The sequence below is a fragment of the Siphateles boraxobius genome, unplaced genomic scaffold, assembly GCF_051911475.1.
Source record: "Siphateles boraxobius isolate OS27281-9 unplaced genomic scaffold, OSU_SipBor_1 17, whole genome shotgun sequence".
Classification (NCBI taxonomy): domain Eukaryota; kingdom Metazoa; phylum Chordata; class Actinopteri; order Cypriniformes; family Leuciscidae; genus Siphateles; species Siphateles boraxobius.
The window spans coordinates 324,295-453,297 of record NW_027508777.1 but is presented as its reverse complement, the minus strand read 5'-3'; the positions used below and the strand labels follow the sequence as shown (position 1 = coordinate 453,297).

At 39.0% G+C, this 129,003-nt stretch overlaps 3 protein-coding genes and 2 long non-coding RNA genes across 6 annotated transcripts; 4 read left to right on the top strand and 1 right to left on the bottom strand.

Annotated features, from left to right (window-relative positions):
- Window positions 1-7,449: 7,449 nt before the first annotated feature.
- Window positions 7,450-57,338, top strand: cars2 (cysteinyl-tRNA synthetase 2, mitochondrial). The gene is made up of 15 exons (XM_077232238.1): window positions 7,450-8,220; window positions 8,304-8,354; window positions 10,430-10,547; window positions 10,623-10,694; window positions 10,778-10,883; window positions 10,994-11,074; window positions 11,224-11,353; window positions 45,810-45,943; window positions 46,085-46,152; window positions 46,248-46,314; window positions 46,418-46,556; window positions 47,054-47,177; window positions 47,311-47,406; window positions 54,299-54,517; window positions 56,469-57,338. Exons 1-15 carry the CDS (start codon window positions 7,976-7,978, stop codon window positions 56,523-56,525), a joined length of 1,707 nt encoding a protein of 568 aa, XP_077088353.1. The 5' UTR covers window positions 7,450-7,975; the 3' UTR covers window positions 56,526-57,338.
- A 183-nt stretch (window positions 57,339-57,521) lies between these two features.
- On the top strand, window positions 57,522-60,811 carry LOC143740196 (ras-related protein Rab-20-like). The gene is made up of 2 exons (XM_077232239.1): window positions 57,522-57,964; window positions 59,719-60,811. Exons 1-2 carry the CDS (start codon window positions 57,775-57,777, stop codon window positions 60,267-60,269), a joined length of 741 nt encoding a protein of 246 aa, XP_077088354.1. The 5' UTR covers window positions 57,522-57,774; the 3' UTR covers window positions 60,270-60,811.
- Window positions 60,812-89,304: 28,493 nt separating this feature from the next.
- Window positions 89,305-89,669, top strand: LOC143740117 (uncharacterized). 2 transcript variants are annotated; one of them, XR_013204746.1, is made up of 2 exons: window positions 89,305-89,405; window positions 89,565-89,669. It is a non-coding gene; the product is annotated as an uncharacterized LOC143740117 (long non-coding RNA). The 2 variants fall into 2 exon arrangements; XR_013204747.1 differs by having other exon boundaries at window positions 89,562-89,669.
- A 3,714-nt stretch (window positions 89,670-93,383) lies between these two features.
- On the bottom strand, window positions 93,384-95,820 carry LOC143740116 (uncharacterized). Its single transcript, XR_013204745.1, has 3 exons — window positions 95,423-95,820; window positions 94,412-94,511; window positions 93,384-93,725 (listed from the first exon to the last, which is right to left on the bottom strand). It is a non-coding gene; the product is annotated as an uncharacterized LOC143740116 (long non-coding RNA).
- A 4,696-nt stretch (window positions 95,821-100,516) lies between these two features.
- irs2a (insulin receptor substrate 2a) lies at window positions 100,517-112,389 on the top strand. The gene is made up of 2 exons (XM_077232237.1): window positions 100,517-103,855; window positions 111,662-112,389. The coding sequence occupies exons 1-2, from the start codon at window positions 100,741-100,743 to the stop codon at window positions 111,664-111,666; spliced, it is 3,120 nt and encodes a 1,039-aa protein (XP_077088352.1). The 5' UTR covers window positions 100,517-100,740; the 3' UTR covers window positions 111,667-112,389.
- Window positions 112,390-129,003: the final 16,614 nt, after the last annotated feature.

The window sequence follows — 129,003 nt, the reverse complement described above, 5'->3', positions numbered from 1 at the left end:
TAGCCAACTTGGCATTTGGCCAACTTTCCCTCCCACGTGAACCACCGTAAATTCAGGTAGGCTTTGACAACACAGGAGCACACTTACCTTTTTTCGTCCTTGGGAAATGAGAAATAGGAAAACCATTTCCCACTATTAGAACAATTTATCATTGCACACCTGCGAGGCATTTTTCTCCTTTTTCAATTTTTATTGATAATTGGCTCTATTGAGCGGGACATTGGTGGTTGTTGTTTTTTAAGGTGGCAATACCATACCATATGTATCCTGTATTTCCTAACACAAGACTAACACAAGTACTCCAATTCAATTTATATTCCATGTTAATTTCACAGTACATACATAACCATAGGCAGATAAATGTGCCACCAACCAAAAAAATAAGTTGCTGCGTTGAAATAAAAATTGGGCGAAAAAGTCCGGCTTAACATTCTGGTTCCGCTTCAGATGCAATAAAGCGGTATCTCTGGACGTAATCAGTCCTTCACTGACTGATCAGCGTTCATTAGCAGAATGCTAGCGTGTAATGGGCAACAACAACTCAACCTGTAAGAAATCAAAAGGACATAAGTACTCGTTCATTCAACTTTCAACCTATAACCCATGTTGAACTTGCAAAACCTACAATCAAATCTGAGATTTCTCAATGGCAATCGGGTGAAAGAGACAAATTTAGCCGTCTAACCCCATAGACTCCCATTCATTTTGCACTCGGACGATCGCCCCCCCCCCCCCCCCCCAGTGGAACTCTGGTGGAACTACAAACAAAATTCGGTACAATAGGGCTTAATAGGGAGTGTCCAGGCTTTCCGTAGACGGGCTTTGGTTCTGCGCAGATTTTGCTCATCTCAAACAAGCCTATACATGAATATCAGATGATGTCACCAACGTCTCCTCACTGACGTCACTCAATTCTAAAACTTGTCTTAGTTGTCCTAACCCTAACCCGTCCTAACCCTAACTTGTCCTAACCCTAACCCGCCATCTTGAGTACCTGATTCGGCAAGATCGATACGTCAGTCGCAAAGGAAGTAGAGCTTATTCTCTGGCCGAGCCAGAACTTGCGGGCCGATATTTCCCGTCACTATCCTCGGGCCGGGCCCTTGATCTAGAGATGTGCACTCCCAATGCAAAAGAGTGCGGCGCGGGACTAGATTTGATGGCGAGTGCGAGCGGCAATGCACTCTCTGTGTGTGTGCGCATTGCAGGGAGAATAAAACGATTCGCGGGACTCCCGCAAACTAGAAATATCTATGAATAAAACATATAAAAACTAATACATTTTTGCAGAAAAGCAACAAGAAGGCAAGGCAAGGCAAGGCAAGTTTATTTATATAGCACATTTCATACACAATGGTAATTCAAAGTGCTTTACATAGAAGAAATTAAAATAATCAAAAGAAATCAGAATAATTAAAACAGTTTAGAATAAAAGATAAAATACAGAAATCAGAATAATTAAAACATAAAATAAAATACAGTGCAAACAGTCGGACGAACAGTGGCACAGTGCTCATTCAGTAAATGCACAGTTAAACAGATGTGTTTTGAGTCTGGATTTGAATGTGACTACTGTAGGAGCAGATCTGATCTCTTCTGGAAGCTGGTTCCAGCTGCGGCTGGCATAGTAGCTAAAAGCGGACTCGCCATGCTTAGAGTGAACCCTTGGTATTTCTAGCCGATGTGATCCGAATGATCTGAGTGATCTGTTGGGTTTACATTCACTGAGCATATCTGCAATGTATTGAGGTCCTAGGCCATTGAATGATTTATATACCAGTAATAATACTTTAAAATCAATCCTAAATGTAACTGGCAGCCAGTGTAAAGATCTGAGGACTGGTGTGATGTGTTCATATTTTCTGGTTCTGCTCAGAATCCTAGCAGCAGCGTTCTGTATGAGCTGCAACTGTCTTATGTTCTTTTTGGGAAGGCCACTGAGAAGTCCATTACAATAATCCACCCTACTGGTGATGAAAGCATGCACAAGTTTTTCTAAGTCTTGACTGGAAACAAAGCATCTAATTCTTGCAATATTTTTCAGGTGATAATATGCTGATTTAGTTATTGCTTTGACATGACTACTGAAACTAAGGTCTGACTCCAGAGACACACCCAGATTCCTGACTTGATTTTTAGTTGTTTGACCCCTAGACTGAAGGTATGCGTTCACCTTGAGAACTTCATCTTTGTTTCCAAACGCAATGACTTCAGTTTTGTCTTTGTTTAACTGAAGAAAGTTTTGGCACATCCAATTGTTTACTTCATCAATGCATTGGCAAAGGGAGTCAATGGGGCTGTAATCGTTAGGCGATAGGGATAAGTAGAGCTGTGTGTCGTCTGCATAGCTATGGTAAGCGATTTGGTTCTTTCTCATTATTTGGCTCATTGGGAGCATGTACAGGTTGAATAGGAGTGGCGCAAGAATTGAGCCTTGAGGGACTCCGCATGTCATGGATGTCCACTCAGACTTATGGTCTCCTATACTCACATAATAACCTCTGCCTCCTAAGTATGACCTGAACAATTTTAGGACTATCCCAGAAAGCCCGACCCAGTTTTCCAGCCTGTCAAGAAGTATTTTGTGATCGACAGTGTCAAATGCAGCACTGAGGTCGAGTAGTACCAGCACTGATAATTTGCCTGTATCAGTATTTAAGCGAATATCATTTATTATCTTTATGAGCGCGGTCTCTGTACTGTGGTGCGGTCGGAAACCAGATTGAAAATGGTCAAAGTATCCATTCGAGCTTAAGAATTTGTTCAGCTGATTGAAGACAACTTTTTCAATGATCTTGCCTATGAAAGGAAGATTTGAGATCGGTCTATAGTTGTTTAATATGGTCTTATCCAGATTGCTCTTTTTCAGGAGGGGCTTGACAACAGCAGTTTTCAGGGAGGTCGGAAAACTCCCAGAGAGAAGTGAGGCATTTACCACTTCTAGGAGATCTGCTTCTAAGCTGTGTAACTCATTTTTGAAAAAAGATGTGGGAAGTGCATCAAGGGCGCAGGTTGATGTTTTTAGTTGCTGTACGGTTTCTTCCAAAATTTTGCCATCAATTTCTTCGAAATCAGACATAGTGGCTACTTTCTCGCGCTGTTGTCTGATCTGCCTGACCCCAGCGCAACTCAAGGATGAGCTGATCACCTTTCTGATATTATTGATTTTCTCAGAGAAGAAAGAAGCAAACTCACTGCACTTTCTCACTGAGAGCATTTCACTGGGAATCTGGCTTGGGGGGTTTGTCAGTCTCTCTACAGTAGCAAAAAGAGTGCGCGTGTTGTTTATATTGCTGTTTATAATATTCGAGAAAAAAGTCTGTCTAGCTTTGCTTAGTTCCTTATTGAAAGCATGGATGCTGTCTTTGTAGATGTTATAATGGACTACAAGTTTTGTCTTCCGCCACATGCGCTCTGCTTTTCTGCATTGTCTTTTCATATTTTGCACTGCTGTTGAGTTTCTCCAAGGTGCTTTTTGTCTGCCACTCTTCTTCCTGACTTTCACAGGAGCAATATCATCAATTACACTCTTAACTTTTGAGTTAAAAGAATCAAGGAGAAAATCAACAGAGTCAGCAGATATGCTTGGTGTTAAAGATATAGCCTTCATAAATAGTACACTAGTGTTCTCATTTAAGCATCTCTTCTTGACAGACACAGATCTAGCTTCAATGGCAGGAGAGATAAATATATCAAAGAAAATACAAAAATGATCAGACAGTGCTACATCCTTAATAACAATTGATGAAATCTTTAGACCCTTACTGATAAGTAAATATAGAGTGTGTCCACGATTATGTGTGGCTCCATGTACATGCTGAGTCAGATCAAAAGTTTTTAAAACAGTTTTGATTTCTTTTGCCATATTGTTTTCTGCATTATCTATGTGAATGTTAAAATCTCCAGCAATGGCAAAGCAGTCAAACTCTGAGGAAATTGTTGACAACAGATACGTGTTGATTTCTTCAACGCAAAGGCCAATCAGAAGCAATTAAGATAGACTCCACTCACTGCTCAAAACTGACTTTTTGTTCAGAGCTCTGTATGCTGACAAATCCTCTAATTGTAACAAACAAAGTGTATATATGAAAGATTCATTGTGCAGTCAGCTTAATTGATATTAACAGAGATGTGAGATCGCGATTAACTGATGTCAGCTTTTTAGGAATTATTAAGGGAGCGCACTTTGCGCGCATTCAGTCAAAATCATTTCATGCCCAACCATGCACGCAGCTGCCTGCTTTTATGTTATAACAGTGGTTTGTGTGTGCAAACTCTCTGTGCAGTGTTCATGTTGTCTGTTGTGAGTGGATGTAAATGATAATGAGTTTACGCTAGCTTAGGGCTGTGTGATATCACGATTTATGATCATGGATTAAAATATATCCACCATCTGCTTTTGAAGAAATGTCGTAGTATCGTGCATTCCAGTGGTGTAGTCTAGTTTTTTGTAGTGAGTATACTGTGATATACCATACACCCCCTCCCCCCCAGCCAGCCCGCCCGTCCGCCGCCGCCGCCACCCATTTTCTACTGTTTAGTGTTAATCGCCATCTAACTCAGCCAATAAAGAGCTACATTTGGCCTTAGATGTTACAGTATATGAATATGGCCCCTGAAGCACAGGTTTTATCAGCTGACAATTAAAAGACTTAAACATTATAAGCACAAATAAAAATTTACTTTTTAAAAACTTGTGTGATATTCCTTTAAAATTATGTTTTAATAGATTTGATTATTATTATTTTAAAAAGTACATCTTACTATGCAATTTCTTTCATAATTCCCTCGAGTTACTTTATCTCTACAAACTTTTATTTTGGTGGGTTGTAAATAAAAGACATTTGAGCTTCTGTGTGTTTTAATAAACTATTATTATTATTAGTATTATTATTATTAGGCCTACTTGAAGTATACTCTACTGTGCAATAGTAATATATTTCTGTCATATTTTCTTCAAGTTATACAAAACTTTGATTTTGACAGGTTGTCACGAAGACTTTAAAGTTTGTGAGTGTGTATATGATACGAATGAATGACGATAGTTTTATCAAATGAAATGGTAAAATTCTTGTGAAGTGATTCTCATAAAAGCTCTGCAATTAAGTTCAAATGTGTGCATGTCCTCATAGACGCTGAAAACACCACGAGTGTCACGCGCGCGTCAGTGTGTAGTAAAACACACATTGAGCGCTCATTCACAAATATGCAGAACATTCAGAGTTTATTTCAATAGCAGTCTTTTTGAGCTTTAATATTCATAGACACTTAGTACATATCGAGATTTGATTCATTGTATCATTACTTTTGATTTATTCATTCAAAAATGGCCAAATTGCGTGACGTTCCGCTTAGGCTAAGTTACATTTGTTGCTGGATTCCGCGATTCGATCCGTGTCGCTGCGCAAACACAGACGTCAGGCGGGGTGAATTTATGTATGAAAGTTCTTTCACAAAACGATGTTGTTACGAATCCTCACGCTTTTTAAAGCGGGTAAACGGAGAACTTTGACATTTCCTAGTGGGCATACGGAAATTCTTGACATTTTCTAGTGGGTATACGGCGTATACCTGCGTATCACGTAGACTACAACACTGAGTGCATTCTATCAGTTGCAGTTCTGGCGCCTCCGTCTCAGCATAGGCTACAACGCGACGTATATTCACATCAAATGTTAACGCAAAGGAACGGGATAATGCAGTTCACATAAGTTCATTATTTGCATGTGCTAACAAGTCATTCACGTGTTGATGCGCGGTTCTAACGAGCGCTTTTCTGAGCGCGTACACCCGAAGCGCACGCGCACTAAGCCTGTCTAACAACAGCGACAGGTTACTGAACGAAGTTATTTTTCTAGTCTTATTGCGCGAATACTGTCAAATACACACAGGGTTTACATAAACAAAGTCGGTTATGTATAAAGTGAAACAAACAGAGAAAATCTGCTTCCTAGCTAATGCCGTCAGTATTGTAGACAGTACCCGGCAGGTACTCAAGATGGCGGCAGTCAACTGGAAAAACAGCGGATGACGTAAGAGGTCATGTGACTGATATTCATGTATTGACACATTGCTTGGTGGGAAGTGTTTTTTTTTTTTTGCGTCACACACGGACTCCCACTTAAAAATACAGTTACACCCCTTGAATGCATTTATAAGGTAGGGATGGGGAAATGAAGCCTCATGAAGCAATGAGGTTTTCCCCTGACTGTTCCGGGAAAAGATTCAAAGCTTCGAGAGTGTCGAGAACAGCGCCATCTGGTGCTTACTTTAAATTAAGCAGCCAGAAGCCTGTGTAAGAAGCTCTGTCAGATGAAGCAACCACAACACAATCCATAGTTTCAATGTTATGTGCACAAATAAAAGCCTTACACGTTTGTGTTTGATTTGTCCATTAAATAAATTCCTTTACCCATTAAAGTGTGACAAAATATAAAATGAGCTTATATGATTCAATAAGACCTAATAAGGCCTTCTATCTCTCTCTCTCTACGTACACACACACGTACGTGCTTTTGACACTTGGCAGTGATAGTGATTTTGTAACTTTAGGAATGACAGAACGGTCATAAAGTTTTTAATTATTTTTATTAGGAAATAAAAGCTGTTTCCCAGTGTTGGGGCTGAGTCTATTTCTCCTGTTAGACAGTACTTCCCCAGCCTTAGAAAACACTCTTTCACATGTACAGAGGAGGCCAGGGGACACAGAAACTGTAATGCCAGTGTATATAGATGGGGGTAGACATGTTTCTGCATTCTCCAGTATTCAAGTGGATCTTCAGCTCTTTATGTTTGTCTCTGTAAGGTATTTATCCACTTCTACGATCGCATCAGAAGTAGCTTTTGAGCTTTGTTTGTGCTGGTCTACAGCACTGTCCAACAGAAGACAAAGGTTTCCACCTCAGAAGTGTGAGTAGAGAAAAAATGGGAGTGACTGTACATGTACATTGACTGAATATAAGACACATCAACGGTTAACAATAAAATACAACAATAAAATAAGTAAAATTTGAAATAATAAATAAATAAATATTCATTTTTTCTTCTTCTTTTTTTAGAAATGCATACATACATTGGAATCCAAAAGCTCAAAATATTCCCAGATAGGGGAAGTCTTCTTTTTTTTGCTGTTGCCATTGCTCTAAATACAAACCCTTCACCAAACACCAACACCCTATCCCCTCTCCACTAAGCCCACTCTAACCCCAAATAACAATAATAATCCCTAAAAAACACCAAAAGTGAAAAGATTTTACAAAAAAAAAAGACAATAACAACAAAAAAAAAAAGAATAAGTAGTTTTGGTTATTTAAATGTAACTTTCAAAATACAGCACTCTCCTCACAAACCCATCGACCAGACTGAGCCAACAAGGACTCGTTAAGTAAGATCTGGGGTTCGAGCCTTCTGACACCCAAAGCGAAACGCGCACGTGATTGGACAGAAAGTGAGGCTTCATTTGTCATCGATCACGTGACTCTGGGAAATCAATACACACCCCGATACGGGGCTTCAATAGAAATTGCGTCGCACTTGCGATACACACATCGAAGCTTCAGTGTAATACGTAACATCACTATTATAAGGAGAACGTTGCTAAATTTGTTTTTTGGATTGGTAGACCACAATCGAGAGTATTTCCGTAACTGCGTAGTTTTTCATGTCCTTTGCCCCGGTATGGTTTTCAGTGCGCAGCCATCTTGATCCCGCTGCAAAACAGCCGAAAGAGAGAGGTGCGTGTGTTGGTGTGACAGATGAATGATCCTTACCAGTTGTGGACCGACGAAGCTGACCTTTCAACGTGATGACTCTGAAAAGAAACTGATCGAGGAATTGGGAAACCATATGTCATCAATCCATTTGGGAAAACGCGCTTAAATGTCTAGAGATAGATTATATTTCATCGCATTGTCGCAATCTTCTAACCACCACCTGGACTTTGTTCAAATGTTTTGTGTCATATTTATGTTGTAAAATGAAAATGAGGCTGCGTTTAGCATTTATTACAAATGCAAAACTGCTTAATTCTGGCTTTAGAATCAGGCATGGGATTCATAATGGAATTACAAAAACGTCATTGCTATCCAGTTGTAATATATGCAGCAGGGCGGAGAGAAAGTGGATAAAACCAGTGGGCTATAACACCGGTGTAATGACTTACAACAGTCTGACCAAGCAGAAAGAACCTCTGGTTTTGGCTCAAGAAAGAATTGCTTCCTGGTAAGGTCCATTACGGTAATTGAGAATTTCTTACATTTTATAAAAGTTTTTTTTTCTATAGCATCTTCTTTTGTTTATTCCAGGTATAGCTGTGGTCCCACTGTTTATGACCATGCCCATCTTGGCCATGCGTGGTAAGTTTCTCTTCTTGCTTGTTTGAGCTAGTTTGTTTCAGAGTAGTTGCAGTTATGTTGAAACATAATTTGCTTTAGGTTTTTGCTAGGCTATTTTAATACCATTGATATAATACTATTATAGTTTTTATTAACATTTTCCATTTCAATTTGAGTAAATCTTAGTTTTAGCTATTTTGTTGTTTTTATTTTTATTATTTTGATACATTAAAGGTGCCATGTGTCAGAATTGAGTTAAAAATATACAAAAAATTATTTACATGGATCAAAAGAATGAGAAGAAATAAGGGCGATGATGCCATTAAAAAAATGAAAAGTTGTAGTGTTGCAGAGATATCAACCTGAATTAGCATGCTAAATTACTAGCCCCTGCCCGACAGATGTCATAATACCAGTTTCGGCCATGGGAGGCGGTATGCGGGCAACACCAGCCAAACTGCCATACACTAATAAGTCGCTTGTGGGCGTATTTGAACCTGATGTCAATCGTGTGGAAAGTACCACAACCACCCGCCGCAGGGAAAAAAAACGCGCTCGGAATCACAAATAAAATCAGATAAAAAAGGAGCAGAACCAGAGTTACCATTGGCACTGCTTTCCATCGTTGGAGACAACTAATGGAAATGAAAGAAATGAGGTTTGACTCCGAACTTGCAACATTTCTTTTGGATTGGTAAGTAAGATGCTGTTAGTATTTCGCTAGAAGTTTGTTTTATATGTTTTTTTATTTTTTTCGGGAAGTTATAACATAGAAATGTATCGAAGGCTGTTCGATATAAGTTCTAAAGTTAGTGATGGCTACATTGAAAGGTACCGTGTAATGAAAACTACGTGAGCTATATTATGGTTACTAAATTGCTTTTCTGTGTTAAATCTGACATATTTGTTCTCCAGCTATGTTATTGACTTCTGCACGCTGATAAAAATAATTATTGGTCGGTATTATGTATGAAGATACATTTTGGTAAGTTGTAGCATACTGTATCTTTCAACAGGGTTCGTGTGTTTTACTATTAGCTAGTAGAGATGATCGGTTCACGTGCGCTAGGGATCTGTCGTGTAAGGTTGCGCTCACATATAGTGCCTAAAAACGCGTAGAAAACGCTAGGCGCGCCGCGTTCTCTGTTTTCCAAAGCGCTATACGCCGGTAGCGCTCCGGAGGCGTCTGACGTTGCTTAGCAACCATCAGCTGCGCTCTCCGTTACAGCATAGAAAACGCTTGCTGCATTCTGAAAAGTTGAGATGTTTTTATCTCGATGCGGCGCTTGGAAAAAACGAGCGCGTCGCACCGGGACCGCGTCGCTTCCATCATGAGCGCGCATACCGGGTGCCTACATTTGAAATAACAAACTTGAGCGCGCAAAAGACGCGTGTGAAAAGACACATGTGAACAGGCCCTAACGTTAACATTTACAAGCGCCAAAACGGTATTTTTTGTTTGAATTGCGTAATAACATTGACAGACTCGGTGACGGTGAATTCGTTAGAGTTGGCAGCTCTGAAATGCTGTTGACCAGCTTGGTCAACAGCAGCGAATGCTGTCTGTCAAATTAATGTAATTCAAACTAACAATAAAAATGTAATATGAACAAAACAAATATGAACATTCACTGGTGAAGGGGAGTAGCTTGAAGATGTCATTTAAAAATCACTTGACATCAACCAACGTTCTTCTGGACTCAAAACATCCTCTATTAGGAGTTCGCTTGGCTTCGGCTATGGCTCTAGGGTCGTTGTGAAGGTAGGGGCGGAGCATAGAGAGGTAACATTATTTCTGGAGGTAACGTTAGACTGCCCCCATCTGGTATGGAATGTGGAGTAGGAATTATTTTTTTTTGCGGATATTACACAAGGCACCTTTAAGTAAAAGAAATAAAAATGTGAAATGTTGCCTTGACAGATAGCTGAAATTAAATAATTTTATTACAGTTAACATTTAGTTTATTTCAAATATCAAAAATGCTATTATTTACAGTTTAATTTCCTATAATAACCCTGGGTTGGTGTTTGTTCAGCAGTAAATATATTTCTCTGCCAGCTTCCTTTATTTTCTTCTTTTTCTTCCTCGTATGCAGCTCCTATGTCCGATTTGATATTCTGCAAAGGATCTTATCCAGACTTTTTGGAATCAATGTCATCCATGTTATGGTCATTACTGACATTGATGATAAAATCATACAAAGAAGCCTTGAGGTAAGTATCAACGTATACTCTTTCATCCATGTTTCAGTACATACAAGATTAGACATCGTTTAATTTCTTTTGCAGCAGAACATCTCGCCCACCGTCCTTGCAAGAATGCATGAAAAAGAGTTTAAGAGGGACATGCAAGCACTGCGGGTAAATACTTATTTTTTGTGGTGATTTGACTAAATGACTGAAACATTTATGTGTATTTGTCTGGTCTTTGTTCATTTGTCCAGGTTCTTCCTCCAGCTGTATACATGAGGGTGACAGACAACATTCCCCAGATTGTAGCTTTCATAGAGCGCATTATCAGAAATGGACATGCCTATGTCACAAATCAAGGTGCCTCTCTCTCTTTCTTGTTGACAATTTAAGGTCAAGTCTTCCAAGTTTTTTTCCCTAAATATGAAGAGAAGATGACACTGAATATGCAGTATGATTTGTTGACCCAGGGAACGTCTACTTCAACACTCAGTCCATTGGAAGCCGTTATGGCAAGCTTGTGAATCTCGGAGGCATTGTTGGGGAGCAAGGTAAGTTTATGACATCTGTTTTTTTGTCTAGGAGGTCTTCATCAATAACAGTAAATGTGGGTATCCTCAATCTTTAATCACACACTTAATATGCTCTAGAAACCATGACCTAAATCCGATAGAGTATTTTACAATTTCTTGTATTTTAGGGGTTCAGGATAAAAGGGATCCAAGGGACTTTGCTCTGTGGAAAGCATCCAAACCACATGAACCTCACTGGGTTTCATCTTGGGGACAAGGGAGACCTGGGTGGCACATTGAATGTTCTACAATTGCAAGGTAAATGCTCTGCCTTAAGGTTTGCCCACACTAAAATATTGTAAAATTTTTAACAGATTTACAGAATGTGAGAGACCACAAACATGACGATAAAAAAAATCATACATTTAGTATCGTGTGTCGAATGTGACCAAAACAGCACACCATTACTAACAGATTTCATTCACAAACAACCAGAGTCCTTATTGTGAACACAGAAAATCTTTCAAAATCTCTTGCAGTTAAACGTGACTTTAGAGTAAACAAACATGGCGGACGATGGGCAAGAAGAAATGGCGATAATAGTGTTTGGAATACTTTTTACAGTAAATTTATCAACTACTTTTAACACACATCACATCACGAGAAAATCTGATAATATAATCTGTAGAACCATCAATATAAACGGGACTTAACTAGGATTGTAGGAAGGGGAGAATTGGGCCCAAAATTGGCCCCGGATTATCTTGTAGTGTGTCGGTGCCTTAACCAATCGACTTCTTATACCAAACGTGATATTGATGTTTGTTTTGCACTGATTTGATGTGTCTGATTACGAATGGATGCCAATTGTACATTTAGTCTTAGGTAGTAGCTTGAGAAAATGTATCTATTGTTCACAACATAATGGAGGTTTACTCATAAGTTCAGTCAGTTCAGTAGGTAGGAAGAATATAAGTCATAGATTTTTGTGGAAGTCAGGCATTTTAGTACATTATCTTATGCCAATTTTGAAAGATGTGATCCATACTACAACCATAGGTCAGGAAAGATGCCACTGCCTATGACTACACTGACAAGCAGGGATGCTCCAAAAATTATGTCTAAACTATGGGGTGAGAATTGTTCCATTATTCCAAATAAATAGATTATGATCCACAAATAAATGTAAAGAAATTCACAAAAATATATCAAATTCACAAATAAATAGATTATGATCCACAAATAAATGTAAAGAGTTTCACAAAAAATGATAGAACTCACAAATAAATAAAATGAGATTTGCAAATAAAAAAATATATATATTGACAAATGTGTTTTATGCCACAAACACAACTCTGCCTGGCATTTATTTGTGAACCGCTTTCTGAGCATTTGTAAATGCCCTCACACATTTGTGAATCGGTTCCTGTGCATTTGTAAATCCCCTCGCGCATTTGTGGATTTTGAAACACTTCTAGCGTCGACATGCAGACAAATCCACAAATAAGTGGACTCCACCCACGGTTTACCTAAGCCAATCAGATAATGGCCACATTGAGCTGACCAGTCGTAGCACGTTAGGCTTTACACTCGGGGCGAGAACTGGATTTGATTAATTTTGCAGATATCTGCACCCCTGAAAGCAGCTGTAATAGGAGCTTCATTCAAATTAGCTATTTGTGTGGTTAAAACACCCCGTTTCCAAAATATTGTTGGAGTTTAAGGCTTCTTTATATTTATTATTCTTTATTATTAACTCAGGATTACACACAAATTATGATCATCACAGATCCCGAGAATCATAACACCCTTTCCACCGGACTCAAGCGGCGCGTCAAAAGCAAATAGCAGTTTCAAATCATATAAAACTAACATGTTTGCAATGTTAACACATTTTGCCCATGACGTCTGTTTTCTTACCTGAAGATATATTACGTATAATCTTCTTTATCGACTAAGCTGGCTACAAGAAAATTCATAATTCGTGATAGTGTCTACTGGGCGCGGCGCGACACAATGATTCACTGATAGTAAACGGATGCCCGTTCTTCTGTTGCGGCTACTACATTCAACTACACGGAGGACACATCATTTGCACATTTGCTTTGTCCAATGTAGAAAGCCTTGCACGGGGTAGACACGATTTAATAAATTACAAAACGGATGATTTTGTCTTTTAAAGCACAATCGTTGTGACAAATAGCTAGCTATAGGACATAACTATTATGTAGAATACAAAATATCAGCCCAAATGACCATCATTGAATATGTAACAGCGTGTAGGCTACTGGGGTTTTGAGTGGATAATGCAATGCTGAAAAAATACATATTTGCATTTATTTTGGATACTGTAAGTAACTTTTACAATACAATATTATCAAGTCTGATTCATATGAAATATTTGTGTGATCAAGTGTTTTAACGGATAAATTCAAATCGCTTGTCTGCTGGGCATTTCACTTTTAAATGCATGATACTTATTTAATCATTAGATCCCCGGACCTACTATTTAAAACTTGACTGAAGAAGTGGGAAAAGCTGTTGTGACAGTAATTTCCCCTATATTACACAAACTCGCGTATTTATTAGAGGTTGAATCCAGTTATTCATTATTCAGCAACGTATTGATGCTTTTCTGTTTTATCATGAATAACGTGACGCTTCCATAACGCGTTGTTCCCATAACATAAGCGCTGTTTCTCTGGCATTTTCAAAGGCTCATAAAAATGTGTCTTGGCTTGATACACAGTCTAATGATCTAACTTTGACAATCCAAATTTGAAACATATTTTACTGAAGCAATATTATTGGCCTTAGCCTTACACTTCCAATTTTAGCCAATGTAAATGAATGAGCAAAGTTATTTCAGGGTAAGACCACTCTGATTTTAAAGCCTAACGTGATTGGTTGTAGCGAGAACGTGCTACGATTGGTCAGCTCAATGTGAGGGGATTTACATGCGTGAGGGGATTTACAAATGCACAGGAACTGATTCACAAATGCGTGAGAGGGATTTACAAATGCACAGGATCCGATTCACAAATGCGTGAGGGGATTTACAAATGCACAGGAACTGATTCACAAATGCGTGAGAGGGATTTACAAATTCACAGGATCCGATTCACAAATGCGTGAGGGGATTTACAAATGCACAGAAAGCGGTTCACAAATAAATGCCAGGCAAAGTTGTGTTTGTGGCATAAAACACATTTGTGAATATATATTTTTATTTGCAAATCTCATTTTATTTATTTGTGAATCATAATCTATTTATTTGGAATAATGGAAAAATTCTCACCGCATACTAAACAGGTCAAAATCGAGTTACGTCTGGAAAGTGTGAGCTACACTGAAAAAGAAGAGTCTTGTTGTTTTTCACTTGTGCTACAATTATTGATTTGGAATTCGAAGAAAGAAACAATGTTTTTAATGCTTTTTGAAAAACTAAGACATGGGGCCGGTTTCACAAAGCTATTTTAGACCGGTCTGTAGTTTTAGACAAGTCTAAAATGTGCTCATAGACTAGTCTAATGCAAGTTAGACTATTTCACAAAAATAAAGACTGACTTAATTTAGACCAAAAAAATTAGACACCTTAAACCAGGCTAACTTAGGTCTAAGACTCTGTTACCTTGGCAACCAGCAGTAACAATCAGTTACATTACAAACAGCCAAAAGAAAAGGGAAAATGGCCTATAATTTGTGGTTTGATGACGACGTTATGGAGAGAGCTATGAGAAGGGAAAGGGTTTTTAGGGACCGCAGTAACCTACTGGAAATATATAATAATGAGGACTTTTCTTTTCTGTACGTCTTTAACGCTCCACTCAACGGTCGGATTAACGCTTTTAACTGTCGTAGCAATCTTTTTCCAAATTAAACATTTCTTCTTGTTACTACATTCTCCGCTAACTTTCCCAAGTAAAATGTCCTTGTAACTATTATACTCCTCCAACAAACACATATTTTCCGCTGGGGTAAACTGCACTGAGCGGTTGAATCTGTGCTTACTCAATCCGCCATGTTTTTTGTTTTGAAAAGTGTCTTATTTTACCCAGAATGCATTGCAGTGTAGTCCTACTTAAGATAGTCAGAGTCTTAAGCGTTTTGTGCAACGGTCTGATTTAGATGTCTATGTGAAGTCTTACTATCTACTATATCTAAGCCATAGTCAAAGTCTATTTTTGTGAAACCAGCCCATGGTTTCACTACTTTCCAGGCATCATCAAGTCAATTTTGTCAAGTTAAATTTGTGTAAAGTTTTTTGACAGTTTCACATGAGTTCAAAATAAAATATATTAGCACAAGATGAAATGGAATGTTAATAAAACTTTTTTTAATGGGTTTTTTTAACACTAAGACCTTTTCACTACTTTTCAGATAGTGAAAATGCATTTGAATGTGTGTAAAGTTTGATAATTTGCGATTTTTTTTTTTTAAATGTATTTATTTTTTAAATAATTTACCCTAATAGGACAAAGTTGGTTATAAATGACGGCACCCTTAAGTGTGACCAAAGGTCAGATGTAGAAAAATAATTTAGGAAAATGATTTTAGTCTTAAAAATATTTTAAATATAATGTCTTAATTTTATTTTCTAGCTGTTGATTTCACAATTAGTTCCATAGAGGGCTAAATTAATTTTTAATATACATATTTTTCCTTTTTGACAATGTTACATCCAGATACAGTTGTAATCAAAATTATTCAACCCCCATTGTAAAACAGTTTTATTGGCTAAATCTACAGACTATCAGCTTTTTGCAATGAACAAATCGAACAAAAGTGATTGAAACCGCTCAACAAAACAAATTGTTGGGAACTTTTTCTTCAGAGACCAGGAGACGTTGGGATATTTTTCAAGCAGAAGTTACTCTTTATTGAGAACTCCCTGTGCGTGGCTGTTGTCTAACAAAAAGTCTAACAAAAAGCTTAGCACAGTAAAGTTATACCTTTCAAGGGCGGGGATTACATAGAGGTGGAGACAATCTGAACAAAGCATGTAAATGAAGTGCAGGAGTCAGCCCGTTTCCGGAAATTCCCCAACCCTGATCTCATCAGCATAACAGTGTCATTCAAATGCATAGGTGATAATCCAATCAGCCTAACTATTCAGCGACTCGGACAGGGGGCTCCAAGAGCCATTAAAGACAAAGAGTGATAGTCTCAGTAATCTGACTCATTTAACTTACAATAGAGAGAACAGGACAGGCAGGAATCTCTTGCTGGAAATTCTGATATAATCATAATTTATACCTCAAATTCTAAATTCAGTCTACTAAACTTTCTCAGTTTATATACTATTGTAATGGAACCTAAATTAAACATTTGATAAATTTGTAATACATTCATTAGTTGCACCAGGTGTGCTTGAGCTTGCACATTAACTATCTGAACTGGCTAGGTTTGTTGAGTCTCACGTTTGAACTGCATGTTAGAAATATGGCTAAGTCAAAAGAATGGTCCAAAAAGTTAAGAAAAGATATCATCAGCCTTCACAAACAAGGAACAGGATACAGATAAAGATAGCGAAGACACTTAATGTTCACCTTGCACAGTAAGGAGTTTACTAAACACATGCCAGAACACTAGAAACAGGTACTGGAGAAAACGGAAGAATACTGAGAGCTCAAGTCCATGGAAGCCTCAACAATCTGACAAAGACAAGACGAAATCACACTCAATATATAGCTGGCTAGATGGGAGACAGCTGGCGCTGATCTGCTCATCAGTCACGCTAACGAGCCACGCCCACACGTAACACACATTAAACACTGACATACGGCAGTGGCGAGACAGTGAGTCCATGAACCGTGACAATACCCGACCCCCCCCCCCCCCCCCTGTTCTTAGAAGAAAGCCACATTTTTTGACCAATGACGTATACGGGAGGCTTCAGCCGGTGGCGATCGACCATAGCCTTGGTGTGCGTACCCACTTGGAGGAGAGTCTCACAGGCTCTTCTCCATGTGTGGCGACACCATTGGACGAAGGCGTGAGCAGAGGGGGCCGTGTCCTAAGATTCCAGACTAGGAAAAATTGGTGGCTGGTAACCTAGACTACACTTAAACGGAGAGAGGCCCGTGGATGAAACTGGTAACGAGTTATGAGTGTACTCAACCCAAGAGATCTGTTGGCTACAGGAGGAAGGATTTTGAGACACCAGACATAGTAATGCTCTTTCCAAATCTTAGTTGGCTCGCTTAGCTTGACCGTTAGTCTGGGGATGAAACCCAGACGACAAACTAAGACTCGCCCCCAGTAACCGACAAAACTCTCTCCAAAATTTGGATATAAACTGGGGCCCCCTGTCGGACACCACGTCTGTCGGGAGGCCATGAATGCGAAAGACATGATCTACAACAGTAACCGCCGTCTACTTAGCTGAGAGTAATTTGGGTAAGGGAACAAAATGTGCCGCCTTCGAGAATCAGAATCAGAAAGAGCTTTATTGCCAAGTCTGCTTGCACACACAAGGAATTTTCCTTGGTACTGAAGCTTCCAGTGCACATATACAAATACAGATACAACAAGAAACATAGTAATACAAATTATACTAATACAATTATTTAAAAAATAAATAAATATGAAAATACTATAAAAATATATGGTCACAGTTGGGTTTTGTCAGAATAAACATTTACAGATTATGAACATATTTACAGTATTTTGAATAGTATGAATGAATATAAATATCACCTGATTTTTTAAGATATCGCACTAAACAGTGGGAGTATTGCACTTACAGGCATATGCCTTGGGATATATGTTAACTGTTCAGAAGGGAAATGGCCTGTGGGAAGAAACTGTTCCTGTACCGAGATGTTCTAGTGGCCAGTGATCTGAGTCTCCGTCTTGACGGTAACAGTTCAAGCAGGAGGTGTCCAGAGTGAGTGGAGTCTGTGATGATTTTACCTGCTCTCTTCCTCACTCTGGAAGAGTACAGGTCCTGGAGGGATGGCAGGGGGGCACCAATGATCCTCTCCACAGTCCGGACTGTCCGTTGTAGTCTCCTGATGTCTGATTTGTAGGGCTGTAACGATACGCGATATAAAATCGAAATCGCGATACTCAGGTCCACGATCCTGTATCGCGATGTGAGAAGGCAGAATCGCGATCACACCCCTTCCAACTCCCAGAGTTATCCTTCCTGTCCAGAACCAGGGCTCGAATTTCGGCGCGGGTATTGCGCATAATTCTAATCATTCCCGCAGGTCTCCCATTTATAATGTGGGAAATTCCCGCAATCGTAATCCACACAGATAATAAAATAAAATCATTCTTTTAACAACTATCTTCCAGACGCAATTTCACAAACAGCGTGAGTGTTCAGCGGTGCCGCGCGTCTTCTATCTCTTCTCATAATGTTTTGTGCAAGGCAGGCATCAAGAGCTGCGGCGATAATACACACTCGCGTTTTGGAGTCGGGACCATAGACGATAAGGTCGGGACATGACGGAATATTCACTTGCACAATCGGGCCAGCAGTGCATCGTGACTGAAGTCTTTTTAAGTCTTACCAGTTTAAACATTCAAGCGATTTTAAACTAATCAGTGCTCGCGCGCTCTCTGAGATTATTTTCTATGCGCACATTCATAGAAAATCCGCCTCAAAAACAGCTGGCTAGTAACTATTTTTCGCGGATTATATTGCTTTAACACGCAAAATTGTCAATTTCGGTCTTTGTGAGTAGGCTATACTCTAAATAGGCTATAGTCGGTTTTGTCTTTAATAAACATAAAACGCATGCCAGTATAATGAACACAGGATCCGTGCACTAGCTCTTAAAGTGACGGCAGCCATATGTGTCTGTCATTAATTTTGTTGTCAAAACAACAAAAGATGGCTTTAAGTTAAAGGAACCAGGATTAATAGCCTATGTATTTAATTTATTCAGGACTAAAATACTACCCAGTGTTATTTTCCATTTGATTACTTTATTCAGTATCTGTATATAAATACTAGTGTTAGACCTATTCAAAAACTTTTCTCTTTAATTGTCTTTATTTGTATCTTTATTCTATTGTATTTATTTGTGCTACTTTTTTCAATTTAATTAAACAATTTAAATCAAGCTTCCTTGTGATGTGTAAATTCTTAACAACAATAGGCTATTACCCCATTGTAAAAATGCAATGAGCGCAAACATTTAGGCAAGATAAATGTAATAATTTTGTTTGGAAAAAATGCCCCCCCTTTCTCCCCTCAAACAAAAAAAATCCCCCCCTCCCCCCTCCTCCCCCCCTCCCCTCCCCTCAGGCCCATGAGAACTACCACATCTTTAAATTACTATTAGTATTATTTGAAGTTAACATTATAAAATAGCCTACGTAGACCTACACCACAAAACTAGTTGAGGATAAATTATTTAAAATTTGGCAATTTCAGCATTATGGACGTGAAATTTGCAGCCAAAACTTGAAATATAAATTCTCAGAAAGTGCATTAAATTAATCCTCAATTGACCGGCAACACGTCCAACATGCAGATGCATATTACGGCACCATCCCGAAATCAATTTAGTTGGAGTACAGAACACAGCCCAAAAGAAGCAGCCTACACTGCCGTATAGTATAATAATTTGCATAGTTATTATTGTTCTTTGGTGTTTAGATTATGCAGGTTTTTCCTAATGTTATTTAATAAAAATACCGGTATTTTTTTTCTTCTCTCAAAATCTCTTTTTTTCACCACAAGCCCCGCCCCCTCAAGCCCCGCCCCCGTGATAGAATCGCGATACGAATCGAATCGTGGGTCAAAAATCGTGATACGAATCGAATCGTGGGTTTGGTGTATCGTTACAGCCCTACTGATTTGGTAGCTGAACCAAACCAGACAGTGATGGAAGTGCATTAAACAGACTCAATGACGGCTGAGTAGAACTGAATCAGCAGCTCCTGTGGCAAGTTGAACTTCCTCAGCTGGCGAAGGAAGTACAGTCTCTGCTGGGGCTTTTTCACAGTGGAGTCAATGTGATTGTCCCTTTTCAGGTCCTGAGAGAAGGAAGTGCCCAGGAACCTGAATGATTCCACTGCTTCCACAGTGCTGTTCATGATGGTGAGTGGGGGGAGTGCTGGGCTGTTCCTCCTGAAGTCCACGATCATCTCCACTGTTTTGAGCGTGTTCAGCTTAAGGTTGTTATAACTGCACCAGGCAGCCAGCTGTTCAACCTCCTGGTGTCGTCTGTAAATTTCAGGAGCTTGACAGTGGGGTCTTTAGAAGTGCAGTCATTAGTGTACAGGGAGAAGAGCAGTGGGGAGAGAACGCACCGTTTGGGGGCGCCAGTGCTGGTGGTGAGAGTCCTGGATGTGTGTTTCCCCAATCTCACTCGCTGCTGCCGGTCCCTCAGGAAGCTAGAGATCCACTGCCAGAGCGAGGATGGTATGGAGAGCTGGGTCAGTTTGGCTGTGAGAAGACCAGGCATGATGGTATTGAAGGCATGATGGTATTGAAGGCCAAACTGAAGTCCACAAAGAGGATCCTTGCATAAGTCCCTGGTCTGTCGAGATGTTGCAGGATATAATGCAGTCCCATGTTGACTGCATCATCCACAGACCTGTTTGCTCTGTAAGCAAACTGAAAGGGATCCAGCAGGGGTCCAGTGATGTGCTTCAGGTGGGCCAGCACCAGTCTTTCAAACGACTTCATGACCACAGACGTGAGAGCGACAGGTCTGTAGTCATTAAGTCCAGTGATTTTGGGTTTTTTGGGGACAGGAATGATAGTGGAGTGTTTGAAGCAGCAGGGAACTTCACACTAATCCAATGATCAATTGAAGATCTGCGTGAAGACCGGGGCCAGTTGTTCAGCGCAGGCTTTTAAACAAGCAGATGAGATGCTGTCTGGGCCTGAGGCTTTCCTAGTCTTCTGTTTTTTGAAGACTCTGCTCACGTCCACACAGACCTTAAGCTCAGGTTGGATGGCAGGAGGGGGGAGGAATGGGGGTGCAGGAGGTGATGGTGAATGTGTGAAGTGCAGATCAGACCGGGTGTGTGGTGTGAATGAGGGCTTTTCAAACCTGCAATAAAATGAGTTTAAGTCATCAGCCAGGTGTTGATTACCCACAGATCGGGGGGATGGTGACTTGTAGTTGGTGATGTTCCTCAGGCCATTCCAGACTAATGATGAGTCGTTGGATGAAAACTGTTTTTTCAGAGTAGCTTCTTTTAGCAACTCTGATCTCCTTTGTCAGTCTGTTTCTGGCCTGGTTATACAAGATTTTATCCCCACTTCTGTAGGCATCCTCTTTAGCATGACAAAGATGTTTGAGTTTCCCAGTAAACCATGGTTTATCATTAGTGAATGATAAGAATGTCCTGGTAGGAATGCATGTATCCTCACAGAAACTTATATATGATGTTATGGTAGCAGCTTCAAAAACCGTACAATCAGTGCAATCAAAGCAGGCCTGTAGATTCTGCTCTGCTTCATTAGTCCATCTTTTTACAGTCCTTATTACAGGTTTAGCTGATTTTTCTGTCTGTAGGTCGGTATGAGATGAACCAAACAGTGATCAGAGAGCCCCAAAGTTGCCCGTGGGAAGGAGTGATACGCATTTTTTTATTGTGGTGTAACAGTGGTCCAGTATATCACTGTCTCTGGTGGGACATGTAACGTGCTGTCTGTATTTTGGTAGTTCACGGGAAAGATTTGCTTTGTTAAAATCCCCAAGAATGATTAAAAGAGAGTCAGGATACCTTTGTTCTGTTTCAGCTATTTGTTCAGCCAGCTGTTGTAGCGCCGCGCTCACACACACGTCTGGAGGGATGTATACATTCACCAGAATGAAAGAGGAAAACTCCCAAGGCGAGTAGAAGGGTTTATAGTTTATTAAAAGAATGACTAAACGCAGAACAAACGAACAAAAAAAAACACAATAGCTGGAGAGCTCCACACCGAGGCAGCCATCTGCGGCGCCATCTTGAACCGGTCCACTACCCTCAAAATGACCGTATTACCCTGGGAAGGTGGAAGACCCGTAGTGCGATGCGGGACCAGGGTCTCGAAGGGACAGACAGCGGTTAAAGCAACCCATCCGGGGGACGATTGGAAGTCGTGCCACGGGCGCAAATCAAACAAGCCAAAACAAATTCCTGAATATCACGTGCAATAGCGGGCCACCAGTAAAATGCACTCGGGAGTAGACGGGCGTTCGTAGCGGTCGAAAATCCAAGACATCGCGTCGGGTTTGATGTTCTTGGAACCTGGGCGGTACAATAGCAAAAAATCTAAACGGCCGAAAAAAGTGCCCAACGAGCCTGCCTGTAGTTCAGTCGTTTGGCAGATCTGATTCTTATGATTAGTCCATACGATAAAGGGTTCCCCTGCTCCCTCTAACCAGTCGCACCATTCTTCCAATGGTAACTTAACTGCCAACAGCTCTCTGTTACCAATATCATAGCTACTTTCGGCCGTCTCATAAGCGATGCCAAAAAAACGCGCACGGGTGTACCACCTGAACGTCGAAGGTCAAGGCGGTCAGAGGAGCGGCTAGTTGGCAGAAATTACGCTATAACACGTCGGTAAAAATTGGAGAATCCCAGGAACCTCTGCAGGGCCTTGCGGGAATTTGGGATTGGCCAATGTTGAACGTGTTCCTAGAGAGATGAAGAAAATATCAATATGTCACAGTCTTAACTTTGTCAGGATCCATGCGCACTCCCTCAGACGAGACGATGTACCCCAAAAAACCGGAACTGACTGTGCATGATACGCGCACTTCTCCGCCTTGACAAAAAGCCCATTCTCGAGCAGCCTCTGGAGCACTCGTCTGACACGTTGAACGTGTTCCTAGAGAGATGAAGAAAATATCAATATGTCATCCAGGTAGACAAATTAACTGATTGACCAAATCTCTCAACACGTCAAGTCACCTTTATTTATATAGCGCTTTTTACAATACAGCTTGTTTCAAATCAGCTTTACAGAGATAACAGGAAAATCATTTTGTAATATGTGGTTAAAGGGCACCTATTATGCAAAATTCACTTTTACATGGTGTTTGAACATAAATGTGTGTTGGCAGTGTGTGAGTAAAACACCCTAGAATGATAAAAATCCACCCAGTGGTTTTTTTACAATCTCAATAAATCATTAGCACTGTCTCAGAACGAGCTGTTCTAAGATTCGGCTCAATGTGACATAGTCAAGTCAAGTCATCCTCATTTATATAGCGCTTTTAACAATGTAGATTGCTTCAAAGCAGCTTTACAGAGATAAACATATAATTTAAGGTAACAGAGATTGGTTTAGTTTTATAGTGGTTCTTGAAAAATGTTTTTTCCAGCTAAAGTTAGTTTTGATTGATTCACTTCCGTCTAAATGATCCTTTGTTATTAAATTAGGGCCGCTAAGACGACACCGTTCTCTCTAAACAGACTTTACACATGAACCTGTGATAGATGCTGATGGCATTCACATGCGCATTAAGAATTTATTCTATAGTTATGTGCATAGAATTGAGCAAGATATATGCCCCACCGACGTGGTTTGATTGACACTGTGGTTTTGGCATAGACCCCGCCCTCTGTGATTTGTACACCAGCCTCCAATTGTCTCAACGACAGCCGGTGTTCTGACGATTTGTGCTGCCTTGTCGAAAATGTCTCCTAAGAAAATGTCTCCTAAGAAACAAAGGCTTCTGCATCGGACCTACGTCGGAGCCTCTACGCCGTAGACTACGCATTGGTTTTAATTTATACTTCTGCGTCGTTGTTTGCATTGACGCACGCAGAGGGAGCATGTGAAACCCGAGGGAGCGGTTTGAGCAGACCAATTACAGCGCTTGCGTCCGCGTACAGGGTCCCCGCGGGTCCTTAAAAATTCTTGAAACGTCTTAAATACAATTTCCGATTTTTAAGGTCTGAAAATGTCCTGAAATCTGAAATTTCCGATAAGGAGGTCTTAAATTTCATGTGTGGGAGCTTAAATTTCTTGTCCGACTCGTCATCTGTTTTTTTTAACCGCAATTTGAACAGCGCGCCATTTGGGGGCAGTACTTTGATCTATGTGGGTGCAACCTCAACCTGCATCATTCCATAGGTGACTGACCTGTTTTTCCCTAAGACAAAACGAAGAGAGACGATACCCACGAAAGTGTGTTTAAAAAAATACAAACCTGACCAAAACCTCTTGTTTTTGTCGAATAAAGGAGACGGCAACAACACATTACAGACTGTTTTTATGAGCGTTCATGCTTACGGTTGCCAGATTTAAATAATTGAAATCCCCAGTTTTTCTGTTAAAAGAACACGTTTTCTACCCGGTCATGTCAATAGTATCTGGCAACCTTGCTCACGCGCGCGCTCTCTCTACATTGCTGAAGAAGCGCGGATGTTCTGAAAACAGACAAGTAAGCTGGAGTTCAGTGATCTTCATTTGAGATTTTCTACTTAAATTAATTAAAGTGTCATTCAGTTAGTCTTTATTCTGTCACGAGACGTTTGTGCGACTAAATCTGCAATCAAAATGCAGACTGATATCCAGCAGTGTTTTTAATGTTGATCAGATTATTGCTATTTTGCAACGAAAGCCACAGCAGGAACTGCAGCACACAGCAGTGATTCGTGAACGAATCTGTGACTTTGAACGAATCGTGAGATTCAATGATCCGTTCATAAATACAGCCACTTGCTTTGTTACTGAATGACTCGATGACTCACCAATAAAGACATTGACTTACCGCCACCTACTGGCGATTTTAATTTCATATTTAAAAGTATCACTTCGTTTTTACCATCATTGCATATTTATTGAACATTGTTTTATTTAAAGCATTATTTATTTTATAAAAGTATTTTATAAAGATAAAAAATGAAACAGAAAAAAATCTATTAATGGGGAGCATTTTCATCTGAAGATGCATTTTCTAAGACTGAAACAAAAATGGTTGCCGAAATTAACACTGAGGTGTCGTGCTGCACATTTTCCTGTTTTTTTTTTTTTCGTGGTAAAGTCTTAAATTGCCTTTTAGAGGACTTAAAGAAGGTCTTAAAAGTCATTAAATTTGCTATTAAAAAATGTGCAGATACCCTGGCGTAGAATTGACGCGTTGTTACATTTTTGGAGAGGTGCACGTCAGGGTACGCGCGTGCGCTACACACAGCCTACGACGTAGCTACGGCGTAAGTTCGACGCAGAAGTATAAATTGGGCTTAAGTGTTCTGTTGTGGGATGTAATAATGTACATGGTAGTTTTCACTTACTTCCGACATCAGAGCCACTGAAAACGCAGTGGATGGATTTTATTTACAAAGGAAAGGCGCCACTTAAACTTCCTAAATATGTTTGTTTGCGCGACTGACATTTTCTGACTGACTGTTTTGTGAACGAGGGTCAATTTAAAGCAGGTCTTGCTTCAAAGTTAATCCTCAAGTGTGGATCGTTGCCTACTGTTCGCGATCCAACGTCACCTGTGTAATTTATGTGTATTTTATGATTTTATAGCAACTAGTTATTTCAGTCGATGTCAGCCAATTCAACAACAAATGCGTCTAAAGTTGTTGTCGTCGTCGTAGGATGTCTGTGTATATAATTCAAACCTTGTTTGTATAGTGTGTAACCACATGTTTATAAATATATTTTTTAAAGATATTGTATTAAAAACTGCATGTTTTCTGTAAAGACATCAAAATTGCTATGTTTATACAAAGATCAGCACATCAACACGAAGCTGTAGAACGAGGGATATTGGTGTGCAGACAGAAACACCACATAAATATAATTTCGTTTTCTACGTAGCAAACGTTATCACAGTATTTGTGTTTGTAGTTTCAAAAAAATTGCGCCAATCATAGCATTATTATAGTTTGTGTGTGTCTGTGTGTGTGTTGCACATCCATAATTGCAAAGGGGGCGCGATTACAACTCTATAAGTACATACCAAATAACCATTCCGAGACGTCCTGGTCCATTCTCATTTGTGTTTCTTCTGCCGGAGTCTCTTCATCATCTGGGTCTGATTCCAGTTCAAACATGTACAAAACAGCGGGTCTGTCATTCTCAGCCATTCTGCTTCTACCGACTATTAATTGCCAAAGGTATGCAAGTAACGCCCTCATCTAAAGGCAGGACGGGGATATGCAGCTCATTTACATTTAAGGTGGTACACACCAAAACAGCTCTTTTTAAAACGGGCCCATTTTCAAATGGTTATCATTAATTAACTGGGTTATTTTGTGCTGCAACTTCACAAAATACATTCTGGGGACACCCGAAACCAATATTACATCTTGTAAAAAGGGGCATAATAGGTGCCCTTTAACCCTCAGGGGTCCAAGGTGTTTTTGGGTGTTTGTATTTTTGAGAGAATATTGTTTATGCATGGTTATTGAAAAAACTAAAACTTAAAGTCTCTGAAATAAGGCCACAAAACACATACTAAATATGTGTCCACAAGACTTTTGACTAATGGATGTTCTCGCCTAGGATTTTTGCTTCAAAATGATCTGAAAATCATCCTGCCAAATCATTCACATAAAACAATACATTGACTTAAATTTAGTAAAACACTTTTTGTTTGGAAAGGCAATATGCGAAATGGGCGTGACTCATGTATAATGGTCTGATCCACACCTGTGAAGACAAAAGACCTGCTTAATGAGGTTTTCACAGGTGTGTCACTGAGCCACAAGAAAGAATACAAGGACACAAGAAAATAAATATATATATACTACAAAATTGGTTCACAGTTGGAAACATCTAGAAAAAAATAGTATTTTTCCACTTGTATTTTTGCTTGCAAATTGTTTAATATCCAAGGTGAACATTTCTAGTAATTGTGTAGTTAATTCTCATACTTTATTTTCAGAAAGTTTTGGATATGTATCCTCTCCCCAAATTTGTCACTAACAAAACACACTACAAATAATTTGAAGAGAAGGCTTATATTGACCTTTTAAGATTGTGTCTACCTTGTAAATATATTATTTGCTATTTTATTAAAAAGGTTACAGTTACAGCAACGATTAAAATAACAATATTCCAAGTGTAATATTTCTTTGAAATATGATAAAATGTATACTTTAGTTTTACAAAGTTAAGGATTCATTAGTTTGAATAAAGCCTACATTGGAACAAACACTATAATAGCATCTTAGTTGATGACTTTATATTTGACAAAACAAACATAGCCTAATATATTTAATATTTGAGCAGAAATTGGTGAACAAAAGCTTATTCAATGTGGCAGTAGTCTAGTTCAGGGGTTCCCAAACTTTTCAGCCCACGACCCCCAAAATAAAGGTGTGAGTGATTCTAGCGACCCCTATATCCTCGGAGGTGGTTAAAGTATACAAACATTGCGTGAAACTGTGCACACGCACTAATAGGCATACTTACAACACAAAATAACACAACAGTCAAAACAACCATTATATTATTTTATATTAAATATTAACATCACCTAATGAGATGGGTGCATAGACGTTGGAACAGGGGGGGGGCGTGACCGCCCCCTAAATTCACATAAGTACTAAAAAAACAATACATTTAGAGTTTGTAAAATACACACTGATGTTTATGGAAGAGGTAATAATAATCCTTTCCATTATAATTCGACACGTTTTATTCATATCAGATACACATTGTGTAAGTAACTTTAATGTTTACTCTATTCTTCTCCCAGTTCACCAGCCACTACTTTTAAGTATTTCGGGAGTGGATGAATTCACATGTTGTGATCCTCTCCCTTCATTTCTATTTAATTAATTACCATTTGTGCATTTCATTCATTGCACCTTGACACCAGTTCAAAACTGAGTCCCAAAATTCCGTGCAAGAAGCATAACTGTACGTTCACACCGCACCCGACTTGAGCGGCAAAGAAGCTCTGGGACGCTCTGTTCGAGGACGCTTGTCAAAAAGTACGGGGAAGCTTGTTGACGCTTCTTAAAGCTTGTTGACGCTTTGGGCGCTCTGACGTAGGCCTACCAGCATTATGTTCGAGAGAAGAGAAGTGTCACAACAGGAAATGTAAACAGAAAAACAAGCAATACATTGACACTAGAAACCTTTTATAATTACAGCATTTTTATATTGCCTATTCCGCATCTCAACGCACGCATAAAGCTTGCCACAAAGAACCGGCCAAAGTAAGGATTGTGCATTAAACATTTGAATTGTTCATTAATAAACTAGTGTTTTCTGTCAGTTTTCGTTTCATTTATGAGACGCGCTCCAGTTCACGAGCCGGCGCCTCCGTGTCCTAATTATATTGTCTACTATATTTGCTTTTTATTTATTAATCCAGTCAATTTATTGATGAAAACATTGATTAAAATGAAGATACAATTTATACAAAACGAAATTTTCTTAAAACAAAACTTAGTAAGTGGTCAGAATTATGTCTGACCCATTCCAAATGTTTTCCGATATATGGTGACTCAAGCACTGATGGACCAAAGAGCGCGCATTTTGACATTTGCAGTAAAAACTTGAAATGTAAATTCTCAGAAAATGCATTTAAGACAAAGTCTGTTCATATAGGCCTACTCCGTTAATAAAGGAGTCTGGACATTGGAAAAATATCAGTCCACATGCGTTTTATATTTAATATTAGGGAAATAGACATGCATGTATGCGTGACACATAAAATCTTTAAACTTTAGGTAGCAACATTTTTTTTTTGAAAATTCTACTAGACTAACGTCACCCATAAATCATGAAATTCCACACATCCACCATCTCTTGAGTTTTATTAAAAATCTTTCATTTTTAGGTAGCAAAATATTTTATAGTAATTCTGTCAATTACACTAAGGTTAGATTTCATTGAAGGTAAATTGGAGCGGCCACACTGAGCTGTGCGTAACGCCCACAGACGTGAAGTGAACGAGACAGATGCTGTCCGATACTGTCTGAAATGGTTAACTCTGTGGTGATGCATGAGCAAAACAGATTTAACTAATCATAAAGTCAATCAGGATACATTACACAGATGGGTGGGAACAATTCCATTGCGCACAACGGCGCGCACGCACAAATGGCATATCTAAACACGAGCATGTTTAAAACAAAAAAGAACACAATAATCAAAGAACTATAATATTGTTTTATAGTAATTTACTCATTACTTTCATTTAAATATTAACATCTAATGAGATGGGTGGGCACAATGCTTGGAGCACAGCAAGTCCATTCTTGGTTTAATTTTGGAGACCACAACTCGGAGTTCATCCTCTACATTCAGTCGCGATCTGTATTTATTTTTAATGTGCGTGAGTACCGAGAAAGTCTTTTCGCAGAAGTAGGTAGTGCCAAACGGCATCAGTACATCCTTAGCGGACTTGAATAGCTGTGGGTATTCCCTCTCGACAGAAATCCAGAACTCAGCCAGCGTCTTGGAATTAAACACTAGCCATGTTTCCATCCTCTTGTCAACCGAATTATCTGAAGTTCGGTAAAAAAACTCATGCGAATAAAGCTGGTGAAAGTGTGTTTCCATCCAACGGCTTTAAAGCGAATAAAAACCTGTACGTAATGACGTCACATGCTGTTTTGCGATCAAATTGGTATATCGAATTGATTTGAGACATTTTAAGGTGTTTCCATTCATTTTCGCACTGAATCGAACAACATTCAAGCAAACTTTTGCGAACAAAGTTTTGCTAGACAAAACGGAGCCTAATAGTGCTTATGTGCCAGCTGATAGCGACATATGTAAGGGAAAATGTATAGGCGGCTGTTAGCCTGAAGGGGTTGTATTCGCTAACAACCGCCTCGCTATACATTATCCTGCTTATTACATGGTTACCTACCAAATAAATCAATAATTTGACACAAAATATTAACTTAAAAAGGAGTTTATTGATTTAAAACGAGTAGTGCTTCTGCTAAAGAAAATAGTCTGTTCCCTCTCTGAACTGCGTCCATGGCAACGGTGTGTTATACTTAGCAGCTCCGCAGTCTGTTAACAAGAAATAACACACCGCATTCTACATTAGAATTCAACCAAGCCACGTAATAACAAGCAAACCTAACATAAGAAAACAACGACGCTATAAACACATTGCTATGATGATGCAGATGCACGTAAATGCCCGACGACAACGGAAGCAGCCTGTGGTGTGGGAACGACAGCGCTTCATCAGTTCTGGGAGATCGTGGTTCAGAGACACTTCACGGAAACCCTTTGGTTGAAGCATTTTTTTGCTTTGTCCACTTACATCTGTCTTTGTTGACATCCGCCATGTGTGCGCAAACAGAGCGGGAATACTGGCCGGAAATGAACTCGTCTTCTATGTTTTGTGGCGTGTTGCAACCATAAAAGGGCCTAAAACTTAATCGCAATTCATTATTTATTCGGCAAATAACGTTTCCATCAGCTTTTATCGCATTTGCCGTATATCGATCAAGATAAAATCCGATGAGACCGTACGAATTTCATTTGAGTCGATATTCATGAAATGTAATCGTATTTTACTGTTTCCATAAGGCATTTTTCATTCGATATCACTTAATTCGGATAAAAAGGTGTGGATGGAAACATGGCTACTGTCTTTAAGGTTTGCTTGCTTGACAGTTCAACCAATGCGTCCTCCAGGTCGGATGTCAGATGATTTGCCCTTGTTACAGTGAATGGTGATCTTATCCAGTCATATTGTTCTGGAGCTGTTTCCTCTGGGAAATACTTGAAGTGTTCCAGTAGGGCTTGAAGGTGGGCAGTGATAGACTTCATCACTATGTTACACACAGTTCATTTTCCTCAATGAATTCGTCCAGCTCAGAAAACATGTCAATCCTACCCATTTCAACTCACTCAGTCCAGCACTCAAGTTTTCTTGTGAATGCGTAGATTTTATCATTCAGTGACATGGTGCTTGTGTTTTCACCTTGCAATGACATATTAAGGCCATTCAGTTTTTCAAATATGCAAGACAAATACGCTAGCCTTGTTAACCAGCTAGGATCAGTGAGGTGGTCAGCGAGCTGGGACCCATGCTCCATCAGAAATAAGCGCACTTCGTCCCGCAGCTCAAACAGGCGGCTGAGCACATTCCCTCACGAAAGCCACCTGACTTCTGTGTGGAACAGCAAGCACTCATGCTCCGATCCCAGTTCGTAAACAGCCTGATATTGAGTGGACGCGCTTTTATGTAGTTAACAATATTTATCGCAGTCTCAAGAACACGTTTAAGTTCTGGCTCAAGTGTTTTGCTTCTCTGCTGAATAATTCAATGCGTGAAATTTATGTGAGGCGCCACTTGCAAGACTCTAGCTTTAAGACCTTTCTTTTTCCCCAGCATTGCTCCAGCACCATCTGTACACACACCGATGCACTCACCCCAAGACAGTCCCTCTTCTTTTAGTTTGTTGTCAAGTTTTGTGAAAATGTCCTCGCCTGTGCACGTTCCCTCAAGCGCGGTGCAAAGCGCGGTGCAAAACAGAAGGTCCTCGTTAAGTTTTCCGTCAAAACTGTATCTGACGAATACATGCAGCTGGGGAGAGTTTGATACATCTGTAGATTCATCTAGTTGTAAAGCATATTTCCCGTTCTTCACTCGGTCCACCAGCTGACACTTTATGTCCTGGGCCATGTTGGAGATGCGCCGGGCAATAGTCCCGTTAGACAGAGGCACTGCTTCTAGCTCACGGGCCAGTTTATCCCCATGCATAGCCCGACTTATTGCTATAGCAGCGGGTTTGATAAAGGTTTCCCAGATAGTGTGTGGCTTTTTTGCCTGTGCAATTAAATATGCCACCTCATATGATGCCTGTTGAGCTTTGGCAGGGATTGTTGTTTTAGTCATAACTTTCTTTTGGCGTTGTAACTCTCCCTCCTTTCGTTGGAAAAAATCTACTGGTTTAGCAGCAAGAGAGGGGTGGTTGGTTTTCAAGTGTCGTAGCATTTTTACAGGCTTTAGGCTTTCATGTGCAAGCACCTCAGTGCACACTACACACTGGGGATGTTGTACTTCGTTGACGATGACGCATGTGAAACCATACTGGATAAATTCGTCTCGATACTTTCGACACTTGGAGGAAGGCTGATCCGACTGCTGATGGATGTGCTCTTTATGCACATACCGGCCTCTTTCCGTATCTGAGGTCGATGGCATTTCCGACGGTGGTACTTCTCCTCCACTCTCCTCCGCTGGTACCTCTGCTGGCCTTCCTTTGTTGTCTTTGGTCGATATTAACCAATGTTTCATTTCGAAAACAATATTATCCTATACTTAAAGCGTAAAAAATTACCTACGTGTCAGAAAGACTGTTTACTTTAACTTGGTGCTGTAGTAAAGTGACCGTTAATTGACGTTAATCTGCCGTCATCACCTCAAGACCCGCTCAGGACCAACGGTCAAGGAAAATGGAAAGGCTGATGTTTTTTATTTTTTATTTAACAACTATTTTGTTAAATTATGGATACAATAGGCTATTTCTAATCGTTATATATATATATTTTTTTCTTTTTTGATTTCTGGAAATCATCCCATGACCCCCCCCTCGCTGTCTCACCCAGGGGGTCGCAACCACTACTTTGGGAACCCCAGCTCTAGTTTACAGTAAACAGTTAATAATCTATCCAAAACTAGTCAACGAAATGTTGTCTTTCATATTCGTCTGTAACAAAGGCATATCGTTTGTTGTTTTTATGAGCCTATATTAGGGCATATAAATATTAATTTGCAGTTTAATACGTTGCTAATACAAAGACATTTTAACGTTATTTCAACATATTTCAGTCAATTTTCACTCATCCCAGTATAGCAATAGGGTTTGGTAAAAACTGTTCAGTTCATTCATTCACACACAGACGCGATTCATATTTAAACAGTCTTTTTGCGGTTTACATACACTGTGATATCGCGATTAGAACAATAATAAAAAAAACGTGCTTCTCGGCTAGATCCGTTGCTCCTCGAAATGAAAATAAACCAGCACATGTTCTGAGGTATGTCCCAGGATTATTCCTCACACAGTCTCGCAAGAAGAAATAGTACATTAATCTGATGATTACATTTGTTGTGTTATCGCGTTTATGAGGGGCGTTGACACTTTGCATGTGTTGCTTCAGATCATTTGCGTTTGAATTGTTCATTATTGTCCATTGTTCCAATTGTCCATTTCCGTGGGCGTGTCACATTAGCAGAATAATGAGCTGAGAGAACGATAATGAGATCGGCTGACACCTCTCTTTTTTTATAGATTACATAAACAGAGAATATTTATTTTAGTTTTGAATTAGATATTTTTAAAGTACAAACTTAAATGATTATAAAGATATATTGCTCATGCTTGTGTGAACAGTATTCGCTGAGCTTTGTTTAAGTTTAGAGACGTACTCCAGAAAAAAAGTTAACGGAGACAGAGAGGCAGAAAGCACATCCTGTTTATTTTCTTTATTTTACAAAAGCACACAGTTTTGATGCTAATGTGAGTGTACACAAAAAACGAAGACCCTCTATAGTTTATAATCATGTATTGATTTTATTTATATGACCAAAAATGACGGAGTATTTTAAGTCTATGTTGCTGCTATGTGGGAAAAAAACAGCAAAACGCGCTGGCGCGTTTCTGGACCCCAGAGGGTTAAATACAAAATTAAATGTCCCCAACTAAGCAAGCCAAAAGCCAGTGGTGACAAAGGCGAAGAAAGGCGAAAAGGCAACAGTGGCAAGGAACCAAAACTCCATCAGGTGACAGAATGGAGAAAAAAACCTTGGGAGAACCTAGGCTCAGTCAGGGGGCCAGTCCTCCTTTAGCCAATGAACGAACAGTGTATGATTCTGATTCAGGCAGCATTCTAGGTCAGAAGTCAGATGGGATCAGAACTTTCACAATATTTATCCAGTTCCATCTGGTTGGGCGTCGGGAGTCATCACGCCGGTATGGAGATGAGTTTGTTGAGGGGCGTCCATGAGGCCTTCACAGGGTTGATGAGGCTAGCACTTCAGGGATGCGTTGTCGTTGTGTCCGTGCGATGGTCCTTCACTGGATATGACCTGGATCCGGCGGTTTGCGGTAAACCTCGGGATAAACAGAGAGACTAATATTAGCGTAGACGCCATCCTTCTTATGATGTACAAAGTACATCAGGATTTATGGGAAGTGTTCCCGGTTCCGGCTGATCTAAACTATTCAGCCTAACATTAGAAGTTTATAATGTGTTATGTGTATGCTAAGCTAAAGAGATGTGTTTTTAGTCTAGATTTGAACTGACAGAGTGTGTCTGCTTCCCAGACAATGTTAGGAAGATTGTTCCAAAGTTTTGATGCTAAATAGGAAAAGGATCTACCGACATCAGTCGATTTAGATATTCTAGGTATTATCAACTGGCCAGAATTCTGAGATCGCAATAGACGTGAAGGACTATAATAGGTTAGGAGCTCGCTCAAGTACAGGGGAGCTAAACCATTTAGTGCTTTGTAAGTAATCAGCAATATTTTAAAATGTATACAATGTTTAATAGGGAGCCAATGCAGTGTTGACAGAACCGGGCTAATATGGTCATACTTCCTGGTTCTGGTAAGAACTCTAGCGGCTGCATTTTGGATTTGGATGTATTGAACGTGTAGGGCAACCACCCAGTAGAGTATTACAATAATCTAGCCTTGATGTCATGAACGCATGAACCAATTGTTCTGCATTTTTCATTGAGAGCATATGACGTAATTTAGGTATATCTTTAAGATGAAAAATGCAGTTTTACAGATACTAGACACGTGACTTTCAAATGAAAGATTGGTATCAAAGAGCACACTCAGGTTCCTAACCGACGACGAAGACTTGACAGAGCAGCCATCAAGTGTTAGACAGTATTCTAGGTTATTATGTGAGAATTTTTTTTCCCCAATAATTACAATCTCTGTTTTTTTCAGAATTAAGTAGTAGGAAATTACTAGTCATCCAGTTTTTTTATATCAGCTATGCATTCCGTTAATTTTGTGGATTGGTAAGTTTTCGTCAGGGCGTGAAGAAATATAGAGCGGAGTATCATCAGCATAACAGTGAAAACTAATGCCATGCTTCTTAATGATACAGTAGGTGGACAACCAGAATGCCTATTACCGCCGCGCCAGCCGGCGTGGCAAAACCACCGCGGCAAAAATAAACCAGTCGCATTTCAAAGTCATTCGCGAAATGACCGCCAGGTGGCGCAAAGGGTTATGGTGCAAAACAGCAGCATTTGCCACATTTTGAAATTAACAGTAACGATGAATTACTACAACTATGGTAAAAAGAATAGAACAATATAGCCTATAAGCCTAGACGTCGGGCGACATAAGCCTATTCCCCGGGGGAGCAGCGCGATAACCAAAAAAAACAAATTAATAACAAAAAAATAAAAATTAGATGCAATGAAGCTGATTATTTTTACTATTCTATTGAGGAATGAGACGAATGAAGAGCGCTTCTCGCTCATGTGAGCAAACACAGGAGAAACGAACACTGGAGAAACTAACGTTTGGGAATGTTTCAGTGAGCAAATTCATGGCCGAGTTGTAGAACTTACGTTTTTCGATCATTTAGATGACAAGGGTTCAAATCCCGATCAAACATGGACTACTCTAAATTTTATATTATCCTATTAATATTATATTAGCCTATTTTATAGCCTTTTATTAATGCTACAGTTATTAATAGAGTGTTGTTTATATTTATAAAATAAAATTACCATGCATTTCCATTTTACACTAAGGAACAAATATTATCCAACAGAAAGAATTTACATCTGTATAATAATACAGTCGTAATTTCAAAAGCAGTTCTGTAAAAAAAAAATATATATATATATATATATATATATATATATTGTTTATTTATTTATTTGTTTGTTTGTTTTATTCCCTAAAGCCTACATAGAGTTTTTAAAAAAAATGGTTTTAAACAAGGTGTGATTTGCCATGGGGGACGGAGATTTCCTTCTGGTCTAAGCATCCCTCTGCTGAATTATTTTAATCACCCACCCCTCCCTCCACAGTAATCAATGCTATAGGCTACTTCACCAATAGACCATATAAAATAAAGATATGCAACAGGCACGTTTAAACGACAAACAATAAAATCCAAACCAGCGTTTCAGTTACGTTCATGGTTCCAGTGGCGTTAATGCATGCACGGCTTTTCAAAATGTCACAAAGCGTTTTGAGATTATTTTGAATTAAATATTGAAGTTTATAATTAAGTGTTTTGGCACACCACGCCAAGTGGCGCTATGCATTGTTCTAAAGTCGGGTTTTATTCTGGCATGTTGAATTAGTGCTCGACAAACGTGGCGGCGCGTTCATTTGGATTTATTTTTCTCATAACAGCTTAAATAACTTAATAGGCTACTCCGTATTTTTTTTGGTCATACAGATAAGAGTAGAGTTGCTTACATCGTTCAAAACTGTAAACTTGTATTCATATTAGGCTAACGACAAAAGTGTATCTGTCATCTCTTTCTTTGGGAACTGCGCGTCACAAAAATGAAACGAAAGCCACTTGCCTTAGCTCAGTCACAATAAGAAATCGCTATGTCTAAAGCCTTTAAATATTTAATAAATGTCATCTGATTATGTAATCCATCTGAAACCGAGAGGTTCAGAGGATCTACTCAAACATGTTTAGCTATCATTTGACCGCTTCCCAATGAGGAAAGGACAAGGCAAGGGTGAAAATCTTGCTCTAAATAAATGTAAAAACAGATCAAATAATTTATTTGTCGAAATGTTGCGATATTGTTTCATTTAAGTTCATTATTATTCTATAAATGTTATTTAGTTTAACAGCAGCACCTCAAAGAACTGTGGTTCGAGATTTATTTGTATTAAAAAAAATAATTCAAAAATTGCATGCGCCCTGGTTGTAAGGATCCAAAGATCCCTGTGGAATTTAATATTGAGTTGAACATTTTGTTCAGGACAACAAATGAACATGCGTTTGAAAGATTGTATGTTTTGCTTGGAAAAAGCTGTCCCAAACCGAAGTAGCGTTTTATTTCTTCAATTATTGAAATAATGAAATATTTAGTAATAAACTTTTATGACCGAAATATCACTAGCCTACATGTAGCTTAAATTATTTAACCCTGTAAAATATAAAAGAGAGAGGTGTCAGTATTTTTTAAAAGACTGTTTAAATATAAATTGCGTGTCTGTGTGATGAGGTATAATGAGCTGGAAAGAAAAATACTGACATCTCTCTCTTTTCATACAGATTACATAAACTGAGAATATTTGTTTTTTTATATAAATTACTTCATTTAAAAGAAGAGAATTTCAGCTTCATAAAGAGAAATCTCTCGTATCTCTGTGACAAGTATTGACAGAGTTACAGTTCATTTTTCGGACACGTTTCAGAATGGACCTCACTGACGAGAGAAGGTAAAACGTGCATCATGTTTATTTTTCTTTATTTGACGAAAAGCACAACACTTTGTTTTTATTGTGAGTACCCACAAAAAAATAGACATTTAACAGGATGTAATGATGTACAGTACTTATATGTAAGATCAAAATCAACAGAGTAATTTGAGTCTCTTTTGCACTGATAAGGAAAAAAGTGAGCTGGTATCGCCGCTTTGTTTACTACAGTTATACAGTGCGTGTCTGTGCCGTTCACTCACTCTCGCATCTACATTTGTAAACATGTTATTAAATTTACATGAACACATCCAAACTATATTGCTATAGCCTACTAAGATGAGTAAAAATAGACTGAAATATGTTGAAATAAAATGTCTGTATAAGCAACAAACTGCAAGTTAACATGTATATGCTAATATATAATACACAATATGTTACAGACTAAATATGAATGTTTAGACAAGATTTTTTGATTAGTTTTGGATAGATTATAAAGTTTTGACTTTAAAAAGACTACTGTCACATTAAATAGGTAAGCTTTTGTTCACCAATTTCTGCTCATGTTAAATATACTATATGATGTTTTGTCAAAAATAAAGTAGGTATATTGAATTATCAACTAAGATGTTATTATAGTGTTTGTTCCAATATTCAAAATAATGAATCCTTACCTTTTTTAATACGTATGATAAAATGTATACTTTTTACAAAGAAAGAATACACTTGAAATAGTGTTAAAATTGTAATTGTTGTTGTAATTGTAAATTGTAAATTTCTAATTGTAAAAAATGTATATATAGATAATTTATTTTGTCCTTGCGTTCTTTGGGACCCTGTGACACTCCTGTGTGAAAAGGCTAATTAATATGCAGCTCATTATGTATGTGGCACATTATCCGGCCTTTGTCTTCTCAGGTGTGAACACGCCTCCACGCATATTGCCTTTCCAAACAAAAGGTGTCTTATAAAATTTAAATCAATGTATTCTTTTGTGTAAATGATTAGGCAGGATGATTTTCAGATCATTTTGAAGCAAAAACTCTAGGCAACAATGCCCATTAGTCAAAAGTCTTGTAGACACATATTTAGTATGTGTTTTGTGGCCTTATTTCCGACACTTTAAGTTTTAGTTTTTTCAATAACCATGCATAAACAATGTTCTCTCAAAAATACAAACATGTACATACATGTTGCTCACATATTACGGTAGCCCCGTTTGTGCTATATAGAGTGAATTTACACCTTTGCCATTAACATGTTTATAAATAACTGAAAAAAGCACAAATGTCAGAGCATGTCAGAACACCTCCAGGACCCAGAAAACCCCTCAGACCCCTGAGGGTTAAAGGTTTTTGGTACGTATCCTAGAGACAAAGACGAATTAATGATGTTAAGAAGAGGATCTATGACTTCTGGAAGCATCTCTTTCAATAGTTTAGTCGGTATAGGGTCTAACATACATGTTGTCGATTTAGATGAATTAACGAGTTTGCAAAATTCTTCCTCTCCTATGGCAATGAATGAATCAAATTTTACCTCAGGGAGACTATAATGCACTCCCTGATGCGATGCTGTAGTAGACGGTTGCATAGTTATAATTTTGTCCTTAATATTTATCAATCTTATAAGTGAAGAAGTTCATAAAGTCATTACTGCTGTGTTTCTTGGAAACTTCTGGGCTTGAAGCTTTCTTTTTCGTTAGTGTAGCTACTTTTTCAAATAAATACCTAGGATTACGTTTATTTTCTTCTAATAGGGTTGAAAAATTAGCAGATCTAGCAGCTTTTAAAGCCTCTCTGTAAGCAATCGAGCTCTCCGTCCATGAAATCCGAAATACCTCTAGTTTTGTTTTCTTCCAGTTGCACTCCATTTTTCTGGCTGCTCTCTTAAGGGCCCGGGTGTGCTCGTTGTACCACGCCGTTGGACTATTTTCTTTAATCTTCTTTAAGCGCAATGGAGCAACTGTGTCCAAAGTGCTGGAAAGGAGAGAGTTAAAAGTTTCTGTTGCAATATCAAGTTCTTCTAAGCTATCTGGGATGCTGAGATGATGAAACTGATTAGGAAGATTATTGATAAAGCAATCTTTAGTGGCAGAAGTGATAGGTCTAACATACTTGTAACACGGAGTTGGCTTTACAGCCTTGGCTAAATGTCATTTACATAAGACTGGATAATGATCTGAGATGTCGTCGCTCTGCGTCGCTACGCATACGACAATGAGTAGGTCCTGACATGTGTTGTCTAACTCCAATAGAGTTAAGAATGTCTTTAAATGCCAATCCCAATATCTTTTTCATTATCTACATGTATATTAAAATCACCAACAATTAGGACTTTATCTGCAGTCAATACTAATTCTGATAGAAAGTCAGCAAATTCTTTGATAAAATCTTTATGGTGGCCTCTATACAGTTGTCAGCAGAATTCTCAAACTTGATTTATCGTTTACATTAAATATTTTTACATTAAGCACCAACACGTCAAAAGTATATTTAAAACTAGTTTTTTTAGTGGTTTTGAAAATATTACTATAAATTACAGCAACACCTCCCCCTTTGCCTTTCAGTCGAGGTTCATGTTTATAACAGTAATCATGGGGGGTGGACTCATTTAAATTAATGTAATCGTTTGGTTTTAGCCAGGTTTCTGTCATACACAGCACATCTAGGTTATAATCTGAAATCATATCATTAACTATGAGCGCTTTTGAAGTAAGGGATCGGATATTCAGCAACCCAAGCTTTATCGTTTGTTCATCTGTATTATATCTATTTTTTATTTGTTGAATATCAATTACATTTTTAACCTTAGATCGGTTTGGAAGTTTTTTGGATTTCTGAATTTGGGGAAAAGACACAGTCTCTATATGATGATATCTAGGTGACCATCCAAGGAGGGATGAATACCATCTCTTTTCAACAGGTCAGGTTTTCCCCAAAAACTTTTCCAATTGTCTATGAATTCTATATTATTTTGCGGACACCACTTAGACAGCCAGCCATTGAGTGATGACAATCTGCTAACTATCTCATCACTCCTTCGAACAGGAAGGGGGCCAGAGCAAATTACAGTGCCTGACATCGTACTTGCGAGTTCAAACACCTCTTTAATATTAATTTTGGTGATCTCCGACTGGCGGAGTCGAACATCATTAGTGCCGACGTGAATACCAATCTTAGAGAATTTACGATTAGCATTAGCCAGCACTTTTAAATTTGCTTTGATGTCAGGCGCTCTGGCTCCCGGCAAACATGTGACTATGTTGGCTGGTGTCCCTATTTTCACGTTCCGTGTGATCGAATCACCAATTACCAGGGCACAATCAACAGAATTCTCAGTGGGTGTTTCACTGAGCGGGGCAAATCGATTTGTTATGGTAATCAGAACGGAAGAGTGGTTTTTTGATACGCGACTAGAGCGATCCCTCACCGTCACCCATTTGCCTTGCTGCACAGGTAATAATTCAGCCGGAACCGAATCATGTAAAGAGTTCACTATGCTAGGCACATCCAAAATAGTATCTAAAGCTCTAGCACACTTACTTTCCTCAATTAAAGTTTGGATGCGTGTTTCTAATTCTGAAATCTTCTCCGTCAGCCTGACTGTCTCCTTGCATTTATCACATATAAACCCTATATTGCCGACGGGGAAGGCTATGCTAAACATGTAACATGAAGTGCAGGTGACAATAACAGGACAAGACATTACTCACCGTGTTTGTTAACTGATTCTTACTCACCTGGGCTTTTTATGAACTGAGACGCGCGGGCACGCAAGAGGAAAATAAATAACTGAGCGCACGGGTGGCGCGTTAACAGGCTAGCGAGTTACTAGCGTGTTGTGTTAACAATAACGGAAGCTAGCGATGTCAGGTTAATCTGAGATGTAGTCTAAGCTGTATTTAGTAGTATAAACAACTAGAAATGGTAGTAAATGATGGTTCAAAATCATTTTAGCTTAGACGGAGCTTACAGCCTCGAAGCAAACAAAACACAGCAGGCAGCTAGGCAGACAGGAGCAATCGATCAGGATCCAATAGAGAGAATAAACTGACACTTTTAAAAGTCTGTGATTTGTAGCGCCTCTTAGCGCTAAAAGGCAGCAAATACACACCCGCAATTTACCGCCGCGGGAACGGCGGCCGTAAAAGTATTATTCTGGTTGACTACCTACTGTATCTCCTAAGGGTAGCATGTACAGAGTGAACAGCAACGGTCCTAGTACTTAGCCTTGTGGTACACCATACTAAACTTTTGACCGATAAGACATCTCTTTCTTCTACAAACTGATAACGGTCAGATAATAGTGTCTCTATTTTCACATTCCGTGTAATAGAATCGCCAATAACTAGGGCACATTCAACAGGATTCTCAGTGGGTGTTTCACTGAGTGGGGAGAATCTATTTGATGTTGTATTCGGAACGGAAGAGCGGTGTTTTGTACCGCGACTACAGCGACTCACCGTCACCCAATTGCCCTGCTGCACGGGCTCTACTTCAGCCGGAACCGAACAATATAAAGTGTTCTCTAAGCTAATCGCATCCAAAGTGCATCAACGGCAAATGATAAGTGTTCTTTACTGTGATGTTATTTAGCCTTTGGTAGTCAAAACACAGTCGCAGAGAACCATCCTTCTTTCCCACAAAAAAAAAAAACTTCCGCCAGCGGGAGACGAAGAAGGGATGTTCCCGCCAGCGGGAGACGAAGAAGGGATGATCCCGGCTGCCAGAGAATCAGAAAAATATTTCTCCATGACCTCCCTCTCTGGAACAGAGAACGAGTTTAACCTGCCCTTAAGTGGAGACATACCTGGCAGTAAATCTATTGCACTGTCATAGGGACGATGCGGAGGAAGAGAAGCAGCCTGGGACTTACTGATCACTTCCTTCAAGTCGAGCTACTCTCTGTTAGACAGATTCACTGGCTCCTCCTGCAACACAGAACAAGAAACAGATGAGCAAGCAGACACTAAACAAGAGGCATGACAAGGTTTACTCCAGGCTGAAACTGAACCCTGGCCTCATTCCACCTTAGGTTGATGTAGAACCAACCACGGATGTCCCAACACCACGGGTGCAAAAGGTGACTCTGTGATGAGAAATGACTTTCTCTCGGTATGGTGTACTGGTAGATTGGGTGATGCTTGGAAGTACCTGTCCATTGAGTGCGTTGACTGAAATTCTGTGAGTGAGTGGTGTGATGGGAATCTGGAGATGTCTTGCCAAAGAAATGTCCATGAGGTTCCCCTCTGCTCCAGAATCCACTAACGCCTGGCAGATGTGGAACTGATTTGCCCATTGCAGTTGTAAGGAACCTAGCTATATGAAATATTAATAATCAATAGAAACTTGTTATGATTAACTATGAATATTTTGTTCAGTTAATTGGATTAACTTGACATGGCTAAATTAATATTACATTCAATTAATCAGTTTGTCCAACAAACTCTTTTGATTATTAATTTATTCTAAGAAAAGGGTATCTTCCCTGGCCACAGAAGAATAATTATTTCTTAGTATGTACAGCGTTTTGAGCCTGTAGCAAGAACAAAAACCGTTAAGGGACTTCGTATTGCAAGCAAATCAGAACCAAATACATAAAGTGCATAAGTTTTATTAACTAAATCATAAACATAAATAAACTAAACACACATAAATACATAAAAAGGATAGTGATAGGATTAAATTGGAAACTGAAATAAGGGACTATAAGAACCATCAGAATTTCTTTATCACATTTCATTGAATTGAATACTTGCATTTATGGTGGGAACAATTCTTGAAGTTGTTGAAAATTTAAGTCGTTGATGGTTCCGGCAGTGTCAAGTGGAAGTTGGTTGAGAGTTCTCTTTCTCCAGGAACGCATGGTTGGTTTGTTCAAGGCCTGAGGCCCTGTTGAGTTCACGCCGAGCACCCAGTAGAAGTGAGGAAGTCGGAAGAGTGGGTGATTGGAGTCGTTGTTGGTTGGAGTCTTTGTTCCAAAACTCCTGAGATTGTCCTTGGTTCTTTGTGAGAGAGTCTTCTCTCTCCGGCCTAAGCCCATATCTGGTTGGATCGAGGCCTGCTGGGCCCTGGGGCCCCCGTGGAGGGCGAGGGGGTTCCCCAGTATCACCAGAACAGTGTTGCGGCTGGATGAAAGAACTAAGAGAGGGAGGTCACATGTGGACTGTCTCTAATAAAGGCTGGAAAGGATCCACCCCCAAGGATTGAACTCGACCAATAAGATCGGTGACATGTCTGAGAGGGAAAAGTGGCTCTTATTTGATTTACTAGTCTTTGTCTCAAGCGTGGTTATACCTTCATTAATGCTCAGATAGCTATAACACATCCACACTGCACACATTCTAGAAGAAGGTGATGTAGATCAAAGTGTGAGTCATTAAATGAGGATTAATTAGGTAGGAGGCATGATACATGTGAGGTTACATTGATCGTTAGTTGGTGGTAAAACAGGGTACATACCATACATAATAGTCACACAATCACATAATAGTCACAATAGTCATCACAGTTTTATGCATGTTCATTTATAGATCAGCTAGTCTATGATTAATGCAGCAAAGTCTGTTTTAAAGAGGGATTCTGTGTTCCCATTGTATCTCTCTCTTGTGCATGTGGCCACATTCCTCGGAGGTCATAAAATCTCCTTATCATGGCCTGTAACATGACACTGTTTCTGCCCTTGTGTTCGTTCATTTGGGCTGTTAGTTTTGGAGTTTCATAAACCTTTGTATATAATGAATAATTAGTGTGTGTCTGATTGGTCCATACCCTACACAGTCTTACCAGGAGGATAGTTGTTGATGAGGATTTAGCCGTCGTGAGCCCGCCCTACAGTAACCTTCGTTCTACTGTCGGGCATGGTCTTTTACTGGGCAATCAACAAGAAAATGACCTGCCGTGCCGCAGTAAAGGCAAAGTCCTCTCGCTCGAAGACGTTCCTTCTCCTCCCGGGAAAGCCAAGCTCGACCGACCTGCATGGGTTCTTGATTGGACGGGGGGCTGACCGTGCTATCTTCCCTGAGGTTGGAGTACTTCGGGAACCCCGGAACCCGAGTCTGGTGTGATCGAGTCTCAAACTCCTGTAAACGCGCGTCCACGCGCAGCGCCAATCCAACTAGGTCATCTAGTCTCTTGGGTAATTCCAACATGTAAATCTCTTTCTGAACACGGTCAGCCAACCCATGCAGGAACATGTCCCACTGCGCCTCTTCTTTCCAATTGCACTTGGCCGCCAGGGTTCGAAACTCGATGGAATAGTCAGAAACAGTCTTGTTGCCCTGGCGGAGGTTAGCTAGTTCAAACCAGCGAGCCCCTCAACCGCACTCGTCTCATCTCCTCTCCGAGTGCCTGGAACGAGGAACAGCAAAGATGTTGGTTCTCCCACATCGCCGTTCCCCACAGAGCCGCACATCCAGACAACAAGGTCATAACCAATGCCACTCTCGATTGTTCCGTGGCGAAGGTAACAGGCTGGAGTGAGAAAAAAATGTAACATTTCATTAAAAACTCTGTATAAATTTGTCTCATCAGAATATCTCTCCAGGGTGGGAATGTGCGGCTCATGCTGGTTGATGATGTTGGGTGGATCACGGGGAACAGGCGGTGGGGTTGGCGCAGTGGGCGATCTCATCTGTTGTAATTGAGTGGTGAGCTCGGACACCTGCGTTACCAGTGCCTGCACGGCCCGACCAGTAGCCGCCATCTATTCCTCTTGTCGATCCATCCTAGCGACGTTGCTGGATAAAAAATCCTGTAACTCAGCTGCTCTTGCTGGATCCATTCTTGGTCAGATTGTTTTGTCAGGGCGCTGAAGAAGAAAGCAAGTAGAATCCAGTTGCGAAATAACAGCAGTTTATTTGACGTGCACAAAACAGGAATAATTGTCGGAAATTGAAGGAGGAATCACTGGTAATGCAGGGACAGCAATGGGCAGTGGGAACCAGGCAGATCCAGAACGGCACACAGAGAATCCGGAACACGGAACACTAGAAACAGGTACTGGAGAAAACGGAAGAATACTGAGCTCAAGTCCACGGAAGCCTCACAACAATCTGACAAAGACCAGACGAAATCACACACAATATATAACCGGCTAGATGGGAGACAGTTGGCACTGATCCGCTCATCAGCCGCACTAACGAGCCACGCCCACACGTAACACACATTAAACATTGACATACGGCATTGGCGAGACAGTGAGTCCGTGAACCGTGAAAGTTTTCAGTGAAGGAGTAGTTAGAATTTTTTACTTTTACAAATATAATATCTAAGGAAGGTCAAATACAAACATTGTTTTTAACTGTACAAAATTATGCTTATTTTTAGAATAATATAACACAAGTACATCCAAAAAAGTGACAAGCCTATTTCTGAATGGTTGATTCTCTAGGAGTGGATGAAGTTTTTAGCAGAATTACAAAATCATATGTTCACATGAAATTGTAACTCCTGTACAATTTTTTTTGTTGCTTTTCTTGTCTGTAGCTCAGTGTTTGGAAGTCAGTTGGACATCCACTCCGGAGGGATTGACCTTGCCTTCCCACATCATGAGAATGAGATTGCCCAGTCTGAGGCGTATCATCAGTGTGAACAATGGGGAAACTACTTCCTGCACTCCGGTAATGCACTCAGTCTTCTGGTTAAGAAGTAGTAGTGGGTAGTAATATTTTAATGAGCATACTATATTTTGTAGCATAGGATCAGTGAATATTTAGCTTTATGGCTTGTAAAGCTCTATTTAATGAAAACTTTGTTTTAAGGACACCTTCATTTGAAAGGAAGTGTAGAGAAGATGTCAAAATCCTTGAAGAATTATATAACTATAAAGGTAACAAATGATAAAAAATAAAATTGTAAAAGTAAGTGTTCTGTACGTGTTTAATAGACAATAGCATCTTTTAAATCTAACTCTTTATAATCTAGGATTTTCTGTCATCATACACTACTAATGAGTTTCGACTTTTTTGCCTTCTGACCAAATACAGATCAGGTATGTTACATGCTGAAAGGGACTCCTGAAATATATACTCCTACAAAGAGACAGATATTCTACATTTACTATACATTTTCTGTGGATCTTTTAACCCTTCCAGCAATTGACTACAGTGATGCTAGCATGAATGAAGCCCGATCTACCTTGTCCACCATCTCTGCCTTCTGCCACAACGTACAGGCCTACATGCAGGGCCATTTACAGTGCCAGCCTATAGAGGAGGGACTTCTCTGGGAGAGGTAAAGACAGACTCTGATATACATTTTGAACAGTAGAATGACACGAATAAGGCCAGGTTCACGCACTTCTCCTGTGTGTTTTCTGTCTTTTCATGTGTGAATATATGAGCTGTGTGTCATGAAAAGGTTTTATATACAGTCACTGCTCCCATCAGTTTTGTGTTTTGGATGTGATCCCCTTGTGTTATGGATGTCACCATCATCTATAATAGTTACTTCAGATGCTGTCACTATGGTTGCAAGTGTTATGGACCGTTCACACCTAGGATGAAAACTATAATGACAAAGATATAGTTCTAAAAATCATTATCAATGTAAAAGAATAGCAGAGTCCAAACTAAAACTATAACGGCATTGAGAAACAATATCATTGGAATCACTTTCAGAACAATTTTTTCCAATTGATGAACGATAAAATGGATTAGGTGAAAAAGCTGATGATGAAAAAGCCTTGGTCTCCTACTCCTTTTTGTCTTTACTGTCTTTGTTTGGTCAAGGTTGTCTGCTACACAGACCAGTGTTGGGAAAGTACTCGCTGATGATTTTGACACCCCAAAAGCTGTGGATGCAATTATGAGCCTCATTCACCATGGCAACTGTCAGCTTCAGCCTGTTACTAAGGTAACATCGTAGGGTAGGTCACTGAGGCCTCACATTCTTTATATCCTCATTACACAATATTATATTTTAAACCTTTATTTATATTTATTAATCAAGGAAAAAATTTTTTAATGGTCTTTTTTGTTTTTGGAAGGTTCATGGGCCTAGGAGTCCTGTTGTATTTGGAGCCATGCTGTCCTATGTCAGGGAAATCATGGGTGTTTTTGGAGTTGATCTACTGGATGAAAAGGTGAGATCAAAATTTTTTTTTTCAATGTTACATTTCAATTTTTCATGAATTGGAGAAATCGTGTTATAAAATAAATTGGCACCCTGCTCCCTACAAAGACAGCGCCCTTAAAATAAAGAATTCAATACAGTCACCCGTGTACACCGTTTAACAGTTTTCACTTCACACAAGAAGCGTTAGTTAAATAAACATAGCCAGTTACACAAGAGCTAAGAGATCACACAGCAACACATCTGAAGCAGGAGAGGGAAACTTGAAGAATGGAGATCCTCACACTGGTTCTATGTAGTGCAGCGGCAGCCGCCGACTCCGAGCCTCTCCGATCTGCCCATATAATCAGCCTGCCTGTCAAACACTGATGAGCACCGAGAATAGGAAAGGAAACAAACATACCTGCACACTCATATACACTCCCACACAATAATATAGACATATTATACTTAGAAACAAAGTTACATCCAGTCTATAGTCTATAGTGTGTTATGTGTATGCTAAGCCAAAGAGATGTGTTTTTAGTCAAGTCAAGTCATCCTCATTTATATAGCGCTTTTAACAATGTAGTTTGTTTCAAAGCAGCTTTACAGAGATAAAGATGTAATTTAAGGTAACAGAGATTGGTTTGGTTTTATAGTGGCTCTTGAAAAATGTTTTTTCCAGCTAAAGTTAGTTTTGATTGATTCACTTCCGTCTAAATGATCATTTGTTATTAAATTAGGGGCCGCTAAGACGACACCGTTCCCTCTAAACAGACTTTAAACGTGAACCTGTGATAGACGCTGATGGCGTTCACATGCGCATTAAGAATTGATTCTATAGTTATGTGCGTTTGAATATATGTGCGCAGGTTTATAATTCCTTACAAACCACGCCTAAACAAACTACTTGTCTATAAATTTTGATGCAGAATTTTTATTTTATCTTATCACTTTGGGTAGGTACGCGAACCGAAAAATTCCACAACGCTTTATCTGTAGAGTGGTATAGGGATCCTCCATAGGGAGAGGCTAGTTGGCACTTCAGCACTGCATTGTCATCAGGTCCAGGCGAAAGTCCTTCGTCAGATCTGGAAACGGCCTGGATCCGGCAGGCTGCGGGAAAACCTCTGGATAAACAAAGACACTAAAATTAGCGTAGATGCCATTCTTCTTATGATGTAACGAGTACATCAGGATTTGAGGGAAGTGTTCCCAGTTCCGGCTGACCTAATCTAAGCTGCCTAATATTAAATTATAGAAGTCTATAGAGTGTTATGTGAATGCTAGGTCAAAGAGATGTGTTTTTAGTCTAGCTTTGAACTGGCAGACTGTGTCTGCTTCCCGGACAATGTTAGGAAGATTGTTCCAAAGTTTTGGTGCTAAATAGGAAAAGGATCTACCGCCAGCAGTCGATTTATATATTCTAGGTATTATCAACTGGCCGGAGTTTTGAGATCGCAATAGACGTGAAGGACTATAATGCGTTAAGAGCTCGCTCAAGTACTGGGGAGCTAAACCATTTAGTGCTTTGTAAGTAATCAGCAATATTTTAAAATTTATACGATGTTTAATAGGGAGCCAATGCAGTGTTGACAGAACCGGGCTAATATGGTCGTACTTCCTGGTTCTGGTAAGAACTGTAGCAGCTGCGTTTTGATCTAGCTGTAGTTTGTTTATTAAGCGTGCAGGGCAACCACCCAGTAGAGCATTACAATAATCTAGCCTTGATGTCATGAACGCATGAACTAGTTGTTCCGCATTTGTCAATGAGAGCATATGACGTAATTTAGATATATTTTTAAAATGGAAAAATGCGGTTTTACAGACACTAGACACATGACTTTCAAATGAAAGATTGGTATCAAAGAGCACACCCAGGTTCCTAACTGACGACGAAGACTTAACAGAGCAGCCATCAAGTGTTAGACGGTATTCTAGGTTATTACGTGTGGAGGTTTTTTGTCCAATAATTAGAATCTCTGTTTTTTCAGAATTTAGTAGTAGGAAATTACTAGTCATCCAATTTTTAATATCAACTATGCATTCCGATAATTTTGTGAATTGGTGAGTTTCGTTAGGTTTGGAAGAAATATAGAGCTGAGTATCATCAGCATAACAGTGAAAGCTAATTCCATGTTTCCTAATGATATCTCCTAAAGGTAGCATGTACAGAGTGAACAGCAACGGTCCTAGTACTGAGCCTTGTGGTACGCCATACTGAACTTGTGATCGATAAGACATCTCTTCATTTACTGCTACAAACTGATAGCGGTCAGATAAATATGATTTAAACCATGCTAGTGCAATTCCACTAATGCCAACATAGTTTTCTAGTCTATTTAAGAGAATGTTGTGGTCAATGGTGTCAAATGCAGCACTAAGATCAAGTAACACTAATAGAGAGATACAACCACGATCGGATGATAAGAGCAAATCATTTGTGACTTTAATGAGAGCTGTCTCAGTGCTATGGTGCGGTCTAAATCCTGATTGGAAATCCTCGCAGATACCATTTCTTTTAAGAAAGGAACACAGTTGTGAGCATACTGCCTTTTCTAGTATCTTTGACAGAAAAGGTAGATTTGAGATCGGCCTGTAATTGACTAATTCTGTAGGATCAAGTTGCGTTTTTTTAACAAGCGGTTTAATCATAGCCAGTTTAAAGGTTTTTGGTACGTATCCTAGAGACAAAGATGAATTAATGATGTTAAGAAGAGGATCTATGACTTCTGGAAGCATCTCTTTCAGTAGTTTAGTCGGTATAGGGTCTAACATACATGTTGTCGATTTAGATTAATTAACGAGTTTGCAAAATTCTTCCTCTGCTATGGCAACAAATGAGTCAAATTTTACCTTGGGGAGACTATAATGCACTCCCTGATGTGATGCTGTAGTAGACGGTTGCATAGTTATAATTTTGTCCCTAATATTATCAATCTTATAAGTGAAGAAGTTCATAAAGTCATTACTGCTCTGTTTCTTGGAAACTTCTGGGCTTGAAGCTTTCTTTTTCGTTAGTGTAGCCACTTTTTCAAATAAATACCTTGGATTATGTTTATTTTCTTCTAATAGGGTTGAAAAATAAGCAGATCTAGCAGCTTTTAAAGCCTCTCTGTAAGCAATCGAGCTCTCCTTCCATGAAATCCGAAATACCTCTAGTTTTGTTTTCTTCCAGTTGCGCTCCATTTTTCTGGCTGCTCTCTTAAGGGCCCGGGTGTGCTCGTTGTACCACGGTGTTGGACTATTTTCTTAAATCTTCTTTAAGCGCAACGGAGCAACTGTATCTAAAGTTCTGGAAAGGAGAGAGTTAAAAGTTTCTGTTGCAATATCAAGTTCTTCTAAGCTATCTGGGATGCTGAGACGATGAAACTGATTAGGAAGATTATTGATAAAGCAATCTTTAGTGGCAGAAGTGATAGGTCTAACATACTTGTAACACGGAGTTGGCTTTGCAGCCTTGGCTAAATGTAATTTACATGAGACTAGATAATGATCTGAGATGTCGTCGCTCTGCTGCAGAATTTCAACAGCATCAACATTGATTCCATGTGATAATATTAGATCTAGAGTATGATTATGACAATGAGTAGGTCCTGACACGTGTTGTCTAACTCCAATAGAGTTAAGAATGTCTTTAAATGCCAATCCCATTGCATCTTTTCCATTATCTACATGTATATTAAAATCACCAACAATTAGGACATTATCTGCAGTCAATACTAATTCTGATTGAAAGTCAGCAAATTCTTTGATAAAATCTTTATGGTGCCCTGGTGGCCTGTATACAGTTGCCAGCAGAATTCTCAAACTTGATTTATCGTTTACATTATATATTTTTACATTAAGCACCAACACTTCAAAAGAAATATATTTTAAACTAGATTTTTTAGTGGTTTTGAAAATATTACTATAAATTACAGCGACACCTCCCCCTTTGCCTTTCAGGCGAGGTTCATGTTTATAACAGTAATCATGGGGGGTGGACTCATTTAAAGTAATGTAATCGTCTGGTTTTAGCCAGGTTTCTGTCATACACAGCACATCTAGGTTATAATCTGAAATCATATCATTAACTATGAGTGCTTTTGAAGTAAGGGATCGAATATTCAGCAACCCAAGCTTTATCGTTTGCTCATCTGTATTATATCTATTTTTTATTTGTTGAATATCAATTACATTTTTAACCTTAGATCGGTTTGGACGTTTTTTGGATTTCCAAATTCGGGGAACAGACACAGTCTCTATATGATGATATCTAGGTGAAAGAGCCTCTATGTGATGGGATTTATCTGACCTTGGTGACGCGAGGCCGCTAGCAGACGGTCGGTTTAGCCAGTTTGTCTGCTTCCTGACCTGATCCCCAGATTGTCATGTTTTGTCTCTAAGACTATGAGCCAAATTACTAGAGAGAAGAGCAGCACCATCCCAGGAGGGATGAATACCATCTCTTTTCAACAGGTCAGGTTTTCCCCAAAAACTTTTCCAATTGTCTATGAATTCTATATTATTTTGTGGACACCACTTAGACAGCCAGCCATTGAGTGATGACAATCTGCTAACGATCTCATCACTCCTTCGAACAGGAAGGGGGCCAGAGCAAATTACAGTGCCTGACATCGTACTTGCGAGTTCAAACACCTCTTTAATATTAATTTTGGTGATCTCCAACTGGCGGAGTCGAACATCATTAGTGCCGACGTGAATAACAATCTTAGAGAATTTACGATTAGCATTAGCCAGCACTTTTAAATTTGCTTTGATGTCAGGCGCTCTGGCTCCCGGCAAACATGTGACTATGTTGGCTGGTGTCCCTATTTTCACGTTCCGTGTAATAGAATCGCCAATTACCAGGGCACAATCAACAGAATTCTCAGTCGGTGTTTCACTGAGTGGGGCAAATCGATTTGTTGTGGTAATCGGAACGGAAGAGTGGTTTTTTGATCCGTGACTAGAGCGATCCCTCACTGTCACCCATCTGCCTGGCTGCACAGGCAATAATTCAGCCGGAACCGAATCATGTAAAGAGTTCACTATGCTGGGCGCATCCAAAGTAGAATCTAAAGCTCTAGCACACTTACTTTCCTCAATTAAAGTTTGGATGCATGTTTCTAATTCTGAAATCTTCTCCGTCAGCCTGACTGTCTCCTTGCATTTATCACATATAAACCCTATATTGCCGACGGGGAAGGCTATGCTAAACATGTAACATGAAGTGCAGGTGACCATAACAGGACAAGACATTACTCACCGTGTTTGTTGACTGATTCTTACTCACCTGGGCTTTTTATGAACTCAGACGCGCGGGCGCGCGAGAGAAAAAATAAATAAATAAATAACTGAGCGCACGGGTGGCGCGTTAACAGGCTAGCGAGTTACTAGCGTGTTGTTCTAACAATAACGGAAGCTAGCGATGTCAGGTTAATCTGGGATGTTGTCTAAGCTGTATTTAGTAGTATAAACAACTAGAAATGGTAGTAAATGATGGTTCAAAACAGAAAGAAATACAAAGCTAATACGAGGCTTAGACGGAGCTTACAACCTCGAAGCAAACAAAACACAGCAGGCAGCTAGGCAGACAGGAGCAATCGATCAGGATCAGGAACAGCAATCGAGCCGATGTCTGGGAGGAGAGCCGATGTCTGGGAGCTAGCTTTTTTAGTCTAGCTTTGAACTGACAGATTGTGTATGCTTTCCGGACAATGTTAGGAAGACTGTTCCAAAGTTTTGATGCTAAATAGGAAAAGGATCTACCGCCAGCAGTTGATTTTGATATTCTAGGTAATATCAACTGGCCGGAACTTTAAGATCCCAATAGACGTGAAGGGCTATAATGATTTAAGAGCTCCCTCAAGTACTGCGGAGCTAAACCATTCAGTGCTTTGTAACTAATCAGCAATATTTTAAAATGTATACGTTGTTTAATAGGCAGCCAATGCAGTGTTGACAGAACCGGGCTAATATGGTCATACTTCCGGGATCTGGTAAGAACTCGAGCTGCTGCATTTTGAACTAGCTGTAGTTTGTTTATTAAGCGTGCAGGGCAACCACCCAGTAGAGCATTACAATAATCTAGCCTTGAGGTCATGAACGCATTAACTAGTTGTTCCTCATTTGTCAATGTGAGCATATGACGTAATTTAGATATATTTTTTAAGATGGAAAAATGCAGTTTTACAGATACTAGACACATGATTTTCAAATGAAAGATTGGTATCAAAGAGCACACCCAGGTTCCTAACTGAAGGCAAAGACTTAACAGAGCAGCCATCAAGTGTTAGACAGTATTCTAGGTTATTACGTGCGGAAGTTTTTTAACCAATAATTAGAATCTCTGTTTATTCAGAATTTAGTAGTAGGAAATTACTAGTCATCCAATTTTTTATATCAACTATGCATTCCGTTAATTTTGTGAATTGGTAAGTTTTGTTAGGTTTTGAATAAATATACAGCTGAGTATTATCAGCATAACAGTGAAAACTAATTCCATGTTTTCTAATGATATCTCCTAAGGGTAGCATGTACAGAGTGAACAGCAGCGGTCCTAGTACTGAGCCTTGTGTTACGCCATACTGAACTTGTGATTGATAAGACATCTCTTCATTTACTGATACAAACTGATAACGGTCAGATAAGATTTATACTGATAACAAGTTCAAACAGGTGCCATTAATACAGGTAACAAGTATTTTCCCCCATAATTTGCAAATAAATTCATTAAAAATCCTTCAATGTGATTTTCTGGATTTCTTTTCTCATTTTATCTCTCATAGTTGAAGTGTACCTATGATTAAAATTACAGGCCTCTCTCATCTTTTTAAGTGGGAGAACTTGCACAATTGGTGGCTCACCAAATACTTTTTTGCCCCACTGTAAGTGTGAACTCGTACATTTCAATGCTTTTACACTGTGTCCCTTAGGAAGGCCATGATTCTTCCGGAGTTTTGAATAATGTGGTGGAGGAGTTGGTGCATTTTCGGAGTGAGGTTCGTAAATTTGCACTTTCTGTGGAAGCTCCACAAGACCCCAAGCCTGGCAGTGAAATTCAGAGAAGTCATCCACAGCCAGACAAAATACCCTTGCTGAAGGCCTGTGATGCCTTAAGGAATAATCTAGCACCCCTTGGAGTCCACATTAAGGTAAGATTTCATCCTGTTAGACTAAGGCTGTTTCTCACTTCCAAGAATGCAAAGAACGGACTTGCATTCTCGGCGAGACTGGTCAACCTTGAAAGAACGAACTCGGAAGGACGCGAGAACACAGAACGCATCTGTGTGAGAATTGAGATGTGCTGTGTTCTTGTTGCTAAACTGAACATCTTAGCAAATAGCGATTAACGACCAAAGCACAATAAATACAACATAGCATCACAAACAAATGTCACAACCTATTAAACTTTTCTTCATTTTATTATAGACATTGTTTTCATATAAGTTTATTTTTTACTTTACTGTTTGTTTATGGTTTGTCAATATTAGATTCTTCTTAATATGCCAATAAAAATACTAGGGGTGCGCCGATCCGATACTCAGTATCGGTATTGCTCCGATACTAGCAATATTTGCCGGATCGGGTATCGCCAGACGAGACCATCCAAATCCGATCCGATATTGTATAGCCTACGTATGTTATTGTTATACAACACAAAAGGCACAAAAACATTATAAAGCACTATAATGTTTTCGTGTACTGTATTCCAAGATTTCTGAAGCCATTACATATAGTTTAATGTGAGGTACAGATTTAAATCGTTAAATTAATCTTCACCTAAGTGCTTCCCTCCGCTGCGGCTGTCAGCCATTCTCAGCACTCAAACAGCGCGTCGCGCTCGGGTAAAACAGTCAACACGATGAAACTCTCTCCAAGATGAGTCAATGTTCCTATTATTATACTGTAGATATGTAGATAAAGGTCTATGATTTGCATAAAAGGACTTTAACGTGCTGGAGTTTCACATGTTACTTTCAACCGGGTGTCTGTTAGATCACAACACAACTCCTCAGTGATCACAACACTGGAGTAGAGAGCGATATAATTGCTCTTCACACGTACATTAACTGAAATTTAAAACTGTTAAAAAGGCTCAAACTAATGAATAAATAAAGAAATATATTTATATCTTACTTTTGTGCTTTGAACTTTTCAATGCGACGCGCTGCACGCCGTGACTCCATGTTGCTTCGAGCGCATCGTTCTGCGCACGGGAAGCGCATAAGGTTTCGTGCCGCTCTGAATCGGAGCCTTTCATATTACAATACTTTTGCACAATGGCAGTTTATTGATAGCCTTAGTTGTTCTGTCCAATCTATGTATCATATGTTGCTGCTTCATTAAAAAGTTGCGCTTAAAATTTTAAAATAAATGTATTTTAATTATATAGTATATATTTTGTCTATTGTTTTACAAAGTAAGGAAAATGATGTTTAAGTCAAGCTTTGATGCCTTTAACAAAAGAATAATCCCAGTCTCTTCCCCACAGTGAGGCATACAGATACAGTTTATTAGGTAATTTGGCACTGTTTTTTTAGTTATTATTTTAGTATTGGATCGGATCGGTATCGGCCAATACTGAGTCCCAGGTATCGGAATCGGTATCGGAGGCAAAAAAAGCGGATCGTGCCACCCCTAAAAAATACTGCCGCTTTCTTAAGGACTTTATTAAAATTATGCAAAAGAGACGGACAAATGTTTACTTTCATGAGATGTCACGTATTTCAAACTTGCAGTGGGAATCTTAAGTGAGAACGAGAAGTTTAAAGCTTACAGGCTTCCGTATGTTGACTGCTTGCAGCGTCTTCTGGGATTTTTAATGGTTCGATTCTCTCAAGTCTGCATTCGATGCATCCTCTATCAAGAACACATCCGGGCACTTTCATGCGTCCTCTGTACTTGCGTTCTTGAGTATTGGAATTGAACTTTGAGAGTTGATGATGACGTAGTATGAGAACACAAGGACGCAAGATCGCTGAAGAACGCAAATTGAGAAACAGCCAAAGTGCAGCAGAGCCTTCAAAAGCCTCTAACACCTATCAAAGCACATTGCAAGGCTTATTGTGATTAACAGTGCTAATATTTTGATTTTGGTTTCAGGATAGAAGCACAATATCCACTTGGGAAATTACAAGAGGAGAGACCAGGAAGAATTAACTACTCACCGAATTGGACCAATCCATCTATTAGAACTTGGACATGCTGTTTGAAGCATCTCATCGGTGACTGTTCCAAGGTTTTCTTCAAAGGAATTAGTTCAACTGAAGACACTTGCAAAAATCCAGTTATTACCTCTATTGTGCAACTAAAGTTGGAACACAACTGTAATCAACCACATATTGAATCTGTAAATGTTAATAAAAACAACTCTCTTCATAGTTTATTCTCAAGTAGAGCTTAACCCTTTCTTAACCATTCTTATACATAAATAACTAAAGCAAAGGATCCTTATTGAACTCCACTGGCTCAAAGTCAGAATGGAATGATACACACCAATCATAACAATGTTACAAGTTAGGGCAAAGTTATTCACATTTGGCTACTTGATGTTTGATTTGTGGAAGACTTGTGTGCAGTGTCTATTTTCACATAATTTCACATCTGTTTTTTTCTGGAAAGATTTATAATTTGATATTAGAGCATATTCTGTTGTGGTTCTCTGAAGACCTCTGTACATTCAAAATAATTATACCACTGTTTTAGCAAGACAGACATTTTTTTTTACTATGAACTATCATAATGTCTGAAAATGATACAATACTATTTGAAAACAACGACAATGTTTTATAATGCTTGTTTGTCAACATGGTGAGCAGTAGCCTATAACATTTGAAACTGGTTATGGAAAATCAAAATGGGCCACTGTCATAATTTCCTCCTTAAATGGGGAAGAATAAGAGTAAAATATGTTAGAATAAAAAAAATAAAAAGACTGTCTAAATGCGTAATAATAAACTCAAATTAAAGGCCTGGGAAGCAGTCATTCCTCTAATGTCATGCACCTAAATGGACATAAATAACTTGGGGACAATTGGAGAAGATTAATTTATAAATTGTATTTAAAAAAAATCTGTCTTTTGACTTCTATGTGACGACATTTGCAGTTTGAATCAGGAGTCAGGACTTTTTTGCATTGTGCAATACTCAATAACTGGTCTTGAGTTTCCTGTTGCGTCATTTCTAGAAGTGAACTTTTAAGTACTTTGACATGGACCGTGTTTTTAAGCACGAACAAGACCATTTCAAAACACTTAAATATCTTGGAGGACCTGGTGAGAGTCTGCTTCTTAAGGTTTTTGTACGATATAAGCCAAAACTGATAACCACCAGACGGTAAGAAAAAACCGAGGAAACTTTCGGCGCGCATTAGTCTAATATCATTTTGAGTGTCCTCTCAGTTAAAATCATGCCTCCACCTGGGAAAATGAGAAAGCCCGATATTAAAATGGTTTTCATAGGAGACATAAATGTAGGGAAAACGTCCCTGCTGCATAGGTACACAGAGAGAAACTTTAAGGACACTTTGAGCACAATTGGTGGAGCATTTTTCTTGAAGCAGTGGGGTCCATACAACATCTCCATCTGGGATACAGCGGGTAAGATTGAGATCCAAATGTTATACCTTAAGTTTTATTCTGACCATAGATGGCACAAAATCTCATCTCAGGACTTTTGATGAATGTCTGCATAATTTTTAATTAATGTTAATAATCAAAATTTGTGAGATTTAGTCAGTAAAAACAGATTTGAGTTTTATTGATCTAATTTTGTGTTTCTGGCCAATAGTGATCTATGACATATTTTGTTGAATATCAAAGTTCTTTTATGTCTATTTGTTAATGAGGGATTTGAGGAGTAAACGTTCTAGTTTTAATTTTGAAGTAAAAAGATAAAATTAGACCCTTGGGGTAAGATGACCTACACCCCATAATTGGCATGCTGAGGGGCCCAAGTGGCATGATGTTGTTAGTGTTATTTAAAAAAAAAAAAAAAGAAATAAAAAAAAGCCCTATTTTAAAACATCCTTCATATATATTTTTAGAGTTTTACAGCTCTAGCTGTTGTATTCTTTTAAATGTCAGATTGTGGTATTTAGATTTAGAGATTGATCCACGTGATTGTGATGAAATCAAATGACAAACCTTATAGTCTTGTTTTAGTTCCGGAATGTCCATGATCCATCCTATGCCACAATCCTGCGATGTTTGTTCCGTTCATCAATCTAAATAAATCTGCTTGAGTGATTATAATATGATCTGCCAAAATTAACTATAGTTCTATGAGGGGGAAAACAATTATTTGTCTAATTTTTAATCTTTTTCTAGTTTCTAAAATCTGTGCGTGGATGAGTGACAAAAAAGCACGTTGCCATATTGCATCAATGAATGCAGTTATCTCGTGTTCTTTGCAGGATTTTGAAATCTTGGTAGTTTGAATGAATTTTTTTTTTTTTTTTTTGCTGAAGCATTATAGTAAGGGGTAGTTTGCCCAAAAATGAAAGTTCTGTCATATTTACTCAACTTCATGTCTTCCAAACTCCAATGCTTTTCTTTATTCTGTGAAACAGAAATTAGACAATGACACTAGGCGAAATGTTCATACTATACAATTAAAGCTAAAGGTCTTCTGAAGTCTTGAGTGAGGAACAGAAATGTCACAGCTGAAACTGCTCTCTGTCAAAAAAAGAAAAATTCCACTGACCCCATAAATGATCAGAAAAAGATCTTGAAAACTTGACCTTGAGATGGGGTTGAAAAAAGAAACATTATTTGATTTAATTAGGGCCCAAGCACCGATGGTGAGAGGACCCTATTGGAATTGCTCCGTTTATTGTTAGTAGAATGGCTAAAAGAACGGACCTCGTTGATGAATGTAGGAGGGAAAGTAATAGGTTTTCCAAAACACTAAAATTTTGCATTATTATTAATTATATATAAAAATTCATGTCACACAAATAAAAATTTTAAAGAGTCACAAATTGGACTGACAGCTTACAGACTCAGCTATTCTGTCACAACAGTTCTCAAGGTGACAAGTTATTCAGTAATCTTGCCCTCCAATGAACTATGTTATATGTGTGTGTGTGTGTGTGTGTGTGTGTGTGTGTGTGTGTGTGTGTGTGTGTGTGTGTGTGTGTGTGTGTGTGTGTGTGTGTGTGTGTGTGTGTGTGTGTGTGTGTGTGCGCGTGTGTGTGTGTGTGTGTGCGCGTGTGTGTGTGTGTGTGTGTGTGTGTGTGTGTGTGTTTATTTATTTGTATAGAAATATATATTATGCTACTCTTGGACAGTAGCCAGTTTTTAATATATGTGATCTATTCATCTCTGTATTTCTGTGCTTCTGATTTCATCAGGTCGTGAGCAGTTCCATGGTCTGGGCTCCATGTATTGTCGTGGCGCTGCAGCCATCATTCTCACGTATGATGTCACAAACTGGCAGAGCTTTGTAGAGCTTGAAGATCGCTTCCTCTCTCTCACTGACTCTGCCAATAGTGACAGCATAATTGCCATCGTGGGCAACAAAGCAGACCTTACTGACCCTCAAGCCCAGGTTATGACCCCAGAGGAAGTTAGGGCAGAAGAAGGTAGTGTACTTCCCCTTCCATCCTGCCCCTCATCCCCAGACTTTCCCTTGCACAAACAGGTGAATCAGGATGATGCCATTGCACTTTACAACCGCATTATACGCTATAAGGCACTAGAGGGCATCAGTCCACCAGCAGAGAAGATGTGCTTTGAGACAAGTGCTAAGACTGGGTTTAATGTAGACGTTATGTTCGAAACACTCTTTGATCTGGTGTTGCCATCCATCATTCAAAAACACTCCCAAAGTGAGTCACCCACATTGTGTTTGGAGGACTATAATGAAGAGGGGAGGAAGAGTAAAGGGGGCTGTTGCACATGAGAATATTTGCTGAAGAGTGTTTGGAGTCATGCTCACTATTACTTGATCTGTTACAGAACCGTTTACTCTAACAGCAAATATTGTATGTTGTCACAGTACATTGTACAAGTACATTGCCTCTACTTTGGCTCGTGTGTGTGTGTGTGTGTGTGTGTGTGTGTGTGTGTGTGTGTGTGTGTGTGTGTGTGTGTGTGTGTGTGTGTGTGTGTGTGTGTGTGTGTGTGTGTGTGTGTGTGTGTGAGAGAGAGTCTCTTTATATCTACAAGATCTTGTTTTTCAGAAATCGAGCACAAGAACTTTGATCTTAGGTTACTCAGTGTTTTAGCCCTCAAGTTGTTTATGTTCTTCTGAACACAGTCTGCCTTTTTACAAAGGTGTCAAATTTTAGCAAGTGTTTACAGTTACCAATCATACTTTTTAAAATATTTTTAAAAATAATTTTATTTTGAATTAACTTACTGTAAGTAAATCATGAAAATGTGTATTGTTTTTATTGACTTGTGATTGTCATTTAATAAAGGTTTATGAATACAATTACTCAACAACGGTGTGATTTGAAATAGTTGATAGGTTTGCTTTTAACTTTCACTTTTTTTCACTTTTATAGTCTACTGTCATTACAATTCTTTGCACTCATTTAAAACTGGGTCATCCTTTTTTGTGTGCAATAATGTTACTACAATGTCACACCAGTAGAGGTCGCATAACACTGAGAAAAGGCTAAAGGTTAAAATGCATGCATGCTTGCATGGCGTGCTTGTGTAATTATAGAAGCAAGAATAGAAGTTGTAGAATAGAACACACTGAATCCTAAACATTCATTGCAAATCGAAATATGGGCTCCTTGCATATGACACAGGAATGGAAATTGTAATTATTAGGTGCCCTTTAATTATTTGGTGTTGTTTGTCAAGTCACAGTCATTTGTTTGTGCCATACTTATTCAACAATCATATACAGTATTTACCCCAACATTCCAAAGAAAGTGGAATAGTGTTGTTGTTTTATTATCTGAGTTTGTCTACTTGTTCCTGCTCAGATTCATCTGTGATGTAACATTTGCCCTGAATTAAACACTCATTAACTTGAGAAGCAGAGCCTGGAATATGCATTGGCCACACTTCACCTGCTGATACACATTCTCTTTCCCACAACACCCATCTACCTTCAACATGCAGTTAGAGAATGCATGTAATAAAGAAAAAAAATACTCAGGCTGCTTGTGTCCAGAGGTGGGCACAAATACATCAAAAACTATTTTTTTACATAATACAAATACTGGCTCATGAAATGTAACAAAATAAAATACAAAATACTGATGTGAAAAATGTATTTAAATAAAATACAAGTAATTAGTATTTTGAAAATACAAAAATACTCCCACACTAATCTTAAGTCTTTTTTTATTACTGAAAGGTCAATAACACAAATAGTAGCAATAACACAAATATGAGAAATGTGTAAATTCAAAATGGCGAAGTAGCAAAATAAAAAAGTATGGGCATTTCACTAAATCTCTACAGGGCCTGAAATAGCTCACTCTGACGTAGATGGCATGTATAGCTAAGTTAACATCAATGGCGGGGTAGGCTGCCCTTAATAGCAAAACGTGTTTGATGTAGGCTACGTAGCCATATTATCACCGTTACTGTACTCGTGCCTTAAAGGACAAGTTCGGTATTTTACACTTAAAACCCTGTTTTAAGATCGTTTCTGATGAATTAGAACGGTTAAGATTGAAATTTGGGCAAATGCTGCTGTCCCGAGAATTTTCGGTTTCTGTGTTAGCACCCCCCACCTCCACAATGGTTTCATAGGGGCACTGGAAGAATCATTCATAAAACGTCTACAAAGACATGAAACTCACCGAGTGGTCTGGGGTGTTCACTGATATGCTCACACAAAAATTGCTGCAAAAGATGCTTTCCAACAGGTGTTTTACCATTCGTTGTAAAACTGTGGACCTATTTTTCCAAACGCCTCACAACCGGACATTCTTCCGTTGAGAGCTTGAATAATAGACACTCCAGCCCAGTTGGTGGCGATAATGCACCTTTGCCAATGTTTGGATAGCGTAGCCTACGATACCGCCACTGGAATACTACAGAAAGAATACAAACAACCCCATTTCCGTTTCCGGCGGCGGAGTAATAACGTACTTCACAGAACATCCAATACAAGTCAATGGAGTTGGACAATAACTACGATAAAAACCTGTTGGAAAGCATCTTTTGCAGCGATTTTTGTGTAAAAATATCAGACCAAGAATTTTCGTCACAAAAGCAAAATTCCATTTTAAACATAATATATATGATTAATCATAGTATGTGTGGGTTTGTTTTACACACACGACTCTAACTGCCCTGACCGCGTATGCCTTTTCCATAGTAGAATCGCGCTGTGTGCGCAATTACTGAAAAACAATAGGATTGATGATAATTTAATACAAAATCAATATTTCTCATATGTAATACTTTTAAAAACGTGTAAAAACTGCAGATGGATGTTATATTGTGAACGCTTGCTTAGCATGGAGATTTCAGTGGAGTTACGACAGACGCGCTGTTTCATAATAGGTAGGGCCTATGATGTCCTTTTATGGCAACACAGTGCATTGATCTCATAAGGCACAATTATTTTCTCTATAATGTCGTTCAGTGTGCAATATGTGAGTGTGTAGACTGTATTTTTGTCACAAAACACTTAACCTTAATGCCGTTTTAAAGAGTTAAAAACTTATTTACTTCTTGGAGGGAGCCCGGTCTACAGGGTGTCACGTGATTTTCATGCATCTAACCTGGACATTGCCATTGCCAACATCAGACAAGTACACCACATCAGACCGATATTATGGCAAAATCATTTACTATGGTGATTTTTTTAAGTATTTAAGTATTTGAAATACTCTAAATACACTCCCTCAAAATATTTTGTTACAATTAAACTACATTTAATTTTTTCCACACCTGCAAAATACAAATTACAAAATACACTAAAGTAATTAAGTACGTATTTAAAATACATTTAATTGAAATACTGCCCAAGTCTGCTTGTGTCTGAGTGTGTCCTTGTAAAAAGAAGTCACGCTTCCAAGTGACTATTGCAAGCCTCTGACAGTGACTGCATCAAATGTATTGTTTTGAAAGTACATGACATTAGACGTAAGATAGTAATTACAGTTTTGTTTTTTTTACAATCCCTAGCACCTATTTCTAAATACCTTTTCAAAACTCTTCACACGCTTTGGCACAAAATGCATTCAATGACTTGTAACCCATGTTACATAAATCAAATAAAAAGCATATGAATGAGCAGAATAGTTGTTTAATTTTCATTTCGTTAATTTTTGTGTTTTAGAAAAGCCAATTAAAATAATTTTTGTTCGGAAGGACCGACCAATGAGAGTTGAGAATGTTGTGTAGCGTACTTTTGTTTTCCGATTTCGCACGCGGTTAGAGCTCGCCCTTTTTTTATCGGCAGAGCAAACGTGATTCAGTTTTCCTCAAAGAAATCTGAGTATTTCTTTATTTTCAGATCTTTCCAAAGGAAATTTAGTATTCGAAACTGAGTATAGAAGTTATGTGTGTCAAGAGACGACGTAGCAAAAGAGAACTAAAGATTTATGTGAAAGAGACTGTTACATCCATAGACATAATAAATACATAGACGCCCTATTGGCCGCTTAGGAACGTTGCTGCGATACGTCAACGCGTCCGCCATTTTGCGGAGGGCAAGACTGCACTGTAATCAAATGCAAGTAAACGGTGAGCTGCGGTTTTTCTGGATAAAAACAAAACGAAAACAAAAAAACATTTATCAACTGATTTCAGTGGTTTGTACGTGCTGTACAAAAAATTCCATCTCTAGTTATTTAAAATCTCGATAGTTCTTATAAAACCTTTTTTTTTAAATAAGGAATTGTCAAAGCTCAGGCTTGTCATGTAGGCTATCTGGCTTTTTATTATTGGTTAAGAATTGTGAAGATAATTTAATTTTTACATTAATAAAATAAAGTTTTCTTATTGTGGAAAAAGCATTTTCTGTGATTGACCCGATTTTAGCAATAACAAAGATAACTGATGGATCCTTTATGGTAATACATATGATATGGTACAACCACAGTGCAATGCAAATAGTAAATATAAGATAAAGTGAGAAGTAATAGTAAATAGTTTAGTCAATAAGATAAACAAGCAGTATACAGCAAATAAAATAGTAATGAATAATATAATTATATAATAGTATAAGTAGCTACATAATATAATAATACACATATTGATAATAGCATATAGTTTATGTATAATACTATAATACTAGCAATGGAATAAGAAATATCAATTAAAGTACATAGACAATAAAAAATAATAAGTTAAATAGTGACTATGAATAGTACAATCATTTAACAGCATAACTGTAATAGATTGATAATTGCAAGTGGTATAATATTATTACAATAATAATAAGAACAGCAAATACAAGGTAATATCAATTGCAGAATAATATAGACAATATGAACAAATATGAAACATAATATTGATCATTAAACTGACATTTAACAAAAAGATGTGTGTAATTTTATTATAGGCCGACATACAGTGAAGAGAATGTAGCCTATATAAAATAATATCTTAAAATATTCCTACATAGGCTAAATAAAATAAAATGTCACAACCCTCTCTCTTTTTGTGAGACCAAAGATCGCCCGTTAGATATACACAAGACAAATTATATCTCATGTTCAACCACTAGACTAGAGATATCAGAGCCAGCGGCAAACGTCAGAAGCACTAGCCGAGGTAAGGCTGTTCCAGGCGGGGTGCAGAGCGCTGAGCGCCCGGTGAACGCCTGTATCTCACAACAAATCAAATTTTTAAATAGGCGCCGTTGACGTACGCTCCAGCGGCCAATAGGGCGTCTATGTATTTATTATGTCTACGTGACGCTACATCGATGTGACGCAGTTCCGGAGAAGCACCCTCGCTAACATAGATATCATATAGAGACTAGATGCCCTATTGGCCGCTGTGGCGCAAGAAATGCGGCCGCCATATTAAGCAGGTCATACTCCTATTTGCATTGCATAGCAGCAGTAGATTTCAGAGCACTGTGCAGTATATTCCTGCTCAAATCGGCGGACCATCACTCTGGGATTACTTTACACAAGTAAGATTTAACATTTAACATTACCGTACTATTAGTTGTATTTTGTGAACAAAATATTCAATGTGTCCTGTATCGTAGCTACGTGTATGACCTTTGCAGCAAAAAAAAACGCGTGAAAATCAGTTCGGTATTCAGTGAGATATGATTAATTAAATGCGCTGGCAGCTCATTGCACCTGCCAAACAGATTACACTGAGCGGAGCGGGTGACCGGTTTAAGATGGCGGCCCCACGGCTCGTCCGCGCCAATAGGCAGTAGCGGTCGATAGGGCGTCTATCTATATGATGTCTATGCTCGCTAATGCATAGAGAGAGAGCAAGCGCAAAATGCGCAATCGGCATCTCGAAGCGGCACTTCCGGTGGCATCTCCAGCGGCCATCAGTGAAGCGGCATCTCAAGCGGCCATCCGTGAGCGGCATCTCCACCGGCCATCATCTCCAGCATCTCAGCCACTGACTGCAGATGCCGCTGGCAGGCCCTGATTGGCTAATCGGGAGAACCGGGAGAATTCCCGGTGGGCCGGTCTGTTTTATTGGCCAGGAGGGCCGGTGTTGTCATGGCACTGGGTTGAATGCTCCAGTTTCAGCGCAGCACCACTATTTTTTATTATAATTTTCTCGCAGCCCCACAAAAAAAAAGTCAGTTGTTAGAGATGTGCGAACAAAGAATAAGAGATGCTAAACATGGATAATAGGCGCAAAGGCGGCGCTGAAAAGGCAGAATAATAAAACATCTCTAGAAACTCAAGCGGCCAAATAGCCTCAGGGCCGTACCCACCATTGTGGTCTCCGAGGTCCGGACCTCTGTCATTTTTCTGAGTGTATAATGAACTTTGTGAAATGATTGCCTAATATGGGAGAGTGGGGTGATTTGTGCTGGGGGGAAGTTGATCCACTCCTTGTTTCTGGAAAACCATAGGAGAAATTGGTCATGTGACCACATAATTTTGAAAAGCCATCCATTTTACATATCCTCCAAAGAAGAGAGACACATGGCATGAGATGTAAGCACATTTTAGCTCAAAAAAATGTTTTTTTCCTTTCAAAGTAAAATTTCTATGATTAAGGTTTTTTGATTGTAGTCTCTGAACAATTACTGACAAGTTTGAAAACATTTCACACATGTCTTAGGGCTTTAGCAGGCTACACAATGAGTCTATAGTATTAGCATGATGTTAGCTCTTAACTCCTGGATCATGCTAGTTTTTCAAACTTGTGGGTCCGGGGTGATTTGTGCCAAAGGGCCTGGGTTAAATTGTGCCAGTGGCACCCCCACTTATAATTATTTTCAACATATTATTAATTTGTAATTGTACATTGTACTCTTATATTTTAGCTTATACTATGTGACATTCTTTTAGACCAAAACTTGGTGTTAGAGGCAGAAGGGAGCAGAAGTTTATATTCCCCTGCAGCATTGAAAAATGGGATGTTAAGTAGTAGGCCAGACCACCTACCTACATACTCACAGGGGATAATCCAGAGAAGTGAAGAGATGGGCATGGCTCATCAGTGTTTGACTTAGGCCTACCTGCCATTTGTTTAATTTAGCTAACACTGATTTCAGTTTTGAATTTGCACTATGTTATTAAAGAGAAGTTTTATTACGTTTTTAAGTGGCCTAAGTAACAATAGAAATTAGCCTAGTCACTTTATTCTTATATGTTACATAATTGACAGACAGCGTTCTATGTATGTCAACAGGCATCTATTGCCAAAGCCTTCATTGATATCATATATATATATTGTGTATTTAAGTGGACTTATTCCAACAGTTTAATAGGGTATCCAAATAAACCTTAAATTAGTATTTTTGTATTGAATTTGTCTTGCTTTCATATAGCATTACAGTTCATAACATTAAAATGTTCTGTTTTACTTCAGATATCACTGGCACAATTTACCCCAACGTATTCCCCCAAAGGCACAACTTACCCCGCACCAGGGGCAAGTTGTGCCACAAGAACACTTTTTTCCAAAAAGCTATATTTCTGAAACAATTTATTTCAGACCCAAAGTTATTGTTCTCAGGGATGCACCACATCCTGAAATATATGTACATCCTTAAGTTGAAGGCATTACTGTCATGGCCTCACTTTAAAGTCACTTTGAGTAAAAACTGGCACAACTCACCCCACTTTCCCCTACTCTAATTTGGTGCTGCAATGATTCGCATATCGCGACGATAACCGACCTCATAATCTGACCTGCTTCAGTATACTCAACACCGCTCGTCGGTAATGGTAAAATGTGTGAGATGACCGACAGGGCTGGACTGGGACAGAAAATCGGCCCTGGCATTTTGGCACAGACTGGCCCACTACATATGATCATAAACACCACCCATCTTTGCACGCCCTTGAATATGTTCAACTACTATTCATTAAAACCACTAATGGCATGTAATGAGTGAGTAGGAACGAGTGAGAGTTAACAGATGAAATAAGTACAAAATTGTAATTTATTAATACAATTGAACTATACTCCGCAGCGATGCATCAAAAAACAAGCTATAAGCTGCACTGGCATAGCATTGATAGCAATACCAGTGTTTCCCACAGGATCTTTGGTAAAACTGTGGTGGGGGGACCTCTGTTCCTCTAGGGGGGTTTGGGGGCATGCCCCCCCCTAACAAAATTGTGTGCATTTTAATGTTAAATTCATCAATCTGGTGCACTTTGAATGTTAAAAATTAAAAGCTCCAACCCATTTTTAGTGTGCAAATTAAACACAGAAAAAAAAACTCTTTTAGTATAAAACTATATTTACTATATTACACTACTACATAATAATAGTTATAATTAATCTCAAGACAGTAGCCTAATAGCCATATATTGTAAAACACGCATTGCACTGAAAAATAAAGAAAACTTTCATAATTAGTTTTGTACTAATTTATAAACTTGAAAGAGATAAGCACATGATCTTTTATTTTGACGGAAACTGCATCAAGCTTTTATTTTGGCGGAAAACATGGATACAAACGCGTCTCATTAAACTTCTAGTAAATTGCTGTAATCGTCAACAATGCAGATGTGGAAATAATGCGTAACTAGGTAATGGGTTCCTACACTCATAGCCAAAGTGTTTTAAAAAGTAGTTCTGCTTGCCACAGACTCTACACTTTCTCATCTCTTTCCTGATCCTCCTCACTATCCTCCTCATCAGCCACTGGAGCTGATGAAGGTCCTGCTGCTGAAGAAAACACATATACTTTGACACATTTTACAGCGTCTGCTTGAAGGGCCTATATCTATTCTTCACGCTATTTCTCTGCACACTTGACACTGCACGCTCACTCAAAACACAAATGGGGAGGTGTTTCAAGATGTGATTGGGCCAGCCCAGTGTCAATCAAGAAAACAACCAATGGGCCGCTGATCTACGTGTTTCATGGGCCGGTCTGTCATTGCAAAAAAATATGAATTAACCCACTAACCCAGCGCCGTCAATTAAACAAAACAAAACGAATGGGCTGCCGATGTACGAGTTTTATGGGCCGTAAAAAATAAATAAAAATATGAGATGTATCGGCCCAAAAAGCACGTCGGCCCACCGGGCATTTGCCCGGTATGCCAGATTACCAGTCCAGCCCTGATGACCGATCAAAGCAAGCGAGATTTATGTTAACAGAAGCGCGAGCCGTGGCAGCGCGCGAATCCCAACGCGACGCTTCAAGAGATAGCAAGTGGAACTAAACTAAACAGCTGTTTTACGATAGAAGTTTTAAACGACCGAAATAAATAATCAGTTTGCAAAGACTGTATCAATCAAAGCTCAGCTTCGGGAAGGGGAGATTTACAGGTAACCTAAAGATAAAGAGACTGAGAGAAGAAGAATGAGAGATGGAGATGAGAGAGGAGAGCAGGAAGAGCAATAGCCTATTGCTGTGCCCAGAAGGAGAATAACTTTATTTCAATGGATTCCTATTTAACACAGATATACATGTTCCTTGCCAATGACAGTGGAAAAATAATATGCCCCCGAACCCAGATCACTTTTGGGACCTTTGTATTTTGTACGGGTATTGCACTGAATAGACACTTATATTTTTGAAAAATACAAAGAATTACAAGGCTATACAGAACAGTGCACTATTTCAGACTTATATACTGAGGATTTAATTACATTATTTTAAAATAGTCGGTCGGGAACTAAAGTGGGCCGGTCTAAGGTATGAAACTCCAGGGCTGAAAACTAGTCCCACTCCGGCCCTGGCCGCTGGACATATATTTTAATTTAATAGCCTATTTATTTTTTACAATACATTCTTAAATGTCTGTCTCCCGCCACCGCCTTCATCCTCCAGAAAGCAGTATCAGCTAATTTCTCCAATAGCATCCAGCTGCAGCCCCGCAGGCGCAGACTCACCTCCGGCTAGACACCATTGGCTGGACACCAGTGGATAGACAGCCTACGTCATTTCCATTTTCTCCGTCATTTCCGTTTCGCCGCTAATTTCCGTTTTCACCGCTGGATTGACATATATTTATTTTATATTTTCACCTCTGGATTGACATATATTTCTTTTATATTTTCACCTATGGATAGACAGCATATTTATTTTCTGTTTTCACCAGTGGATAGATAGCATTCTTTGCAGGCTTATTTGCACACGTCTTTTCCGTATTGTCATTTTACTTTTATGACTTGAAATATAATATAAAAGCTGTGTGCAAATTGTAATATGATCTTTATCATATCTCTTTACATAAAACAATTCTCAATAATATACTTAATATTATAACAACAATAATTCATGCAAACTGCATTCACAAGAACCACCTTGAAAATATATATTGTTCAGCTCATATCACAATATTTAGTGACTTAAATTCAGCGTACATCAATGGACTATAACGTTTTGTCGATACAACAGACTTGTACATGTTAATTGACTCAGTTTTTTGCCTTGCCCATTTGGATATTCAATTCTTATTTTTTTTTTGTGTAAATTTAACCACTTGAATTCTGTTTTTAAAATATACGTAGATTCTAGGGGTGTAACGATTCATTCGTTTTCTCGATGCATCGATTACAAATCCTGACGATGCATGGCTATGCATCGATCTTGAAACATGTATTTCGAATCGTGAATCGTTTATTTCGGTCAATATTCGATTTAAAATGCTAAGAATCGAATAATTTGCGATTCTATATCGATGCAGTGCTTTAAAACATATACACATTAAATGACTACATGCGCGAATTGAGGCGTTATGCGGCGTCATTTCGCGTTCTCACAGCTCTCACATACTCGCTGCACTCTTACCATCTTTCACTGGATTTCGCTCGCGCTCGGTCCGCTCTCATCTACAGATTTTTGAGCAGTCCATGTTTGAGCTCTCCTCAGGACAGCCATTGGTGTTCACATGAGCAGATGACAGCTCTCTATCGAGAAAGCAAGCCATTGATAAAGCTGCCATATAATTGCGGGGGCACTGATATGAAAGAACGCGCTCGTTGCGTGGAAACGTCACCGTTATTTTCTTTAAGATAAGATAGGCTACTGAAGTTTTACGGAAATGGGTCATACCCGTCCTGAGCAGTTAAAGTAAACCCCCACTTATTCAAGGGTGCGCATTTATTACATGGAAAGAGAAAACGTATAACAGGTGTCTAAAATGCACACGCTTCCGATTAATCATGAATGATGAATGAAATGTAACTTAATGTCGTTAAACTGAACTGATGAAATAACTACAACATTAATTACACTGAAATAAGAGCGCGTGGTTTATCCATCAGTCAGATGCACATTAAAGTTGCATTCGTAATCGTTACTATAGCACAAGTAGACACCCGGCGCGTTTTCTTTCAGAACCACAAGGAAAATGTTCAGTCGGATAAAGAGAACAAAAAGTAGCTATTCCATGAGGAAACGTTAGTTAAGGTTTAGTTGGGAAAGTTCATGGTATTTTTAGTCTCACAATGGAAGGATGTTTAATGTACCAGGAACACTTTAAGGTTGTGTTCTTACAAAATAGTTAGCATGATGAACTAACTATACTTTTAAAGCCTTTTTAAATCTTGGTTTACATACAAATGCTAATTTATAGGCTTTGGAAATATTTTTTTATAATAATAGATTCATTAAAAACTAACATGAACTAACGTTAACAATAGACAAAATGTCGTTAATTCTTTTTTGTTGTTGTTGCTCCCACTCTGACCCCCGAAGGCAGCTGTAGGCCTATAATTCACACCCTGACTAAGACCCATTGGGGGAAGATTTAAATAATCCTATGAGTGCATATAAAAAATTAAGAATCGAATCGAATTATTCGAATCGCATCGAATTTTAATGTGAATCGCATTGAATCGAATCTTTCTGAATTTGCAAAAATCGTTCTTGAATCGAATCGAAAACCTATGAATCGTGAATCGAATCGATTCGCTGCCTACCCAAAGATTCACAGCCCTAGTAGATTCACATGATCAGACTCCAAACAATCCAGATCAAATTAACACTTCATGGTTTTGCAATATTTATTGGAAATTACACAAGCTAATAAGTAAAATTAGTCAAATCTGACCATCAGAATGAAGATGCCACAGTCAGGCCCGTAAGGTTGTGGGGGAAGTCCCTATTTCAAGAGAAAATAAAACATGAACAGTTCCAAATAAACTATTGCACACTGTGCACACCACACCTCATTATTATTTTTTCTTACCGCTGACATCTGCATGGCGCGTCAAATTTGAAAAGTGAATGACGATACGGAAATGACGTCAATTTGAAAAGTGAATGACGATGCGGAAATGACGTCTGCTGTCCATCCACTGGTGTCTAGCAAGAAGTGAGTCTGCGGGGCTGCAGCTGGATGCCTCTCAATTTCACCGTCGGCAGCTTTCCTGCGAGTGGGCGTGGTTTCAGCGCAGGCAGCGGACACGCCCCCAGCGTTTGAGAGCGGAGAATACTTCATTTTTTTCAAGTATTTGAAAAGCTTTTGATAGCTTATTTTATGTAGGCCTACTTGCCGGCTTTTTTATCATTCAAATTTGGCTGGGTGGCTAATAACTAATTTTTCTGTGGTGTGACAATCTCAGAACACACACTTAATTTGACTTTACAGGGACTTTAATGATCAAAACGCAAAATCTGCCAATAAAAGTGGTTCCGCTTATCTTCTGACAAACGGATCTAACTACTTACAATTTCCAATTGTACTACTTACAATTTCCAATAGAATTGTAATATAATTGTAATACAAAAGACACATATTTATTAAAACATACGTTGTTAAGTTGAAGGCTACAGTAGGCTTGCAGATGTTTTTAATAAACTTGTAATAGTACTAATATTGTTAATATTATATTATATATATTGTTAATATAATATTATAAATAATAATAATAATAATAGTAGCCTGTATAGATTACTTGAATCTAGCTCATATGTTTGTGAAGACGATTTAATTGGAAGAATAACAAATGTTAAATAAAATTACAATTAGGCTATATATTTTGGTGTGTTTCTAATTCATTACCTACAGTTCTCTATGTAAAAACCTTTAAAACGAGTAATTGAAATTTTTCACATGAATAGCCTAGGATGTTCAGTTAGCCTAGATTTTTATGAAGAAATTGGATTTAATAATTTCCTCTGCGCAGAAACATAACTAATTAATCAGAAAGTGGTATCATCACACTTACTTTGGCAGCAACCACAGCCGGACAAAGTATTGGCTGTTGGAGATGCCGCTACGAGGCATTGGCTGCTGTAGATGCCGCTACGAGGCACTGGCTGTTGGAGATGCCGCTTTGAGGCATTGGCTGTTGGAGATGCCCCTACGAGGCATTGGCTGTTGGAGATGCCGCTACGAGGCATTGGCTGTTGGAGATGCTTCTACGAGGCACTGGCTGCTGTAGATGCCGCTACGAGGCACTGGCTGCTGTAGATGCCGCTACGAGGCACTGGCTGCTGTAGATGCCGCTACGAGGCACTGGCTGCTGGAGATGCCGCTACGAGGCATTGGCTTCTGTAGATGCCGCTACGAGGCATTGGCTGCTGTAGATGCCGCTACGAGGCACTGGCTGCTGGAGATGCTGCTACGAGGCACTGGCTGCTGGAGATGCCGCTACGAGGCATTGGCTGCTGTAGATGCCGCTACGAGGCATTGGCTGCTGTAGATGCCGCTACGAGGCATTGGCTGTTGGAGATGCTTCTACGAGGCACTGGCTGCTGGAGATGCCGCTAGGAGGCACTGGCTGCTGGAGATGCCGCTACGAGGCATTGGCTGTTGGAGATGCTTCTACGAGGCACTGGCTGCTGGAGATGCCGCTACGAGGCACTGGCTGCTGGAGATGCCGCTACGAGGCATTGGCTGTTGGAGATGCCGCTACGAGGCACTGGCTGCTGGAGATGCCGCTACGAGGCACTGGCTGCTGGAGATGCCGCTACGAGGCATTGGCTGTTGGAGATGCCGCTACGAGGCACTGGCTGCTGGAGATGCCGCTACGAGGCATTGGCTGTTGGAGATGCCGCTACGAGGCACTGGCTGCTGGAGATGCCGCTACGAGGCACTGGCTGCTGGAGATGCCGCTACGAGGCACTGGCTGCTGGAGATGCCGAGATGCCGCCAAAGCTACAGCTGGCTGTTGGAGATGCCGCCGCAATTTCAGCTTCTGTATTAACGGAATAACCGTTTATATTTAATAACATTTAAAATTAATATTGAATAAACAGCATTTTCTTAAACATTAAAGTGATAATGACACTTCTTGCTGGAATTCCTTTAGCTCTATCAATACTCAGAACAATTGCAGCTTTCTCTGATGTAATGGAGAATCAGAAACTCAAAACTTTATTTACAAAGGATATGCTTACAAATGATATGCTACTTTGTGGTAGCTACATAATGTTATTTAGTTACAATACAGTTAATAAAATAATAAAAAATTTATTGCTGGAGATGCCGCTGCAGCGGAAAGTCCTGGCCGCTGGAGATGCTCCACACAACTGATGGCTGCTGGAGATTTTTATTTATTTATTTATTTTGTTTTATTGAATTTTCAAAATCACAGAGTTTGATATCAAGTTCTTGACATTACTTATACACATTTTCTGATAAGTATAACATCTGATAAGTAGCCTAAAACATGAGACAACAATAATTTGGAAAAAAGAACACGAAAAAAACCACAAAAAAAAACAAAGATAAAGGGCATCCTTTAACAGAGATACAGATCTTTGGGCTTTTCGAATTTTTAAAAACTTTAAAGACTCAAAATACATTTTAAAGGCTGCTTTGAAATTAGCAAAGTTGGGTTTTGAGTTACTCCATTTAGTTTGATGGATATGAAATTTTCCTAATAAAAGAAACAAATCGATAACATTTTTCATGATGGCCGCTGGAGATGCCGCTGCACTGATGGCCGCTGGAGATGCCACCGGAAGTGTCGCTTCGAGATGCCGATGCCGCATTTTGCGCTAGCCCTTACACATTAAAGCACCATAAAACAGTATTTATTGTTTGAATTTCATAATAATTATACAAATTTAAAAGATGAGACTTTATTTCAGACCAAAAGTAGGCTGCTCTGTCTTGTAAGTTTGCGCATTGTCAGTGTCCTCTTTGCTCCGCAATATATTTTACACTGTGTGAGAACATGTGGAGTGAGAGCGGAACGGCTTGTCGGACGTAGCAACAGTAACTAAGAGGGGCGGGTCTTTGTGAAAGGTCAATTTCAAATCATTTAAATCTTTGTGGACTCGGCCGGACTCGACTCGGACGTTAAGGACTCTGACTCAAGTCCGACTCGGCCATCTTTGGACTCGGACTTGGACTCGGACTCGATTGTTGAGGACTTGGACTCGACAAAGGTGGACTCGGACCCAATACTAGGTTATGGTATTGGCAGGCGTATCTTATGGACAGGGCCGGTGTTGTACCGAATTCTGACTCCCGGACAAATCGCACTCCCCTTCGCGTGCACGCGTCTCCCACATAAATACGCGCTGAAGCGAGTTTAAATGCACTTCCTTTGCCATATGCGTTTATCGATTGATTTTTCACACAGCAAGCACCCAGATTCTGCATGAAAGCTTTGTCTACTCTTAAATAAATTAACGGAAAGTGAACTAGTGTGGATAAAAGATGCAAGCAAACAAAAACAAAAACACATGGCAGATCGATTCAAACTAAAAACTTCGACGGGTACGGAATAAAGCTACCAGGTGTCAAAACAGAACTATTTTTAATTTAATTTAACTGAACTTAACTTTTGTGTGCTAAACACGATGTGGTTCATAGGAAATATTGTATTACTCTACCCATTGCACATGAATGTCATTAAAATTAATTATATTTAACCTTTTTTCATGATAGGCCCTTAGGCCTATATAGATTTCATAAAAATACATTTCTGTATATTGTATATAATAGACTATATATGAGGCAAATACCTGTTTTTTTGTTTGTTTTTGCTTAATTGCATCTTAAAAATAGAAATAAAATAAATTATTAGTGATAATTGACACTTATAGCTAAGGATGTAAATTAATTAATTATTTTTTTTAATTAATAGTTATTTTCCGGCACATTAGGGCCCCAAAAAGCATTATTTCTTTAATTCATTCTTTCAATTTTACATCTTGTATTGTTTATGGATATACAATTAAAATAGCTGGAGCAATTGCTTTGCGGTCAGGTGCCCTTTTTTAAAGAAAAACTGCTGCCATATTACAATAAATAAAGATTCCGTGCATGCAAGAGTTTAATACAAAGCTACTGTAAACGTTAACACAGGGTTTGCTCTCAAAATAATTAAACTGTAACTTCTTATAGGTGTATAAGGTCACAGACTCACCACACTACTGCCACTATCACATCCTGGTTTGGAGATTGTGTGGTAACAAAAGCATTAGATTGTCACTTCATTTAGATGGGTTTACCAGGGGGAGTGGGATTTCACAGTATTAAAACACAGCTTGTTGAAATCACACTCCCCTCACCAGCACAGGTGTATAAGGTCACAGACGTGCAAATAAAAAGTATTTAATAATTTTATGATTTAATATTTACCGATATATTTTTTATTTTACTATTTATTAAAAAAATATTTTAATAATAATGAATATAGTTTTACTTAGAAAATTGGTTTTATGATATTAATATATATATATATATATATATATATATATATATATATTAATAATTAAAAAAATATGGTTTTACTTAGAAATTGGTTTTATGATATAAATATTATATTAATATTATGATAGATATTTATTTTATATCTATTTAGATAGATATTTTTTTTTTACTATTTATTAAAAATATATATTTATTAATAATTAATATAATATACTATTATATTTTTAATTTACTAATAATTAAATAAATAAAAAATAGTTCTACTTAGAAATTGGTTTTATATTGCCTCTGTGCACTTGTGAAAATCGCGCGCGCTAATTCATTCCAGGCATAGCTAACGGTAACGTTACCTGTTTGCATGTTTTTTTCCAATGGATCCTGGGATTTACAAATAAATTTTTTCCTACAAGTCCCATGGGACATACCCTGATGGCTACAGTAAGACAGAGAAAAATACATTACGGAAATAATTTTAACTTGTAATGTGATGTGATTTGTTTAATATATGTATTCATATTCATATATATATATATATATATATACCAATTCAATATAGGCCTATATACAGCTCATGCACAACGCGCATGAGGATTTAGTTTCTATTCAGGATTTAGTTTTGAATAGAACAGAATAACCGAATAAAGCTATAATAAAGAATACATAATTTTACTTCTAATACACACAAAAAAATATGTACAGTATATATTTTTTTATTGGCCTTATGGTATAAATAATTATATTTTGTGTAAAATTCAGCACTACAGTTGTATTGCAGAGTACTTTGTTGATTTATTTCTGATTACATTCCAAAAGAAATGTATAATTTTATGACTAGCCTACTTAAAAAAAAAAGATGGATTTTTTACATTCTTTGAGTGGTTTAAAACATTTAATGCATTTGTCTGTTTATCACATTCCAAAACTAAAAGAACTAAAACAACTTCCACTATCAATCAAAAACTGTAAACAATGTTATATACAGTATAATAACGCCTATTCTATTGTGTTTACAACATATATAAACAATTCACAATTAACAATTAACATATAATGAACAATTCTTTCTTATGTCATAGATGGCCAATTATACTATGTACGGAACCCAAACACTGCAAAAGAAAAAAAAGCGAAGGTTGTCGAAGGGGCTGAAGAAGCGAACACCATATTCATTGAGTTCCATGCCAGCAGTATGGGGGCACATACTGGACAAAATAAAACAAGAGATGCAGTCTCCAAAGGATTTTATTGGCCTGGCATGTCACAGGACATTGACAAATGGGTAATAACACATTTGCTGATTCAGTGGAATTTTTTTGTTTGTTTATGTTAACTAACACAAAACATTTTCTATTTACTTCAATTTTTTGTGTTTTTATTTATTAATTTTATTTATTATTAATACTCTATTTATAAGCCAATTGATAATTAAATAATTTTAATCATTTCAAATTCAACAGAATCTGAATTTTTGTTAGGCTAAAACACTTCTATCTGATTTGAAAAGGTGGCACAGTGTGTACAATGCCAAGCCAATAGATCAACTCTGAAACAGGGGACTGACTACAAACTTATTGAGGTACAAATTATTTTATAAAACAGATATTGAAACGAGGATGTACAAATATAACTGAAACTGGGGGCAATATAAATACACACTAACTGAGGAACAAAACAAGACATGCGTAAATAAATTTTTTTTTATTAACTCTAGGTTAAACAGCCCTTTGAGCTGTTGGGCATGGACCTCATTGGTAAACTTTCATTGACAGGTGACGGTAATCAGTATATTTGTGTTATCATCGATTACCTCACAAAGTGGCCCCAAGCTTACCCTTTGCGGTTCAAAACTGCCAAAGAGGTCACTGAATGCTTGATAAAATTTGTGCATCAGTTTGAAGCCCCTAATGCCTGGCTCACACTACAGGAGTTTTAAAATCCTAACCGATTTTGAAATCTGCTTGCACCACACACTTAAGGAGAATCTTTGCAGATTTTCTTCCCTCAAATCTTAAACATGCTCACACTACAAGATTTGAAAATCATGGCGCATCACACACTACAAACTGTTAATAAGATTATCATGCCAGATATGATTCCACCATGATGACATGATCTCACGCAAGCGATCGGAAGCGGAAAAGTGGATGTAAACTAAATATCTGTCCTTCAGATCAAGTCATATTTGAAAAATATGCCGTGACCAAGGAAAGCGAAATCTTTAAAAAAAAAAAAATCATCCTTTTAACATTTAAGGATATTTCTAATGAATGGCGTCATCTATATGAGGTGACTTAACAGCTTCAGCGTTGCCTTGCCCATGCGCCGGAATGGGCAGCTGAGCCTTATAAAGTGGAGCTCAAAGTAAAAATTAAACGTTAAAATAATTAACAGCTTGTTTCATTACTTATATATTAGAATGAATCAGAATTTCTTGTTATGACTCACTCAAAGGCAGTATCTTGCCGCCACCTAGTGGCCTAATTGTGTAACTGGACTGAGTGACAAAACACGCAGAGACGAGCAATGACGATACTGGTGAAATATCAGCAGAAAGCCTCTCGTTTGGTGAGATTACAGGATCGGAACTAACTGTTATATAACAATGATCTAACAAGCTTGTGTCAGGTTTATGTTCTGTTATACTATGTGGACCCTTATTTTGACACTGTATCTTCTGTTTACTCCACTTTCTTTTGTTTCGGTTTCATTAGTGAACATGTACTAGTCTTCGTGCCTGCCGACAACAGTGTAACACTTTGATTTAGCAATAAATAAATAAATAAAGATAATAAATAAAGATAATACCGCATATCCTTTTTTACAGTCTATGTGCATATCACGCTGATGGGTCACTCAAAATCATTCCTTCACCACGACAGCCCTACTTGTTTCTTATTGGCTATTGTGACAGTACTGACGTAATCACAATCTTGCTCATCCCGATAAATATCAAACATGTTTGATATGATCGGGGCGACCCCGATTTATGTGAGAGCAGATCGGGAGGTGCAAGATTCGATCTGTGAACGCCTCACATTACCAGATAATCTGCGCCGAACATCGGAACCGATCGAGGTCCTCGACAAGATATTTTCTCCGATTCTCGGGAGGGGGAAATCGGGCATAAATCGGCCTAAAACTCCTGTAGTGTGAGCCAGGCATAAGAGGGTCCTAACTGACCAGGGGAAAGAGTTTGTGAATGAGGTAAGTTTTATTTAAACATGACATGTCCATAGAACATGGCTTTTTATCACCTATAACGACTACAATCCCTTGTAAATGCCAATTACTATGCCTGTAAATGTCAATACGTTTCTTTCACAATTCTAGCTGAACAAACATGTGTGCAGAACACTTAATATCAAGCACTCCTTATGTGCACCCTACCATCCACAAACAAATGGGCTTGTGGAACAGATGAATGCAACAATTCAAAGGGGCCTTTTTATATATGATATTGGTTTTATATTCGGCAGATATCTTTAGCCAAAATGTTCCCAAACAAACATTGAATTCCAAGTATAAATTCTATACATGTATGCTTTTTTTGACAGTTATTTCTATCGTCATACTGCGATAACTGTCTGTGCAACAAGGGGCAAGGGGGTATGCAAAAATTAATATCTAAAGATTTTGTGTAAACAGAGCCCTTTGCAAGCTTTGCCAGGACCGGCCAATGGACTGGGACAAGCATCTTGATGCCGTCATGTTCGGATTTTGAACAAAAAAACAAACGATGACCAAATTCTCACCTTTTTTTAATGTTTGGGAGAGAAGGCCATTACCCATGGCCATCCTCCCTCTCCACTCAGCTCCCCAGCACCATCTCCTCCTCATGGCCATCCTCCATCTCCACTCAGCTCCCCAGCACCATCTCCTCCTCATGGCCATCCTCCATCTCCACTCAGCTCCCCAGCACCATCTCCTCCTCATGACCATCTTCCATCTCCACTCAGCTCCCCAGCACCATCTCCTCTTCATGGCCATCCTCCATCTCCACTCAGCTCCCCAGCACCATCTCCTCCTCATGGCCATCCTCCATCTCCACTCAGCTCCCCAGCATCGTCTCCTCCTCATGGCCATCCTCCATCTCCACTCAGCTCCCCAGCATCGTCTCCTCCTCATGGCCATCCTCCATATCCACTCAGCTCCCCAGCACCGTCTCCTCCTCATGGCCATCCTCCATCTCCACTCAGCTCCCCAGCACCGTCTCCTCCTCATGGCCACCCTCCATCTCCACTCAGCTCCAAAGTTACATCTCCTCCTCATGGCCATCCTCCATCTCCACTCAGCTCCAAAGTTACATCTCCTCCTCATGGCCATCCTCCATCTCCACTCAGCTCCCCAGAACCGTCTCCTCCTCATGGCCATCCTCCATCGCCACTCAGCTCCCCAGCACCTTCTCCTCCTCATGGCCACCCTCCATCTCCACTCAGCTCCAAAGTTACATCTCCTCCTCATGGCCATCCTCCATCTCCACTCAGCTCCAAAGTTACATCTCCTCCTCATGGCCATCCTCCATCTCCACTCAGCTCCAAAGCTACGTCTCCTCCTCATGGCCATCCTCCATCTCCACTCAGCTCCCCAGCACCATCTCCTCCTCATGGCCATCCTCCATCTCCACTCAGCTACCCAGCACCTTTTCCTCCTCATGGCCATCCTCCATCTCCACTCAGCTCCCAGCATCGTCTCCTCCTCATGGCCATCCTCCTTCTCCACTCAGCTCCCCAGCATCGTCTCCTCCAAATGGCCATCCTCCATCTCCACTCAGCTCCCCAGCACCGTCTCCTCCTCATGGCCATCCTCCATCTCCACTCAGCTCCCCAGCACCGTCTCCTCCTCATGGCCACCCTCCATCTCCACTCAGCTCCAAAGTTACATCTCCTCCTCATGGCCATCCTCCATCTCCACTCAGCTCCAAAGTTACATCTCCTCCTCATGGCCATCCTCCATCTCCACTCAGCTCCAAAGTTACATCTCCTCCTCATGGCCATCCTCCATCTCCACTCAGCTCCAAAGCTACGTCTCCCCCTCATGGCCATCCTCCATCTCCACTCAGCTCCAAAGCTACGTCTCCTCCTCATGGCCATCCTCCATCTCCACTCAGCTCCCCAGAACCGTCTCCTCCTCATGGCCATCCTCCATCGCCACTCAGCTCCCCAGCACCGTCTCCTCCTCATGGCCACCCTCCATCTCCACTCAGCTCCAAAGTTACATCTCCTCCTCATGGCCATCCTCCATCTCCACTCAGCTCCAAAGTTACATCTCCTCCTCATGGCCATCCTCCATCTCCACTCAGCTCCAAAGCTACGTCTCCTCCTCATGGCCATCCTCCATCTCCACTCAGCTCCCCAGCACCATCTCCTCCTCATGGCCATCCTCCGTCTCCACTCAGCTCCCCAGCACTATCTCCTCCTCATGGCCATCCTCCATCTCCACTCAGCTCCCCAGCACCGTCTCCTCCTCATGGCCATCCTCCATCTCCACTCAGCTCCCCAGCATCGTCTCCTCCTCATGGCCATCCTCCATCTCCACTCAGCTCCCCAGCATCGTCTCCTCCTCATGGCCGTCCTCCATCTCCACTCAGCTCCCCAGCACCGTCTCCTCCTCATGACCATCCTCCATCTCCACTCAGCTCCCCAGCACCGTCTCCTCCTCATGGCCATCCTCCATCTCCACTCAGCTGCAAAGTTACATCTCCTCCTCATGGCCATCCTCCATCTCCACTCAGCTCCAAAGTTACATCTCCTCCTCATGGCCATCCTCCATCTCCACTCAGCTCCAAAGCTACGTCTCCTCCTCATGGCCATCCTCCGTCTCCACTCAGCTCCCCAGCACCGTCTCCTCCTCATGGCCATCCTCCATCTCCACTCAGCTCCCCAGCACCGTCTCCTCCTCATGGCCATCCTCCATCTCCACTCAGCTCCCCAGCATCGTCTCCTCCTCATGGCCATCCTCCATCTCCACTCAGCTACCCAGCATCGTCTCCTCCTCATGGCCATCCTCCATCTCCACTCAGCTCCCCAGCACCGTCTCCTCCTCATGGCCACCCTCCATCTCCACTCAGCTCCAAAGTTACATCTCCTCCTCATGGCCATCCTCCATCTCCACTCAGCTGCAAAGTTACATCTCCTCCTCATGGCCATCCTCCATCTCCACTCAGCTCCAAAGTTACATCTCCTCCTCATGGCCATCCTCCATCTCCACTCAGCTCCAAAGCTACGTCTCCTCCTCATGGCCATCCTCCATCTCCACTCAGCTCCCCAGCACCATCTCCTCTTCATGGCCATCCTCCATCTCCACTCAGCTCCCCAGCACCATCTCCTCCTCATGGCCATCCTCCATCTCCACTCAGCTCCCCAGCACCGTCTCCTCCTCATGGCCATCCTCCATCTCCACTCAGCTCCCCAGCACCGTCTCCTCCTCATGGCCATCCTCCATCTCCACTCAGCTCCCCAGCACTGTCTCCTCCTCATGGCCACCCTCCATCTCCACTCAGCTCCAAAGTTACATCTCCTCCTCATGGCCATCCTCCATCTCCACTCAGCTCCAAAGTTACATCTCCTCCTCATGGCCATCCTCCATCTCCACTCAGCTCCAAAGCTACGTCTCCTCCTCATGGCCATCCTCCATCTCCACTCAGCTCCAAAGCTACGTCTCCTCCTCATGGCCATCCTCCATCTCCACTCAGCTCCCCAGCACAGTCTCCTCCTCATGGCCATCCTCCATCTCCACTCAGCTCCCAAGCACCGTCTCCTCCTCATGGCCACCCTCCATCTCCACTCAGCTCCAAAGTTACATCTCCTCCTCATGGCCATCCTCCATCTCCACTCAGCTCCAAAGTTACATCTCCTCCTCATGGCCATCCTCCATCTCCACTCAGCTCCCCAGCACCGTCTCCTCCTCATGGCCATCCTCCATCTCCACTCAGCTCCAAAGCTACGTCTCCTCCTCATGGCCATCCTCCATCTCCACTCAGCCCTGCAGACGAGACTTCTGTCCAGGCATCAGGCACAGTGGAAACATTTATGTATTTAGTATTCCACAAATGACAAAAGCAGATCAAATAAGCACCAAACACCATTCAAACTGCTTGCTACGGATGCGAAAAACGCAGAAAAATCTAACCCAATCCAATTTTTTTTTATGACAGACGAAAGTTTATTTAAAAAAGTATTTATTTTTTAACGTGAAAGAATTTCGGACGGGAATTTCAGACTTTCAGTAATAATTTATAGATTTGAGCAGAAGTATCATCTGCTATCAAAAACATCACATATATATATATATATATATATATTCTGAATAGACAACTAAACAAAATAAAATATAATTTACAAAAGGTTCTATTTAAATGTTAATTGCTGCAGTCTATTTAAAAATATTTAATTAGGCTACCTACAAAATAAATCAAATAATTTGACACAAAATATGGATTTAAAAAGGAGTTTATTTATTTAAAAGTGATTGTATTCCTTCCAAAAAGCAACGAAATTGTCAGACATCCATGAGTGCATGTTCACTGAGTAAAACAACTGAAGAACAACGCTGTTCTCTCGATACTCGACAACGACGGAATCCAACGGCGTGGGAGAAGGCATAAGGCGTGTATTAAATTGATATGAAATGATCCCGAAAAAAGTACAAACACGGCAGAGATAGCAAGTTCAGCAGCTGGAATTAGCTGAGGTGATGTGATGGCTAACAGAGAGCAGACAAACGGCTAGACATCAGTCAATCCACCTGTCACTCAAGTGGCCACACCCTTGATTATGCAGCATTTTATTGCTTAATATAATTTAAACGGATGAGTTCTAAAAAGATTCCCCCCCCTCACAGTTGTCATGAAGGGAAAAATTAGCTGTATAGACCAAATCAAATTTAGACACCAGTCAGTAAACATATTTAATTCTGCAGTAAAGTTGGGCATTTTAACATGGGGGAGATACAGATTTGGCTCACTTTTGCTGCCAGCCTCAAGCGGCCAGTCGATGAATTGCAGTTTAATTCACTTCCGTGTTGGTTTCAAGAGAGAGACAGGGAGGTTGCCGCTTGAGTAGCCTATAACACACCGTTGCCATGAAAAACAGAGCATTGCCATGGATTCTAAACGTAGAGAACGTCACATCGGGCTCATAATCAGCATGTCGGGGTTGTATTCGCTATAACAACCGCCTCGCTATACATTATCCCTTACATAATGATTATCATCATAAATAATAAAATCATTTAATTTAATAATAATATTAATAATAAAATAAATAAAATTAAAATAGTTATATAAAATCTTTCCAACAGAATTGGCCGAAATTTGTACCAAGAACCATAAATTTTTAATGGTATTGGTACCGACCACTGGAATTATAGTACTGTGACATCACTAATATGGTACATGGATTTGTTGGACTGTTTTGACTGCCCTTGCACCGTATGCAATAGAATGTTAAGAAGAGAATACATACCTGTATTGTTTCCATTTTACAGGTGTGAAAGAGGCTTGGAATGGGAAAACGGTATACATACTCGTTTCCAAAATAGGGCCTTTCAAGCTGTTCTATGCTGACATTTATCGCACTGCACCTACAATGGAACTGGAAATTGAGGTTAGACTTGGCCCATGCTAACAGTACATTCTATTAATAACTTTTTTGTCAAAACTAGAGGTCGACCAATTCATCAGTTTTGCTGATAAATCGTTACCGATACTTGATATTTATGTATTTATTTCATTTAGCAAATTTTCAATTCAGCACTGTTTTACTTGAAGTTAGGGCTGGGCGATATGGCCAAAAAAAATTATCACGATAATTTTTTTTATATCAGTCGATATCGATAATTATCACGATAAATGTCAAATCTTTATTTCTTTCAAGTTTAAAGGCAGATTTTTGCTCCTAAGTGAAAGTTGTAGAAACCAGAGCATTATTTGTGGCCTTAAACTATACTCTTTATTGTCAGAACATCAACATATCATGACAGCACTTGCCAAACAGGTGAACATATCACAAATCTTAGGTAGAACATTCAAACATTTGTCATTTTTCCTTAACAAAATAAATATCTAAATATAAAAATATATTTCTTTTTTTCTGCATGTGCTAATGGGGGATATTGTTTCAAGTCTGGAAACAGGTTTTTGTTGCCTGACTTTGATGGCACGTATCTTCAGCACAGTTTGCAGTGCAATATTAATATTACATGTTTTGTCTCGAAACGCATTGACAGTGAGTTGACTGTAAATCTGCATCCTAACTCAAGCTAATACTACTATGTTAAATTTATGTTCATTAACAAACACATTAACATCTGTTAAAAAAAATGTAACGACCACATTTTTATTTGATAAAATGTAATATTCTGACTGTTTAAGTTTTATTAAAATTAACCATTGGTCATCCAGTATCATGCATTTAGATCATGATAACCACAAATAAAACCAGGCATAGCCTATAGCACCTCACTATCATGGCAAAATGTAACTATGGTTTCTATGGTATTTGTATGAAAAACAGTAGCCTAAATACATGATTAAATACTGTAATTATATTCCATTAGCCATTTAATACATTGTCTATTTTAATAATATAATACAATTCAATATGTATATCCCACATTTCATGGTGCAGTTATTATTACTAACGTTACTTTAAATCCATGGTAAATGTATTCAGTATCAATTAGTAATATTAACTGCACCATGAAATGTGGGATAAACATATTGAATTGTATTATATTATTAATGTAGACAATATTAAATGACTAATGGAATATAATTACAGTATTTAATAATGAATTTAGGCAACTTTTTTTTATACTACCATAGAAAACATAAAGTTACATTTTGCCATGATAGTGAGGTGCTATGCCTGGTTTTATCTGTGGTTATCATGATCTAAATGCATGATACTGGATGACCAATGGTTAATTTTAGTAAAATTCAAACAGTCGGAATATTTCATTTTACCAAATAAAAATGTGGTTGTTGCATTTTTTTTAACAGATGTTACTGTTTTTGTTAATGAATATAAATTTAACATAGTAGCTTGAGTTAGGATGCCGATTTACTGTCAACTCACTGTTAAATATGCGTTTCGAGACAAAACATGTAATATTAATATTGCAGCCTGTACTGCAAACTGTGCTGAAGATACGTGCCATCAAAGTCAGGCAACACAAACCTGTTTCAAGACTTGAAACAATATACCCCATTAGCACATGCAGAAACAAAGAAATATATTTTTCTATTAAGATATTTCTTTTGTTAAGGAAAATGACAAATGTTCAAATGTTCTACCTCAGATTTGTGAAATGTTCACCTGTTTGGGAAGTGTTTGTCATGATATGTTGAGACAATAAAGAGTAGTTTAAAACCCACCAGGCTCATGGGAAATACGTTACTCTGCCTACATTTTTGCAAAACCTGAAATACGTACCTCCAGGTACGTTTCCCTGCACTTTTCGAGTGAAAAGTCCACTAGAGGCGCTAAGTGGTATCATTTTTTCTCCGTTCCAGATGGTTAAATAAAGGTTATAAAAATGACAATACCAGTAATGTTCAGACTTCTCCGTAGGCCTATACACTCATTTTAATATAAATTAGGAATTATTTCCACGCTTTTGAGGTGCCACACAGCCCAGTCTCACGGCAGTTCGTGATATGGTCACGTCATTTAATCTACTGGTTCGTGATACTGACACGTTTATTTCATTATTTTCGTGATATCAGCATTTTTATTTAGCCTATTTATTTTTTTAGTAATGTAATGCACGATTCTTTCTGCCAGGCGTGCTGCAGCAGAGAAAGCTGTTTAATCGACATTTATTCACGATATCTGATCATGTTTATATTTGTATTTATTTTAATGTTATTATTTCGGTCTTATTGCCAGGGAAGCTGGACTGTTTTGCTGTTGATTTAAAAAAAAAAAAAGTATAAACGACTACGCGAATTTTATCAGTAGGAAATCGCGTTGAAGAAGTCTCCTTCCGAACACATCGCGATATTTGGCATCAGTTCATGTGTGCCAGATGTTGGTGAGTAGCAAAATACACTGTCCTAATAATGTTTGATATATTGTCTTTTCTGATGGTCGAAATGAATCAGATTAGCTCATGTTCAGTCACTGCATTATCTGTCATCTCCACGGAGGCTTTGCGTTTCATTGCTTTCTAATTCAAAACAGGGTGATTAAACACTATCTGTCACATGACGTGCTACAGGCCTAGACCTTCTATCAGTTAATAATATTCAAATTAGGTTTAAAGTAAGTTAGTACAATTAGTTCCAAAGTGGTATTTGTTGTAGAATCACAGTAAAAACAACACTAACCTTGCTTTTACCACAGTAGCCTTAGTTTTACTGTGATATGTGTGGTAAAAGGACAGTAACCACAAAACTTACCACACTTTTACCACATTATTTGTAGTTTTAATGTGATGTTCGTTGTAAATGCATATTAACCACAACACTTACCATGCTTTTACCACATTATTTGTAGTTTTAATGTGATATTTGTTGTAAATGCACAGTAACCACAACACTTACCATGCTTTTACCACATTATTTGTAGTTTTAATGTGATATTTGTTGTAAATGCACAGTAACCACAACACTTACCATGCTTTTACCACAGTAACCTTAGTTTTACTGTGATAGGTGTGGTAAAAGGACAGTAACCACAAAACTGTCCGTGCTTTTACCACAGTATTGGTAGTTTTAAAGTGATATTTGTTGTAAATGCATATTAATCACAACACTTATCATGCTTTTAATTTCTAATAATGAAACAACAAATATTTGTAAGGTAAATCAGTAATTTTTCCATTAAATAATCCGATATATTATATATAATGATATTTTCTTTTCTCTCTTTTTAGCTGAAAAGACCTAAAGGGCCTTTCGGACTCAGTCAGCTCATTATTGTTTGAGGAGAAGTAAACGGGAGACGAAAAGCTACAAAGGCAAATATTCACAATGGTATGTATGTGTTGGTTTTAAGCCTAAATCAAACATTTTATCAATCATTTGTTGTTTCTTAAACCTTTTCTTACAAAACCCATATCCCAATCAGTACAAACATAGTCTCAAAGTCTTAATAATTCACAAGATTTAACAAGTTGTCAAATTCGTACAATACTTGTACATAATCATGCAGCTTTTACTTCTTGTGCTGTCAATGGCTAGTGCCTCAATTCCTGTACATATTTATCTCCATATTTGTAAATCAGTTGCGCACCTTCTTGGAAAGTAGTCGGACGTCCCATACACTGTCAGAAAAGTTTATATTAATAGCATTGTATTCATTATAATTATTACAAATTGGACCCTGTCTGTTGATGTTCCAATGATACATGATGTCTCTCCACAACTCATAATCTTCCTCTGTTTGCAAGAGTGGAAAAGCTAATCTGACTTGTCACATGACATCAGATACTCGATTATTTTGTCGTAATCATATCAGTTACACTGCTGATAACTGTCCCGCTTGCATGTAAATCATGTTGTTGTTTTTTTACATGTTATCATGTAACATATTATGTCATGTTATCATAATCACTTTTTTAAGTTCATATGATTATTGCATGCTATTAAAGACATATTTTTATTCATAGAAATGCTCACATATCAGTGAACTTATTACATAAAAATGCTTTTAATATATAATTATGCAACACTCCTTACATAAATAAATCCTAAAGTTATATATAAACTGACTACTTGCAAGTAATGTATTAAAATGACCTTCCTTTCTGTTTTGCAGGATTATCTTTTTTAAAGCTCTACAATATCAAACTCAACAGCTCTTTTAGGAACCAACCCTCACAAGATCTACTAGTGAGTCGCAGCAAATCTTGCCGTGATCAGCCCTTCCCAGGTAAAGTTTCTACAATATTTCAATCAGTATTTACTCATCAAATGTGCTCCCCTGAATCGTATGGTAAATTAACTTAATTATAACTGTGTTAATTGGTATGTTTCAAGAACAATAGTAATTGCACATAGAGTAAGTGGAGACTTTCTTGTTTTACAGCAGAGAAGGAAGACCAGTCCTTATATCAACGCAAGCTAATCTAATAAGTCCTTTGTTTCGGGTGAGGAAGAAACATCTGGTGCCCAAAGAAGACAGAAAGGTGCGCAAGTCCTTTGGTATGTCTTGTATTCAAACAATGTATTACATAATTTGATCTTGACAATTTTACATTGTACAGATTATCACTCGATTTTTATCTATTTCTTATCTATTTCTTTTATATATTTTTTCTTCAGTACTTAGCTTATATTATGTGCTGCAATATTATATATATATAATACTTCAATGTGTATATTATATAATGTACTGACTGCTGCTTTGTAAATTTAAATAAGGAACAGGCAACTCTGGCCCTTTTGCGTTCTCCTTTTTGAGGTGGAGAGTTTACCTCCAACCCTAATTGAGCACATCTGAAAATTTTAACTAAAGTCTTCAGGTTTACTTGTAGACAATAGGCAGGAGGGTTTGAGGTTGGAGCGAAATCTGCAGGACAGTGGACCCTGAGGGCCAGAGTAGCCCATCACTGCTTTAAATAAAGCTACACTGTGTAATTTTTTATGTTGATTCTTTGCAAAAAAACACTTTGTTCTTTCAAAATTATATGTGCTCATTCATGTGTAATTACTTCCACCAATTAATCAAGTACTCTCGTAAGTGTAGAATCTGCCATTCAGAAAACATATGAGCGAGTCGCTCGAATGGCGGCAGCCATGTTGCGCCTCCATCTTGAAAATACATTAGCCAAAGAGGGACATACCTGGAAATTCAAGCTTCGCCTTTCGAGCCTTTACTTAGTGGCACCGTGACGAATGCGAGGGGGAGATTACTCATAATAATACGGCCACCGTAGGAGTTAAAACGCCCTCGGAATGGGAGGGGCTAGAAAGTAATATTCAGTTGGTAGTCTTATACAATTTCACCGCTATATGGGAGAAAATCTTACACAATGTAGCTTTAAATAACACAGAACATAAGCTGACCTGACTGTCCATTAAACAGTGTAATTTGAATTGTTTGTGTTTTTTGTTTAACTTTCAGAGCAGGACTTGGAGAATGCCTGACGATGGGATGTTGAGACTTCTTCCTCTGAGAAAAAGCTACACCACATCAGTGATCACATCTTCTGCTCATCAGTTGTACTGTAGTGCACAACTGAACAAACTGTTTTCACAAACCAACTGAAGAACACGAACACGATAGAGACGTACAGGGAAGAGCAAGAAACCAGTTTAGCTGTGATATTGAATTAATTTTTTCCAACACAATATAAAATCTGTTTTCTGTATCATAGGTGACTGAATATGATTCTCTGGCACTCATTTGTGTGGCTTCAGCAGTTGTGAATCGATTAATTTGATGTTAATGTATTTTTGAAGGCTCATTGTTATTTATCTTGAATCTCATTTGTCTTTATGCTACTTTATCAACTTTATGTTGTGTCCTCAAATAAAGTGTTGTGTAATAAAGTATGGTGAATATTGTGTATTGAAAGTGGTGTTTGGGACAGAATTTTATTTGAGAAATTTGAATTTCTTATTTAGCTTAGTTCATATTTTAAAAACAACTAAATATAATTAATTACCATAATTATTTTACTTAGGACATAAACATTTTGTTGTGGTTAATCTAATTTGGGACAACAATGCAGCAAAAGTTGCACATACTTGCATGTATGCCAGTTTTCAGTGAAATAAAGAGAAGGTGTGTGAATAACAAGAGGCTGCAGTGGGCTATCTTGCTACAAACACTTTAAGTATAATTGAAGATGATCCATGTTGATCATTCTTGTACATCTACTACTGCATTTAAAATGAAAGCATAGACATTACTGATGTCAGGCAAATAATCAGCAGTCAGATGGGGTGAAAAGGATATCTTGGCACTGTTTTGTTGTTTTACTGAACGGTGCATTATCCTTGTGATATAGTAATAGTTCCAAATCTAAAATCTGTGTAGACTGTACTGCCCGTCCACCCTCAGAGGTCCAGCAACGGCCCCCAGAAGAGCAAAAGAATGCACATTTCAAATGGCTGTAACTCAAAGTCCGGTTAGTGTATCAAAGAGACAATATGAAGGACAACTGCTTATGCTATGTTTACTAAATAATGTTGGGCACAGTTTTCAGACATATATGGCAAGCTGGCATAAAGGTTATTTTAAAAGTGCTCGCAGTAAAATATCAAATTGCAACCTATCACTCATATATATCATAAAGGTTTGCACAATTAACAAATTTAGATATCCAGTTGCCCATTAAAGATATTATTTATTTAACATTTACTGTTTCATTACTAAACGTTTTAAACTACATTACCCATATATCTCTGTCATTATATCAATGGAACAGGAAACATTGTGCTGTAGTTCATTGAAATGTGCAGACATGCTTAGGGTTAGGGTTGGGATCTCGGTAAAAGAGAAATTTCTCACAACATAGAGACACTTTCTAGTTACCTTAAGGTATAACTAACGTAATAATAACACCAAAACATACTTTGTAACATGAAGCGCCGTTTTATATGGGTTAAAAGATAGTCCAATCACAGCGAGTTCTGCGATAAAGTCACAGCCAATAACAACCCAGCTGAACAGATGCGTCACACTTACTTGCCCAATTATGGTAAATGATGAAAGATCTCTTCCAGTTCCGGCTGCAGGGATAGATTCCTTAAATATTTAATATTTGGGCTGTTAAATATGTATTGTTTCTAATTAAATTATAAAACTCACATTTAAAAACAAAAAGACTCCTTTGTGTGGTTACCATCCAAAAACGTTGTATTCATATGATCATGACACAAATTTGCTTATTTGATTAGACTGATGCATACATTTGAAAGAGAAACCTTTTTTCTAAGCAATGGCACAATGGCAGGGTAGTTTGCCGTTTTTTAAATTAAAGATAATTGCATGTACTAAAGTGCTACTAACATTTACAATGTATGTATAGTATATCCAGTATATTATATAACAAAATGTAACAAAAGCATAATGAATGCACACAATTTTTAAAGCAAATTCCAATATTTAATGTCAAACTGTTTAAAGACAAATGTAGTACCAAAACTAATGCACAACAGAATAAAAATCAGATAATTGTAAACAAAACATAAAATCCAGATACAGGGGCAATCTATTATAGTGACACATACAGCTATTTTAAAAAAATCGCTGATGAAGTTATATTTTTACAAACCACAAGATGAGATTCAACTTTGTTATGTGAAAATATATTTGTTTCTTCCCTTTAAAGAACAAATACGTGAAAACTTAAGCACAACATTTTACATTCTCAACTTTAATTCTATATCCTTGTGATTATTGGTCACTTTTATTGTAACTAAATGAAAGGAAACCTAAAATAGTTAATTATTATAAATGTCAGCAAGAAAATGCTTCTATAAAATACATTCAAAGGTAGGCCTGTATTACAATTACATTAAACAGGTAGTCATATAATGATAACATAGATGTAGTTATGGTGGATAAATAGTGACCACTGTAATCGAAGGTTTAATGAAGCTAAATGTAAGACATTAAGTCCATCTAAATGTAAAGGTAACAAACTCACAGAATAATGTCCAGTTGTCAAGTGTCATTTCTGTAATACTCTTTCAGCACCAAACAGAACTCCATGAATATTGCTTGTTTTAAAAGGTTTTCCTGAACACTCTCACTATCTTCAATTGTTCGGACAAACACCAGCTATATACACTTGCCGAAATATACATTTGACTATTGTCATGAAGTCGCTGCATGACTAGAACTAATGGATGTCAATGAATATGTCCTTTACCAAAACTTAAATAATGGTTCTGCATATATCAGAGATCATAAGAGTGGGACTCCACATAAAGACTTTCAGAAACTGTGACAGAAAAAAAGGGAGCACCTCGCTGGACACATCCTACACATGCCCAAACCACACCACCCAAAGACAGTTATGAACTGGACACCACTAGGTGGATGCAGGAGACAGGGAAGACCAAGGAAGACATGGAGACAGATGTTTCACGAAGACCAGAAGAATGTCAGTGTCCCATGGGAAGATGTGGAGAACTTGGCCACGGATCGAATACGTTGGAGAACACTTGTTGCCCAATGTGCCCAGCACAGGACTTGATGATGATGTTGTGAGTTTATCCATAACTGTGGGATATTTTTCTGTAAGGAGTATTGCATAATTAAATGTTAAATGCATTTATGTAATAAGCTCACTGATATGTGGTCATTTCTATGAAAACATGCATGTCTTTAATAGCAAGCAATAATCATATAAACTTGTTTTAAAAAAAAAAAACATGATTTACATGCAAGCGGGACAGTTATCAGCAGTGTAACTGATCTGATTACGACAAAATAATCGAGTATCTGATGTCATGTGACAAGTCAGATTAGCTTTTGCACTCTTGCAAACAGAGGAAGATTATGAGTTGTGGAGAGACATCATGTATCATTGGAACATCAACAGACAGGATCCAAATTGTAATAATTTTAATGAATACAATGCAATTAATATAAACTTTTTTGACAGTGTATGGGACGTCCGACTACTTTCCAAGAAGGCGCGGAACTGATTTACAAATATGGAGATAAATATGTACAGGAATTGAGGCACTAGCCATTGACAGCACAAGAAGTAAAAGCTGCATGATTATGTACAAGTATTGTACGAATTTGACAACTTGTTAAATCTTGTGAATTATTAAGACTTTGAGACTATGTTTGTACTGATTGGGCTATGGGTTTTGTAAGAAAAGGTTTAAGAAACAACAAATAATAAATAAAATAAATAAAAATAAATAATAGATAAAATGTTTGATTTAGGGTTAAAACCAACACATACATACCATTGCGAATATTTGCCTTTGTAGCTTTTCGTCTCCCGTTTACTTCTCCTCAAACAATAATGAGCTGACTGAGTCCGAAAGGCCCTTTTGGTCTTTTCAGCTGAAAAAAAAAGAGAAAAGAAAATATCATTATGTAAAATATATTGGATTATTTAATGGAAAAATTACTGATTTACCTTACAAATATTTCTTGTTACATTATTTGGCATTAAAAGCATGATAAGTGTTGTGATTAATATGAATTTACAACAAATATCACTTTAAAACTACCAATACTGAGGTAAAAGCACGGTGAGTTTTGTGGTTACTGTCCTTTTACCACACCTATCACAGTAAAACTAAGGTTACTGTGGTAAAAGCATCGTAAGTGTTGTGGTTACTGTGAATTTACAACGAATATCACATTAAAACTACAAATAATGTGGTAAAAGCATCGTAAGTGTTGTGGTTACTGTGAATTTACAACAAATATCACATTAAAACTACAAATAATGTGGTAAAAGCATGGTAAGTGTTGTGTGCATTTACAACAAATATCACATTAAAACTACAAATAATGTGGTAAAAGCATGGTAAGTGTTGTGGTTAATATGCATTTACAAAAAATATCACATTAAAACTACAAATAATGTGGTAAAAGTGTGGTAAGTTTTGTGGTTACTGTCCTTTTACCACATCTATCACAGTAAAACTAAGGCTACTGTGGTAAAAGCAAGGTAAGTGTTGTTTTTACTGTGATTCTACTACAAATACCACTTTGGAACTAATTGTACTAACTTACTTTAAACCTAATATGAATATTATTAACTGATAGAAGGTCTAGGCCTGTAGCACGTCATGTGACAGATAGTGTTTAATCACCCTGTTTTGAATTAGAAAGCAATGAAACGCAAAGCCTCCGTGGAGATGACAGATAATGCAGTGACTGAACATGAGCTAATCTGATTCATTTCGACCATCAGAAAAGACAATATATCAAACATTATTAGGACAGTGTATTTTGCTACTCACCAACATCTGGCACACATGAACTGATGCCAAATATCGCGATGTGTTCGGAAGGAGACTTCTTCAACGCGATTTCCTACTGATAAAATTCGTGTAGTCGTTTATACTTTTTTTTTTAAATCAATAAACAGCAAAGCAGTCCAGCTTCCCTGGCAATAAGACCGAAATAATAACATTAAAATAAATACATAAACATGATAAGATATCGTGAATAAATGTCGATTAAACAGCTGCCCGACTGGCAGAAATAATCGTGCATTACATTAGTAAACAAATAAATAAATTAAATAAATAAATAAAAATGCTGATATCACGAAAATAACGAAATAAACGTGTCCGTATCACGAACCAGTAGATTAAATGACGTGACCATATCACGAACTGCCGTGAGACTGGGCTGTGTGGCACCTCAGAAGCGTGGGAAAAAATCCTAATTTATATTAAAATGAGTGTATAGGCCTACTGAGAAGTCTGTACATTACTCATATTATTGTTTTTATAAACTTTATTTAACCATCTGGAACGGAGAAAAAATGATACCACTTAGCGCCTCTTGTGGACTTTTCACCCGAAAAGTGCAGGGAAACGTACCTGGAGGTACGTTTCAGGTTTTGCAAAAATGTAGGCAGAGTAACGTATTTCCCATGAGCCTGGGTTGTTAAAACCACAATTAATGCTCTGGTTTCTACAACTTTCACTTAGGAGCAAAAATCTGCCTTTACACTTGAAAGAAATAAGATTTGACATTTATCGTGATAATTATCGATATCGACTGATATAAAAAAAATTATCGTGATAATTTTTTTTGGCCATATCGCCCAGCCCTAATGACAGGCAAACCTAAATATCGGTATTGGTAAAATCTACTATCAGTCGACCTCTAGTCAAAACTAAATGTCTACTCGTAAAACTAAATCGTACTATTGCTACATCATTTCAGCATTTCACCCTAAAATGAAAAAGCAAGTAATCATTTACTCACTCTGGTGTCACTCTGGTGTTGTTCTAATGTCGTATGCCCTTCTTTCTTTTATGCACCACAAAAGGAGAAATAAAATATGTATATAGCTTTCCTGTAGCTCAAACAGCTACAGGCGCTTTGGCGTTGGCGCTTGCAACGCCAAAATCATGGTTTTGATTCCCAGGGAAAGCAAGAACTGATAAGAATGTAAATGTGTAAATGCATAATTGTAAATGTAAAATAAAAAACGTCCCACTCACAGTCAAATGAAATGTAATGCACTATTTAACAAAAACCCTGACCTTGACCGTTGGTCTACCGTGCTTGACTGGATGTTCGTGTGACTTTGTTAGCATCGCAGTTCACTCTATCTCGCCCGGAAAACAACACAAAATTGTGAGAAATCAAGATTAACAAAAACTTTTTAATAAGGTCTCATGAACATTCAGTCGAGCACTGAAGACCAATTTTCAGGGTCAAGGTTTGCGATAAATAATACATTAAATTACATATCGTTTATCCCAAGAACACTTGGAAAATACGACATGTGTCGCATGGGATCATTCTGTGAATCTTTTGCATCTTTAAAAAAATTAAATCAATTCACTGCCATTTAATGGACGTTTGTGATGGAGACTTCTTTTTTTTTTATTCTGCATAAAAGAAAGAAGGGTATACAACATTGTAACAACACCAGAGTGAGATAATGATTACTTAATTTACTATTAATTTACATTTTAGGGTGAACTATAATTTTAAGTAAGTCAAGTCATGTATCATTTCATCTGCTAATTCAAATCTGCATTCTGTTTTGTAATGTGATTATCAAAATTTTGTTTCTATGAGGTCATGAATGCGTATTTGTACCTCTTGGTACAAAAAATTAACAAGGAGTCACACAACAGAGCTGCAGCTATTGACACTTTCAAGATGAGCAACATCTGGAAACAGAAGAAGCGGGCAAAAGTGAAGGTGAGCCTTTGATCCCAGTATGGGTTTGTATTAGACAGAAAGACAAAGACAGAGACAGACAAAATCCAGCCTTTGATGCATGTTTCTTTGACCAAATGCAATCCCCTTCTTAAATGTTAAAGTCGTTGAGTGTAACTCTGCTTCAGTGTTAACGTTACTTTTTAACACTCTGATAGTGCTTTTCATATTAACAAGCCCAATGACCCTAAATATTAAAACTCAACATATGCCACACCCACACTTAAAATAAATATTTTCAATGCTATGTTATAGGCTACAAAAATTTCAACATGAAAATCACTAGTAGTAATGATAAATAAAATGTTTTCATAAAGAAGCTCAAAGGCCCCATCTCTCAAAAAGCCTCAAAATCTAGCAGTTTTATCATTGGTAGTGTGCAAAACGCTTCAATACACGAATTTCGTTCTATTACAGTTTAAGCAATGTGTCAAATATAGACACACGTCCTCTTCCTGGCAGATTTGTATATTTAGTTGATTGGAACTTCTTAATTATTGCCCTGATTTTGGAAATGGGAATGTTCAATTCTTTAGCTATTTTCTTACAGCCACTTTCTATTTTGTGAAGCTCAACATCAACAATCTTTTGCTGCACATCAGAACTATTCTCTGGTTTGTTTTACTCATTATGATGGAGAATTAAGGGAATTTTGCCTTTGTGTTTTTACGATTTCCATATTTATTCTCCTTGAAACAAGAATTCATAGCTAGACAATTTCATGTTCCTAGTCACCCCGATGTGCTAAAAAATGTAAATATTAATGGGAATGTACTTCAGAGATATTTTACTCATAAAAAAATAAATGGGTGCCAATAATTGTGGCCATTTATTAATGTAATCCCCCACTTTCAAAAATTTTACTTCAATGAAAGGTTAATTTTTTTTAATGAAAGATCAAAAGGAAAAACAGATTTACGCAGATTTATTTTTACCATCTTTGATTATATTTACCAGGGGTGTCAATAGTTCTGACCACAACTGCAGGTAAATAGTAATAGTTCTTAAAATATTTGTTTCCTTAAATAACTGTTGGATTTAGATTACAACACCCCAGGTTATTGTTAGAAATGAATTGTTATATTAAATTTCCTCTTTAATATATTTAATATGTAAAACTTATTTTTTAATTGAAAAAAGTAATAGTATGTAGAATTTATTTGCAATATTCGATCATGCAGCTATTTAAAATACATATCAGTATAAGTAGGACCATGCAAATACAAAAATACATATTGTTATACTGTTTTTTAACACCTACATCAGCTCACCCTGTCACACCTGCAGTCTTGCCTATAAGTAGATTTGTTGTGGATTGATCAATGGGCTTTATTTCATTGTTGTGTAAGATTAAAGACAACTACTGCTAATGCCTCAAAACACATGCTACTGGTGACGCAAAAACATCAGATCAGATCAACAAACAACAGCACAACAGAATCTGAGAAAAATGCAACATGACAGCAATCATTAGATCATCAAAAGCATAAGTAGATCAGCCATGCTGTTTGTATACCATAATTGTTTTTTAAGGGACACATTATATGAAACCAATTACAGTAGCCAGTGAACTCCAATACCGGTTTCTGCTGGAGAAACTGGTACTGTAATGAGTTGTACCATTGTATCATAAATTCAATGCCATATTTGACAAATAGCCTTGCATGATGTTAAATCCCTGGATTACACACACATCCATTAATAATACAGAATCCACAGACTGAAGTGTTGTGCTGCTTTTATTTTATGACCTGATTTGGGCTGCATCATTGCAAGGGGAAACAATCAGAAGCAGTTGCATAGAACAGATCGGCTACTCATTCTTGTCAAGGAAGAACTATTCAGAAAAGTGTTATGGAACCGGTATAGCAAGACAATGATGTTTATTAAACATATCTCAGTGGTCTTTGATGTGACAGGCATTTCCTGGGAAACTTTAGTTCTGGTACTTTAAATGCTCACTCGATTATTTATGAAATGTAGTAAGACTAATAGGGCTATAACCAAACTAAAGAAGTTGGTAAAGGTGTTTCCATGTTCAACTGAGTGTAGAAATATTAAGACCACACAAACATTTGTCTTTGGTTTGTAGGCATATGTGTAGCTATGGCTACAAATGTGTTGGTCTCACAGCAATGCTTGTATATCTCACTAGATGCAAAGGTCAGTTTTAAACTTGATCTGTCTATAAACCATGATGCAGAGTTCAATGTAGTCTATGATATTCTTTGGTTGTTACAAATGACCATGAGGTGGCGTGTTTTTACTTCTACTGCCCAGTTAAATTTATTCTGGAACAAACAGATTCATTTCTGCCATTCCAGAAAGTTCCTAGTCTAGCTAAAGTAAGGCTCTAATATTAAAACCAAGAGGATTCTATTTAACAAACACCTTTTAGATGGCTTCAATCTAAAAAAAAAAAAATCCACGCTGAAAATCCATATGTGTGGCACGGACGCAAGTTTCATAGGCGACATTCATTAAAAAAATCTCCATTTTCTTTATGTTATGTACAATGTTAAACGCTAGTTCTCAGGCACTGTTGCTGGACAGGGACACCCGAGTGTGTAAAAATAGAACATCATAATGCGTTATGTAACACGCAGCACGCGCACTTCGCTTGTTTACAAGTTAAAATGGACTCCATGAGTCGATCTTAATAAATGACGTGCGTACAAGTACGTTTTTTCACTGTCTGTCCCATTTTAAAATGAACAATGAGTCTGACTAAATTATAATTCTGAAATTGCTAAGGATCTTCGGCGGTTTCTGTCGTCATCCCATGGTAAAGCCTGTATCGAATGTGTTTGGAGTATGTAGGTTTAAGTTAATTAAGTAGCATTTCAATATATTATATGCTTACATTCAAAACTAGTTTTTCTGCGACATAAAAACACTTTTTTTTTACAGCTAACCTACATCTCTGCAGCACTGAATTGCGTAGGCTAGTGTCATCCACACATCGCTGTTTCTTTTACGAGGAGGGGAGAGGAACAGCTTGTGTGAAGGGGGATTTGCCTATACCACGTCACGGATTTGTCACCGTACCGTCAATCTTTTCGCCTGACCAATGAATCCAATGAACAACTCCATTCGTTGGCTTGGCAGGTACGCCTCCTAAAGATAGCGCCGCCTTATATGACTGTTTTTTTCTCTCCCACTGACCCAAGATGGGCTGTGTATAACGTGACATGTTGTTTTTTTCTTAAGCTCAGTCATTCTGATCGAAGAGTTATTTTCTGTAAACGAGTAGACGTCGCATGGTGAAACAGCGCCGAAATCTCAGTTCTCGGATATTTAAGTTAAATCTCTTTTTACTGCGGATGGATATAGTTCTATAGACTTAAGTAAATTAATTGTAAACGCAAGTATGACAAGTCCGCCTATTAAAGCGGGATCTTCGTTACCAAATGACAACAACTTTCATTCAAACAACATCAAAAATCGTGGATACCTCAAGAAGCAAAAGCACGGACATCGGCGCTATTTTGTTTTGAAAGATCAGAGTGACGGACTCCCTGCGCGGCTGGAGTACTACGAGAATGAAAAGAAATGGAAAAACAAGTCTGCTGCCAAAAGAGTAATTTTTCTCGACTCTTGTCTGAGCATAAACAAGCGCGCTGACGCGAAACACAGGTATTTGATAGCCCTCTATACCAAGGACGAGTATTTTGCTGTTGCTGCCGAGAATGAGCAAGAACAGGAGAGTTGGCACGGAGATTTAACTGATTTATTAAGTAAGTGGAAAATGTGTGACAGCTCCGTTTGTAGTTCTGCATCATCTCTGGTGGGCTTCGACGATGGAAATTACGGCATGATTACACCGGTGAATGCTGCGTATAAAGAGGTATGGCAAGTTAATCTTAAAGCAAAAGGAATTGGGCAGAGCAGAAATATCACTGGAGTTTACAGACTGTGCTTATCAAGTCGGACAATTAGCTTTGTGAAACTTAACTCGGAGGTGGCATCTGTGACCCTGCAGTTGATGAACATACGCAGATGTGGGCACTCTGATAGCTTTTTCTTCATTGAGGTGGGCAGATCTGCCTCTACTGGACCTGGAGAGCTGTGGATGCAAGCGGATGATTCTGTGGTGGCACAAAATATACATGAGACAATTTTAGAAGCTATGAAAGCGATGAAAGAGCTGTCAGAATTCAGACCACGCAGCAAAAGCCAGTCATCAGGATCAAATCCCATATCTGTACCCACTCGGCGGAACTTGAACAATTTACCCCCTAGTCAAACAGGGTTGGCGAGGAGGTCAAGGACGGACAGTACAGCAGCCACATCTCCTGTCACCAAATTTTCTTCTTGTCGAATACGGACAGCAAGTGAAGGGGAAGGTACCATGACCAGGCCGGTCTCCATATCAATATCTGAGAATGGAAGCCCGACAGCTGTCGGCCGTAACCACATGAGCAGATCTAATACTGTCTCGGTGGGGTGCCGGACATCAGAACCATCACTGCTTCATCACAGCGTGTCCATGTCACCGACAATGTCCCACTCGCCCCCATCTGCTGTAAGCCCATTAAGTTTGTCCTCAATAAGTATGAATGGTTCCATCTCATCCACAGTACACAGACCCCCCAGCTGCAGTGGATCTGTTTCTGCGTCACCTAATGATACTGCCTTCCTCTCGTGTGACGATTACAGTTCTAGCCCAGGGGATGTGAGGTACAACCCAGCAAACCGGAGTGACACACCTTCTTCTCTATCCAGCACACCACCTTCAAGAGAAGTCAGTGAGCTCCATGGTTATATGGTGATGGACAGGCCATCCAACTTCCAGAACAAGATGTGTCCAACTAGCAGAGACATATTTGACATGGATATATACAGGAAAAGGACGTATTCTCTGACAACCCCGCGGCAACAGGTAGCACACTCCCAGCTATCCTCAGCCTCACTTGATGAATACATGCTGATGAGGGCTGCGAACAGGAGAATAAATTCTGCATCTCCAAAGGTCTCATACCCAGATGATTATGGGAAAATTGATATTGGCTCTAACAGTAATGTGGGTGATGACGGCTACATGCCCATGACGCCAGGCATGGCACCCCAGTGTGCCAAAAATGACCACTACATGCTCATGAGTCCCATGAGTGTTTCAGCACCCAAGCAGATCATTAACCCGAGGTCACATCCTCAGCCAACAGGCAGTGGCTGCACTACTAACTCACCCAGCAGTGGATCACTAGAGGATAGCGGGTACATGAAGATGTGGTCTGGATCCAAGTTTTCACTGGAGAGCTCTGATGGGAGAGCAGTGAATGGAGAATACATGAATATGTCGCCGGCTGACACATATGTCTCGCCCACACCACCAGATTATTTCCTGGGTCAATGTGAAACAACACAACGATCCTCCCCATCTCTAAGTATTCACTTTAACAAGCACCAGGCACCTAAATGGGCAGAGGGTGACCAGTATGTTTTGATGAGTCCCCAGAGCCAAAATCCAACAGAAGAGGCAAACAGGGCTTCTGCCCTGCCACCTCTCCGTCGCCCTGATGGCATGGCACAGAGAGCAAGAGTCAACAGGCCCAATAGGTTATCTTTAGACACACTGAGGATGCTTCCCAGCATGACTGAACATCCTCTCCCTTGTGAGCCTAAAAGCCCTGGTGAGTACATTAACATAGACTTTGCTGCTGCTACACAGTACTCTTCTCCCTCTATGGTTTCTGTGGAAAGCCAGGGCTCACTGTCCAACCTCGGCCAGGGATCCTCCCTCTCAGACTACATGAACCTCAATCAGAATTTACACTCTCATAAACTGAGGGAAGCGCTCAACAGTCCCCTTAATGGAATGCCAAAGCTGGCTGAATGCCCATGCCCACCTGATGAGGTGGCTTATTTCCTCAATGAACGGAGAAACTCACCATGCCCATCTGGCACAGGTAAAGACAATTACACTGAGATGAGTTTCAATAATGGTCACATCTCACCTCCATTCCTGTCTGAAAATGATGAGAGTGCTTCAGTCAGCCCCACTAGCAGGGTTCAAAGGCTGGACCTGAGCAACCAGGGGGTGCCAAAAGGAATTGGTGCTTTCTTGTTGGCTGCCTCCTCTGTAGACCCAAACGGAGGAGCAAAGGTGATCCGGGCAGACCCTCAGGGCCGGAGAAGGCATAGCTCTGAGACTTTTTCATCCACCACCACAGTTGCACCTGTCTTTCCTTCCTTTGCACACAATGTTAAGCGACACAGCTCTGCCTCAGTAGAGAATGTCTCTGTCCGAAGCAGTGAAGGTTCTGATGAGGAGTACGGGTCTCCTATGTGCCGAGAGACTTCAGCTGGTTATCAGAATGGACTTAGCTACATCACTTTAAACCTCATGGAGAAACAAGAGATGGGCAATTGTGAAAACACAATGGGCTTCAAGACTGTTGGTTGCTGTAAAGCAGGAATAAATGGATTACATGCATCTCCATATGTGTGTCTGGGATTCAAAGAGACTGCAACCACTGTACAAGGTGAGTTCAGATTATGTGATTGGCTGTTATGATTCAAAAAGATGACTCAGATAAAATGGTAATAGATTAAAAAGATGATGCAGCATGTTGCAAATTAATTTTCTTATAGTGTGTATATATATATATATATATATATATACTGTATATATATATATATATATATATATATATATATATATACTGCAATATTTAAAAACCATTTAATTTGCAACTCTCTCTCTCTCTCTCTCTCTCTCTCTCTAGTCTAACATAACATTCGCTTTTGTGTGTGTTTATTATTACTGGAAATTTGCATATTATAGTATAAGACAGAACTGTATCGAAATTATATTCACACAGTAGGCTATAAAGTAATTAAAACATTATTGCTGAACGAGATAATAATATGTAACTCAAAATATTTAAAGAGGTTTGCACCTCTGGCTATTGGTCTCAGTATATGGGGCGTTTATGGCATTGATAAGGTGTTTTTCATTCAGAGGAATTCCAGAGAAATTTGAAGCATGTAAGACGTGACTGTCTGAGTACCCGCGCGCGGTAAACTACCCAACTGCGCAGGCACTATGACGCTGCAGTATAGAGCGGGGCGCGCACGCTTGTTTATTTACCCCAAACAAGACCAAAGCTGGCTTTTTACAGACCGAGGTGCGTTAGTGCTTTAACATTGTTTTAAGGTTTGTAGGCTATAACGGCGCTATTAAATAGGTATGTTCTCAGAGGATTGAGCACTGAAGAATTCGAAATGTTGTTTTGAGGCTCTTTTGAGGCTCACGTGCTCAGCAGTGTTTTCGTTAAATAAAACGTAGGCTATCGCCTGGCCGACCTTTCCCTTAATTCTGTTATGCTGTTTACTCTATTTGGTCATACATGAAGCCAAATTATTATTATTATTATTATTATTTTTATATAAAATTCTTCATTAACAGGGACACTTACATGAGGTTAAGAAGGATTCCAATGTCAAATCTTCCTCACACATGACATAATTCCTGCAAAAGTGCATGTGTTAATTTGCCTACTTGAATAATATCATGCGGGTGTTTGTGAGATTAAACTTCGGTCACAAGTCGTAACAATATGCTGCTCTTAATAAAGTACAGTTCCTAAGGATTTTTCTTGTGCACTGTTTTTGCATAGCACACAGAAGATTGAACATGCCATGTTCTTAGACACATACAGACGTACTGCACATCGTCTGGTAGCCTACTCCCATATTTCCATAATGCCTCAATTGGAGGCAGTGTTGTGGGCCAAAATTATCCCCAGTGGTTAAAAGACTGTTCATGGCAGGTAGTTTTCATTGCAGGTAGCCTGCATTGTAAACATCAGGCGGAGGATGGATAGTGGAGAGCTCAGTTTGTTTAACTCTATCTTGTCTTGAGTATTGAGCCTTGAGAAAAGAGTGGGCAAGGTGTCTCTGAAATGAACATGTGCATTGTGCAGCCATGTCCACGGGTCGGCTGAGCAGAAGAGGAATGGGGGCTTAAGTCATGTGCTTCAGTCAGGAGGAAAAACAAGCCATGGCTGCAGGTGGTTGTTTGTGGGGTCGTTGTCAGGTAATGATGATGTTTCACGCTTGGAATGCATGACTGGGTAATGGTTGCTAGGAGAAGCGAATACTCACTTGTTTGGGTCTCTCTACTCACTGCCAGGCCAGATAACAGCATACAGTGTGTTGACAAGAACTTGTTTTGATGTGTTTTAAATCATAGAATGCCAGAGGCTGTCAAAATTATGATGCTTTCATTTTTGTTTTTCCTCTAACTCTGATGCAGTTATTTGTTTGTTTTTTATGTAAAAAAAAAAAATTTAAACAGCTCTGGTGAAAACATAGCGTATTAGTTAAAAATTCGTATCCTAGTTGAAGAAAGAGAAACCCCATAACGAGGCAGTGCAGGTACCTCATTTGTCAAAATGACCTGTCAAAAACTTGCCTGCTGTGGTAGTACCATGATAGGGGTGGTGATGGCGCAGTGGATAAGACACATGCCTGTGGTGTGAGAGATCCGGGTTCGAATCCACTGTGAGACACCAATGTGTCCCTGAGCAAGACACTTAACCCCTAGTTGCTCCAGAGGCGTCCGACCTCTGACATATACAGCAATTGTAAGTCGCTTTGGATAAAAGCGTCAGCTAAATGAATAAATGTAAATGTAAATGATATAGTCATGGTATCACATTTGTTTACCGATAGTGTTTTGATTCTCTGTTGGATTTATCAGTCAAAATTTACTTGAGCACAGGATATTTTTATTAGGGATCGCAGTGAAAATGCTTGGTAAATAGGCATCCCCAATAAAAGAAATTGGTTTATTATGTTGCCTTATTTACAAGCACATTACTGTGCAGAATTACTAAATGGAAATAAATGGAAAGAATACAAAAGAAAAGTTCCACAAAAGAATAGCAGGAAAAAACATGCACAGTGCTTGTTTATTCAAAATATTCGGTTTATTCCATATTCCATATTCCAATTGCTGTGGAGCATGTAAATCTTTTTCAGAATAAATACTTAACCAGAATATGGACCTTAATTGAAAATTTACATGCATGTAAACAAGGTCAATGTCATTACCTGTTGCTACCTTTACACAAAAACACACACGTACAGTATATTCAGAGATCCTAGTATGGCATGGCATTTACAGTTGACCTTTTAGTATGGTACTACCATTTAATTTGATGTTGACATTTTTAAGATAACACCTTTGAAAATAAACATCATAAGAAAAATAAACATTGTTTAAGAATTTACAAATTCATCTGTCAACAGGGATTCTTTTCAGTTCTTTACAGTCTTCTCAGTTCTTTACAGTCTTCTCAGGGATTCTTGCCAAAAGTTGATTGTTTTGTAGTTATCTGTTAACATTGATGATTAAATGTAGAATGTCTCTGTGAGGAATTTGTAGCTTAACACATCTGTGCATGACTCTTAATACTCTTTTGGTTTTATGAATATAAAGATGAGTTGGGTGACTTTGTACCCCTCAATTAACACCATGTTATACAATATAGCCTGTATATTTTTACTTACATATACAAAAGTAAGTAAAGTGTAACTGAAACTTCTTTCTCTCTTTTGCCCACTCACTCTCTCTCTCTCTCTCTCTCTCTCTCTCTCTCTCTCTCTCTCTCTCTCTCTCTCTCTCTCTCTCTCTCTCTCTCACTGGAATCATACTCCTTTAGGAGTTTGTATGCATTTGTGTGTGTGGCAGATGGCTGAGCAGGAAAGGGTGTGGGGCTGTGGGGCTGTGTGTGTGTGTGTGTGTGTGTGTGTGTGTGTGTGTGTGTGTGTGTGTGTGCACACCTGCCACTCCACTCACTGCAGGTCTGTTATCAGGCATGGCAGCAGCACAGACAATACACTAACGACAGCAGGCCATTTGCTTCTGCCCCAGGACAGTCGCTAGTGCTTGTCACTTCAGCCGGAGTGGGGCGGGGGGTGGGGAATGAAGAGCTAGAGAAACGGTGATAGAGAGATCATAGAGAAAAGAAAACATGAAAGTGTTTTTTAAATTTTAAAAGACAAACCTGCACATTTTAAGTTTTACAGGAACAATAAAACCAAAATAGCACTTTATGCTATTCTGGGTGTCTTTTTCTCAGGTGATAAATTATACTATAAATTATATTACTACTGATATGCTGATATATACTAATAAATTATATTGCTACTCTGGCATAAATTTTGGTCACGGTGAAGTGCGTCCACCCTGCTGACATGTTTACCTCTTGTACTTTATCCACATTGTGTAAACAAAACACTGCCACAGTCAAAATGTTCATTCCGAGAAGTGCTAATTGAATACCACTGTTTCGGTCAATGATTTTGTCCCTTAAAAACAATTTCTACCTAATATTTCTTTAGATATTTTTAAAATATTATAATATTTTTGGTTGCTGACATTTCGATGCAGCACTAATTTTAAGGTGTGAAATGGTACAGTTTATATTTCTGGCTGACTATCAATGTGTATGAACAGCAGAATAGATCACACTTGCACACTAAAGGACAGTGAGTGTGCATTTTCAGAGAAGTTAGTTACTATTCCACTACTCTTTTGAAGCTAGAAGCTCTGTCTTTGAAACTCTGTATTTCTCTCCCTCACATTCCTGGTGTCAGTTTATAGAATAATTTCGTACTATTTCAATGTGTGTTGTTGTTACTTTCTCCTCCCACATTTAGCTACTTGAAGAAACTTCTTAATTAGAACTTTACATCTTAATACCACAACAGCATAAACACTGGTCAATTACCATAGAAAGTATTTATTTTTTATGTAAAACATGTATTACACAGCAGGCTAGAATACCTAGTCTTTCTGTTCACTTTTTTTGTGATTTCTTTCTTTCTTTAAATGTGTCAGTGAAGAGTGTTTATTCAATCTATTGACTAGTTGTGTGTCTAGACTGAATATTTGGCCAGACATTTCTTTGTTTTTTATTAGGGGGTGCTTAATGTCAGCTCCCTAGATTTTGCAACTCTAATCTGGGGCCGTATTCGCAAAGAATTTTAAGGCTAAAAGTAGCTCCTAACTGGCGAATTTAGGAGCAACTCCTAAAAATAATGGGCGTGTCACTCCTAACTTTAGGACTCCTAATTTTTTTCACTAAGAGTAGCCTAATTCACGAAGCATTTTAGCCCTAAAAGTAGCACCTAAGTCTGGGACAGATTAAAAGAAGTCGAGAGGACTCCTAACTCACTAAGACCTATTCACAAAGGATTGTAGCGCATACCACCGCCTCTCGCAGTCGTCCGGTGACCGCGACACAAGCGGGAATGCTGCATTGATCTGCAAACAAATCCTCTCCCATGTCTCACGCTTAGTTTTGCTTGATATCCCAGTGTCGAATTTCCCTTTTATTATGTTTTTTTTCAGCACCAACTGGGCCAGCAGCAGTAACTGATCCTGCGTCCAGTTGGGCTTTCTTTTCTGTTTTGGCGAGTTCATAATCCACCGTCATTCAACTATTAAATTACTTCAATAGGAGCAACATTTCCTTGCTTGTTTCCGCCACAGAATGAAAAATAAAAAAGGTAATTGCGACTTTTTATATCTCACAATTGCGACTTCCTATATCTCGCAATTGCGACTTTATTTCTCACAATTCTGACTTCATATCTCGCAATTGTGAGAAAAAAAGTCGCAATTATTTTTATTTATTTTTATTCAGTGGCGGAAACAAGCTTCCATACTAATAGGATGTCAATTAACCAAGCAAGTGTTAATGCAAGTGTCGTTTTTCATTATTAGGCAAGTGGCGGTTTCATTAGGGTATTAGGCTACCTTGATTTAATTTAATTGAATTCACCACTTTTCTCTCCCTCTCTCTCTGCCATTTTAGAATTACACTTCACTGGGGCTGCACAAACATGTCATTATATATTCATTTTGATGACATTACTATTATTATTTTGTGTAGGACACAGACATATTTAGATGTCGTAATTCCATGATTTGTTGCGTCTGTGTTATGTTCCATATGATGGCCCTGTCGTCTAACAACCAATCACCGTGATCATTGCGAGGAAACTCGTGCATGAGAATTGACGTCATCCATAGCAACGAAGAATCACTCTTAGTTTAGGAGTTGTCATTTTTCCTTACTAAGAGTAGGTCTGAAAGGTGTTGTGAATAACTTTTAAGAGAAAACTCCTAGCTAAAATATTTTAGTGTGATTTAGGAGTACTCCTAGTGGTAAAATAAAATTCTTTGTGAATACGGCCCCTGAGCTCTAACTTTAACCACGCTGGGATTTAAGAAACAAAAATTGGTAACCCAAGCAGTTCTCTCAGATTCTCCACCTCTGCAGAGCTGGCTAAACTAGGCCGGGATGATCCCGCCTGAGATAGCCATGTCAACACTGTCAGTGTTACCCACATTTAGCCAGGAGCAAGAGGAGATTACTCTTAGGGGAGAGTGGGGGATTAGACATTGTTCAGCGACTTGTTTTGAGGCGGATGAAAGGAGCATTGACTCAGACATAGACAGTCATTCATGCAGGTTCACAACAACCATGTCCTCATGTAGACGTCACAGCATTTCCAGGATGATTTTGCACAGCCTCATTTGTTTTTGGGTCTCTGACGATTATAGAGCTAGATTTTAACACATTGCATTTTTTAACCCGTTATTAAATCCACAGCTCAGACTCTTTCTTAGAGGACTCAGTTGCTCACTTATTCCACAGTTGGAGGTGCAGTGACATCTTTATCCAGTGATGCGCAAGCTAGCAGAGATGCTATGTCATGTGTGCATTAAATCAGCATTGCGTGACTATTTCCCGGTTCCAAGCATCACTCACTGCTGCCTAGAGCTTTCAGCATTACACACTGCATTATAGGCTGCAGACATGGTTGTTGGTACCGTCATCTCGCAAACCCTAAATCTCATCAGCTGAATAAAAAAGGGAGGGACACCATCCAATTCATCTACTTGCATGCAAGCCTGAGCCTTTTGGCAGTTGTAGCTTTACATCCTTGCTGCTCATTGACCCTGAAACATATTGGAATTTGTGCAAATTACCCAGGATTAAATGAACCAAGGTTTTAAGCTTTAACTATTGTTATTTCAGGGAATCACATGAGTATACCCACAGACAATGCTTTGTCAATGCCTTACATTCAACTTCAAATTGCAATTATTTATACTGTTTACTACAATTTTAATTCAAATTAAGTTCAAATTCAGGAATTGAATTTGAATTCAAAAATCATTCTCAATACAATGTTGAATGGTGCACAACCCTGCTGCATTGACAAAGTTTTATCATGACCTCACAGTTACAATTACAATTACAAGTGTGGTTTATGACTTTATTTAATTCACTTTTTAACAAGTCTGGCAATTTGGAAATTTAGTCTTATAGTATTTTTAACAGATTCCACATCTCTATCCTTGACTATATAATCTCACTCCACATTATCTTGAAGCACGTGTATTAAACATTCCTGAAGAGGACAGTCCTCTTGAGAAGTCCACATTATTCTTGAAGGATTATGGGCTAATCTTCTATTTTGCTTCAAGAAACCCATTCGCCATCTCCTTTCATGTAAATTAAGGTGAAGTCTGAAGTGCTTTGCCAGCATTTTACCAGTCAGTTGTCAGATTATGTAATTCATACTCTTAAGGATCACCCAAGACCTAGCAAAGAAAGACCCTGAGATTTCCTCCATTTCTTTGGTCTGTGACTATAATTCCAATGAGATTATCAGGGAATTATATCAGGATTAGCCCATCTGTGGACCGTAGACAGTTAAGACTGCTGCTAGCTCCATCCCTCCTGACATGATATCATTTCCCTTGCTTATCTGAGAGAGGTTTAAATATGACTGTGCAGTGTGCATCATGGGTTAATCATTCATGCTGGTCTGGAACTGTCACTAAAAAAAAAAATCATAAAAAGGGAGGTAGGCCTACATTTAATAATGATATGCCATCCAAAAAAATTATGAGAAGCCTTTTTTTTTTCTGTGCATGTTTTATTTTAGAACACAAGTGCCAAAAGGTATTTCGTACTGAGCCAATTAAGAAAAATATCTTTGTTGTGAGTATATTCGGGTTTTACTAGTGTTTTGGCTCCAATTGCTCTAACCCATTTTTTTTTACGTTTTTTTTTTAACGGGTGCAGTTGTAAAAGGCTGCTGGATAACGTTTAAGATGTTTTGACGTCAGGGGTTGTACTACAGTGCAGCTACAGTTTTTCTCAACACTTTTTCATTCTCATAGTTTCTTGTGGTTATACATTTTTGTTTCAAATGGAGCTTTAACGATATCTTATCTTTTTTTGCCCTCTTACTTTCAGATTGAGCAAGAAGCAGAGGTTATTCCTCCTGGTACTGAGGGAAAGTGGAAGCTCAACCAGTAACTAGACTGGACTGGTCTGGTCTGGACTATTCTGCTGTAAATGAACTATGACCTTTGCAACTCATCCTAAAGGTGAACATCCGACGGCTGGGTTGTGATTATTCTAGTGAGGAGGCCACTTTAACATGCTATTCCTGCACAATTTTTTAGCATCTACAAAGCTGCTCCTCTGTTGGTAACAAGAGTCACGAAACATACATCCCACTTGTATGTTTGGACTTCTAATTATTGTTGTTGATGTGAACACTTTTTCTTTTTTCTTTAAATTCAGAACAAAGATTGGAATATATTTTACCCTCAAATATGTAATTTTTATTTACCTGACATAGAAGACTGTAAGGTTCTTATTGCCTTATCCCATGAATAGCTACAGTTTTGGTATTTTAGTCATTTTAAATGATGACTAAAAGATTTCCACAAGTCCTTTCTCAGGAAAAGATTTGCACTGATGTATGTAATTTAGAAGAGATAAAGAATTCCTACTTATTTTTTCCTCAAATTGAATGTTCTCACATGACCAATCCAAAGCCTTACTCTCTCTGTCCGCAAAATTGCGACTACTTATCTGGACCTAAACAATGATAAAATATCAAAATATGTGATATTTATTGTATACACTCTATTTTTCTAGATATTTAGTTTATTAAATAAAAACATTGTAAGTTGCTATATAAGAGTCCACTTTTGAAATTCAGAGTGTCTTATCATGTAATCAGAGGTGGTTATTGCAGATAATATTTAATAACTAAACATTATTAGTACATATTATATTTATGGTCAACCTTTAAATCCTATGTTTCCTCAGATTCATTGTCACTTTCTCACGTTGTTGCGTAAAACATGGCCATTCCCTGTTCCTCTGCCTCAAGAATTGCATTTTACAGTAATATAATACATGGTAACAGTGACTATTTTCCATCTGCGTAGAAATAGTATGCACTACTAGATGGTATCGATGCACAGGAATTTTGACCATAGAAAATGCCATAAGACACTCGCTTTGGCTAAAGTAGAAAGAGTAAAATGGAAGTTAATCACTTAAAAAATATTATCAACAGAATTTATAGTTTTTCCGGGCAAAGGCTTATTTCAAATTAGCACTTTCAGTTTTTTAGATGTGTGGGTCCAGAATTTGGACATGCATTTCTATTCCTTTCTGTGCATCACTACTTGACCACAGTTTAATAGTTGGTGACTGTCTTAGGCCCCGTTCACACTGCAGGCAAAAGTGGCCCAAATCTGATTTTTTTGGGGTCAAGTGATCAGGTCAGACTTCGTCAGAGGTAGTGTGAACACTCAAATCTAGCCCAGATCTGATTTTTTTCAATGCGGCCGCAGTGTGAACAATCAAGGCGGATTTGATGCGACTTTTACGTCAATCTACGTCGACATTTGTCACAATTATGCGCCGGCGAAGCCCTAGACACAACAGACACAGACAGTAGCCTAACATTAAAAACTTGACTAGATATGGAGAACAGCGATGAAGCGAGTCAATGAGAGTGAGGTGTTAGATCTAAGTAGTATATGGGGAGATACTTCAATTCAAGCTAGAAGGACCTACCGTAACCGCTCCGTTTTTGAAAAAATTGCACACGAAATGGAAGAACAGGGACACAGGAGAACAGCGTCTCAGTGAAACTATTCACGTCATATTCCCACCACTCCTGGCTTCGTCTACGCATCCGAACAGATCTCTGTAGTGAATTTGCAACCATAAACCCGCAAAAGTTTCCATTACACAAACATTATGAAATAAATGCGAATATGCTTACTTCCTCCATAACCTCCCGAACTTTAGTGCAACCGCGTGCTGCGTCTGATGTCATTGTTATTGTTCTTTTGCGCATGCCGGTTAGTTTGAAACCTCAAACAGTTCACTTTGCAATCAGATATATGTCACATTTTAAAAGGTAATGTGAACAGCCAATCAAAAAATTGGATCTGAGCAAAAAATCTGAATTGAGCATTAGGACTTGCGGTGTGAACCTTAGTATGCTCACAAAGGCTTGATAATATCGCAGTGATGTCTCATTCAACTGGATTGTAACACATGACACATCTGAATGTAGAGCACAAAACCCACTTAGAATGAGTGAACAGATTAGTGGGGCAGAAAAAATTATCACAACAGGAGTAATTTTAGCTGTTCTCTGCTTTTCCCTGAATGTTGTGAACTAGGCTAAATACAAAAATGTGACCAGTTTAACATTTTCATGATATTCAAGATATGTCTACGCATACTGCTAAGCAAATAAAAAAATGCGAGATACTACGCATTGCATTTGTGAAACGTGATTTGTTCAAAACTTAATAAATCCCTTATCTAAAAACACATGTATAGCACACATGTTAATGCTTTTTTAAAATTTTAAGTTTAAAGTCATAAATAAGAGTGACACATGACAAAATGCTACTTTATTATGTAATTTCTTGAGGTTATGGTACTCATTCTTCTTGATTCTTAGGAAGGTCTTGCTTCTTGGGTAGCATTAATTCACCCTTTGTATATGCAATTCTTACTAATCAGATTAGTTTACAAAGTGGAACCAAATGTATAAATATTATGTTAAATATTTGTTAAAACATTTTACAGATATATTGAATTTATGCTGTTTGTACATTTCATTCTGCCAAGTTTTAAAACTTGTTTTATTTTTCTTTATGAAACATTTATATATATATATATATATATATATATATATATTCAACAGTGTTCTTGAAGATCTTTAAGTATAATATATATATATATATATATATATATATATATATATATATATATATATATATATATATATATATATATATATATTGTTTGTATGTATCAAAGGGGTAATATATTTTCAATATTTGCCAGGTTTGATTGAACAAGCTGTCTTCCATTGTACAAATATCACATACTGTTTATTTGTTATGCTGTTAAGTGATCATTTAAAATATTCTAGATAAATATTGCTTTTGTTTGTGTTACAAAAGAGTCACATGCAATAATACAAATAATAAATATCGTTATTTAAGGAAAATAAAATGTTTTATTGTTTTTTTGTTTCTTATATCCTTTCTACAAAGCCTAGAACACCTAATGATGCAAACTTATTATATAAACATACATATTTTGAAATAATTCCCACCTCTTTACTGACACTGTGTCCCTAAGCTTGAGGGGAATAGAGGAAGGAACACACAGTTCATTCATAAACAAGTCGACAGATTACTTCCTGTTGAATGAGCAGGACAAAAGCAAGTGTTATTCCAGGCTCGATTTGATATAACAGTATGCTAATGAATCAATATATTACATTTGCTGGACTTTGAGGTACAGTCCAGATCCACATGCAGGAAGCTAATAGAGCAATACATCCTTCCTTTTCACTTTACGTTATACACTATATCTGGATCATTCCTAACAGAGCACCTTTTGAGTTCTTTAAGTCAAATAAACAGTTATTCAAGTATTGTAATTTATGGAAGTATTTCTGGAGTACTCGACTTCAGGAATATGCAGCTCTTTATTAAAGCTCCCGTCGGCAACAATTTTTTGATCATATTCAGTGAAATCGACACTATAATCCGACAGAACAACATAAATAAAGTGGTTTTAGAAAAAAGGCCGAGCTTCTAACTCCACCTGGAGCCTGTTATTTGTTTTGGAAAAATCCACCCGTCCCGGATAATCGGGTCCAATCAGCGCAGGGGGTGTGAGATCTGACTGTCAATCACAGGTCGTGCACACGCCATCCCTCGCGCACCTTACAATCACATGCACACGCATGAAGTTCGCGCAGTAATGAAGAGTGATGGCGGAAAAGATTCCAATTCCTCGGTTAACCTCAAGAGCTAGGAGGTCAAAAACAACACAGGAAAAGAGAACACCTGCTGAAAATAAAGAAGTAAAGAAAGAAAGTGCGTAAATAAACCAGGATCAACACCGGATCGGCATTTGAAAGGTGGAGAGATTTACGTGATTTAATTGGGTTCAAGCTGGATGCAGAGCTTGCAACATTTCTTCTCCACAGGTAATTGTGCTTTATCAACCAGTACCTTTATTTCTTAGTGTTATGTTAGTAATCTAAGTATGTTTGCCCTAATGTGTTGGTATGGATAGCTAACGTTTGCACTTGTTGGGCAGGTTCGTTAGCTTTGTTTGCACTAAAATCCGTGTGAATGTAACGTTAGGTGGATGTCCAGATGAAGGGATAAAGTTCGGCTTTTAGGAAGAATCAATGCTACTCTATCTTTCCTACGAGAGTAAGAACAGTAGTAAAGCTACTGTTATTGTATGTGCTATCTTACTAGCTCTGATATATAAACAGTAGAAAAATGTACAATGACCATGTCTGCCACATACAGCAATAATAGCGTTTCAGACAGACGATGGTGTTTATTTACGTTTAATTGGTGGGTAATCCATTTCGTAACAATCTACTCCAAAATGACAAAACAACAATAACAAAATACTTCATGGTGTTGATGGATGCTGATGACGGGCGCGTTCACAGAAAATCTGGTGCACTGGCACTGACGAGCACGAATCCACGAACTCGGTGGAAGGGTATTCGTTGATAGTCGGGGAGGGGCATGAGAGTTGTAAACATTAAAAATGTTGCCTAAATCCACTCAATCTGCAGACTTGCCGACTGGAGCTTTAATCACAGCTTGATTATATATGGTAGAAAAGTTAACAGGATGGACTCTAAAAGATAATAAATGTGGAAATAAATGTGGGATTGGCAGTCTGCAGTCTGCTAGAGTTTCAGTTTAAGAATAATTTGTGTACATTTATTAAACAACTTGGTATGTTTTGTAAATTCATCAAACAAACAAATATTTTTATTCAAACCAACCAAAAATACAAAGCATACTAATAGGCTACAGCAATTATTATGCTGTTTGATTTCCCACCATTGAACATGGAAACGTATGTCATTGAGGGTCTGGCTTTTGTTAAAGAGATTTTGAAAAACATTAAAAGGATACAAAATGATATTGGGAATACAGAAAAAAAAATGAAATGATTACCAGTTAAGAAGATATTCCAAAGTTTTCTTAAAAAACAATCAAATGAAAACAAGAAACATCTGAATTGTTTTTAAATGATTTTGAGATTAAAGCAAAAATAAATAATAGTGTAGCAAGTCTAAAGACTGTTTATGTTCAATATCAGATGCGATCTAGATGCATGGATTTTCTTTCGTTGCTATGTGTTCTGGTTGTGTGGGGCTTTAAGGTGTGGACTGTTCATCTGAAGAACGAGATGTAAACAGACATGGCGCTGCTTTCCGACGTGAATGAACATGGTGACGTCCACGCTGCCGTGGCTACGGTGGCAATAAACCCCCAAATTAGGTAAAGCTGATTGGGAAGCTTTTCATGCACAGTTTGAACTGTTGGCTCATGCTGCAAACTGACCCGCTAAAGCTCTTGAATTGGCTATGTGTCTCACAGGTGATGCACTGAACTGTTTGTTACTGCTTAACCCTGAAGATAGATACAATTATAACGCACTTGTCGGGGAACTGAGACGGCATTTTGGGCAATTTGAGCAGCCAGGGCTCCTGCTTTCTGAACTGAGCAATAGACGCAGGCAGACAGGAGAGCAACTGAGAGACCTGGTAACTGATATTGAAAATTTGACTCGGCGAGCATATCCTCACATGTCACCGTCAGTTCAAGGGGAGCTTGCGAGAGACCAATTCATACATGCCCTTACCCCTGTGGAGCTCCGTAGACAGACACAACTAGCCCACCCTCAAACCCTGCAGGATGCCTTGGAGATGGCTTTGGAAAGGGAGATTGTTTGGGGAACTTGCATGCCGGACGAGAGACAGCGCGAATCTGTGTCGATGAGGTCTACGGACATGGGGGAGGGGCTAAGCGAAAGGCCAGCCTGGGTTTCTGAGATTACTGAATTAATTTGCGCAGTGGCACTGCAACCTGATCAACGTCCCCACACACGACCAAGGATTTGTTGGGGTTGTGGGCAGACTGGATATTTAGTTCGTAAGTGTCCTAAGCTAGCCAGTAACCAGGGAAATGGGACGGGGTCCGCATGATCGGGGGTATGCGGAACCCCAACACTCATCCCCAATATGAGTCATCACCGGAAGGAGTCTCAAGAAATGGACAGAGGGAAAACGATCAAGGACTGTTGGGGGAGGGTGAATGTGGGCCAAAGGAGTCTGTGATTGTGGTGGGATGAAAATGTGTTAGTGATTTTTGTCATGTGCCAATTTTGGTGGAGGGGATTCCATGTTTAGCATTGGTGGATACTGTTTCAACTGTGACAGTTATAAAACCAGAGGTAGTTCCTGCCAATGCCAGTCTGGAACCCACCACTGTCCGACTACACACAGTGACGGGCGCCAATGAAGGGTAAAGGCGCATTACACATTACATCATTCAGTGTGGGTGGAGTCCAGGACCCTTGTATTCTTGATCTGGACTACCTTAGAAGTGCAGGTTGCCAGTTAGACCTGAAAGATGGTCTGCTCCGTTTTAAAGGGGGTCCTGAAGTTGTCATGTTCACTGAAAGGAACATTGATGTGTATTTTACAGGTCTGCTGGATGCAACAGCTGCACCCGAGGATCCTAGTTTGGAACACCACACACTGCACTCTCGAACCCACCCCAGCACTGTCGCCAGTCCACCACAGATAGATGTTCATTCTGGAAACGGACGCCAGCAATTTGGGTATGGGAGCGGTTCTCTTTAAAGAGGTGTGTGAACTCGCAAGTACGATGTCAGGCACTGTAATTTGCTCAGGCCCCCTTCCTGTTTGCAGGAGTGATGAGATACTTAGTAGACTGTCCTCACTCAATGGCTGGCTGTCTAATTGGTGTCCGCAAAATAATATAGAATTCATAGACAACTGACAGGGGCAGACCTGACCTGTTGAAAAGAGATGGTATTCATCCCTCCTGGGATGGTGCTGCTCTTCTCTCTAGTAATATGGCACATAGTCTTAGAGCTCAAACATGACAATCTGGGGCTCAGGTCAGGAAGCAGACAAACTGGCTAAATCGAACATCTGTCAGCTGTCTCACATCACTAAGGTCAGATAAATCCCATCACATAGAGACTTTTTCACCTATGAGGTATCATCATACAGAGGCTGTGTCTGTTCCCCGAATTAGGGCATACAAAAAACTCCTAAACCCATTTAAGGGTAAAAATGTAATTGATGTTCGACAAATAAAAAACAGATATAATACAGATGAACAAATTATAAAGCTCGGGTTGCTGAATATTCTATCCCTTACTTCAAAAGTACGTATTGTAAATGACATGATTACAGATTATAACCTAGATGTGCTGTATTTGACAGAAACCTGGCTAAAACCAGACAATTACATTACTTTAAATGAGTCCACCCCACAAGATTACTGTTACAAACATGAGCCTCGTCTGAAAGGCAAAGGGGGAGGTGTTGCTGTAATTTATAATAACCTCTTCAGAATTACTGAGAAGTATTGTTTTAAATATAATTCTTTTGAAGTGTTGGTGCTTAATGTAACACTATCTAGTATAAATGTGATAAATCACATTTGAGATATGTTCTGGCTAATGTATAAAGGCCACCAGGGCACCATACAGGCTTTATCAAAGAATTTGCTGATTTTCTATCAGAATTAGTACTGGCTGCAGACAAAGTCCTAATTGTTGGTGATTTTAATATACATGTATATAACGAAAAACATGCATTGGGATTGGCATTTAAAGACATTCTGAATTCTATTGGAGTTAGACAACACATGTCAGGACCTACTCATTGTCGTAATCTAACTCTAGATCTAATATTATCGCATGGAATCATTGTTTATGCCGTTGAAATTCTACAGCAGAGTGATGACATATCAGATCATTATCTAGTCACGTGTATACTTCATTTAGTCAAGGCTGCAAAGTCGACTCCGTGTTACAATTATGTTAGACCTTATCACTTCTGCCACTAAAGATCGCTTTATTAATATATTCCTGATCAGTTTCATCTCCTCATTATCCCAGATAGCTTAGAAGAACTCGATATTGCGACAGAAACTCTTGACTCTCTATTTTCCAGCACTTTAGACACAGTTACTCCTTTGCGCATAAAGGGGTCATATAATGCCATTTTTATAAAAGTTAATATGAATCTTTAGGGTCTAAATGAAAACTTTGTAATATACTTTTATTAAAAATTCTCATTAGTATTTTAAGAAAACACTAATTTTACATGGTCAAAAACAGCTCTGTTTTCAGCACGCCGTTTCAGTGTATGCCTTTAAATGATAATGAGCTTGCTGACTCCGCCCCTCTGTTCTTTGGGGCATTTTTGACACAAGGCACGTGGAGTGTTGCCTTGACAACAGTTAATGGTATATTTTGGCAAAAGAATGGCAGCGGGAGTCTCTGAGGACACATCTGTAGTGTTGCCATACCAATTTGAACCGGAGTCGGACCCGGAACAAGATGACGGCCCCGAAGAAGTTCGACCATAAAGGCTCGAACAGGATGTTTCTGAATGGTTGGTTAACGTAATGTCACTTTGATCTATTTATGTATGTAGCCTACTGTCAGGGTAGAGTAGTGGGATACAAACGCTATGTGTTTACTCTATAGGTTAGTTCGTTTACAGTTTTATGTTGAAAAACTTTTTTTCGTAAATGTAGGCTTGTCAGTGATGCGTAACTTTATCTCAGTGTTCGGTACAACTATCGTGACTGAAACATGTCCTGTCATGTCAGTAATGATTCTAGCAGTAGTTGAAGGATACCTAAGAACTTGTTGTATGTTTATGTTTAGTGCAGTACGAAAATGTTTTATGTTAAGCAAAAATAAGAGATCAGATAACATCAATTGCACTATTAATAGTCTTGAATCATGCATTTGCAAGATGTAAACAGTATTGTGTCTGTATTGTGTTACCATTCATCTTCATGCAGTTATAACTGTTTTTTTTTTTTACATTACTTCTTAATCAGTAACATACAAGTAAACCAGGTGTAACTTAGTGTTAGCACGTTAACTGTAACACCTGCATACATAGTTTTTAATAACACAATAACCATAACACGTTGTTCATTATAAACGTGGGATTATGAATTATATTGAGAACATCGTAACGTTACATAGAATGCATGCCGTAATGTACCCTGAGTGTAAACATTAGCCGCATTCATCGTGAAGCGTGCAAGCGATTTGCAAAGATTAATATGTATCGTACTTCAGGAGGTGCAGCAGGAACACGAATAGTTGGTACCGATTCCTTTTTCAGGAGCAGCTTCTTGGCAAAACCAGCTTTATACTGACCCTTGTTTAAAAAGCAGCCTGGTGAGAAATGATTCGCGCAAACATGAACACATTTACGTTGATCTTGGGGAATATTCCCGTTGTAAACAAAACTCAGCCACTGCGTCTTCAGCGGTTCGAATTTAGGAACATCAAAATTTCTGTGTTTGTTATTGCACCCAAGAACAGAACAACACAATCGCTTAGACGCCATTCTGCTCCAGTGTATCAACAATGACGGACTATGATGACAGCTTGCTCAGGGCGGGGCTGTGTTGAAACACTGCTGTCAATCAACAACCGTGGCAGGGGCGTCACGCGCCGTGTGACATCACACTGTGAAACGGCTCGATTTGAGACAGGGGAATACATATAAGGAGATTAAAACAAAAATACTGGATGGATTTTTATCATTATATGATGGTTGTGTACAGGCACTGCCAACACACATTGCAGTACAATCAACTTGTAAAAGTGCATGTACCATTATATGACCCCTTTAAAGAAGATTAAAGAAAATAGTCAAACGCCGTTGTACAACGAGCATAGTCAGACATCAAGAGTTAATTCTGAGTAACTTCATAATATGTAAAATATTTATAGATTATTGTATTTTTCCACAATAATTTTAATTCATGTAGTGACAATAGAGGGGCCTAACTAAAACATCTGTAGGCATATAGTTAATGAATTTGGAGCGTTCCCTATTTAGTCACAAGAAGGACAGGTAGAGGGCGTTACATAACGTGGGGGCCCATGGGTGAGGAGAATATGGAAAATTGGATTGATCAAGCCAGGCTGCTGATAACTGAGGGTGACTGCTCCGAAAAAGAAATATGACGCCGAATTGTGGAAAGCCTCAAGGGACCTGCAATGGACATTGTAAGAGCCGTCAGATTCTCTGATCCTGAAGCTAGTGCCTCACAGTATCTGGAAGCGTTGGAGAGCACCTTTGGATCATCTCAGTCTGGTGAGGATTTATACTTCAAGTTTCGTCTTAAGCGCCAGGGTACCGGGGAGGCTTCATCTGAATTCCTGAGAAGGATGGAGAAGACCCTCAGCAAAGTCGTGGAACGACATGGACTGACCCTCAGTATGGTCGATAAAGTACGAGTGGAACAGCTGATTAGAGGGGCTGTGAATTCTGACATGATGTTGCTCCAACTGAGGCTGAGAGAAAGAAAAAATCACCCACCTTCTTTTCTGAGTCTGCTGAAGGAAATACGTGAGGCAGAGGAGAGTGAAGTCGCTCGCCACAGAACGTCCGCAAACACTAAGGCCAAACTATTCCACGAAGATGAAAGGGCCAGCGTGTTTTCTGTTATCCAGGAACTAAAGGCCGAGCTGCAAGAATTGAGAACCCAAATAAGCGGGGTTGAGGGCAAAGATGTTTCTACTGCATCATTACTGATTAAAACCAAAGAAAAACCACTCAAGGGAACTGAAAAAACGGATGATTCGCAAGTACAAGAGTTAAAGAAACAGGTCCAACACCTACAGCAGCAGTTGGCTGTTCTGAGTGTCAGTTCTACTGCTTACTCACCTCATGTGCCAGGGCCGCGGCCAAAACCATGCCAGTCTGTTCCCGCGGGGTTAAGCTATCAGTCAGCCCGAACAAGAGATGACTACTTCTGCTACAAGTGTGGAGAAGATGGCCCTATTGCCACAAAGTGTCAAGCTCCACCCAATTCGGATCAAGTGATTCAGAAGCTGATTCGTTCTTTGCGGCAGGCAAAGGGAGGAAAGGGGGAGATGGCTGACACACGAACTATTCAAAACCCAGCCTGTTTCTCTAAAAAGAGTCAGACCACGCTCCATGAATCCCGCCGTCTTCCTAAAGGACTAGTAGGACCGGCATCCACTGTAAAAGTTAAGCTTAATGATCGGGCATGTCAAGCCCTGTTAGACAGCGGATCACAAGTGACAATTGGGTTTGAAAGCTGGTACTCCAAAAACCTGCCTGAGGTGCCTATTCACCCGTTGACTGGATTATCCATATGGGGCCTCAGTTCTTCCAGTTACCCGTATAAGGGTTATATCATAGTGGATGTTACTTTTCCTGCCTCGGTTCCTGGGGTTGACGAGTCATTGTCCATCCTGGCTCTTGTATGTCCGGAACCTCAAGGTCCTTCCCATCTACCAGTTATTATTGGTACCAACGCCAGCTTCTTACCCTTCCCATACCAGACTCGACAGTATGTGGACAAGTTGAAATCAGAGTTACAGAGAGCATACCAGTTAGCTACCGAAACTTCCCAGAAAAGTCAACAGAGAAACAAGAAGTTGTACGACAAGCGAGTGAAACATCAAAACTTGGCTGTGGGAGATCGCGTGCTGATAAGGAATCTGGCTGTGATTGGAAAGAACAAACCTGGAGACAAGTGGATTTCTGTTCCTTACCTGGTGGTGGAGAAGTTAGAGAACTTACCAGTGTATCGGCTGAAACCAGACTCCGGCATGGGAGGTGTATGAACTTTACACCGAGACCATCTCTTGCCAGTTGGGGATCATGTGAGGTTAACAGATGCTGGAGAACCTACAAGAGTTGTTGCTCCTGCGGAGACCAGGACAATAATAAGAGATGGGAAGAGTTAATGCTACTAAAGAGGTAGTAGAGACAGTTCATTCCCGCCCTAAAAAGGAGATAAGACCCGTAGTCAAGTTGAGCTATGATTCTCTGGGACAGCCCACTAACAGACCCTTACGTCTCAGATTCATAAAGGGATGGTCATAAATGTAGAGGGTGGAGAAGGTTCAGAAAGGAAACCCTGTAACACCATGTGGTGTCACCCTATGGCACAATGTGTTCGTTGTACTCAGGTAAACCCTTCTACTGAGTCTAAAGTCACCATTAAGGTGTTGAGAAGTAATCTCATGGGGTCATGAGATGTTTAAAAGGGGGAGGATGTAACCCAGTAGGTTATAAGTATGCTGTTAATAAGTTACCTCAATTTATTAGCTTGTATTTAGGTTTAATTAAGAGATAAAATGTGAATTAACCATTCATCTTTGTTTGTGAGTATACGTGTATTTGTTCCTTTAAGAACGCGCGTTCATGATACACAAGTTTGATTGATGTGTACATGTGGAAAACGTGGCTTTAACCATCAAGTTAGGTGTTTGATTATTTGGTTTAGGTGGATTAAGTCCCAACCACTCTGGTGTTTTGTGTAACGTGAGTGGTTGTTCGGGAGATGAGAGTTTTTTTTGACAAACCCAGGAGTGGGTTAGAGATTGAGACATGAGAGAGAGGCGCTTGCGGTAGGAAAGTGATTTGATTGACGTATTTACAGGTTTAAAATATCTTTAAATCGAATGTAGATCTGATGTGAAGGACTGACACAGAGGTGAATCGCTTTTGTGTGCTTGTTTTTAGTTTGCTGCCAGTGTTTTACGGTCAGTTTACCGAGTTGGTTAATCGGCCGTCTGGTCGTATACAGACTGTGTTTAGTGTAACATACACTGTGGATAGCAGTGCCTCTGAACGTTAACACTTTCACGTTCAGTATACAGACTGAAGACAGTTATCGCTGTTGCTTACATTCAACGTGGGATCACTGAGGACCAGATAGCGCCCCAGATTCCCCGAGTAATTTGTGATTCCTCTGGTGACGTGGGAGGAGCGTTTCGTTCGGTCTATGCGCGAGCGAGAGGACGAGGTGCTGCACGAGGCCTACTTAAGGATCGGGAGGATCACTGCATCGTTTCCAGTGGAATTGGAGGTATTTGTTTTGTATGTGTTTTGTGCTCAGGAGAGTGAAGGGGCCATTTGTCAGTTTCCCGGCCACAACGATCACAAGCCACGTTTCAGGCCTGCTACGGGGTGGGTTTGAGTGAATGACTGGTGTGTGTGGGCCCACTGCAGTGAATATTGTTGCATATAGCCTTTCTCAGTGCACTAAACTGTAACTTTTACACTCAGTGTGTGTTTCTTTATAATTTGTGAGGCATTTCATAAGTGTATTTAACTGAGTTTATCGGTATCCTATATACGGATTTTATTTGTTCTGAATCCTGGTTTTATTAGTACTAGTATCTGAGAGATTGCCTTTCGGGCTTAAACTGTGTTTTGTTTTCTGTAAATTTGATTGTGTGAACCAGTTTCATGTTTTAAATTCATTTATTGAGCAATTTAACATTGATCATTCATTTTCATTAAATCATTTATTTATCTTGTACTATTACCAGAGTGTTGTTTTTTTTCAGGAGGGTTTTTCTAACTTTATCAGTTAAGGGACGTCAAGAGTTAATTCTGAGTAACTTCATAATATGAAAGTATAGATTATTCTATTTTTCTACAATAATTTTAATTCATGTAGTGACAATAGAGGGGCCTAACTACAACATCTGTAGGCATATAGTTAATGAATTTAGGGCGTTCCCTATTTAGTCACAAGAAGGACAGGTAGGGGGCGTTACAGAAGAGTAAAGTTATGAGTCCTAATAGATGCCAGATCAATAATGAGCCTCATATAGGGAAATATAGGAATGGGCCTTATAAAGGACCAAGCTCCTTCTTTATATGGTATATAGAACTGTAGTTCAGGGTCACCCAAGACCAGACAGAAGTCGGGCCTTATAGTTGTGGAAATTGTGCTTAGACACTTTAGTTATATGGAAAGAACCCTTGCTTGCAAAACGGGAACTTCCAGATTATAAAACCTCATAAATCTGGACGGTGAGGCCCAGCCGGCTGCCGCACAAATATCTTCAATTGGTATTCCACTCAACCATGCCCATGACGAGGCCATGCCTCTCGTGGAATGAGCTCTGCTGCCTATGGGACAATGGAGACCCTTAGACTCATAAGCCAGCAAGATAGCATCAACTATCCAATGAGACAGTCTCTGCTTCGTGACCACGAAACCTCTAGTGCAGCCACCGAAGCATACGAAGAGCTGTTCTGACTGCCTGAAGGGAGCAGAACACTCCAGATAGACTCTGAGAGCCCTCACAGGGCAGAGTAGATTTGCGTCTCTTTCGTCTTCTGACGAGGGAAGAGCTGACAGCGAAATTACATACCTGTGCCTTGGCTTAAGGACGACTCTGGAATCGTTGTGCCCGAATTCAAGGCAGAAAGCGCTCATTGAGAGTGCTTGCAAATCACCCACTCACTTGACTGATGCCAGTGCTAGCAAGAGAGCTGTTTTGAGCGAAAGAGGCTTCAGGTCAGCAGACTGAAGTGGCTCGAAAGGGGCCCCTTTCATGGCCTCCAGGACCGTGGAGAGGTCCCAGATAGGTACAGAGGGTGGTCGAGGCGGGTTTAGCCTTCAGGCTCCCTTGAGGAAGCGCACGACTAGGTCTTTATTTCCCAGTGATTGCCCAGCCGATTGCCCGGCGCCTCTCCGGGCTCAACCAAAGGCCGGAGATGGGCCTGCCCTCGTATAGGGCCCCCCAACCTCTGTTGGAAGCATCTGTCGAGATCACTCTCCTCTTCGAAATCACGCCGATACTCATGCCGGACTGATACCAGTCAACTGCTATCCAAGGAGCCACAGCATCTGACACAGCCGTGGTTCACTTTGATGCGTAAGTGGACAGATCGCCACACGTGAGCCGGTACACAGGGTTTTAACAAGCACTGGAGGGGACGCATATACAGTAGACCCAGCTGGAGTACTGATGATGCTGAGGCCATGTGGCCTAACATCCTCTGAAATCAAGCGCCTGCTCTGAACGATGCCGCTAGAATACAGTTAGTTAATCATGCAGTAATTTAGGGCATAACATATCGCCGGCATTATCGTCCCTCCTTTAGTGAACTTAGATATCCTAGGAATGACCAGAAGCCTCGACGTGATCTTAAAAAACGCGATGGATTGTAGGGCGATAGAAGGTCCATTAAATACACAGGAGCTAAACCATTTAGGGCTTTATAGGTCAGTAGTAATACTTTGTAAATGATACGGAACTTAATAGGTAACCAGTGTAGAAATGATAAAATTGGTGTTATATGATCATATTTTCTTGACCTAGTATGAACTCTAACAGCTGCATTTGCACTAACTGTAGCTTGTTTATTGAGGATGCAGGACAGCCAGCTAATAAAGCATTACAGTAATCTGGTCTCGAGGTCATGAATGCATGAACTAACTTTTCTGCATCAGAAAAAGATAGCATTTTACGTAGCTTAGCAATGTTTCTAAGGTGGAAAAAGGCTGTTCTTGTAACACATGAAAGATGATTTTTGAAAGACAAGTTGTGGTCTAGTATAACACCCAGGTCTTTTACTGTAGTGGATAAAGTAACAGGACATCAGGGACGTGCACAGGGGGGTTGCTCAGGTTGCCCGGGCAACTGCCCATATGCCCTTCTCGACTCAAGTTGCCCTTCCGAGAAAAATAAAAAAAATCGTACAATGGCTGCAGAATTTCACATAGGCCTAGATACATTTTTTATTTATTTTTTTTTAAATCGCAAAGCCTCATTCACTTCCATTCGTGCACCGAAAGTGAAAGTCAGTAAGGGAAGGGCAAACTGTTTACGTGGCTGCAGCGCTGCACGCGACCGGTGCGTAAGACCCCACAAATTACTTAAAGGGTTAGTTCACCCAAAAATGAAAATTAAGTCATTAATTACTCACCCCCATGCTGTACCAACCCCGTAAGACCTTCGTTCATCTTCGGAACACAAATGAAGATATTTTTGATTAAATCTGAGAGGTGGATCACTGCTACATAGGCTGCCAGAGGGAATGAAACTTGACGGCCCAGAAAGTCATTAAAGAACATGTTTAAATAATCCATGTGCCTACAGTGGCTCAACTATAAGTTTATCAAGCGACGAGACTACTTTTTTCCCGAAAAAAACCCCATAATAACGACTTTATTCGACTATTCCTTTTTATTCCTTGTGGGCCTGAGACGAGAGTTCAAGAGATTTCCACGACGCATGCGCGAGAACTGAACAAGAAGTATTAGAAGAAGAACGTTCTCTTCTCAGTTCTCGCGCAATCGTCGTGGAAATCTCTTGAACTCTCGTCTCAGGCCCACAATGAAGAAAAGGAATAGTCGAATAAAGTCGTTATTATGTTTTTTTTTTTCGGGAAAAAAGTATTCTCGTCGCTTGATAAACTTATAGTTGAGCCACTGTAGGCACATGGAATATTTAAACATTTTCTTTAATGACTTTCTGGGCCGTCAAGTTTCATTCCCTCTGGCAGCCTATGTAGCAGTGATCCACCTCTCAGATTTAATCAAAAATATCTTCATTTGTGTTCCGAAGATGAACGAAGGTCTTACGGGGTTGGTACAGCATGGGGTGAGTAATTAATGACTTAATTTTCATTTTTGGGTGAACTAACCCTTTAAGGCCCCGCCTCCATCTCGTGTCATAGCGTGTCAATTAATGTGTACAACATCCATGACAAAATGAAGCGAAACTATCCTTCTGGTCACGAAAAGAGGAAGAAGAAAAAACCCATGAGAGTGAATTGCGGGAACAACAATCAGGTAAACTTGTGTTCTCTCCTCTCTAAGTTTGATGTCAGCAAAGTTTGATGTTTTTCGGTCTTGCTAACCTAGCTGGGCAGGCAGTGCATCTCTTGCATCACTTTGTGCCTGACAAAAGTGAGAGTAAAATAAAAAAAATTATTACGTTTGTTTTTGATAAACGACAAAGTGCAACGGTGTTTGTTTACTGCAGCTCGGAAAACATAACCGCGTCGTGTGTGTTATCGTGCGTTCATATGCGCGTGCACGAAATGAAACTCGCATTTTTCAAGCAGAAATATGTGGAGACCAGACATACTGTACAATACATGCACGTGAATGATGGCACTCCCAATCAAAGTCACATTTATAAAACAAGAAACTGATTATCTAGTCTCAGTGTAGTTAAAAACTCTAAACAACTGCACTAATTATGCAAGATAGAAAGCAATGTATTGACAATTTGACATTGATTGACTATTGATTTATAGGCTATATTGAATTTAAAATGTTGATTAGCTGGACATACTGGTCAATATGGATGCACATCCCTCGGTAAATAATAACCATAAATCAAGAATT

Bases quoted from the DNA above. Each gene is read 5' to 3' on its own strand.
- LOC143740196 (XM_077232239.1), top strand. From the start codon at position 57,775: ATGCCTCCACCTGGGAAAATGAGAAAGCCCGATATTAAAATGGTTTTC. The intron at 57,965-59,718 runs GTAAGATTGAGA...TGATTTCATCAG, and splicing joins CTCCATCTGGGATACAGCGG to GTCGTGAGCAGTTCCATGGT.
- cars2 (XM_077232238.1), top strand. From the start codon at position 7,976: ATGAAAATGAGGCTGCGTTTAGCATTTATTACAAATGCAAAACTGCTT. The intron at 11,354-45,809 runs GTAAATGCTCTG...TCTTGTCTGTAG, and splicing joins GAATGTTCTACAATTGCAAG to CTCAGTGTTTGGAAGTCAGT. The intron at 54,518-56,468 runs GTAAGATTTCAT...TTTTGGTTTCAG, and splicing joins CCCTTGGAGTCCACATTAAG to GATAGAAGCACAATATCCAC.
- irs2a (XM_077232237.1), top strand. From the start codon at position 100,741: ATGACAAGTCCGCCTATTAAAGCGGGATCTTCGTTACCAAATGACAAC.